This window comes from Mytilus galloprovincialis, chromosome 6 (assembly GCF_965363235.1).
Source record: "Mytilus galloprovincialis chromosome 6, xbMytGall1.hap1.1, whole genome shotgun sequence".
Classification (NCBI taxonomy): Eukaryota; Metazoa; Mollusca; class Bivalvia; order Mytilida; family Mytilidae; genus Mytilus; species Mytilus galloprovincialis.
The window spans coordinates 41,153,031-41,266,141 of NC_134843.1; the positions used below are offsets into that span (position 1 = coordinate 41,153,031).

Below are 113,111 nucleotides of genomic sequence, written 5' to 3' on the forward strand. Positions count from 1 at the left end.
ATGCCTCTGCTGGTGGACTGTTAGTCTCTGAGGATATCACCAGCCCAGTAGCCAGTACTCCGGTACTGGCATGAAAATACGGATTTTTTGTTTTATTAAAATTTGCTGTTACAAAATGTTAGAAATTATTATAAATTGAGGAATGTATCTCCCTCATGCAAAGCTCTGATTCCTTTCATGGATTTGGCTATATTTTTTGGAACTTTTGGATTATAGCTCTTCATCTTTTATCAATATTTTGGCCATGAGTATCACTGAAGAGACATGCATTGTCGAAATGCGCATCTGGTGCAGAAAAATTGGTACCGTTATTGTTATTATTCTCCATGTTTTGTTCATGGTCCTCAGTTCTCCTCCTATAGTACGTCTCCATGTGTTTTTTGGTCTTGTGATGGAATTACTATCTCTTTTAATCACATGCCCAATCAATTTCCAACGCCTTCTCACTAATATTGTACCCGTGCTATCTTGCTGACACTGGTTTAGAAGATCTTATTAGATAATTTGTTTGGCCAGAAAATGCGCAGGATTCTCCTTATGCTTTTGGTATGGAAAACTGACAGTTTGTTAAGATCGACGTCTGTCATCCTCCAGCATTCTGATCCGTATAACATAGTAGATAGTACACAACTCTGGTACAGTTTTAGTTTGGTCTTCTTACAGTACTGTGATAATTTTCATACATTGTTAAGTGATCTAAATACTAGTATATTCCTGGCTTTGTTCAATCTATTCCTGATGTCATTTCCTGCATCTCCATCGTTTCTTATTGTACTTCCTAGGTATGTAAATGTTTCTGTAATGGGGAGATCTTTTCCATCTACTAGGATAGGAGTTGGGTTATTGATGTTTAGGGTCATGACTTCAGTTTTGGTTTGGCTGATTTTAAGTCCAACTTGACTAGCAAAAGTATTTAGGCGGTTTGTCTTCTCTTGTAAGTGGTGGTGGGTATGCGATAAAAGAGCAAGATCATCAGTAAATCAAGATCCTCCAATGTTGATGAAATGTTCCATCTTATTCCCCTTCGAGCATCTTCCGTTGTTTTTCTCATTACCCAGTCAATGACGACATTGAAAAGAAGAGCAGACATCACACAGCCTTGTCTAACTCCTGTTTTTTTTTTACCTCAAACCAGATGGTGCCTGCCCTACACTGCAAGTGAAATTGTTGTAGAAACTTCTGATGAGTTCAACTATTTCTTTTGGAATTCCATTTGATCTGAGTATTCGCCACAAGGTCTTTCAGATGATACTGTCAAAAGCCTTCTGAAAATCCACAAAGTTGATGTAGAGCTGTCTTTGCCATTCTGTACATTGTTCGATGATGCTACGTAAAGCAAAGATTTGATCAATGCACCCTCTACCTTTACGGAATCCTGCTTACTCCTCTCTTAGCTGTTTATCAATTGCATCTATTATTCTTTGGATAATAATTTTTGCCATGATTTTACTTGGGTTTGACAATAGAGTTATACCTCGCCAGTTGTTACAATCCCTTAGAGCTTCTTTCTTGGCTAACTTTATTATTATGCCTTTTGTCAATCGTCAGGTATTATTTTCCTTCCCATATTGAAGTAAATAGAGATTGAAGAATTTAAGCTGCAAGTTCTGGGTCGACTTTGAAAAGTTCTGCATTAAGATTGTCTTGCCCTTGTGATTTGTCATTTTTAATGCTTTTATTGCTGTTAGTATTTCCTGTCTTTCCGGTAAGTTGGTATTTATTTCCAAATCTTGAATTGCCTCAATTATAATTGCTTCTTCCTCTGGAGCTGGTCTGTTGAGTACTTCTTTAAAGTGTTCTGCCCATCTGGCTTTCTGTTCTTCTTCTGTTGTCAATAGCCTCCCATTTTTGTCTTTTATATGGACATCATTATTAATATTGATATTGATATTCGAAATTTACCACAGATTTCTCTTGTTATCTTGTAATTTTTTGCCTGTTCACCCTTTTCAGCTGCTTCTTCTGCGTTTAGCAAGGTCTTCAATGTAAGCTCTTTTGTCTGCTCTAGCCATTTGCTTAACATTTTTGTCAAAAACTCTATAGCTGGCTTTGTGTCTTTCTTGTAGCCTTTCTGATTTTGTGTCCAGTATTTTCTTATTCATATGGCGTCTTTCTTCTAAGTACCTGGTGTTATCCATTTCCTCACCTTTTTGCCCTGCTTAAAACCAAGACAGTCCTGGCTAGTTGTTTCGTATATTGTTCTTATTTCATCCCATTTTGAGTTGACTTCTGTTGATTCTAATGGGACCATATCAGGATTATCTGCCAAAGCTTGAAATAAAATTAACGGTACCAATTTTCTTGCACCAAATGCGCATTTCGACAATACATGTCTCTTCAGTGATGCTCGTTGCCAAAATGAACTTATTCTTCAATTGAAGGATGAATGCATTCTTTATTTTATGATCTTGTAGTTTTTCAATGTCATAACGTGTAGGAACAAGTGTTTTACGTCCTGTACTTCTCAATTTCATCTTAATATTTGCAGTAACAAGGTGATGGTCACTACCAACATCTGCTCCCTCTTAACTTTAACATCTAGTAATGAACGTCTCCATGTACCATTTATCATAAGTTGGTCGATCTGGTTCTTATCCCTTCCATTTGAAGAACACCATGTTAACCTATATATATCTTGATGGGGAAAGAGTGTTCCTCCTACAACCAGGTTGTAAGCTGCACACCAATTACGACTTAATGTTGTTTAAGACTATCTTGCACTACATCACCAGTTTTATAGTTGCTTATAGTTTGATTTGCACCTCCTAAATTTTTTACACTGGTATACATATGCCCTGTGACTTGGATGGAGATTTGACTCATTGAGACTCATACCACATCTTCCTATATCTATATGATAAAGACCGTGTGATCTTACTGATGTCGTTCACAAATTTTCTGTAGTAACCAACAAAGCTTTGAAACTTTCTTACTTCTGATGATATAGGTTTTGGTCAATCCTTTACTTTCTCTAACTTATTTGGAACAGAGTTGATGTTATCTTAAAATGTCAGGAAAATGGCCATTGTTTATATTAAAGTTCGTTTCTGTGTGTGTTACATTTTAGTGTTGTGTTTCTACTTCTCTTATATTTGATGTGTTTCCCTCAGTTTTAGTTTGTGACCCGGATTGGTTTTTTTCTCAATTAATTTGTGAATTTCGGTATACTACTGTTGCCTTTATTATTCATACCATTCTTGGAAACGACATGGCCAATATACTTTACTTTCTCTTGGAAAAAGAGTGACAACTTCATAGAAACATGAAGATGTGTTATGAATGCCAATGAGACAACATTCCACCCAAGTAACAATTTGCAGATTTCTACCTTCAACACAGAGCCTTGGCTCACTCCGAACAGCAAGGCCCCCAAAATGACTAGTGTATTACAATCCAAACATGTAAAGCAAAAGTTTAATCTATATAAAACGAAAAATGATAATTGAGAAACACTTATGAAATAAGTTTTGTGTTGTTCACGCATCGGTGACAATATTGATGCGACTGTCATACAAGTGAGAGGTTTAGCTAGCTATAAAACCGGGTTCAATCCACCATTTTCTACATAAGAAAATGCCTGTACCAAGTCAGAAATATGACAGTTGTTATCCATTCGTTTGATGTGTTTGAACTTTTGATTTTGCCATTCGATTGGGGACTTTCCTTTTTGAATTTTCCTTGGAGTTCGGTATTTTTGTGATTTTACTTTTTATGAACCCCATCAGCAAACGACAACCACTGAACAACAGGTTCCTGACTTAAATGCAGCGGGTTTAAACACTTTAAAAGGCCATAACCTTCGCCCTTACCTAAAACTAATATAGTATAAAATATCAACTCGATCAAAAAGAAACATTAACAAAAACAAGAAAACATAAAATGGCGTTAGATTTAATAGTGCAACTTTAAATATGAGAATTTCCTTCGGAGTACAGAAATATTTTTTACAAAATAGATTTGCTGTTCAGATTACGTGAACAAAAGTGAAAATCTATGGCAATGCACAACAAAAACAGTGAGACGAGTTTTAACACAAAATCAGTTAACTTTTAATAACAAAATCGCATTACAAATTGTGCCATATTCGTATAGGTCGTATTAACAGAGACATATAATACATTATATGTCTCTGGTATTAACAAGAAAGTATTTCAGTCCTCTTTTCTGTACTCTGTTGAACTTTCTCCAAGACGATCTAGGTTTTCATCATTGCTGTCAGAGTAAATGATGAGGTCGTCTAGAATAATACACACACAAAACATTTTTAAGATATTGAGATGAAAGTTGCCTAAATTCAAATCCATCTGATATGTTGATGAGCTGTTGAAAAGCCTAAATAAAAGATATTGAAATTAATTAATCCTAGAGGTCCTACTGTAAAGACTTCCATTGCTTAAGCTCTGCTTGATGATATCCAGACTTCATATCAAGTACGGTATACAAGCTGTTTCCATCAAGTGTGCCTAGGATCTTTTCACTCGTTGGAAGTGCATAGGAATCACGAACCATGTGGTTGTTAAGATGTCTACAGTCAATGCACATTTTCCCCATCTATCTGTCTACAAAGGTCAACGTTCGACCATGGATAATAAAATGTACAAATGATACCAGCTGCCAGAAGATGTTGAAGACGGTTGCAAACTTCTTCTAACATTGTTAATGTGATGTGTCAAAATCGCTTCTTTATTGTTTTTTTTTTTGTGTGCCCCACTGTAGTCAATGGGAAATATCAAAGAGTACCCTTGACCGTCAATCCTTCCGTTCGTCTAATTTTTGTTTCCGCACTTTAGTTGTACAAATTTTGTAAATTTCACACAAAGCCAAGAAACAAAATTACAGAAATCCACACAGTAACTTAGACTAAGTTTCTCAATCAAATTTACGAAACTCATATACAATGCTCAGAACCCCAACTTGCAAACATAGTTCAAATTTGAGCAGTCAGTCTAGAGTTATGCCACTTTATAACTTTGAAAATTGCATAGCTTAAGGAGAGCATTCGTGTCTACGGGACACATTCTTCTTTTATCTTTCTTCAAGTCTGTAACATGAGCTCTATCAGTGTGACCAATGTAAGATATCTGAAGTACTAAAGATATCTCTTAACTGACAAAGCAATTGCTTTGTTCATTATCTAGTAGATCTGTTGGTAGACGTACATCAGCACTTGTTGTAACATGAGCTCTATCAGTGTGACCAATTTAAGATATCTGAAGTACTAAAGATATCTCTTAACTGACAAAGCAATTGCTTTGTTCATTATCTAGTAGATCTGTTGGTAGACGTACATCATCACTTGTTGTAACATTTTTATTATGTTCATAAATTTTTTTTCAGAACCTTCCTCCGATAAAAATTTTTTTTCTTATGAGAAGGAAAGCAAATTTTTTTTTTTCCTATAATGTGGAACAGAAATACATTTTTTTTTCTCAAAACCATAAAATTTACATTCATTTTAATTTTTTAATTGATGTAAAATGTAAAGTGCATGGCTCTGCCTGTATCCTGGCATTGGCTGTTGTCTCTGTTGTTTTTTTTAGCCCACTTTCTACATTATGATATTCTCTGAGTCCGTCATACAGGTACCACAGTCCTTGAATTTTAATACTGCAATTGAAGTGGCCACCATTGCCATATGTAATGGCAAAGAGTGAGTAGCTCCAAATTATAAACATCCACTGTTTCCAACTATGATAATTGACATTCCATTGAAAAAAGAGGTATAAAGAATGATACCGAATGATACAAAGGAAAATACTACCGGTATACAAGCCTGTGTCCTACACAATCAGGGCTACTTTAAAAGACTGCTTTAATATGATACCATATCTATCCCTGTTATAAAATGACCATATCATGTTTATAATAGTTGCAGTTTTAAGTATGTCTTAATGTAGTAGCATACATACGGGAGATTTGGAATGCTTTTAAATATTTCTGGATCAAACACTATTACAGGAAAATACAAAAAGTAATAAGGTATAAATATAAATCTTAGCTTAATCTGTAGACTGGACAGATGTTTATAATCTGCTGTTCCACTGTCTCAACTGTTGTTATTTTCACTATTCTCAAATTCAGCAGTGCAAAATTTTTTTTCAAGCAGGTAACAGCATAATTTGTTTTTAGCTACAGTGCAAAACATAATATTTTTTTCGTTCAGCTAGGCCATCAAAATATTTTTAAAAAAAAAATCCCAGGCCCCCCCAGATAAGAAAATGGTTGTTGCCTTATGAGGGATAAATGACTAAATTTGTTGGAATGTCAACACTAAAAGTTTTGAAGTAGACATACCGGCTTTGCTGTACACAAGGACGTCTAATATACGTCCTTGCTGTACACTAGTACACCTGCCATATTGTTCCTGCAGGGAAAAGATGTTTCGATTCCTGCTACAGTGTTATTAACCTTATAAAAACCGTAATATCTTATCTTATTTATGGAAGTTGCTACTAGTGATTTTCTTGTTCATTCATTGTCATCTGAGTTGGACCTTAGTATCATTCTTTAGTTTGTTTCTGAAGGTGCAATATATTTAATAGGATGATATTTAACATCTTCTTTGTGAATTTGTATCGGGACAATTTGTCAATCTAAAGTATTTTGTATAGTTGACAGCCAGTGTTAGCTAAAACATTCACGTTGTGTCTCTGGTCTACGTCTCAAAAATCTTCTCCTGAAACAATACTTTTAATTAGATTTGCTCTAATTGTTTCTTTTAAACAACATGCATAACCACTATAGAACCCTGTGTATTGACTGTGATTGCTGCCGTGTAAGTGTAACATTTGATTTTGTATAAAATGAATTCTATGAGATAGAATTTTGAAATAAATTGTGAAAAGAGAGGTTTTATTACATGCTTTAAGAAAATAAAAAGAAAAAAGGGGGTCACCGAACTTGTTTTCTTGCTACAAGTAAAAATAAAAAAAAATCCTATAAGTCCAGTATAATTTTTTTACTGTAAGAGTTATCTTCCCTTAAATGGCTCATTTGAAAAAATGATTCTAAAAACAAAAGAAAATGAATATTTGTTCAAATATTTTGGTTAATACAATAAATCACCAAGTTTTCCTTATATAAACAAACAGTTTAACCATAAAACTGTAAATCTGTCTCAAAAATTGCAGATTAGGGCAAATAACTAGACCAATTTTGTACTGTGATTGTACAATCCAAGATGGCGGTATACCATGTATCTACCTTAAATAGTCATTAAAGTTTGGTTCACAACAGACCCTCATTGTCAATACTAGATTAAGCAAACTTTCTTTATCTGTTGAATTATTTTGAATGTATATACATTTCTCTAATTCTTCGTGAATTTATTCCTTTCTGCACCCATTGTATAACAAAATTTAATCAATGTGTGGTTCATTTGATTTCAGTTCATCATTGGTTAAAATCTGATTATGACGTCGAATTTTCTTGCTTTCCTCTGAATTTCCCTATTGTGACGGCATGAAAAAAGATGACCATGCCTGATGACATCACATAGAAAGAACACATCTTTTTTGAAGATCATTCGTAAAGAAGGAATAAGTTTGCCTGTATATTGTTTGAAAATCATTAGAGAAACAGATTCCACCACCAAATCTTGTGTAATACAATATATTTATCCACTCGAGACAGTTAAATTTTAAATATTTAAAAATTTAACTGTCTATAGTGGATAAATATCGTATAACACTTGATGCAGTTGTAGAATCTATATTTATCTGACAAACATTATTTGATAATAAACTTAAACTAATAGATTTATGAGTAATTGATTTTTACAGCATTTTACATGAGTTATACATCAGGTGCATACCTGCCAACTTTTCAAAATGCCCATAGGGGTTTTCCGTGCAAGATGGCTGCCATAGTCATAAAAAACCTTCAAGGGGGTCTTCAAATACATTTTAATGTTGGTTTTTGGCTTCTTCATACTTTTATCAGCTTAAAGTCATTGTAAAACTAATTGTTTTGTTTAAAATTGTGGACAAAATTGCTCTTTCAAAATTTTAATTTGGGAGCCTCCATGGGGGAAATCCCCCGCAAATAGTGACAGTTGGCAGGTATGCAGGTGCCACACATGGAGCTGGATCTGCTTACCCTTTGGAGCACCTAAGATTATCCTTGTTTTTATATAGGGTTCATGTTGCTCAGTCGTTAGTTTCCTATGTTGTGTTTTGAAAACTGTTGTTGTCTTTTCGTTATTTTTTATTTTTGCCTTGAAATTGCCAGTTTTGAGTAAGAATATCCCTTAAGTATCATTATCATCTCTTCGAAAACTGGAGAGTGTAAACTCTTGTGTAATTAACCTTTCAAACATTAAATAGGTTCACATTTTGCAAATGCTATTCACAACATTATAATCTTGGTACCTTTGATAACTAATTAAACACTTTACTCTTTCAATAAGCAAACACTGAGACATAACTATTAGGGCATAATTGAACTAAGACAATTTAAAATAGTTTTTTTATTACACACAACACTTACAAAAATGTGATTCATAAAATAGAAACAATACAAAGCTACTGTATGCACAAAAGCACCACTAATCTATATATAAATTTTCTTAGTACCAAATGAGATATACAACAAAATATAATGGGCACTTTATGCTTCTGAGAGTTTAAAATGAAATGAAGTACCTAATGAAATATGAGTCAATTAAGTCCCTCGAACAAGTTAAATAAAGGGAGACAATTCAAATTATCTCCCATTGTCAGGAAGTTATATCAAAGGGAGATAATTGACTTATTTTTCTCACATAGTTAGTTTTTCATTTCCAACTGTTTTATAACAAAACTAATGATATTCTTTAATATACTGTAGTCTTTATTGAGACAATTTCAGGATGAGCATTTGTAAAATCTCTTAAAGTAAAACTTGTTAGCTCTGATTTTTTATGATAAGCTGTAAGCGATGTAGGATCCAAGAAAAATAAAAAATTGGGAAAAAATGTTTAAACTGCTTTTATTCTACCATAAACACGGAATGTTTGAACTGAATTATAATGGGACAGTATGAAGCTCTAATTTGGTAATAAAATCAGAATATCACTAAATTTCATACAAAACCACAATATTTTTAAGACTATGTTTTTTTAATGAAATTTTAGCTATTATTTAGATACAAGTTAGCACAATTAATAATTGAATAGCTCTATTAAAAGCAAGTCTTTATACATACTATTGAAAAGCACTATTAAAAGCAATTGTTAAAAAGCACTTTGAAACACAAATATTTAGAAACACCATTATGAACATTTATTTGAAGCATTATAGAAAATTTCAAAAGCAATATTTATATAATCAGACAAAAGCACTATTTATGTAATCATTCAAAAGCTCTATTAATTTAATCTATCAAAAGCACTATTTATTTAACCACTCAAAAGCACTGTTTACTTCTTCAGTCAAAAGCACTATTTATTTAACCACTCAAAAGCACTATTTACTTCTTCAGTCAAAAGCACTATTTATATTATTATTCAAAAGCACAATTAATTTTATCAGTCAAAAGCACTATTTATATTATTATTCAAAAGCACAATTAATTTTATCAGTCAAAAGAGCTATTTATGTAATTATTCAAAAGCACTATTAGATTTATCAGTCAAAAGCACCATTTTGTGTAATTATTCAAAAGCACTATTATAAACAATTGTGTAGAAGCACAATTTAAAGCAATTATTCAAAAGCACTATAAAGCAATTATTCTAAATTTTAACTGGCATGTTAAATCAAGATTATATAATTAAATCACAAAACATTTTATTATTTTCTTATCAAAAAGCATGACAGTTTTTTTTTTAACCATGTGTTACCTTTATCTCGTTCAAGAAAAATATCTATATGATTACTTTACGAAATATTGAATTTATTTACTCATAAAATGACTTAGCATGTACTGTGAATTCATTATTATTTATGATATATAATTTTTGTGGATTTGTGTGTGGATAGATGTAAACCACTAATTCAAGTATTCAACAAATGCGTTTTTAATTGGGTGTTATTATTCAAGTATTTTATCAAACCACAAAAGTCGTTTCCCATGAAAATTAATGAATCCAAAATTGATTACTTTTATCATTTTGTTTTAATTCTTTGTAAGGTTCTATTTTCATATTTGATATTATCAACCTTGTATTATTATTATTATCTTATTGGAATTTCTATTACCTCATTTATATGTGAATGTTAAAAAATAAGTTTTGATTTCTTATTTCGTCTTGATAGTTAATAAATACTAAACACAACACTACAGATTTATATATGTATACATTGGTTAAAATTTCATCAAAATCAGACAAACATTTCTGAGAAAGCACTTAAAAATATGTGGTTTTGTATGAAATATATGAAAATTTGTGGGTTTGAAAGTGACCACTAAATTATGGCCACATACTGTATTTAAGGGTAGGTAGGGGCTATCTACAAAAAAATGTGTCACAACCAATATTGGATCATCACATAGCCAACAAATTGTTCATAATATAACATATTGCAAGCTGAAACAGCAACTAATGATTAATACTGCATTTTTGTTATTAAAAGTTGAATCTTGTAATATATTAACTGACCTATAAAACTCAAATTATAACACTTTTTTTATGTTAATATTTTCACAATAAAATATTGTTTACATCAATTGACCTATACAGGTAAATATGCATAATCAATGTTTGAGCAGAGTATTTCAGGGGAGATAATTCAGTGATAAAGGGAGTTTGTAACTAACAAAATCAAACATAAGTTTAAGAAATTTTGCTACTAACAATATCCTATTATTATAAAATCAGGAAATTATCTCCCCTGAAATTTTGAGTAACTTAAGTACAGATTGTCATAATAAAAAGAAAATTACTTTTTATTCAATAATATCAAAGTCTAAAAATAAACATCCGAAATTCAACACATAATCAGGCCAGCAAAGTTACTGCCGAAATTTTTTTACGATGAAATTTCATGGGTGACATTTATTTTCTTTTTGTCATTAAAACTTTTTATAGATGAACAAATTTTCATGTGAACTTTCTGTTTATTTGTTAAGAGGAAAAAAACAACCGTGTGAGCTGTAAGTAAAATCATTGTGTGAATTTGAATTCAGTATGAAGGATTGCTGTGCTGTGCTGAATTTTCACATGGTCTACCGTATAAAAATTACCATAAGGAAAATACAAATAACAACAAATCTCTACTGTAAAATTACATTGTTGCAAAAAATTATGGCACAATTTGGAAGGTACTCAAGACTAGATAATCTCTGATTATTAATTGGTGAGAAATTTCTTATATAAGTGTATTTATCTACATAAAAGTAAACACACAGAAGATCAAGATTAAGGCTAATATCGAATATCAACTTATGATCACTGTCCTCATATAAAATGAGTTTAAACGTAAAATTTCATAAAGCTTTCATTAATATTACATATGCTAATATTCAAAGCTTTGTTAATTAACATTTAACATATATACATGAAGAAAAAAAACTTTATCAATAAGTGCATGAGTATATTACAAAAGCATAAATAAACAGTCACATTTAGTTATCAATAAAATCTTTCTGTTATTCTTAAATTGATCAACTCTAGTATGTATTTTGAAACAACCTAGATTACTCTATGTAGCAAATCTATAGTTTTGAAATGCTGTTCTGCTTTTTACTAAGAAATATCCAACTAGAATTGTCTACTTAGTAAATAATCCTACTGATTCTTGAAAAAAAAATCCTTCAAAATTCATAGCTATTACATATCTAGCCTACAGATCAATATTCCAATCTATATTAGGACTCTACTGGACATTACAATACTTTCATCTTTTCAAAATGATTTATCTAGAGAGAACAATGCAAGCACATAATTAACTGGACTCTTAATATACTAAGTTTTCTATTTGGGAAATTCCTAAAAATATAAATTGCTCACAAAAATAATTTGGTTCACAATAATTATTCTAGACAATGATATTTATGGCATGCTTGTAATGTGTCAGAGAAATAAACCTTGCCTTTTTTCTCTTGTGCCATTTTATTGATAACTATTGTGTAACTTGTTATATAATATGTTTCGAATATGAGGTATAAATGTATATAAAGTAATAAACAATGCTATAAAATAAACTAAAACTGTTAATGCTTGATAATGATAGACATTGGTCAGTGGTCAGCGGTCAGCAACTATAAATTTATTACCCTGCTTTTAAAACCATTACAGGATAACAACGCTATATGAATATTTTATGAATCTTATTTTACAATATTAAAGCTGGAACTACATGTATATTTAAATTTATATCAACAATTTTGAACTTACATAATGCAAATTTCAATGATTTTTATATTTGAATATTTTTATAAATGATATTGAATTTGTCTTCTCAAAACAATACTGTGTGTTAGTTTCAATGAATTTCATCCTTTTTAAGAAAAAATTCTCAGAGATACAGCAATTAAAAGATGAAATATGATATATTGATGAATAATATATAAACATATTCATATTTAAAACCTTCTGTAGCTTATTTCAAACTCACACAAAAAAAATTGCAAGCTCTACCGATTTTTCATAAATTATGGACCATTTTCCTCAACAAGATTTTTTATTTTCCTGTGATAATAGCTACAGAAGGATTTACAAATGTCAAAAAGCAAGTAATATTGCAATGCCAGGATAAAAAGAACTTTAGACAATTATCTTTTAACATTCATGACAACAGAAATATACATCAAATGTATCAAATACAATCATACCAATTACAAAAAAGAAACTTAACATTATGAGCACATGAGTCTAACTGATAAATACATGAGATGATGTCATAATTTAATGATGTAGTATTAGTATTAAATAATGTGCATATAATTACACACATATTAAAACAGGACAACATTGTTCTACATATAAGCCTTAACTTACAACACAGGAACTTGGTCCCTAATATTACAACAAATCCTACATGCTAGTTATTAACTGATTAAAAGTTATTTTGAGAAAAAAAAGCTTTTTTTTTTGTGAAAATGTTCAAACTATATCCATTTTGCTTTGCTACTGTTCAAATTTATTCAAATTGTTACTAAAGTGATTTAAGATTCAGCAAACGAAAATCAAATTTGCTTCACCAGAACAATTTAACTTTACCGCTGAATAGATTTAATAAATAGAAAAAATATTTATATAATGAAGAACAATATTTTCTTTAAAGGATGAAATTTTAATGGCTCATTTCAGAGGAAAAATTGTTTAAAGTTTGTCACTCAAAACAATTATATATATCATTTCATAGTAATAAACTAATAAGATTTAAATAAATGGTTTACACAATAAACACAGGTTTCTCAGAACTTTCAAACTTTTCAATCCAAATTGGCATTAAATACATATGTAGCTATCTTCCCTACCGCAGAACTAAGGGGAGACAATTCAAATTATCTCCCTTTATTTCTTATGAGACTAAAAGGAGGCTGTGTATTACTACCCCTTTGTTAATCCATAAAGAAGACAACTTTCAAATGTTTTCAATGTTTGGAATGTTATTTTATGAATAGTTTTTTAATTTTTGCATAAAATCAAATCTTTCTTAGGTTAAATTTTCTACTGTATTGCTTTAAAAAAATCAATAACAAATAAAAGTGTATAACAGAAACTTTCAGCGCTTGTAGAACTTTACAAATAAATCTTTTAAACTATCTCAGTGTGTATTTACAGTACTAGATGAATATTCTAAAAGAAACATTTGAAATTTTGAACACCTGAATATTGAATTGAATAGTTAAGATCCTGAGGTTAAAAAAATATAACAAATATATACAAAAAAATTTGACCTACTAACGAAATATTCCTACTTACTTTATAACTATTTTTGGTAAATCTAAAAAAAATATACAAGTTTAACTAATTTATAATTGAACATATCATTATATTTTTTATAATAATATCAGTAATAAAAATACCAGTATTAAAACCTGTGTTATGTTAAAATACGAAGATCAAAACATTTGTTCAGCCTTTTTATGTTGCTGAATTCAAGCTATTAATAATAAATAACTACAAATGGAAGTCTTTCTCAACAGCTGTTTCTTCTGAAACATGGAGTGTTTTCCTCTATTTCGATAAAATATGTTGATAAACATTTCTTAACTTCTCAAACTTTTCATGCTAAAATGCTTTTTAAAAATTTTCATTCAAAAAAAAATATTTGCATTCTTCCTTTAAAATAATAAGAAAGCGGTATGAAACTGGAAGATAAACAAAATCATCCCTTTTCTTTTAATTTTTTATAATAAAGTTTAGTTTTAAATGATATAATTCTAATATCGAAAATGCCATTAGATTTGAAAAATAAATATCTATCATTTAAAAAAAAATGCCCAATCCTGCAACAAGCAATATACTTTGGAATAATCAAAGTTCCAATATTAAAGGCAAGAAAATTGAAAACGATTTTTTCTTTACAGCAAATATATCATTTTGAACAACAAAATTGTATAAAATACACCTACAAGTTTGAAAATAAAAAACAATTCAATTATTGTATTAAAAGTTAAGAATTTAAGAAAAATACAAACACCTTAACAGGTCTTCACTTCATGTAACATGTATATTGTTTTTTGTTTCTTTCTGTCTTTAAATTTCTGTGTTCTTTCCTTAATCACACACTCCATTTTCTATTAGAATGTTTAAATAGAAATTGTAAAAGTAAACATTAAATTTCATTTCTTTCCTTTATTCTTTGCCTCCGTCAGTTACATCCTTTGTTTCTTCTTTAGGTGAGGCTGGTTTATCTTGGTCCTCTGGTTTGGCTTCTTCTGCCTCCTCAACCTGAAAATCACATTCAGAATGTACAAATCTCAAGATAAATTTTAGCAGTAAAATCTTTCAGATTTTTTTTTAGAAAATACCTTAGAAAACTCAAGAAATTTAAATGTGATTAAGCCATAGCAAAATACTATAAAGTTTTATCATATTCATTATATTTCCACTTTCTCTCAACCTCTAATTTCAAAAACTTGGTACATGTTATAATCATACTTCTCAAACCTTATTTCTCTGATTTTGTGGTCATTAGAGTTAAAAAATGTACAACCTGAGTATATTTTTTTTTCTCAATTCTTTAGCATTCATTCTTATTTTTAGCCATCTCAGTTTTTGTTAAATATCTTAGATGTACTGTACTTTGACTTGCATATTGTGAACACAAACAGAAGACTTTTAGATATTCACCTTTGAACATTATTAAAATTTGGTCTTATATTTCCTTGTTGATGTAAGTGGACATCCTGTTAGTTGCTAAGCTGTTTAGGTTTTTATTGTGCGTGTACTTTACTTTAAAAAGATAGAAGTAGATGGAAGTCTATGCACAAATAAAATTTGTTCAACCCTAACATATTTTGTGCCAGTACCAAGTCAGGATATCTGGATCTACATTGTATATACAGTGTAACCTGTGTTATCAGACACACTGGGGGACCAGGAAAAAATGCCAGATTAAGCAGAGTTTCAGAATACTCAGGTTTTTTCTGCAAGGATAGGCATATGTTGGAACCATGAAAATGTGTCTGTTAAAGCAGGATGTTAAAATACTCAGGTGACAGATCAGGCAGGTATACACTGTAGATATAAGAAAGTAGTGGTATGAGTACCAATGAAACTCTTTTGTAAGCTGTTTTTGGCAAATCTCTTTTCTCAGAGGAATGCATTATTTGATGTATATGGTTTTCTCTAATTTTTGTGCTATTTTCACATTTCTTGACCAGTGTGAGAAAAATATTTCTCCTCACTAGTGAAAAATCTGTTCTTGGCAAATTTTCTTATTGTGACGTCATGAAAAAAGGCAACCATGCCTGATGACGTCACATCAAAAGTTCACAACTTTCCTCAAATCTTTGAAAAGGAAGGATAAAAATCAGAAGAAAAACAGATTCCACCCCTGTAACTCGTGTATTACGATATTTCTCCACTCTCAACAGTTAAATTTTAAATATTAAGAAAGCTTGGCAAGCCTTGCACTTTAATATTAAAATTTAACTGTCTCGAGGGGAGAAATATTGTATACACTTGTTGCAGTTGTAGTCTATATAACTTACCTCCTTTACTGGTGTAATAGGTTTTTCTTCTTTATCTTCTGGTTCTTTCTCATCACTTGCTGGTGCAGTTCTGGTAAATTGTTAAAAAAATGTTTAAAATTGAACACAGTGCAGTTGGAAGATTTGTATAGGTGCATTTCAACACATTTGTACAGTCAAAATTGTTTTTTTTTTTATATAAAATTGTATAGATAATTCTTGTTTTTGATAGTTAACTGTGTTGTCAATTCATTACCAGCATTTGTAAATCACTTGTTGGTTGCTTTAAACATCCAGTGGCAAACATTTCATGGGGAGGAGGGGGATTTAGACTGCAACTGGGAAATGAGGGTATATTGGATCTTAATATGCACAGCACTCTCTTCACAAGGCATGGGATTAAACCTCCCAATTTTGAGCGAAAGTGGCTGCATACTTGTACATTTTACCCAACCATTAGAACGATTCCCCTTTTGCAAGGGTTGAAGAAGATCATATTTCTATTCCCAAGTCATCCTTGGGGGTATAACCAGCAAATTATGTTTTGGCTTTAAAAAGACATGACTTATTCCTTTTGAAAAAACAGCCTCAGATAAGCATTGTTATAATTGTTTGGTATGTTAGGAACATGATGGATGCATATTTATGACTTTAAATCTCAGCTATTTTATATTTGTCTTTACAGTACTTACTCTCCTATTTCCTGGTCAGCATCAGAACCTTCAGTGTCTTTGTTATCAGCCAGCAATGGTACCTTCTTTTCCCTGTAACAGATAAAATAATGAATAAAATTGTTTATAGTTTTGGTATTATGGTAACAAATAAAGTGAGTCATGAAACAGTACACTGTGGTTTTCATCACTGGAAATCCTTCATAATAAGGGACGACACAAAAGTTCAATAGGATAAAAACTTAATTCACATTGTTTTTTCACTGGACCCCCCCCCCCCTTTACTTAATTTGGGAAAAATTGATTATCAATTTTAGATTAACAAAACTTGCAGCAATATTGACCCCCCACCCCCAAACTATTTGATTTAAGTTTTTTATCCTACATCGATCTTTTGATGTCGTCCCTAAATCAGTTTAGGACTAAACTCAATAAATTTTGTATTACAATGTACAAACAACATAAATGCATTTACAACTAAAGCAATCACCTATCTGCCAACTTCTCAAAATCTCCATGGATGATTTTAAATACAAGATCACCTAAGGCATTTCTTAAACATTTCAATTTCAGAAGTTTTTTAATTTAATAATCTAATTTATTTTGTTAAATAATAATTATGTATGTGCTTCAATGCCGTTTTTGTCCCTTGAAATTGTTTTTTTTTAATTGGTCTTGTATATGGGGTATACAAGTCTGACCAACACTTTCTTTGGGGAAATCCCCAATAAATCCTGCAAGGTGGCAGGTCTGGTAAAGGCAAAAAGATCTTTACATTAGAAAAGATTTAACATAAGAAATTATATATACAAAAGTTTACTGACTTAGTTTTTAAAAACAAAGAAAAACACATTTTTTTTTCATTGTAGGCTTTAACCAGCACTTATTACACAACAATCAAAATTTTAAAATGCATATACAGTGACAAAAATCAATTGAGATGCAGCCTAATAATCTACTTTTGAAAATACATTTTCCTCATGGGAATACATAACATAATCATGATATCACTTTTTCTAATTCTCATGCATGCAAATAAGTACTTCAAATCAACCTTCAATTTCATGCAATTACTAGTATTAAATGCACCAAAATCTGCTTTATATTTGGCTTTCTGAAATTTCGGCAATGAGCATTCCTGATAAATTTTAATGAAACACATGTATGCTTGTTAATGATTTCATTTGTTTTTCATAACCACTGGGTTATAACTATCTGTCTCTAAGGGTATCAACCACCTGTGGTAAGTTGGATCATATATTTGTTAGTTTGCTTTAAAGTGCCACTTTCAGCCCCCTAGAGTATATCATTGCCTGCCTCGAGCTGCAGGATTTTCTCTCTACATTGAATTCACATTAGTAGTCTTGTATGTTTTCTGCTCTTTGGTCAGGTTGTTGTCTCTTTGACACACTCCCTATCTCCATTCACAATTCTACCAATATTATTTAATTCCAAAGCTCGATTTCACTTAATTTCAAAGCTCAATTTCACTTAATTTCAAAGCTCAATTTTTCACTTAATTTCAAAGCTCAATTTCACTTCGTTCACAAGATCAAGATCACTTGATTTGTCAAAAATCTGTCAATCAATTATAAATAATAGAAATCAGACCAATCTTACAATGGGAACAGGTGATCAAGACAATCTTTATTATCCTGATAAAGAGTAATTTCTCGCAATTTGATTGGCTGATATTGTCCTTTTAAATTTCAGTACAATTTTTTATTACGTCAATTGGAATTATCTCCCTTATTTATTACGTCAATTGAAATTATCTCTCTTGTACCATTGACCTAATAAAAAAAATTGAGTTGCTTAATAGTCCTTATATTTTTAATTTTTCACAGTTTTAGATTAAATATCTAAACTATATTTGGTCGATATTGTCCTCATATTGAATTTGAATGTGAAAATATGTAATATAACAAAATCAGGATAAATATGTTACACAGTGTTCAATTGTCCTAATACGGAATTTATCGCCTCACCCGATATGAATTTTATTGACCTGATAAATTCTCTTATTAGGAGAATTGCACACTGTGTAACTAATAATATTATGCTTTTATCCCTTATCATGTTAGTAAAATCACATGACACACCAGCTCAACACCATGTGTAAGCCATGCTTAAAACTGCATTTTTCTTGGTATTACATGCCAACAAACATTTGATAATAACAAAAATATCATCCTGTCAATAAATATTTTCCTCCATCATTAGGAAAAAATAAAACTGCACATATCAACATGCTGCTTTATATGATTACTTTGTCTTAGAATCTATAACTTTATATATTTTCCTCCAACTTCATGCAGTGAGTAGAAAACATTTGCAAATGCAAATTAATACTGAAACTTTCCTCCACCATCAATAGGAATGCTTCAAAAACAAATCTCAACAAGGTACAAGGGCATTATTAATAAGTAGTTGTTGTTTAGATTTCAGTACTTTCAATCTTTTGTCAATCACATGCAGTTACATGTTCCCTCATTCAGGCACAAATTGTTTCCTCCACCAATAACACAAATGCCTTAAAAATGCAGCTCCAACAAGAAAAACCAGGGTGTTTATATATATTGGGTTGCTGCTGTTTGAATGCAGCATTTTGCATATCTTAAATCACATGCAGTTAGTTGTGAACATTTGCAGCATTCTGTGAATGCTTACTCATCATCCTTGAAGTCTAACTGCTTTTTGACTGTCTTTTTCTTTTCAACAGTTTCCTTTGGTTCGTCTGTATTAGTTTGCTTTGGTTCAATTGGTTTCTGATGTTTTGGTTCAACTGGTTTCTGCTGCTTTGGTTCAACTTGTTTCTGCTGCTTTGGTTCAATTTGTTTCTGTTGTTTTGGTTCAACTGTATTATGTTGCTTTGGTTCAACTGGTTTCTGTTGTGTTGTTTCAGCTGGTTTCTGTTGTGTTGGTTCAACTGGTTTCAGCTTTGTTAGTTCAACTGGTTTCTGTTGTTTTGGTTCAACTGGTTTTGGCTCACCATTTATTACTGTAGAAATGACTGGTTCCTTGTTTATTTCCTGTTTGCTGTTTTCTGGCTTCTGATTAGTTGTTTTTGACTGAGATTGAATATTTGAACTTTTTACATCCTTTTCAGTTTGATCAGATTTTATTTTGTTATTTTGTGTCTGATCTTTTGGTGCTTCTGTCTTAGAAACAGCTGACTGTGTTTTCACATCTGATCTTTCTTTCTCTAATTTGTCACCCAGAGGTTTCTCAGATGACTCAATTTTTGGTTCAGAAGACAAATTAGATGTTGCAATGCCATTTTTCTTCACTCCATTATTCTTTTCAGCTTCCTTAGTTACACTGACTGGTTCCTCCTTTTTCTTTTCCTGAATTTCATCAGGAGTGCTTTTGGACTTTTCTTCCTTATTTAGGTCTTGTAATTTAACTCCATTTTTGTTCTGTTCTTGTGATTTTACAGTTTTCCTGAGATAATTATAATTTTTAAAAGTATTTCTGAGAGAAAATAAATAGTATTTATTTTGCCTATAGAGAAACATTAATTTTGCAATGATTCTGATATAGTCTTCACTTTTCAATAATTAACATATCTGTCATTTGCAAAAGTTACTTCCCAACCAAAAAATAAAGAAAAGAAAAGAGAAAATAATTTCAAACTAAATCTTCTTGTGATGGTTCAGGTAAAGCTTGGGTTGAACGGTCGATCGCAGTTGAATAAGAGGGTTACCTTGAGTTTACCATCCAATAAGGTCCTTATGAAAGATTTAATTTATGACTTATCCAATTTACTTGCTAGGTAAGGTCTTTAGAAGTTCATGGGTATATTCAAAAAGCTTTAATTTTCCAGATTTTTTATTCAATGCTGCTTATATACAACAAAATAACTTCCTTTTGGCACATCACATTATGAATTACTAAGTTATGCAATACTGGTATTACAAGTCAGTTATGGTCTAATATTTTTATACCAATTTTTAGCATGGTAAACTTTGACCCCAATCACTGATTCAGAAAATTGGTCTATAGGGATTCAATATTTAGCCTTTATCCAAAAAAGGTTAACTTGAAAGCCTATAATTTACTTTTATGAAGCAATTTTTTACATCAGGGTTAAAATCTTTTGAAATAGATCCATTTAAGAACCAAATTAGGGCCTTTTTATATATCAAGTTTAATTTAATTTAATTTCATATTTTGGTCATTTGTTTTAGTAATCTCAGTTTTTCTAGAAAGGCTAGATTAGTTTGGTTTGATCCTGTAAAATTACAAAAAAAAAACATCATTGGCCCTTGTAAGAACAAACATTGACTAGACCAAGAAATCCTAATTATAACTGTACATAAAAGTAATGTAATCTTCACAGTACTATTTTGACTATGGAACCTGAGCTCTATCTTACCCATCAGCATCTCCTTCCTCAATTATCTTCTCCTTACTCCTGGTTTCCATGGAACCAGTCCTGCCAACCCTCTCTTTGATACACATGAAAACCCCACACTTCCTCTTGTAGTAACATGTGACATCAATCACAATAAACAAGATGATAACTACGATAATGATGATTGCAATCACGATTCCAAGTGGGACTTGTTGGGCTATAAATAAAACAGGTTAATATTAAAAGTTGATCATAATAAGGCAGCAACCATTTGATTTTCTGGGGGGGGGCTATGGGTTTTTTTTCTGGACAAATATTTTTTTTCGCCTGCGGCGAAAAACAATCTATTTTTTTCGCGACAAGTCGAAAACAATTTTTTTCTTTCAATTTTAGCATTACATATAGTGGCAGCTGAGGGTGAAACAAACAATTTTTTTTTCTCAGAATCAAAAACAAATTATTTTTTTCTCCAAAAACTGGAAACAAACTTTTTTTTCCAAAAAAAACCATAGCCCCCCCCAGAAAATCAAATGGTTGCTGCCTAAATGATTAAAAGAGTTTTACATTTCAAACAACAATAAATTTCTAAATTATTAATTTAAGCACAATTTCCAGTTGAATACAATTACAGCATAAATCAATTATATAATTTTCAAAAATACCAAAACTTATCCGTTACGTTAAGATTTTTGTAAATTCATGAAAAACCAAAAACCCAAACTCCAATAAACTGAAGTGTACGCAGTTCTTACTTAATTATAGATGTTCTATAGAAAATAAAGACATCAACACCCATGTTATACAAAAATGATAAGACTTTTAATATTATGTCTACATGTTTGACCACAATTGAATGGTGTCATCAGGATTATAAATGATTTATTTGTTTTTTTTCTCATTGAGAATTTGTAAAATATTTGCTGTAATGTGATGTGTTTGCCAAACCCTAGTAAAATAGAGCAAATTAAAATCATTTTTTTTATGTTCTGCACTAAGGAATTTAAAAAGCTTCACTAATTGGCAATAATATATTAACATATTTCTTGACTACATTTTTGTCTGTGTTAAAAATTAATAACTTTTTTACATAAAAATGTAAGTCTAGTGTGCATATTAGTGAAGTTCGTTAAATTATAAGAAATCAGAGAATGCATAATGTGGTTTTTCTTTTACAAATTGTGATTTGGATGGAGAGTTGTCTCATTGGCACTCATACTACATCTTCTTATATCTATAAACCTATAATCTTTTAGTGGGACGTTGATCACTGACTACCATGTTTAATTTGTCACTATTAAATTATTTAAAAGGGGTTGTCTAGTGGTTGTTGGTGGTTGTTGGCCATGTGCTGTTTGTTTTTCTTTTCATTGTGGTTTTTAATTTCCAATTTCGAATCTTCTGCTTTTTTTTTTTAAACCAGTTGCTTTTGTCAAAATAAAAGTCTCTCCTACTGACAAGACCAAAATCAAAAGACTAAACAAAAACTTACATGTAACCCTGAAAACATATCATAAAGTTTATGCCAAGAAATAATCATTTCTCATTGTACGAAACATATCAGTTACACATAACTTACCCTGTTATTCTGCAAACAGACATGCAGACAACATGCACAAAATATGCACAACATCAAAATATCTAGAATAAATAAACATATACTATACAACAAATAAAAGAAGAGGCCCCTCATGGGGGGTCCTAGTAATCACATAATCACCATTTTTTTGCCAATATAATCACATAATCATTAAATATTTGCTTATCTTTAGTAATCAAATAATCATAAACTAAAAATACAGTCCTAGGTAATCAAATAATCATGAAATATTTGGCTTAATAATCAAATAATCATTAAAAAAACGGCCAAGTAATCACATAATCAAAAACCCCATGAGGGCCCTCAAAGAACGATGCAAAAAATTAGTTAAAAAAGATATGATAAAATGCATCACGATACATATTAGTGTAACAATATTTACTACAGCTAAGCTAAAACTATTATTTATTTTTAAAACTTTAATTTAAATGCTATCAACATTTTCAACTATTTCAGAAAAAATGATTTTTTGCATGAAAAGTTTGATATTTCTGAAACATTACTGATTGCATAAACTTTAATATAAAATTGGAAAATAATATCATCTATCAATTGTTTTTTTGTGATGGTTTAAAGTATTCGACCAAAATAGTCACTTATTTCCAAGAAATATATTTAATATCTATAAGTGAATTGTCTGTTTTCCAGGAGTTTCTCAACTTAAACTACCGGTACATCTAAATAATTCTGACAGTTTGTAATCTCTTTTTTCTATTCTTTTTTTTTAATTTAACAATATCTTGTGGGCAAATAAGATTGTTTTGTAAATAAAAATAAGAAGATTTTTTGCTATGTTAACTTACAATTAAAATTTACAATATGAGAACAGTAATTGAGTACAAAATCTTGCAAATTGTAGAAAATATATTAATTGACATTTTTGCAATAAATGTTAAATGGATGATCATTTCTTATGTTTTGTTTTACAGACAGATTAATTAGAACATGCATAAACTACTTTTTCCTACTGTTAATAACAACAATAAATATATATCACCAAAAAGTGCATCATATAAAAGAGCAAGTGTCAGTGAATATACAACATGCAGAGTAAATAGAAGACAAAACAATTTCCTTGACACAACTTATCTTTTAAACTTCTTTGACCGTCAAAACATGCAGTTGGGGAATGCAATACAAAAAGCCAACCAAATCAGACCAAATAACTTTCAGAAACCTCAACCAGCTGTATAAGCCATGGACCAACGAAAAAGCCTTAGTGAAATATATAGGAATACAAGCATGGAAATGCAAAGCTATTTTTTTCAAAGTCTTTTTTTTTTTTAATTTACTGTTAATTTTTCCTGGATGTTAAATTACAATTATTGAAAAACATTTCAGATTTTGTTTTTCAGTTGTGTTAAATTATATCCATTTTGTCTAGCTTCATTTAATTTGTTATATATAAAGCTAATGAACTTAAAATTATAAAGGAGGATTTATTTAGTTCACATTAATTTCCATAGTTTCACAGTAAGCAATTTTGTTTTAAAAACAGCTTACAATTTTTCAAAAAGATCTTGCAAACACAAATTCTTCAGATTTACAAAAATTACAAGACAATATGGATATATTCCAAGACCCTATTATAATCTGAGACTACTATAATGTGTTATAGAAGTCTCAGCTATAAAATTATGTATTAATAATTTAAAACTTATCTAAGCAAACAATTGTAGCTGCATTGTTTCCATACGTGAATTATCAGGAGTGCTTGCATTTAATCATTTTTTTAAGCAAAATCCATAAATAAAATATAGCTGCAAGTATTTTTTGAATAACCTGACCCTATGCTATTAAGAAAAGCTAACAATCAGCAGTTATTTATCTTGCGGGCAGCGCAATAAAAATATGTTAAGCAATTAGGTCATAACAGAAATGTTTTCTTTGTCAGAGTTTGTTTGAAGTTCTGATGTAAAGTGACTGATAAATATTATCACTCTTTGTCATTCACAAAGCAGCGCAGAGATTATTTCAGATTCTCAATTCATAAAATGTGAAGCATTATTATCTCCCTTAGTAATGTGACAAAAGGGAGACAATTTGGTACTGGTCATATTTTTTAAACATATTTAGTCTTTGATGTATTGCCCAATTGACACACATCCAATGTGCTAATTTGAAATTACTTAGTACTATTTGCTCTGAATAATAAAGAAATGTACTGTACTGGAAACTTGCAGATAACAGCAGATCTTTAAGCCACATTCTTATTTAAATTTTACCATAGTTTAATAGAGAAAGAAGACATTTTATATTCATCAAATAGGGGTTATCTTACCTTGGTCTCTAGATTTCCAGAATTACGGTAGTATCAATCCTTTGTTTCCATTATAAAATTTAGTCTGTTATTACCGGTACACAAATTGTTTGGGTATGTTGAAAGAGTCACTCGATCTTGTTCAATATCAAGAAATGTTTACAATGTGTTCATTTAAGAATAGCACAAACTGTTACTGCACTAGTTTTTTCTCTTCCAAAACTATGATCACATGATCACAATTCTCATTTTTCATTGGCTCATTGTATTAATACTTTTAAGTTTCTAAAGAATGCAATACCTACATTTGGTCTCTGATGGACTGTTTGTTTCATTGGCAATTATACTGCATCTTCTGATTTTTATATTAGATTGCAAATTATATATTATTGTATAGCAATATAATATTTCCCACAGAAAGTAACCAAAAGTTAGCGTGCAATAAGTCTTCAAAATTCATGACGTCATCAACGACAAAATCTTAGTTTATACCAATTTTTACTTTTAAATATTATACTGCTATACAATAAAAGGGTTATTGCAGAAGAACATCGTAGAACATATATAGGACCTACATTTTGTCCGACACCCTATGATAAAGTTTTTAATGATGTTTTAATTCCCACAATCCCTGGTTACTAAACAAAACCAAAACGTCAATCTTGAACTATATCTACTTCTAAAGTGATAGGCATTGGGAAAGTTTGTGGCAGATATACAGCCTTGTATGATACAATAACCCTTTCACCTTTAAATCTTTGATTTTATAAGGGGGCTTGCTTCTTGCAATTGAATAATGATGAAATTTTTTTTCTTCCAAAATGGTACTTCAGCTCTGTACAAAATTTCAGGACAAAACTGATACAAGTCACTTTAACCAAGTCATTTTACATACAGAAATTTCAAAACAAAACTCTACATAAAGTGGTTAGATGGATCTACCAGAAGAGTTAGTGTCTTGGGGTTTTTTGCTTGGTTTTGGAGTTTTTTCTTCTACTGGTGCTTCTGTTGTTGGTTGGTCTGAAGAAAAGTAACAGAAAAAAATTCACAAAATGTTGATTTGATACTTAATAATGTATATAATGAAAAGGTGAATCCATGGCCAGATCTAACCAATGAAAACCAACAAAAATAGCCACAAACCCTTGACCTCAAATAGCCATGAAACTATGACCTGATATGGAGACAATGACAAATACCCCAAAAAAGTCATGAACCCACGACATGATATAAAGACAAAACAAAATCCCCCTCAAAAAGCCATAACAACAAAAATATCTGAACTGTTATGAAACCTTTGATTTCTTGGCATACCAAAAACCACAAAACTTAACTACCTTATTCTCTCTCTCTCACAAATTTTTGATCACTTCAGAAGCAAAATACTCGCATCACATTTACATCTTCACCCAAATCTCAAAACCATGAATAATCGCAACAGGTATCCAATTTTGTCAAGCCGAAGCTAGACATAAATTGATCTACCTTTTATTTTTGTAAACTTCAATGACCTGCATTCAATTATCTTCAGAGTACAGATGATGGTCATCTTTTATCATACATTTACCAATCTTTAATCAACATTCACCAATTTTCCATCATACATTTACCCATCTTCTTTCATAGAACTACCAATCTTCAATCATATATTTACCAATTTTCTATCAAACATTAACCAATCTTCTATCATACATTTACCAAACTACTTTTATACATTATCTTATCTTCTATCAAGGTTTACAAAACTACTATCATACAATTACCAATTTTCTAGCATACATTTACCAAACTACTATCATACAATTACCAATCTTCTATCATACATTTACTAATCTTTTATCATACATTTACCAATCTTCTATGACTCATTTACCAATGTTCTATCATAATGTTACCAATCTTCTATCCTACATTTACCAAACAACTATCATATATTTACCAAACAACTATCATACAATTACTAATCTTTTTTCATACATTGGCCAATTTTCTATTATTCATTTACCAATATTCTATCATAATGTCACCAATCTTCTATCATACATTTACCAAATCTTATATCATAATGTTACCAATCATCTATCATAAATTTTAACAATCATCACTTTTCATTTGTTTTTGGAGACTTACAACATATCTCTTATCAGTCTGTTCTCTTCTAGTTTTTACTCTTTAAACCACAATTTCCATTGTGTATTTTGATATAAGCTGATAAATTTTCAAACATTTTTGACCTGAATTATACATTTCCCCCAATTCTCTTTTTTTAACTGCTAAAACTATAATAAACAACAATGCATATTTTGAACAGCTGTATCTTCAGCTTTTATTTTTTCACAAGTGTAAAATACTGTATTTTAAATCAAGACACATACATGTATTCAGAACATCTAAGAACTACAATTAATCTTTCTCACACCGACATTAATTTAATAACAAAATAAAAACAGATGACTTTATGCGTATACAATTAAAGCACAATGATTAAGGTTATATAAATTCTTGTTATATGTGTTATAAGTAACTAGTATCTCAAATGTTTTCAACACTAAACAATTAATGGTAAGCTATGCATGACACAGCATGATACGACTGAAGACAGTTGACAATAGTTTCTCTTGAGCCTGTCAATTCAAAAATTGCCAACTGACTATTAAAATTCACAGGATTTTCATCTTTATACTCTACAAGATTTTTTTTTTCTTTCATATTTCAGAAAAAAAAAATAAATTGGTCCCTTTCTGGAAATATTATGATCTATATTAAATTATCTGAAAGATACTTATATCTTTGATAGATTGACTGATTTATGATTGCTTAAATAAAGCACAAACAGCTACATATCAAGATGATTCGATAATATAAATCTTTGAAAATCACTTTTTGATTAAGGGAAAAATGTGATACAAAAATATTCCAAGATTCTTTTGTTATTTTGTAAAAGGAACTTTTTGTGTGGTTTTGTTGTCTCTAACAAATAAACTTCTATGACATACCAATACATGTACTGTAGTTTAATAAAAAAGAAATTTCGATGATGGGCTACCAAACCTTTTGGTCTGTAGTATTTCGTTTAATAATGAAGAACAGAAATAAGTTGATGAATAACCAGATGCTCCGCAGGGCGTAGCTTTATACGACCGCAGAGGTTGAACCCTGAACGGTTGGGGCAAGTATGGACACAACATTCAAGCTGGATTCAGCTCTAAATTTGGATTGTGATTAAATAGTTGACACAGCATAGGTTTCTGACACAGAATGAATGTGTTCTAATGAACTTAAAATTTTTGTTTTCTCTTAGAGCAATTCACTATGCTGTTGAATATTAATCCTCTCAAAAAAATGTTTGAAGAAATTTTCTTTTTTATTTATGAAATTTCAAATGAGAAAAATTGAACCCAATTTTTTTAATCACATCCCCCTTTCCCTTATTCCAAAACTAATCTCAATTAAAATTTCTAATGGAGTTTGCAACAATAACTACTCATTTAAATACATCATAAAATATTAAGATGTAAAAAAACTGCTTGTTATCACTGAATGGTAAAGATTATTTTAATTTATCAGTTGGTAGTAAAAAGTGAATATACATTGTATATTGTATATAACAAAGATTTAAGTTGATTCTGGACAAAGAAAGATAACTCCAATTAAAAAAAAATCTTGCTATTGCACAATATTTTGCAATTAGATATTTCTTGCTTACTATTCTGGACAAAGAAAGATAACTCTAATTAAAAAAAAATTTGCTATTTCACAATATTGTGCAATTAGATATTTCTTGCCATTGTGCAATACTGTGCAATTGAAAAGACTTGCTATTGCACAATACTTAATATAATAATTTTAGATCCTGATTTGGACCAACTTGAAAACTGGGCCCATAATAAAAAATCTAAGTACATTTTTGGATTCAGCATATCAAAGAACCCCAAGATTTCAATTTTTGTTAAAATCAGACTAAGTTTAATTTTGGACCCTTTGGACTTTAGTGTAGACCAATTTGAAAACAGGACCAAAATGAAGAATCTACATACACAGTTAGATTTGGTATATCAAAGAACCCCATTTATTCAATTTTTGATGAAATCAAACAAAGTTTAATTTTGGACCCCGATTTGGACCAACTTGAAAACTGGGCCAATAATCAAGAATCTAAGTACATTTTTTAGATTCAGCATATCAAAGAACCGAACTGATTCATTTTTTGTCAAAATCAAACTAAGTTTAATTTTGGACCCTTTGGACCTTAATGTAGACCAATTTGAAAACGGGACCAAAAGTTAAGAATCTACATACACAGTCATGACAGTTAGATTCGACATATCAAAGAACCCCAATTATTCAATTTTGATGAAATCAAACAAAGTTTAATTTTGGACCCTTTGGGCCCCTTATTCTGTTGGGACCAAAACTCCCAAAATCAATACCAACCTTCCTTTTATGGTCATAAACCTTGTGTTTAAATTTCATAGATTTCTATTTACTTATACTAACGTTATGGTGCGAAAACCAAGAAAAATGCTTATTTGGGTCCCTTTTTGGCCCCTAATTCCTAAACTGTTGGGACCTAAACTCCCAAAATCAATACCAACCTTCCTTTTGTAGTCATTAACATTGTGTTTAAATTTCATTGATTTTTATTTACTTAAACTAAAGTTATTGTGCGAAAACCAAGAATAATGCTTATTTGGGCCCTTTTTTGGCCCCTAATTCCTAAACTGTTGAAACCAAAACTCCCAAAATCAATCCCAACCGTTCTTTTGTGGTCATAAACCTTGTGTCAAAATTTCATAGATTTCTATTAACTTAAACTAAAGTTATAGTGCGAAAACCAAGAAAATGCTTATTTGGGCCCTTTTTGGCCCCTAATTCCTAAAATGTTGGGACCAAAACTCCCAAAATCAATACCAACCTTCCTTTTGTGGTCATAAACCTTGTGTTAAAATTTCATAGATTTCCATTCACTTTTACTTAAGTTAGAGTGCGAAAACTAAAAGTATTCGGACGACGACGACGACGACGCAGACGACGACGCCAACGTGATAGCAATATACGACGAAAAATTTTTCAAATTTTGCGGTCGTATAATTATTCCTATATCATTCAATTTCTTGGTTTTTTTTTAAAGAAACAAATAATTACTCTTTACAAAATTTCAAAATGTGTTTGAAACTGAGCCACCATATCAAAATGCCAAAACAATAAAAAGTTGTCTTTTAGAATTTTGTATTAACCTTTAGTCATTAACTTTGGTTATGACCTTGTGTCATTAACTTTGATGTTGACCTTGAGTCATTAACACTTTGGGGTGACCTTTAGTTATTTAACATTTGATATTAACCTAAAGTCATTACCTTTGATGTTGACCTTGAGTCATTAACACGTTGGGGATGACCTTTAGTTCAAAACATTTGGTGCTGAACTTGACTCATTACCACTGTGCAAATAGAATTTACCTTTTTTTTTACAAGAGTTGCAGAATATCAACCATATTTTGTCTCAAAAAATTAATCTTTTTAGTTCTGGACTCGAAACAAAATAGTAATGCCCAGGAAAGCCTCACATAATACCTGTTCCTAAGTCTTGTATGAATAAATTTTCTATTTTGAGATAATGTATAGTTCTTCTTTTTTTATTGACATATTCCTTTTGGTCAAGGAGAATACTTAACAAGTGTAAACAGTCATATAAGAGTTAAGTAGTAATACACAACTGCAAGAAATAAATAAAAAAAAAAATACACTAACAATATAAAAATATTTGAAAATGATACAAAAATTGTAGAAACTACATGATAAAGAGTGTATTGCTCACCATTTAAAAAATGAGTCATACTATTGTTTGTTATCTTTTAATTGTTTCAACTTTTCTAAAAATAAAGTTAAAAAAAAATACTATTGCAGTCTTGCATTGGATATATGCAAATCATTTTTCCTAAATTCTAAATGTTGGTTGTGGAATAGAAAAAGGGTTTGAACACCACTTTCAACACAATAGACTACTGTAAATTCAGAAATTATTGTGAGGTTTTTATTATTGAAATGCGACGGACGTGTAAATGCAATAATTTAAACTTGCATTTTGAAATATTTTATATGAATTAATCAAGATATTTCTAAAAATCATAAAAATTAAAATCGCATTGAGGTCTAAAATGACAAAATCGCAATAATAAATGCACGCAATAATTTCTGAAATTTACAGTATTGGCTATATCATGGCAGTCAGTTTTTTTTGTGGAAAACTGACAATCCTCGTCAATTAAGATAGGTGTCAAACAGGTGCCATCTGCAGGGTTATAAAAATAAAGTAGTTAATTTTCAATGGATAGTATAAGAAGATTAGGAATAATTGTAGGTTTTACTGCTTTGCAGTATCCATTTAATTATATTTGATGATGGCTATTCAAAAAGATATTGAATGGGGAGTGCTTAGGGACACCAAATGAGGATGAAGGGATAAAAATGGATTCAGGAATGATGGACAACAAATGATGCAATTAGCTTACATATATAGCTCAGGTATAAATGTTCAATAGGGACTATAAAAGTAAAGCAAACTATCTTCTATTTGATTGCCGCATTTAAATAAATTATACAAAATACTATACAAAAAATATATACATTATCATTATGCTAAGAAAATTTTACAATAATTTTGTATACATTAATCATGACACAAAATTTAATGGCTTTTTCTGGAAGCTTATTTTTTCCTTAATTTTCCCATACAAAACTCTTTCAAGATATTATTATTGCAATTAGGACACATTTCTTATATCCATATCTATTAATTTCAGATTATCCTTTTCATTTTCTATGTATTAATGTACTTAAATATTCTTTAAAGGAATGTTATTTTGATCATTCCCTCTTTTTCCAATTTCAAGAATTGTTTCCCTTTGCTTGTATCAGAGTTATCTTTCTTTTAGGGTAGGTGACCTAAACCTTTATTCAAAGGAAATAAAGTTAAATGTTGAATTAACAGTCAAGTTTAAAAAAACATTTAACTTTATTTAAATTTAAATTACCTACCCAAAGGGAAATAAACTCTTACAAAATTTAATTTTTAAAAGAGGGAATAATGTCAAAGGAATGACACTTGAAGAGTTTGTTACTAAATTCATGATTTGACATACACCAGCGACAGAAAGATACTACTTATAAAGGCAACCGGATATATTACAGAGCTGGCTTAAAATTTTAAGAAAATATTTGATTAGTAAATGTACAGTTGTTTTTTTGTAAACCAGCCTTTATCTTAAACAGTGTAACTCAATTCAATGCTATTTTTCAATATTGATCCAAAACCAAAAAATACTGAAAAATTACCAGCAATGATACCAGTGGCGGATCCAGAAATTTTCATAAGTGGGGGCCCACTGACTGACCTAAGAGGGGGCCCGCTCCAGTCACGCTTCAGTGATTCCCTATATAAGCAACCAAATTTTTTCCCAAAAAGGGGGGGCCCGGGCCCCCTGGGCCCCCCCCTAAATTCGCCTCTGGATACCACTTAAAGTCTTAAAATATCATTTGTTGTTTAACTGGTTCTCTTTGAGATCTAGATACAGTGGATTTTTCCAACATTTACTTGCAGTTTTAATCTTGAATTTATCTCAACATAAATTTCAAAATCTTCCTGAATTTTCTTCTTTTTATAAAACCTGAGTGAAATCTTAACTTAATATTTTGATTACTAATAACTTGGGCATAGCTTAAAATGAAATAGCTACACTGCAAAAAAATGATCAGAATTAAGCCTAAACTAGAATTAAGCTTAAACTGGTTAAAATGTCTATGAGCTTGCATCCAAGAAACCTGAGGTTAGTATATAAGTGCATAAAATTGATTAATTAAAAGATTCGAATGACTAGAAATGATTTGAAGAAAAAATGTGAGTTAAAGTTTTGAACAGGCTTAGATGTTGACATATTTTTTCTTATTCTAGTTCTTTATATATGTACGATGACTTGAATAGACTTATTCTGCTAACTGTTAGCAAAAATATTTTATACAGTCTATAAAAATCGTACTTGTTTTGGACAAGATAATTTAAAAGTTTTTAACTACCTGCTTTACTCAATTGAAGCTTATACCTATCCATTACAATTAGACAACATGTATCGACGTCGTAAGTATTTTTATCATAATCGAATAAATTATGTTTCAACTAATGAAATATCTGTAACATATCTGAATACAGACTTGTATATTACATCATTCTAATTGTTAACTAAAACCCTCGTCTTTCATTAACAAATACTCATCAACTAAATTTTATATATATTTGCCTCTCGTAGCAATACAACATAATTGAGGTACAACAGTTCTAAATCTATATGATTATATACAAAAGATTTACAAAATAATACAAAATTTACACAATATTGCACTTAATAATCAACAGCACTTTAACCAAAAATATACAGCTCTGTATACAATATGACATTTATGCAATAAGACTTCAAGAATATAGGAATTATGGGTAATGTTTTCTATTGGTCAGCTATCAGTGATAAGAATATTACAGACCAATCACAACATTTTAATGCCTGCTTTTGAAATCATTACCCAGAATGCCTCTTAATTCTGAAACAGCAAATTGCAAAAAAATGTCAGTTTGCTGATTTTTCTCACAAATAGTTCCACAGTAAGTAAACTCACAGGGAGATGCATTCAAACTCTCTTTTCAATAGCGTTGTTTAGAAGACCAGCTTTTCAAAATGATTGTAAATGTTTGATTAAAGTATAAATTGTAGAAAAGGAAAATCACTATGAAGAAAATACATGAAAATTTGAGTATTACAATAATTATCCAATGAAAATCATGATGTAATGGAAAACAACAGTTTTCAACAGTTTTACACATACAATTGTTCTTTAAGTAGAATATCAATGGCAAAATACAAAAAAAAATCAGCAGAAAAAATATTAAATGAAATTCTGATTATACAAAATTTCTGTTTAACTGTGATGTTGGCCGCACTATCAACAACTGTTTATGACTTAATAACACCAGTGGATAGTGGAGACTCTGAGACAGACTGAAGTCATATACACATATCACATATGTTAACCTTTCATACCAGCCATATTGTATTTACATCTAAATCAGTCTAGTGTTTATATACTTATTAACTGGTACATAACATCAAAAGGTGATAAGACAAAGAATCTTAGTGCCTATTTTAGCTATCTGATAATGAAACATGGCTTGAATGCTTTAATTCCATGGAAGTTATATTTTCGGGGATGTTTCATCAAAGTAATAAAAATAAAACAGCAGTTTAAATTTCAAGATTAAAAGTATATATACATTCAGTACAGTTATATCTTTTTGCAAGACATTTTATGTTCCATTGGAATTAATAATATAATTTTCAATAAAAGTATGCTAATATCAATGCAAGCTAACAAATTTTTTGATAATGAATATAATATGCAAACAACATTCATATGTATGTAGAACATGCATGGTGGTGTAAACTAATGTCTGCTGCATGAAACATGCATAGTATTCGTTTTCAGATTTCATTCATTATGGCACTATAATGTCTGCATGGAATTCTTCAGTTGAGAAGGAAGAAAGATAAAGAGTCTTTCAGAACTCTTCTGTCAATAAGGTTACAAGAGTATTCCTAAGCATGCCCAGAGAACAGTTGCCATGGTGAGTACAAGTTTAGACGGGAGCAGGAATTGTGCAAATGATCCAACATAACCAGAGCCAGTAACTGAAAAAAGCAGAAAAAAGTAAAGTCACAAAAAGCAAAATAATATTATTACACTGCGGACAACATAAACAAGAAGCAATACAAATAAAATGTCTAGATTGTAAGGCACCAATTATCATGAAAGAAATGATCATATTATTGAATAAAAGTTGCCCATTTAATAACAACTTTTAAACAGAATTTTTCACACACATGACTGAAAACAATTTATATAACTTTCTATTCAATCTAACCTAAAAATTAGTTATCATAAAAATTTGTAAAATTATTCACATGGAACCAAAAAAACTCATAAATCATGTGCCTATTAAAAAATTCCAAAAAATTAGGCTGTTCTGAAACAGCTGTAAACAGGATGGTCTCCCATTTTCTTTTTTACCCAAACAAAATCCTAAGCTAAAGTCTGATATCATTTCTTTATAATTGGTCTCTTTTCAAACCAGAATGTTAAGTCTAAATATCTATCTACACATATCATATATAAGTAATCAAAATGCACATTTAATAGAAAACCCATATATTTCATCATATGTACATGTATCTAAATGGGCCTCTTTACATTAGACACGGTCTCATCATTCATAACCTGCATTTCAGACAACATGTAGACCAAGTTAAAGTAAGGTCATTACCTTTCTTGGAAGGAACCTTGTAGTACTCTTTTAAACTAAAATTATTGTCTAGAAACCAGAAAATCCTTGTTTTTTGGTACCTTTATGGCCCCTCATTCCAAAATGATTTGGGCATCAACCCTCAAGTCTATCCCAATCATTCTTTTGTTGTATGAAACCTTATGGTAAAATTTCAAAGAGGTTCATATTCTTATACTTAAGAATTAAGATACAATCTGGAAACCAAATGTCTTAGAACCAGGACGAAGAAGTAGACAACCACAAAAACGTGGGGTCTGATCAAAATTTAAAGGTGCATAACTTTATGTCCTGTAAGAGAATCTGTGCAAGTTATCAAGATATTGTTTAATAATGTAGAAAGTGTGACATTTATTACAACACAAAACAACAAAAGTTATCCCTTAGTATCACTAGAGACTGTTGAAAGCTTGCAGGCGACACAATAAATGATAACTGCTAATAAATAGGTGTTTCATAGATTTTCATGGTGCATAAATATCAGGTTCATCCATTATATTTGATATCTTCTTCTAGCTAGATAAGATAAGATAAGATGTTTTCATTCCAATTAAAGGGCCCATGAAGAGCAAAGCAATTTATTACAATGATTTTTATAATTGCTGATGAACATTGCTGTTTGCAAAACTGTGAGTTCGGATATTTTTGTGTGGTTTTTATCAATGCAAATAATACGACTGGGCAAATATAAGTACTCTCATTGGAACATTTGCTTCATTTATCTCGAAGCGCCTTTTCCTGAAATCGCAAGAACTAATCTTTCATTTTTGTCCATTCTTTTAAAATGACGATAATTTCTGAATTAACAGTATCATTCTTTTAAATGAGGAATAGAACAACATATCTTCAAATAATTAGACTTGACAATATCATGTAAGAAAGTGTATAAAAAGGTTGAAGCAAATAGGTTTAAATGCTTGGGATTCTTTTCATATCAATATTAAATTTACTGGAGGAAAAGCAGGGAAATACATAAAGCTTTGTATAAAAACTCAATCTATTTTTAAACAATGATCACAACAATATGATTTTTAAAATGTTTTTTTTTTCTTAGATAAATTTATTTTCATTCTTGTATATTTAAAATAACAGAAGGAGGTTGATGAGAAATGAATCTGAAAAACATGTCAAACATTTACATTATGAAGAAAAATTCAGGTTGCTCTTATTTGTAATTTCCTTGAAAGTGACAGACATTTGCCATTATGTGTTATAAATATAAGTATTGTGTAAACGATAAGTTTATGACCAATGGTTCTGAAAACACATCATAGATTATTTAATGTTCACTGTCAACATAAATAGTTTTAAATACTTGTATCCCTTTCTAATCATATATCCCCATCGAATCCCTCAACTTTCTTGATTTAGAGTTTCTCTCACTTGAGTCTCTTGATTTTACTGAAACTGCACTCACATAATATTTTTCATTTTACAAATGCTCCCCTCTCTGAATATTCATGATTTCGAAACTCACTGCATACTCATAATTTTGCTATTAATACTCTCAATAGCATTTCTGAATTTCTCATATCCATCTTCTTAATATTTATACTATGCAAAAGAATTCTGTCGCTCAATTTCTTAACACTTGGCTTAATAAATATGATTATTTTCACAATCGCTCGATATTCTTAGTTTTGCTCATTCTCTTTACTAAATATTCAAAGTTGATCGACCCTCTCTCAAAATAATCACGACCAATTCAAAACTCCTATAAATACATTCAACTGGACTGATAATAGGAATTTGCAGAATAATACTATAAGGACCATCAATAAATCTGTAGTCAACTGAAAATAATTGACGGGCCAATTTATCACACACTCCAACCTGATTTTCTAACCTGACAGCAAAACAAAAACACAACACTTTTCCAACTTTGGACAAACCAAACAGATGGCTTATACTAGACACTTCCCAAGGATATAACACTTCTATAAGTGTGCTTCAGGAAATACATAAATATGTGTTAAAGAGAAGATAAACAATTTTAGTAGAACATAAAGATGCAGTATATGAGGGTGTTGTGTAGGGCACTTCAGAGGGTTCAGACTTAAAATAATATAATTTTTTGCTAAACTGGTCAGATCATGAAAGCCAGAGAAAAATCATCCTGTAAAGTTTGTTTTTTTATTCAAGCCAAATGAATGGATATAAATTTATCAAAACATCTGATACTACTTTTAAAAAGATGTTTGAACTAATGTCTGAAATCCCTTTTAAAATACCCTTTTGTCACCATCCAATACATGCAAAACGTTTGAAAAAATAACATGTATTCTTGATTCCTTACCAGGCCTTTGTAACCTTTTACCCTCTACAAAAACACAGCAATTCATTTTACCATACTTAAATGTCCCGAAATGATATTATTTAAATAAGGAACAGGCCTTTAAATTAAATCTGATAAATAGGCCCCTTTATGCTTACTTCAGCCATATTGACTAAGTGGCAGATTTTCTGGATAGGGGTAGAAATAGTATGATGGTATAAGGAATCCTATACATGCTTCCAAGCACTATTCTTTTCAATGTTGTTTTCCTGTATTTTTCAAACAACTTTTATTTCTATTATGAAAATCTGCATCCTATTCAATATGGCTGCAAAAGCAATGAAAGGGCCTATTGGATATATATTATATGTAATTTAGGATCTTCATAGGAGATGTAGGATTATATTCCCTGAAAGTGTTTGATATCACCACCAGACACAGGAGATATAGGGCACTGACGGGAAATAGTAGGCCATATCCCCTCTGAAAACCCAAAACAAAAAATATATTATACTAGAGTGTCTTGATTTCAACACTATCTTTCACATATCCCTTGTTTAGATAACCAATCAAATTACAGCATTAACTAGGTTATTTCATCCCAGTTTAATATCCTTATATATCCAATTCATCAGGTTTTTTTTTATATATTATAGATTCTGTCACAATATTTGATTTAAAAAGACACTATTTGAGAGTTTGTAGTGGCATAAATCTGCAAGAGAATATTTCAAATTAGATCATTTCTATATGACACCTTATATTAATAGGATTAATGATACAATATATAGATAAGGACAAAAACAAAGAAATGCTTGTTTAATTTAAAGATGATTCGTCAGGTAACAGGGACCCAGTTTGCCCATTTATTGCCTTTAAGGTCAGTATACAATATAAAATTGTTTTTCTGGTAAGGGAAATGATAACAATCAATCATCAGTCACATCTATATGGATCAGACTGTATTTCCATGTAAAACATTTATGCTCTTTTCCTTAAAGGATTTGTCATTGATCATACTTTGAAGTTAGCACAAAAGGGGTTTGTATATTTTTGAAATCCTTGTTTAATAAAAATGAGAAAGGAAATGGGGAATGTGTCAAAGCGACAACAACCCGATCATAGAGCAGAAAACAGCCAAAGGCCACCAATGGGTCTTCAATGTAGCGAGAATTCCTTAAATCTATCTGCATGCAATATCTCCGCATGTTATAAAGCTGTTAAACTTACACTGTATTTTGTAACTTAACCCCAATGAAACTTTTTCTAAATCAATAAAATCAATAAAACTAAATTACTCTCAGAAAGATGTATATAATAAATAGAAGTTCAAGATTACCTACATTTTTAACTGATAATATTTTGTTGAAATGATTTAATAATCAATGCCTCAATCTTCTTAATAATAATAAAAAAACAAGAATGTGTCCCCAGTGCCCCATCCGCATTATCATTTTCTATGTTTAATGGACCGTGAAAATGGGGGGAATATCTAATTTGGCATTAAAATTAGAAAGTTAATATCATAGGGAACATGTGTACAAAGTTTCAAATTAATTGGACTTCAACTTCATCAAAAACTACCTCCACCAAAAACTTTAACCTGAAGCAGGACAGACAGCTGAACTGACAAACAGCCGAACCAAAGGACCCACAGACCAGAAAACATAATGCACATAAATGGGGTATAATAAATGGGAAATAAAAAAAGTTCAGAGGCAAAAATAACGAGTCTATTGAAAACCCTAAAACACTCACATCAATTTTTTCTGCCTTACTGAAAATCTCAAATCAGCATTGATAATTGTGAATTGTAAAATCAAGCATAGTAACAATTAATCCGATCTTACCTTTTCCAGTAACAAAAATAAATGACTTTGCATCTGAAGTCCCTTTGTTGTTAACCGCTGTCACTTCAACTTCATAATAGGTTGATGGTCTCAAACTATTTATTTCATATGCTGTTGCTGCTCCATCGACTTTAATGGGTCCTATCCATCCTGACAACAGCTGCTTTTTCTGGAATTCATTGCTGGCAGACTTGTTTGGAAATACTTCCACCTACATTTAAATATTAAAATCTTAAGATGATCTGCATAACATAACAAGAGTAAAAGTTTCTTATGTCATTGAAGTTTTAGATTGTAGACATCTTTATTAAATTCTGTACTTTTTTATATGAATCTGTCAAGAAAGGGATAAAAAAATTTTGAAATAATTTATTTTATTAGACTGAAAACTTCTAAATGTCCAGCAACAAATATTACATTCATATTCAGGCTGTTTTCAGCTCTCTGGTTGGGTTGCTGTCTCTTTGACACTTTCCAATCTCAGTTCTATTAAACATGTTACTTATGACACATTAATTGACCAAAATGCTTTTTCTTCTTTGCTCATACAGTGAAAACTATCCATTTGTAAGTGAAATTTTGTATAATTATTTGGGGAAAACTGTGTATTTGTTTGAGTAAGATGTATAAATGTATGTGTTGGTATAAACTGTAAATGTGTTCTTTAACCGTATATTTGCCTGTGAAATACATATATTTATTTGTTAAAACTCTATACTGTAACCCAACAAATTTTCAAGCAAGCAATTTATTTTTCACTTCTTTCGTGAGTAAAAAAATTAAGCAAATATATCAATCACCGTGAATATGCAAAAATAGGTTCTATTCTTATTTGACTACATCAAGTAATTTGAAAGTCGCTAAATTAAATCATCATGCAGTGGACTAGAATGGACTAAACACGAAATAAAATAAGTTGTTTTACCGTATTTGTTTGTGAAAACTGTATACTCCTCACAGAAGATTGCAATGAATCATACTACATGTACACCAAACTTAGTACGCAAGAGTTTTGTAGAATTTTATAATTATCAGTTAATATCACCATAAGCAGCTAGAACTAAATTTAAGACTGGGTAAGCTGGGAAGGATAACAATACCTCAGATATCCTTGCTCCTCAATAGTTGTAATTAAGGTTCCTTTTGGTCATGCTACACTTCCAAGTATTTATATCTCCATGGCTTCCAAATTTTTGGTATTAAGTATTCAAATAGGTAAATCCAGAACAGCAATTCGGGCGCACCAAATTTAAAAAGTGTTATTTTTGTTTGCATTCGTTAACATTGACTTTTATAGTCGACTATGCAGTTATGGGTTTTTCTTATTGTTGAAGACAGTACGGTAGCCTATAATTGCTTACATCCACTTCATTTGAACTTTAGTGGATAGTTGTCGCACTGGCAATCATACCACACCTCCTTATTTTTATTAAGTACTTCTTACATAATTCCTCTGGACATAGATCATTTTGATGAAGTACATTAGATTTAAGTTAGGACTTACCTGAGCATATTTGACATAGACACTTGAGATGGGAAATCCCCCATTATTCGGCGTATTCCACTGTAAATTGAATTTGAGGGGGTAATCACCATATGGTTTAGAAAGTACAACGATCGGATAAGGCTTTCCTACAAAATAGTAATAATTAACATTTACAAATCACATATATTTATAATGTAAACATAGGTTTTAAAACCAGATCATCATAAACAGATGAACTGTTGAAATAGATTGATTGATTGATTGTTGGTTGCTTAATGTCCAGTTAAAATAGAGATATGTCTCCCTTGTGTGTAATTTCCATGGTATGATTCAAATGTTGAAATATATTTAAAGACTATAGGTTGTCAAAATGACATGAAGAGGCTTAGGCATTAGTCAACTCACTTAGGGGAGAAAAGGTAATAAAGGGTTTTATTATTAATATATTTTACAACTTACTTGCTTGGAGAGTTTGCGTAGGCAAACTGTATTCTGGACTCAGTCCGACTTCATTCCTAGCATACACTTTTACATTGTAAGCAGTACCAGGTGTAAGACCATCCAATACAATTTCAATCTTTGAATCCATAGTACCTGTAAAACATACATACATACTAATTTACGTTAGTACTTCATATTCATATAAACACAGATTTTTGAACTCATGACACATGTTAGTGGAAAAAAAGTCACCAGATATGCTGAAGAGCAAAACTTTGAAAAGTCAAAAAAAAAAGACAAAAAACAAAAACAAATATAAACAGCCAATGAGTAGTGGGTCAACTTCTAAAATAGAACAAAGCAAATGGTTCAACTTGTTACAGAGCAGAGAAAAAATTAAAAAGTCTCTAAACAGAACAAACAAAAGAGTCATTTTCTAAACAAACAACCTAAAGGTCAACTTTTAAACAGAACAACCAAAAGGTCAACTTCTAAATAGAACAATCTAAAGGTCAAATTCTAAACAGAACAACCTAAAGGTCAACTTCTAAACTAAACAACCTAAAGGGCCAATGTCTAAACAGTACAACCTAAAGGTCAATATATAAAACAATCAAATGGGTCAACTTCTAAACAGAACAACCTAAAGGTAAACTTACAACATATAGGTTTTGACAAGAAAAATGTGACCGAAATGTGTTCCTGACAGACAGAGTAAACTTTATCTTGTAGTTGCTTAGAAAAATGTGACCGAAATGTGTTCCAGACAGACAGAGGTAAACCAGAACATTAGCTCCCATCTTTGTCAGCAGGGAACTTGGTGGCCGAGTGGTCTAAGTAGTGGAACTACTGTATCACAAGCCTGTGAACACTGAGGTTTTGAGTTACCTCGCACATGGCAGGTGCGCTGGATTCCAATCTTATTTGACTAGGATTGTCAGTTTTCCTACCGAAGGTCAGTGGTTCACTACAGGTACTTCTGCTTTCTTCATGCTAAATTTCATCATGTATTATTTTGTGGTTTAAATTTAGACCAGATGCTCCGCAGGGCGCAGCTTTATACGACCGCAGAGGTTGAACCCTGAACGGTTGGGGCAAGTATGGACACAACATTCAAGCTGGATTCAGCTCTAAATTTGGATTGTGATTAAATAGTTGACACAGCATAGGTTTCTGACACATAATGAATGTTGTCTAATGAACTTAAAATTTTTTTTGCCTTTGAGCAATTCACTATGCTGTTGAATATTAATCCTCTCAAAAAAATGTTTGAAGAAATTTTCTTTTTATTTATGAAATCTGAAATGAAAAAAATTGAACCCCCCCCCCCCCTCCAATTTTTTTTCACATCCCTCTTTCCCTAATTCCAAAACTGATCTCAATTCAAATTTCTAATGGAGTTTGCAACAATAACTACTCATTTAAATACATATTAAAATGTAAAAAAGTGCTTGTTATCACTGAATGGTAAAGATTGTTTTAATTTATCAGTTGGTAATAAAAGTGAATATACATTGTATATTGTATACAGCAATGATTTAAGTTGATTCAACTACTATTCTGGACAAAGAAAGATAACTCCAACTGAAAATATGAAAATTTCTTGCTATTGCACAATATTGTGCAATTAGATATTTCTTGCTATTGTGCAATACTGTGCAATTGAAAATATTTGCTATTGCACAATACTGTGCAATTGAAGATTTCTTGAAATTGCGCAATACTGTGCAATTGAAAATTTCTTGCTATTGCACAATACTGTGCAATTGAAGATTTCTTGCTATTGCTGAATACTGTCCAATTGAAAATTTCTTGCTATTGCACAATACTTAATATAAAAATTTTGGATCCTGATTTGGACCAACTTGAAAACTAGGCCCATAATCAAAAATCTAAGCACATGTTTAGATTCAGCATATCAAAGAAGTCCAAGAATTCATTTTTAGTTAAAATCAAACTTAGTTTAATTTTGGACCCTTTGGACTTTAATGTAGACCAATTTGAAAACGGGACCAAAAATTAAGAATCTACATGCACAGTTAGATTTTGCATATCAAAGAACCCCAATTATTCAATTTTTGATGGAATCAAACAAAGTTTAATTTTGGACCCCGATTTGGACCAACTTGAAAACTGGGCCAATAATCAAAAATCTAAGTACATTTTAAGATTCAGCTTATCAAAGAACCCCAAGTAAAATCAAACTAAGTTTAATTTTGGACCCTTTGGACCTTAATGTATCCCAATTTTAAAACGGGACCAAAAATTAAGAATCTACATACACAGTTAGATTCGGCATATCAAGGAACCCCAATTATTCAATTTTTGATGAAATCAAACAAAGTTTAATTTTGGACCCTTTGGGCCCCTTATTCCTAAACTGTTGGGACCCAAACTTCCAAAATCAATCCCAACCTTCCTTTTATGGTCATAAACCTTGTGTTTAAATTTCGTAGATTTCTATTTACTTATACTAAAGTTATGGTGCGAAAACCAAGAAAAATGCTTATTTGGGCCCCTTTTTGGCCCCTAATTCCTAAACTGTTCGGACCTCAACTCCCAAAATCAATCCCAACCTTCCTTTTGTGGTCTTAAACCTTGTGTTTAAATTTCATTGATTTCTATTTACTTATACTAAAGTTATTGTGTGAAAACCAAGAATAATGCTTATTTGGGCCCATTTTTAGCCCCTAATTCCTAAACTGTTGAAACCAAAACTCCCAAAATCAATCCCAACCTTCCTTTTGTGGTCATAAACCTTGTGTCAAAATTTCATAGATTTCTATTTACTGAAACTAAAGTTATAGTGCGAAAACCAAGAAAATGCTTATTTGGGCCCTTTTTGGCCCCTAATTCCTAAAATGTTGGGACCAAAACTTCCAAAAACAATCCCAACCTTCCTTATGTAGTAATAAACCTTGTGTTAAAATTTCATAGATTTCTATTCACATTTACTAAAGTTAGAGTGCGAAAACAAAAAGTATTCGGACGACGACAACGACGACGACGACGCAGACGACAACGCCAACATCATACCAATATACGACCAAAAAATTTTCAATTTTTGCCGTCGTATCAAAAGTGCCAGTCTGAAATGAAGCCTTGCCAATGGATAATTTAGTTCTGTGCTTTACGGAATTAAGTGTATATAAAAGATTTAGTCTACACTCTAAATGATTAATAGCTTGACAACTGTACATACTCTGGTTATTGTTGTAGCCTGTTTACCTATAAAATATCTTTTGGTTATTGATGTTTTTGAGTTGCTGTCTCATCAATGTAAATCCCACATTTTCTTATTCAGTCGCTTTTTTTTTTTTTTTTTTAATTAGTGCACCCTTGCTATAATTCTGTGTTTTAATCCTATATGAATAATGTTAACTTTATACATACCAACTCTCACTTTCCTAGGTTGGGCATTAGAATACTGAACTTCTATCTATGTTTTAATACTATATGAATACTCTTAACTTTGTACATACCAACTCTCACTTTCCTAGGTTGGGCATTAGAGTACTGAACTTCTATCTATGTTTTAATCCTATATGAATACTCTTAACTTTATACATACCAACTCACACTTTCCTAGGTTGGGCATTAGAGTACTGAACTTCTATCTATGTTTTAATCCTATATGAATATTAATGTTAACTTTATACATACCAACTCTCACTTTCCTATGTTGGGCATTAGAGTACTGAACTTCTATCTATGTTTTAATCCTATATGAATAATGTTAACTTTATACATATCAACTCTCACTTCTCTAGGTTGGGCATTAGAATACTGAACTTCTATCTATGTTTTAATCCTATATGAATACTCTTAACTTTATACATACCAACTCTCACTTTCCTATGTTGGGCATTAGAGTACTGAACTTCTATCTATGTTTTAATCCTATATGAATAATGTTAACTTTATACATACCAACTCTCACTTTTCTAGGTTGGGCATTAGAGTACTGAACTTCTATCTATGTTTTAATCCTATATGAATACTCTTAACTTTATACATACCAACTCTCACTTTCCTAGGTTAGGCATTAGAGTACTGAACTTCTATCTATGTTTTAATCCTATATGAATAATGTTAACTTTATACATACCAACTCTCACTTTCCTAGGTTAGGCATTAGAGTACTGAACTTCTATCTATGTTTTAATCCTATATGAATAATGTAAACTTTATACATACCAACTCTCACTTTCCTAGGTTAGGCATTAGAGTACTGAACTTCTATCTATGTTTTAATCCTATATGAATACTCTTAACTTTATACATACCAACTCTCACTTTCCTAGGTTGGGCATTAGAGTACTGAACTTCTATCTATGTTTTAATCCTATATGAATAATGTTAACTTTATACATACCAACTCTCACTTTTCTAGATTGGGCATTAGAATACTGAACTTCTATCTATGTTTTAATCCTATATGAATACTCTTAACTTTATACATACCAACTCTCACTTTCCTAGGTTGGGCATTAGAGTACTGAACTTCTATCTATGTTCTAATCCTATATGAATAATCTTAACTTTATACATACCAACTCTCACTTTCCTAGGTAAGGCATTAGAGTACTGAACTTCTATCTATGTTTTAATCCTATATGAATACTCTTAACTTTATGCATACCAACTCTCACTTTCCTAGGTTGGGCATTAGAGTACTGAACTTCTATCTATGTTTTAATCCTATATGAATAATGTTAACTTTATACATACCAACTCTCACTTTCCTAGGTTAGGCATTAGAGTACTGAACTTCTATCTATGTTTTAATCCTATATGAATAATGTTAACTTTATACATACCAACTCTCACTTTCCTAGGTTAGGCATTAGAGTACTGAACTTCTATCTATGTTCTAATCCTATATGAATAATGTTAACTTTATACATACCAACTCTCACTTTCCTAGGTTAGAGTACTGAACTTCTATCTATGTTCTAATCCTATATGAATAATGTTAACTTTATACATACCAACTCTCACTTTCCTAGGTTAGAGTACTGAACTTCTATCTATGTTTTAATCCTATATGAATAATGTTAACTTTATACATACCAACTCTCACTTTCCTAGGTTGGGCATTTGAGTACTGAACTTCTATCTCCTGCACAGGTGGCCCATTAAAGGTTTTTGGAATGTTTACATCAAAAGTGATAGATATTGGAGTTACTTCCTTCAACTGTGCACTAGGACTTGGTGGCGGATCTGTTAAAAAAAAACAACATAATACACCAAATGAACAAGCATTCTGAGAGTATTGCATGGCAAAAGTGTGAAAAATTTATTATTAAAGTGAATTTACTAAGTCCATGGACCATAACTCTAGACAAAATCATCAGAACGGAACAAAATTTGAAACTTGATCTGTATCTTGTCATGATGAAAATATATACCAAATATCGAATCAATATCTTCAAGTACAAAGAAAAAAAGTGTGGAAAACTGATTTGCCTGACTGACTGATGGATGGACAGACAGACAGACGGACGGACAGAGTGCAAACTTAAAGTCCCCTGCGACTTCGTCAGTAGGGGACTAAAATCATCTGTATCGAATCTTGACCTCCACTTTTTCATCAGTTCCAACATATCAATGTTTTAAAAGCATTGATCAAAACGGATCATAAGTAATTGCACAGAAACAACATTTAATCAAGGACCATAACTCCTGAACCGTAAAAGTGAAAATCGTCAATACTGAACTAGAACTAGACCTCCATTTTGTCATCAGGTACATGTTAAAATTTGACAAGCATTCTGTGAGTATTGCCTGGCAATACATAGTCCACTACCGATTAAAAATTCATTGTACTGGAACAAAATGCTAACTTGATCTATAACTTGTTATGGTGTAAACTATATAACAAATCCAAGTCAATATCTTCAAACATGACGAAAAAAAAGAGTGGAAAATTGATTATTTGAATGAATTTTCTAAGTCCAAGGATCATAAGTCTGCACAAACTCCTGATCCGGTATGACAATATCGTAATGTTATTTGTTGGGGAAAATATTTTATATTATTATATTTTCCGTATATTTCCAACAATTTTATACATAGCCAAATCTGCAAATTAATACCCAGTATAATTTGACAACAACACTACATAATTTTTACTTAATTGTCTATTTTTTGAAATTGTAAAGAAAACACAACATGAATTTTTATTCACACATGTCATAAATATGCCAGGCTATTGCTGATAAGACACTGCTGTTGGTAATTAGAATCAAAACTCCTTGTAATTCTTTATCTTCAATTAATTAACATGTACTGCCAGTGGCATAAGGATTAAAATTTAAATCATTGATCGTCAATAGATAAACATATACCGCCTTTGGTATGTATAACGTGCACATTTATACCCTGGGTCAAGTTTCCTGTAAGAGGGGTGCGTGTTACTCATGACTACAAACATTTTCTTAGTCTTTTTTTCAGGTCTGAACTCCGACCAAGAAATTTCAAAAGTTTTTATGTTTTACATGTTATAATTTTAATATGTATCGTATTGTTCTTGATTTGTCATGTTTTATTCAAATAAAAGTATTTTATATCTTTGTTGTTACATTTATCGTGTAAATTTGTCCATCTGTTTTGCAATCCAGAAATTTGCCATGTCTTTATAAAGACACAATAAAGCTTTTGTTGTCGGTTACATTAGCCTCTGTGTTCCTTGTTGTCATAACTTACGGTTTTTGTATGTGTTCATCATAAAGAGTTGAAGAAAAGTGTATGAAAATTGAATAAACCAAGCTCGTTTTGAAAAAAAAAATTTTCTAATGTATCAGGTGATCATCATGTGGGTCAGTCATGTGACTTAATACAAAGTATTGTAAAGTGAAGATTTACTCTATGAGAAGTTTATTTTTATAAATAAGTTTTTACTTTGTAACTTTTAAACTTTTAAACAACTGTTTAAAAACTGTTCAAGAGATAAAGATTGAAAACATGATAATCCCATAACAAGGTCAACCTGTCACTGATTTGTTTTGGCATCGATTAGACCTGTTGATTGAGGTGTGATAATCCCGATTAACAGCTAGAATCATCAAACAAAATATGAAAATAATGAGATTTTAACAGTTTATTACAGCACTAATGAGATATTTTGTCAATAAACGTGCTAAATATGGATGAACTTGCTCACTACTGTTCTTCCAAAATTAAACATATCAAATGGACGAAACACCAAAATTACACACACCAAAATAAAACACATACTTTTCGAGAAAAATCGCCAAAATATCCAGACGCCAAAATATCCCAATTTACGGTATATCAAGGACCATGACTTCTGAACAGTAAAATTGAAAAATCTTCAATATCAAAGTCATCCTGAAATTTGTCATTTGTATCAGCATATAAAATTTTCAAAACATTTGGTTGAACAGTTCTTGAGGTATTGCATGAACAGATTGATACCATATTTCACCAATTTAATAACTGTTTTTATTTCCTTCAGAAAACCCAGTTAAAGGGAAACTTCGCAAAAAAATCAAAAATTGATATTATGTTCATTCTGTATAAAAATGCTCAAATTCATAGATATTAAAGTTTTATTCCGCTAGATAAGCGATCACCATCGATTTTAAATTTAGAGCATCAATTCTCTGCGATCCGCCATTTTGTCTTCTTTCCCGATTAATAAAAACGATATGTCTATAAACCACAAAGAAACAAAACTACAGTAACCGATGTAGTCGTAATTGCGTGTCGATATCTTGTCAATCGTACGGTTGTTTTATCCGACTAACTAACTTGATACGAAAAATATTCTTACTTTTTTTAAATTACCATGGTCTGTTGTTTTTAAACTGTTGATATTGGAATTAGGTGAAAAGTCAAAGTTGAAATCATAAATAAGTGTTCTGTGAAAATTGTTTTCGAAAATCTAATTTGTTCATAATTCTTTAAAGTAATAAACAAATATATTTTGATCTTCCCTCATCTGATCACCAGCATGGCTAAAGGTATTACTTCCAAAGGTATTGTGAGGGGTGTGAGGTGACACGTCCAGGTATTCAAGCGATTTCCTGTCGGGCTTGCAAGTTCATGCATCGTTTCACTTCTGCAGGTATTGATCAGTGTACACGGCTGATAACTTATAACTTATAACTTTCCATTTTGAACTATCAGATGAATAATATACAACTCTGTCTTACTTGTCATTACTAAACTCATACGCTTGTTTATAAATAACATTTCTGGTGTAAAGAATATAATTCATAAACATATAAATAATACCAAAAAAATAAGATTTGATGAAATTAAAATCTATTTAAATATTTTTTCCAAGGGTGAATTTGGGAAAACGTAATATATAGTCATTGTCAATAGTGAAGGACAGATTGGAACAGACCAGAAATATTGATTTAAAAAAATGTACGCACTTGCCGACGATTCGTTTATACGACTGGATAGAAAGTTACGGAACTATAGCGCAATTTAAAATATATACATGTATACATTGAACATAAGAAAAAAACATATATTTTGAATAAATAGGGGTAAAAGTGTTGTAAATAGACTAGTCCACGTATGCCAACAGTATGTAATCTTCGAATGTCGATAGACTATTGTATACCAGAAGAAGAAGAGAACCAATTTGATTTAAATACAGGTCGATGTATAACTTTTGCTTTGGTTCATTGAAGCTGTGGACCTAGTAAAATCACAGATTTATATTTCAATAAGATTGTTCTCGAACAAAGGAAGTAATTCGTCATCACAATTGTTATATATGCCACTGGACGAACACTAATTATCCCCAGGGAATGTGAATATTTTGCTGGGAAACTTTTGAGTATCAAAGTTTCAAATTAATTTCGGGATTTATTTTCTTTCTTGGTATTCAATAACAGAAAAAAGAATAAATTACTTGTTCGCTAAATAGGGGTATTCTTGTCAGATAAAAGACTTTTAGTTATATAAATTGGTTCTGTCTTTTTTTTAAACATCGTTAAAAAGATGTGTGTCTAAGGTGAACGCCACAAGAACCCTGTAATACTAGTACGAGAGTATAGCATGTAAACATTCCTTCTCAATAATATGGTTGTATTGGAAATCTTTTCATACAGATTGACAACTCATTGTCCGATATGCATGTAATATTTGCCACATGACGCCCATAGTTCTTTCTACCATCATCATCGTATTCTGTGATATTGCTGTAAACATCGATGGTTCACACCCAAACAAAATGGGAGTAATGGACCTTCAGAGCTTCTCCGTGTTATACACTTGTGAAATATATAGACGAAATTTCTGTATTGAAATGAATCTACATCTCACAAACAGGATTTTCAAATAACGATTGTGAGTAATCACCTTACAAACCAATATAAACGTATGGCAAGATATAACCATGAAGGAATTTAGTTTTTGTCAGACGCAAGAACTCATCACTATATATATCATAAACGTATACGTATATATATGCATACAGTTTCAAATATTAAGAACAAGCGGTCGATGTCGATAGTCTGTTTTCTAACTGTTCAGAGTTATAGACATGTCACTTGTTCATTCTTGGAAGCCTTCATATTCCCCGTCTAACGATGGGAACTCTTTCTGATTGTGTTGACTATAAATGCTTGTATGGTAATTCTGTCGTTTATCTGTACAAGCGGTTGCATTTCCTCTCCTTTCCCAACAAACAAACGAACGAAACGCCACTAGTCTGATTTCTCTGGAGCTCATCCTCAATGGCTCTTATACGTCAGGAAACTTACATGTATACTAATAATGATTGTTTCAAGAACAACGATGTATGGACGAACTATTATAAATTCGTCAATATCAGTTATGCATGACTAAAATATAACTTTTATTACAACTACTGTATTACTTATTTGGATTAATGACGGCTATCATGTTCAACCTTGCACAAATATTATCATAGAATTTAAAAAAAAATCCTCAAAAATCCTCAAAAGAAATAATGCCTTAGCTTAGATAATTGATATTCTTTTCACAAAAAGTTCGTGTAAATGATTGTCAAATGAATTTAATTATGTGAGAATAAAATGTTAAAAAGAAACTAAAAAAAATCATGCATGTTGTATGTTGTATTCTTTTGTCAATTAAAAACTTTAAAATTGCAATAGCTTTATTAGCATTTAAACACAGCCAGATTTGAATACAAGTTAAGAAATTCCGGTAAAGTCAATGATATCAAACAGATCTGTACAATGGTATATCAATTTGGGTAATATTGCATTTAGTTTTTATAAAAGATTAAAACTACTATTTTTTGCTTCATATTTGAATCTTTACGCCAATTGCCGCTAAGAAAGTAATCAAAAATTGTTTCCTTTTATTTTTATACACTTTCGGAATTACGAATCTGAATTTTATTTTCAATTAATTTACACAATTTAATTATTGTATCTTCATTCTCATCGTGTATTAAATCTTAGTGTATTAACATCGTGACAGCATACTCTTTCTAATCCTTTCTGTTTATCCTTTCCAAATAACAACATTTATACCTGTGTACGCTTGAACTCACACCTGCGGCTAAATAGCTACAAGGTAAACGAATTGACCTCAAGCCGAGAAATATACAGTGACCTTTACAAAATAATATACACACTCTGCTCACACATTAGTTGCATTGAAATGATTATCAAAACAATAACGGTAAATAGAACTGAAATATTTTCAGTTCAATATCAGTAAAAATGTTCAATAAATATTTTATGAAAAAAATCTCAACAATAATTAATTAAATTTATTCAAAAACATTTACTAGAGATAATTTTATAGGAGTTTAATTCAATCAATACAAAACGGTATATGCATATTCATTTTCGTTCATTCTTATATTGTGGTTCATAACTTCGACCATTCGTCAGCTGTGCGCTTTTAATTACGTATATTGTCGATAAGCTATAAGAGTTAAACAGATTTTATTTTTTCCCACAATTCAATAAATCGGGCTAATACGTCACGACCCACTCGAGAATTCAACCAAAAAAGTTACAAATACTTGATTTTCTCCGTTATTAGAAGGAATATATATTTAAAACTTTGCAAATGTGTTTTTTATGTTAAGATGAACATAATTAGATGATAAGTAAAAAATCGCGGAATTTCCCTTTAAAAATGCTATCTGGCAGCCATTTTTTTCATGAAACCTTGGCAAAAAACAAAGCGAATTCATTAAGAAAGCTTGTTTCATATCACATCAATACATTTCTGGCAGAGATGACAATGTAATTAAATCTTATCAATGATTAGAACCTTACAAAATGAAGTGAAATCTCTCCTATGACCTTTGAGACAATTTAAGGGAGTTCGCTTCAAAACACTAGTTTATATAAATAAGGGGTTATTAAAGGAATCCAAAGAGCAAAAAAAATATATAGGTTGCCATGCTTGTTTTCGAGATATATGCCATTGAAATTTTGGTGGGAAAATATTCTCTCTTGACTTTTCATAGCTTTATCATTGACAAGTTGAAGTTCTCAAAAACTGTTAAAAAGCAATTAAAATGTTATAAGACTTTTACAGATTGCTTATCATTATACATGTAAAAGATTTATAAAAAGAAAAATGGGGGTCACTGGGCAAATTTTTTCCAGGCATACAAATGGATAAAACCAGAGGATTCCAAAAATCTGTCAAAAAATCCAAAAAATGACAAGCCAGCTTCCTTAACAACTAAAATAACATATTACCTGCTCTCTGTAAAGTGAAATTTTTTGTACTTTCTCCAATGGCATTTCCAGCTTTGCAAGTGTAAGTTCCAAACACAATTCCTTCATTTGAGAAATCTACACTGACCTAAAACAAACCAATTGCAATTAGTCAAAGATAAGTTCTGAAATAAACAATCACACATATTTTCATAATAAATAAATTAAAAGAACTAAATTTTGTTAAAGTTAGTGGTCACAACATGTTTATTCACAACCCCATAGATCCTTTGTTAGTTGTTTGCTACCCTATAGATGTCACACCTGTAACAAAGTGGGGTTATAAAAAACAAACAAGTTAAGGGGTGGGGTTTGGGGGTGGAGTGCTCACAAACATGTTTAACACCGCCTCATTCTTAATGTGCTTGTCCCAAGTCAGGAGCCTCTAGTTCAGTGGTTGTTGTTGATTCACGTTTGTCATATATGTTTTTTTTGTAAACTGTTTTGTTATATATTAGGCTGTTATTGTTCATTAGAACTTTGGTGGATAGTTGTCTCATTGGCAATCATACCACATCTCCTTATTTTCATATTATAGACTATAAAAGCAATGATTCAGCTTGAAATTAGACTTTTAAAGTCCTCTGACCCAAAATAGCCCCGTCACTGCTATCCTGGCTGTTGGCCTGGACGTCTCATGGTTATTTGTGTAACATTGACGTTTACCCAATATCTATTATTTACATTTATTTCAGCTCAAATAATTAATGCCATTATATATGTATTTAACTATCAATTCAAACTTTCTGAGAGGATTTGTTTTCCTATGTTACTACTCCTTAAAAAAAAAAAAAAAAAAACACCAAAAAATCAGATTTTAAAGTATAACACCTGATTTCTTAAACACATATTTTTTTTAATTAGCATAATGACCCAACCACTTACTGTTAAAGTGCTTTCTGTATCTTCTCCAATTGTAACAGATTTAAGAGAGTAGTACTGATCCCCTGCATTAATTGTTTGCCCCTCCTTATTCATCCATGTTATGTCTGCATTAGGGACACCAGTAGCAATACACTTAATATTTGTGCTTTGTCCACCCCAACTGTACATTACATCTTTCATTACTTTTGAGAAGTTAGGTTTGTCTGAAAAATTTCAACATATACAAATTAAATAATCATCAATGATCAAAACACAGTGTTATAACTTTCATTTAAAGAACCTTTGAGAGCATGCCAACATACCCCACAGTCCTTTATTGTGACTGGGTAAACATAATATGCAGATCTACATTATTTGTCCTAAATATGTACAAAGTTTCATAAAATTCAGTTATTTCCTAACAGATGTTGTGCAGCGACTAGACTGCAGTAGTGTATTTTGGCGATTATACGTTCAAAGGGACTAACTAAAAAATAATTGAATCATAGTTTCATGTCTATTTGTACATCCAAATGACATCTAATAGTGCGTTCTTATCATCTACAAAAATTTCAAGAAATTCTGTTCTGTTCTGTGGTTAGGGACAACATAAAAAATTTGATGAAGGATAAAAAACTTCATTCAAATATTTTTTTTGGGGGGTGGGGAGGTGGGGGGGTAGGGGTCAAAATTGCTGTAAGCTTTGTTTAATTGACATTGATTTTATATATATCTTTATTGGTCAATAAATTTTTCCCAAATTAAGTTAAGAGGGGGGTGGGGGTCAGTGAAAAAACTATATGAATGAAGTTTTTTATCCTACATTGAACTTTTGATGTCAGGGATGACTGACAGACAGACAGACAGATGGGTCAAAATTGTATACCCTACAGAACTTTTTACACTGAAATATCATAAAAATTGAGTACATACATTGTACACTGAAATCACATACAAATTTTCCACATATATTGTACAATGAAATAATATATAGAAATTGAGAACATACATTGTACGCTTAAATAGGCAGACTTCTCTACTGATTTGGCTTCATTTGTTGCTTTGCAAATATAAAACCCAGCATCACTGGACTTCAAGTTGCTAATCTGTAAACTTCCTTCAACTTCCATACGATCGTCTCTAGTCACTTGAGATGCAACAATGTCAGAGTTGTCCTGTCGAAAAAAAAAGGTATTTTGAAATTTAAAGATTATTAGATTTTTCAAATTGCTTTAAAACCAAAAGTGAAGTCATGTTTTGAAGAGCAAGAAAATAAGTGATGGATTTTTTTAATTTTTTTATTTAAAAAGTATGAGCAAACTTGAAGTATGTGTCTGACATCTAAAAATGGCTCACACTTTACAATTCACGACTGTCATGTTGCTGACCCAATATGAAGTCATTCCGTTCAGTAGTACCTGGTAACTGACAATTATGTAACAAAAATGTTTGTGCAGTAATCAAAGTGAATGCAATTTAGCCAAAATATCTTAAACCCCTCTAGGTACCCTTAAAAAAATAAAAAATAACAAGTCTTTCCAGTTCCTAGCATTACAACAATAGTACATACGGTACATACTAAGGTTTGAAATAATCATTTCTGCAGAATCTAGTATCATTTTGTTTAGCAATTTTAATACATACAATTTGTGAACCATCTGTAATTTCTACTGAGGTGCCCTCTTTCATCCAAGTGATCTTTGGAATTGGTTCTCCATATGCTGTACATTTAATTGTTGCAGAAGTGCCTTCATCCCCAGTTGCATTATCCAACTTGTTGATTTGTGGTGGAACTGAAAGTTATTTAAAAAATAAATTTATCATATAGATTTTGTATATTGTATATATTTACGACTGTCAAGTTGCTGCTCAAATATGAAGTAATTCTGTTCAGTAGTACCTGAGAATTGTGTAATAAAATATTTGTGCAATGAACAAGGTGAAAGCAATATAGCCAAAATGTCTTCAACCCCTTAAGGTACCCCATTCTGATTTCCATATCTTTCCTATTTCTACATAACCACACTAGTACAATGTACATACTAAGTAAAGATTTGAAATGGTTTAAAAATTTATCTTACAACTATTCTAGATAACTAGAGGCTCTAAAGAGCCTGTGTCGCTCACCTTGGTCTATGTGAATATTAAACAAAGCAAGAAGATGGATTCATGACAAAATTGTGTTTTGGTGATGATGTGTTTGTACATCTTACTTTACTGAACATTCTTGCTGCTTACAATTATCTCTATCTATAATGAACTTGGCCCAGTAGTAAAAAATGTTTGTAAAAATTTACAAATTTTATGAAAATTGTTAAAAATTGACTATAAAGGACAATAACTCCTTAGGGGGTCAATTGACCATTTCAGTCATGTTGACTTATTTGTAAATCTTACTTTGCTGTACATTATTGCTGTTTAAAGTTTATCTCTATCTATAATAATATTCAAGATAATAACCCAAAACAGTAAAATTTCCTTAAAATTACCAATTTAGGGGCAGCAACCCAACAACGGGTTGTCCGATTCATCCGAAATTTCAGGGCAGATAGATTTTGACCTGATAAACAATTCAACCCAATGTCAGATTGCTCTAAATGCTTTGGTTTTTGAGTTATAAGCCAAAAACTGCATTTTACCCCTATGTTTTATTTTTAGCTATGGCAGCCATCTTGGTTGGATGGCCAGGTCACCGGACACATTTTTTAAACTAGATACCCCAAAGATGATTGTGGCCAAGTTTGGATTAATTTGGCCCAGTAGTTTCAGAGAAGAAGATTTTTGTAAAAGATTACTAAGATTTACGAAAAATGGTTAAAAATTGACTATAAAGGGCAATAACTCCTAAAGGGGTCAACTGACCATTTCGGTCAAGTTCACTTATTTGTAAATCTTACTTTGCTGAACATTATTGCTGTTTACAGTTTATCTCTATCTATAATAATATTCAAGATAATAACCAAAAACAGTAAAATTTCCTTAAAATTACCAAATTAGGGGCAGCAACCCAACAATGGGTTGTCGGATTCATCTGAAAATTTGAGGGCAGATAGATCTTGACCTGATAAACACTTTTACCCATTGTCAGATTTGCTCTAAATGCTTTGATTTTTGAGTTATAAGCCAAAAACTGCATTTTACCCCTATGTTCTATTTTTAGCCATGGCGGCCATCTTGGTTGGTTGGCCGGGTCACGCCACACATTTTTTAAACAAGTTACCCCTATGATGATTGTGGCCAAGTTTAGTTTAATTTGGCCCAGTAGTTTCATAGAAGAAGATTTTTGTAAAAGATTACTAAGATTTACAAAAAAATGGTTAAAAATTAACTATAAAGGGCAATAACTCCTTCAGGGGTCAACTGACCATTTTGGTCATGCTGACTTATTTGTAAATCTTACTTTGCTGAACATTATTTTGTTTACAGTTTATCTCTATCTATAATAATATTCAAGATAATAACCAAAAACAGTAAAATTTCCTTAAAATTACCAATTCAGGGGCAGCAACCCAACAACAGGTTGTCCGATTCATCTGAAAATTTCAGGACAGATAGATCTTGACCTGATAAACACTTTTACCGCTGTTAGATTTGCTCTAAATGCTTTGGTTTTTGAGTTATAAGCCAAAAACTGCATTTTACCCCTATGTTCTATTTTAAGCCATGGCGGCCATCTTAGTTGGTTTGCCGGGTCACGCCACACATTTTTTAAACTAGATATCCCAAAGATGATTATGGCCAAGTTTGGATTAATTTGGCCCAGTAGTTTCAGAGGAGAAGATTTTTGTAAAAGATTACTAAGATTTACGAAAAATGGTTAAAAATTGACTATAAAGGTCAATAACTCCTAAAGGGGTCAACTGACCATTTTGGTCATGTTGACTTATTTGTAAATCTTATTTTGCTGAACATTATTGCTGTTTACAGTTTATCTCTATCTATAATAATATTCAAGATAATAGCCAAAAACAGCAAAAATTCCCAAAAATTACCAGTTCAGGGGCAGCAACCCAATAACGGGTTGTCGCATTCATTTGAAAATTTGAGGGCAGATAGATCTTGACCTGATAAACAATTTTACCCCATGTCAGATTTGCTCTAAATGCTTTGGTTTTTGAGTTATAAGCCAAAAACTGCATTTTACCCCTATGTTCTATTTTTAGCCATGGCGGCCATCTTGGTTGGTTGGCCGGGTCATGCCACACATTTTTTAAACTAGATACCCCAATGATGATTGTAACCAAGTTTGGTGTAATTTGGCCCAGTAGTTTCAGAGGAGAAGATTTTTGTAAAAGTTAACGACGACAGACGACGGACGACGACGGACGACAGACGACGGACGACGACGACGGACGCCGGACACCAAGTGATGGGAAAAGCTCACTTGGCCCTTCGGGCCAGGTGAGCTAAAAATGACCTTTTATTGTTAATTTGTGTGTCACTTGGACTCTTGTGGAGAGTTGTATCATTAACAATCATACCACATCCTCCTATTTTTATATATAACATGTGATATTCTCATATCAAGTTTTTTGGTGTGTTTACTTTGAGGGTAAAAGATTCATGTATCAATCCACTGATATGTAGAAATCAGATATGCCCTATCCATTTTTCCTGGACTATTGTACGAGTTGACTCATTGTAAATCATACCACATCTCCTCATTCATATATATAAATATTTTAAAGAGAATGCCTCCAATTCCCTCCATATAAACAGTATTAAAATTTATAACCATGTTCAAGATGGGAACATGGTTCAAAAGACAACATCTAGAAACCAAAGTTTTGCCAAAATAACAGTTCATAGATGGCTACTGTGACCATGAAATTTTGTACCATGACATTTGACTTAGCGAAATCAAAACCTACGTGGTACATTGGCAAAAATATTGCTTATGGCTTAAAAGACTCTATCCAGGAACTGCATAAGAAGCTCTGATCCATTCTTCATATCATTTGGCAGGTTAAACTTCCTCACTACTAAGCAGTGTAAACATATGCTTTACAAAAATTTTGTCTAATTTGTCTTGTACAGCAAGACCAATTTAAACAATATATTTTACAAACTCATGTAAAATTTCTACCTAAAACTGTCAGGGCTGCATCCTTCTCGTCAGACTTGTCTCTACTGCGAGCAACACACCAATAAGTCCCAGCGTCGTCCTTAATGACCTTTTTTATAATCAATACTCCATTATCTCTTGATAAATTGTAGCGTTCTCCAGTTAATTCAAGTGTTATGGTATTCTGTAAAAGTTTAAAAAAAAAAAAACTGAAAAAAACTCTCATGCATAAATATGAACAAAATATTCAAATGCTACAAAACGAACATCCTTCAGATGAAAAACAACAAAAGTACATCAACTAAAATCGGACTTTCTCCCAACCTTTGAAACAATGTCTTTAACTTTTTTTGTAGGATGCTACTATTTTGGAATGTATGTGTTGCGACAACCTTTGAGGAACAGATTGTCTACATGGTCTAGTAGGCTTAAGAAATCATTTTATCACCCTTGGTTTCCCATTCTTTAACATGTGCTTAATTAAAAATACAAGAGATATACAAAAATAAAATACCCTGCCTCGCTCATCCATTTTTAGCCATTGTCTGAGAACTAGAAAATTTATTTAACATGACCTTATTTATATGAATAAACGCTAAAATAAATAAATCTACATAGCAAGTAAAGAAAAACAGACCCCATTACATACTTTGTAAGTATTTAATAAAGCTATATGCTCTCAACTGAATTTAAAATTCAATTCGACTGCTACTTTTCAAAAGCTATCTTTATACATGTAAACTAAATAGAATCATTTTCCCTAACTTCTTTCTTAAGGAATAAATACGAAATTTTGCACATAACTTTCAGCTTGATGATGATGGATAGATGCTAGGAAGAGCATATCACCTTACTCAGTGCTCTGAGCACAAAATTCATGCTCCAAACATGAAATCCATAATTTTGATTGGTTGATTTTGGAGTCTGAGTACAAAAAAAATGACTCGAAAATTTTATGACTTCATAGCCAGTCTTTGATACCAAGTTTAAAAAGTCTTTAGTTTGACCTGGACAGGGTTTGAAATCACAACCTTCCGCACTCAAGAAAAACACACTACCATGAGGCAATCAAGATGGTAGTTTTAAATGGTGATGATGATGAGCAATGAATAAAGTATACCAGGATCACCTCATGACACTTGGTAACACATATGTATTTATAATAGTAACACTCAGAAAACAAGAATGTGTCAATAGTACACAGATGCTCAGATGTTCAATGGACCATGAAATTGGAATAAAAACTCTTATTAGGATTCAACCATCACCCATTATCTTGTTATCTATATTTTATTCAGTTTGCGAATTAATAGCCCTTGTTTACACATCAATAACCTCTAGAAACAAGAATGTCTCCATAGTACATGGATGCCCCAATCTCTCTATCATTTTCTATGTTCATTGGACCGTGAAAGTGGGGTCTAAACTCTAATTTGACATTAAAATTAGAAAGATCATATCATAGGGAACATGTGTACTAAGTTTCAAGTTGTTTCGGACTTCAACTTTATCAAAAACTACCTTGACTAAAAACTTTAACCTGAAGCGGGCAGACGGATGAACGAACATCACTAACCAGAAAACATAATGGCCCTTTGCTATCGTGTGGGGCATAAAAATATCTCATTTAAATAAATGAACACATGGAACACACTAATATAAACAGGTACCAGGCAGACAGAGTAATAAAATCACTATATAAGCCACTTACAAAATACCAATAATATTTAGGTGCTGGTTTGGCAGTTGCGACACACTCGAATCTTGCAGCCTCTCCCACAGAAACACTCTGAGCTGTTGGTGGCTTAACTATCTCTGGTGGAACTATCAAAATAATAAAATATCACTCAATGAACTTTACTCATAGAATATTGTGTAAATATATATAGAGAGTACATATGGTAACAACGCCAAATTTTGGCACAAGAAAATGAAACTTAATCTTAAGCTATAGAAAATATATAATTCTATAAATCTTCGCATTTATGTTGAAAGGAAATTTATTTTGTAGACCTCTTATTAATTGGTTGGTTATTGTTAACTTAACATCACTTGGTCGTCTAATGGAGAGAGAGAAAAAACATATCAACAGACAACAGGTAAAATAAGGTTGAAGATATATTACTTTTTTAAATGACTCTTTTAAAAATAAACATTGAGTGCATACATTGAACTACTGTGAATTCATTTCTATTCATTGGATACCAATTTTTGTGGATTTTGTCGGTACATATAAAACACAAAATTAAATGTTCAACGAATGATACATATTCTATAGGCTTGTATACAGACTTCAGCAAAACCACGAAATTATATATCAACGAACATGCAAGTTTTCCCTAATCCACGAAAGTTGGTACCCACGAAAATACATAAATCCACAGTAAAAATATTGAATCAAAGAAAAACATGACCAAATTCTCATATTTTATTTATAACAATATAAAATATTTTTCCAAAATATCAAAAGTATAAAATAAACCATTGACAGAACATAGTCTCAATAAGATGTAGCTTCGTTTCATGAGAATTTTAGCCAAGACGCCATCTAATTAACAATCGAGTTGACCTTCTATGACCATGTAAGTGATGTAAACATAAACATAGATATAAATAGATTAAGCAACTCTTGGAATTGGGAGTTTTATAGGTTTGTTAAATTTTGTATTGTAGATTAAAAAAATATGTTTATCTTCGTTTTGATCTTTATAAGAATGATGTTGTGTGGATCGAATCAGTGAATCAAATTATTTACCTAGTTTCACTTTCAATGTTGACATTCTTTCCTTTAAATACCTATAAAATGCATGTGTTATTCTATCTCTTTCTACGGGGTTAAATGGGAGTTCACATGAATACGGATTTAATGAGGTCGATTTATTCACTTGCAAGTGAATAATTCAGTATCAATGTTTATTAGCTTAATTTGACAAAATTGAACCATTTTAGCTGATAAAAGTAAACTATTATTTCATTATTTCACTTTCATTAATGATTGAACAAAAAAAATCATACTTTTGATTTTTTATATATATATATATCTCGTAGCTAGTGCCCCTTTAACAAAATACTTTTTTTCAGTTCATGTCTATAATATCTAATTATTCTAAACCATAAAGTTGTTATTTTGTTTTCTTTAATAGAGAACCCTAAAAAATCTATGAGTAGAAAAAGTTCTTATTTTTGAATCTATGATGACATAAATACTGGTACTATGTTTTTCATGAGATTTTAATTTAACATCTTGTGAATTTTTTAACCATTCAATTTCACAGCCAAAATTATACTAACAATTATAAACCATGAATTTACGCAGTTGAATTCTGTTAGGGTCTGGATAGTGTTCTCCATTTTTGTTTTCTTTAATATTTTTAAGGCTATTTTTTACTATTCTTAACTTAAAATTCCAGAGTTTCACTATTCTTTATTTTTATGTACCCCATTATTCTATATTCTTTATATTATTTGCCCTTTATTAGGGACTTTTTGCCCATTATTCTCTATACCGTAAACCCCACCAGAACCTTTTCTGTATGGAATACCCTTTCACTTCCAAAACAATCCCCTTTAACTCTCAAATTGCATCATTTACCTGTTACTGTAACAGTTATTGGCACCACCATGAAGTTGCCAACTCCAATCACTGTACATTTATATATTCCATCATCTGTTCTGTTGATATTTGGAATCTCCAGATAACCAGGGCTAATCACATATCTTTCATCTGAAAGAAAGATATCAATATCATACCAATAACTCAATAACTATTTATGATCTTATTTATAAAAACCAGGGATTGAAGTCATCAAACTTTGCTCAGTGCTCGGAGCACAAAAATCATTCTCGAAACATGAAATCCAGCATTTTGATTGGTTGCTTTTGGAGTATGAGTACAACAAACTGACTCGAAAGTTTTATGACCGCAAGGCCTGATGTTTGTGATTGACACAAAGACATGAAGAAGGCCCCACTCTCAGAAAAACAACCTTGAAGTAAAATCAGCAGAGTGGAACCAAACGTAAACGCTATCTGCAACTCATCCACTACATACCAAAAATCATCCAATTGACCTTAACTCTGCACAAAATTTACAGATCGGAACAAAAATAAATCTGTTAGTAGTTATGATAAAACTATACATCAAATATCAAATCAATATCGTACATGCAGAAAAGAAACTGTAGAAACTAATGGACTGACAGGCAAACAGAATGAGAACAAGCCTAAATTCCCCTTTGTCTTTGCTGGAAGGGGACTATTAATTGCTCAAACTATACTGATATTTTCAGTTAAATGTTAATAGCTGAAAATAAAGTGTTGTCAAATTGGTCAACATACATTGTACAAATTTTGACAATTCCCAGAACTGCATAGACATTTATGCAAAATTGCTGCAGTTGAATAAAATAATATATCTTACGGGATGCTTCTATTCTAGCATTATTGCGATCCATCCAGCTAACAGTAACTTCTCCTTGTGGTGCACATTTAATGCGAGCAGACCCTCCTTCAGGAAACAGCTGAGTTCTTGGAGCTTGTTCCTCTGTTATAACCAAAGGCACTGAAAAAAAGATGTGTTATTCTATCATTATTAATTATAAATATTGCTGTATCCACAAGGTTTTGTGAATGGTGTTGGGTGCAGGGGTCACTACTTTTCAGGATTTTAAAGTGTGACTTCTCACTGGTAGCCAAACAAGAAGAGAACAGATAAATTTGACAAAATCACACCTATTATGTTTTAGGAGCCTATTTTATGACTTAAGTTATTGTAAAATTTTCTTGCCTTGTAGTATATATAAATTGTGGCCATGGATTCATTATTTTTAGTGGGATACCAATTTTTGTAGATTTCGTTGGTAACAGGCTATTATTTGAACTAAGAATTATTTTTAATTATGGAATTTGCATAATTTCTTGTGCTTGTAATTTTTAATAAATTCCATGTTTATTCTGTACTTAAATGGTAGCACAACACTTTCTATTACAAAGAAGATAGTAACTTTTCAATAGAATGTACTGTGCCGCGCACAACACTATCTATACAAAATAGGTTGTATGGAAAGAGTTATGACCTGCTCAAAATATCATAATACCAAATAAACATGGAATTTATTAAAAATTTCAAGCACAAGAATTTATACAAATTCCATAATTAAAAATAATTCCAAGTTCAAATAATAGACTGTTTGGTATAGATGAACCACAAGTTTCAATGTTTAACAAACTATAAATTCTGTTAAAATTTGTATGCAGACTTGGGCAAATACAAGAAATCAAATATCTATATCTTTTTTTAAATTTCCTTTATCCACGAATATTGGTACCATCAAAAATAAAAGATTCTTCACCAAATCTAGAATCTCTTTGATACTATTTAAAGCCCAATCAGGAATCTTAAGGCAGAGAAACTTGCTCCTTTTGTCTGATGTGGTGAGAACTAACATAGATCTAGGTTTTCAACCAGGTGCTCCGCAGGGCGCAGCTTTATACGACCACAGAGGTCGAACCCTGAACAGTTGGGGCAAGTATGGACAAAACATTCAAGCGTGATACAGCTCTGAATTTGGATTGTGATCAAATTTTTGACATTATATGTTTTTTTTTTACACAAAACAAATGTCAAGATTTTACAAATCAATTAAAGATTTCTTCAAACTTTTTAAATCTAAAATTAAATAGTTGACACAGCATAGGTTTCTGACACAGAATGAATGTGGTCTAATGAACTTAAAAGTTTTTTTTTTGCCTTTGAGCAATTCACTATGCTGTTGAATATTAATCCTCTCAAAAAAATGTTTGAAGAAATTTTCTTTTTATTTATGAAATCTGAAATGAGAAAAATTTAAACCCCCCCCCCCCCCCCCTTTTTTTCACATCCCCGTTTCCCTTTTTCCAAAACTGATATCAATTCAAATTTCTAATGGAGTTTGCAACAATAACTACTCTTTTAAATACATCATAAGATATTAAAATGTAAAATAAAGTGCTTGTTATCACTGAATGGTAAAGATTGGTAAAAGTGAATATACATTGTTTATTGTATAAAACAATAAAAAAAACTTCATCAGCAACATTTTATATTGTCAAATTTCCAATGAAGTTATTTACATAAAGTTATTGGCAAATAAAAATAGAAAATGACATCATAGTCATGTCTGGCAAATGTCCAACATACATTATCTAAAAACATTTTAGATAAGATAAGGAAAAAAAGCTTCATCAGTAACATTTTATATTGGCAAATTTCCAATGAAGTTATTTACATAAAGTTATTGGCAAATAAAAATAGAAAATGACATCATAGTCATGTCTGGTAAATTTCCAACATATATTATCAACTACTATTCTATACAAAGAAAGATAACTCCGATTGAAAATTAATTGCTATTGCACAATATTGTGCAATTAGATATTTCTTGCTATTGTGCAATACTGTGCAATTGAAAATTTCTTGCTATTGCACAATACTTGATATGGAATCCTGATTTGGACCAACTTGAAAACTGGGCCCATAATCAAAAATCAAAGTACATATTTAGATAAAGCATATCAAAGAACCCCAAGGATTCAATTTTTGTTAAAATCAAACTAAGTTTAATTTTGGACCCTTTGGACCTTAATGTAGACCAATTTGAAAACGGGACCAAAAATTAAGAATCTACATACACAGTTAGATTCGGCATATCAAAGAACCCCAATTATTCAATTTTTGATAAAATCAAACAAAGTTTAAATCTGGACCCTTTGGGCCCTTTATTCCTAAACTGTTGGGACCAAAACTCCCAAAATCAATACCAACCTTCCTTTTATGGTCATAAACCTTGTGTTTAAATTTCATAGATTTCTATTTACTTATACTAAAGTTATGGTGCGAAAACCAAAAAAAAATGCTTCTTTGGGTCCCTTTTTGGCCCCTAATTCCTAAACTGTTGGGACCTAAACTCCCAAAATCAATACCAACCTTCCTTTTGTGGTCATAAACATTGTGTTTAAATTTCATTGATTTCTATTTACTTAAACTAAAGTTATTGTGCGAAAACCAAGAATAATGCTTATTTGGGCCCTTTTTTGGCCCCTAATTCCTAAACTGTTGGAACCAAAACTCCCAAAATCAATCCCAACCTTTCTTTTGTGGTCATAAACCTTATGTCAATATTTCATAGATTTCTATTTACTTAAACTAAAGTTATAGTGCGAAAACCAAGAAAATGCTTATTTGGGCCCTTTTTGGCCCCTAATTCCTAAAATGTTGGGACTAAAACTCCCAAAATCAATCCCAACCTTCCTTTTGTGGTCATAAACCTTGTGTTAAAATTTCATAGATTTCTATTCACTTTTACTAAAGTTAGAGTGCGAAAACTAAAAGTATTCGGACGACGACGACGACGACGACGCCGACGCCAACGCCAACGTGATAGCAATATACGACGAAAAATTTTTCAAATTTTGCGGTCGTATAAAAATGATAGATAGATCTTTCTTTCATATCTTCTCAGATTTAGTTCAAGGAAGTAAGTATGAGAAGAGTTCACCAAAAATATTGCTAAATAAACGGGGAATGTGTACATGGGACACAGATGATGCCCCTGCTTGCATATCATATAAAGTTATAAAGGGACATAACTGAAGAAAGGTCAAAGTGATGCTCCTAAAATTTGCACTTGGTCTCAGAGTTTTGTGTTAATGAGTATTCAACAATTTTTCCCTTTGTAAAGGGGCATAACTCTAGAATGGTAAAAGTGACGGCAACTTAATTCAAAATTTATCTGTTTTTTGCGGTCATAAGCATTGTATAAAAGTTGCATAACATTTGGTTGCAGCAAACTTAAGTTAAACAACGAAAACCAAATTCAGTATGCATAGATGGACAAAGGGTAGTACTTAATGACCCCTTCATTGCTGGATAAATCCAGATAAGAGCTTTGAATGCACAAAATTCTATAAAGTGTCATTTATAGGTTATAAAATGCAAATTTGACTGTCATTTATCCAAAAGTACTTGCAGTACATATACATACTAACAACATGATAAAAATAGTTACTTTTGGTTTTCACTACGACATGAGCAGACTGCAGTTGGCCATTTATAAATCCTGTACAGTTATAGCTACCAGCGTCATCTTCCTGGACATCATTCAAGAGTAACATTAAATCCGTTGCAGATTGACCAATAACAAAAATTCTGAAGAAAAAATAATTAGTTTAAAATTCATCACATTACTAACTTTTTCCCAAAGGAACAGATATTTTTGAACTTTGAAAATGATGTTAAATGAAGATCCTACTTTTTTCTATAATGAAAACAAAACCATTTTATATATATACTTTCAAATTTCATGCAAACATACTAAGGAACAGAAAACAAAGGTATTCCTTAATATATGTTATCATATTATTTCAGTGAACATTTGTATTCTGATGATACCATACAAAAAATCTAAAGTGTACTCAAATCTTTTTAATAAGATTATTCAAATAATATCATGTCAGAACAAGTTGTTCTAATATGTACAGCTTGGTAAATTATAATGTGTTTATGTACAGCTTGGTAAATTATAATGTGTTTATGTACAGCTTGGTAAATTATTATGTGTTTATTAGTCTTACTGAGACATGGATTTATAATGGTAAACCATTAGATATTGTAGATCATTTTTGTTATCTGGGTGTGTTATTTCATTATAATTGTAAATTTTATATTACTCAAAACCACTGTGCTGAACAAGGCAGGAAAGCTATGTTTAGTATGAGGAAAAAGGCATTATCCTTATACCTGAACACTGTTACTTCTATAAGTTTATTTGACACTTATGTATGTAGTATTTTAATGTATGGGTGTGAAGTTTGGGGTGTTCATAGAGCACCAAATGTAGAAAAAGTTCTTTTGGACTATTGTAAAACATTACTAGGTGTCAAGAGGTCCACTTCTAATGTAATGGTATATTATGAATTAGGAAGATTTCCATTGTTATATGAGCGAAATTTTAGGATGCTCAAATTATGGACTAAAATTCACGGTAGTGAAAATTGTATTATAAAGTCTTGTTACAAAGAACTAGTAGCAAATAGCAATAAATGTAACCAGGTGCTCCGCAGGGCGCAGCTTTATACGACCGCAGAGGTCGAACCCTGAACAGTTGGGGCAAGTATGGACAAAACATTCAAGAGTGATACAGCTCTGAATTTGGATTGTGATCAAATTTTTGACATTACATGGTGTTTTTTTTACACAAAACAAATGTCAAGATTTTACAAATCAATTAAAGATTTCTTCTTCAAACTTATTTAAATCTAAAATTAAATAGTTGACACAGCATAGGTTTCTGACACAGAATGAATGTGGTCTAATGAACTTAAAAATTTTTTTTTGCCTTTGAGCAATTCACTATGCTGTTGAATATTAATCCTCTCAAAAAAATGTTTGAAGAAATTTTCTTTTTATTTATGAAATCTGAAATGAGAAAAATTTAACCCCCCTCCCCCCATTTTTTTTTCACATTCCCGTTTCCCTTTTTCCAAAACTGATATCAATTCAAATTTCTAATGGAGTTTGCAACAATAACTACTCTTTTAAATACATCATAAAATATTAAAATGTAAAATAAAGTGCTTGTTATCACTGAATGGTAAAGATTGGTTGGTAGTAAAAGTGAATATACATTGTTTATTGTATAAAACAATAAAAAAAACTTCATCAGCAACATTTTATATTTGCAAATTTCCAATGAAGTTATTTACATAAAGTTATTGGCAAATAAAAATAGAAAATGACATCATAGTCATATGTCTAGCAAATGTCCAACATACATTATCTAAAAACATTTTAGATAAGATCAGGAAAAAAAGCTTCATCAGCAACATTTTATATTGGCAAATTTCCAATGAAGTTATTTACATAAAGTTATTGGCAAATAAAAATAGAAAATGACATCATAGTCATGTCTGGCAAATTTCCAACATATATTATCAACTACTATTCTATACAAAGAAAGATAACTCCAATTGAAAATTTCTTGCTATTGCACAATATTGTGCAATTAGATATTTCTTGCTATTGTGCAATACTGTGCAATTGAAAATTTCTTGCTATTGCACAATACTTGATATGGAATCCTGATTTGGACCAACTTGAAAACTGGGCCCATAATCAAAAATCAAAGTACATGTTTAGATAAAGCATATCAAATAAGCCCAAGAATTTAATTTTTGTTAAAATCAAACTTAGTTTAATTTTGGACCCTTTGGACCTTAATGTAGACCAATTTGAAAACTGGACCAAAAATTAAGAATCTACATACACAGTTAGATTTGGCATATCAAAGAACCCATTTATTCAATTTTTGATGAAATCAAACAAAGTTTAATTTTGGACCCCCATTTGGACCAACTTGAAAACTAGGCCAATAATTAAAAATCTAAGTACATTTTTAAATTCAGCATATCAAAGAACCCCAAGGATTCAATTTTGGTTAAAATCAAACTAAGTTTAATTTTGGACCCTTTGGACCTTAATGTAGACCAATTTGAAAACGGGACCAAAAATTAAGAATCTATCTACATAGTTAGATTCGGCATATCAAAGAACCCCAATTATTCAATTTTTGATGAAATCACACAAAGTTCAATTTTGGACCCTTTGGGCCCCTTATTCCTAAACTGTTGGGACCAAAACTCCCAAAATCAAACCCAACCTTCCTTTTATGGTCATAAACCTTGTGTTTAAATTTCATAGATTTCTATTTACTTATACTAAAGTTATGGTGCAAAAACCAAAAATAATGCTTATTTGGGCCCCTTTTTGGCCCCTAATTCATAAACTGTTGTGACCTCAACTCCAAAAATCAATCCCAACCTTCCTTTTGTGGTCATAAACCTTGTGTTTAAATTTCATTGATTTCTATTTACTTATACTAAAGTTATTGTGCGAAAACCAAGAATAATGTTTATTTGGGCCCTTTTTTGGCCCTTAATTCCTCAACTGTTGGAACCAAAACTCCCAAAATCAATCCCAACCGTCCTTTTGTGGTCATAAACCTTGTGTCAAAATTTCATAGATTTCTATTCACTTAAACTAAACTTATAGTGCGAAAACCAAGAAAATGCTTATTTGGGCCCTTTTTGGCCCCTAATTCCTAAAATGATGGGACCAAAACTCCCAAAATCAATCCCAACCTTCCTTTTGTGATCATAAACCTTGTGTTAAAATTTCATTGATTTCTATTCACTTTTACTAAAGTTAGAGTGCGAAAACTAAAAGTATTCGGACGACGACGACGACGACGCCAACTTGATAGCAATATACGACCAAAAAATTAAAATTTTTGCGGTCGTATAAAAACTGGGCAACTTGTATTAAAACAATTTTATATGATCTTGGTATGAATTATTATTGGGACAACCAATGGGTACTTTGTTTGGATAGTTCATTTTTACAATTAACCAAACAACGAATATATGATCAAGCTAAACAAGAGTTGCATTTCACGCTTGAAACATCACCAAAGTGTAGATTATATAAGTATATTGTGTCAAATGTAGAATGACAATTTTATTTACAAAAATGTATTCCTGTAATAGCTCGTAAATGAATAACGAGAATTCGCCTATCCTCACATAATCTATGCATTGAAACTGGTCGTTTTTATGGAATAAGTAGAAATAGTAGAATGTGTATTATGTGTGATAAAAATGTAGTAGAGGATGAATTTCATTTTATTTTACAATGTACAAATTATAATGATATACGTAAAATGTTTATCAAGAAATATTATTGGACTAGACCATCAACTTATAAATTAGTACAATTGTTTTCTGTTGAAAACACTAAGGAACTCTGTAATTTAGGAAAGTACTTACTCTATGCATTTAAGTGTAGGAATAATATTTAAGACCTATGTTTATCATATGTAGTCTGAAACTCACAAACTGTATAATATGTAACTGATATTTCTGACGTTTGTTATTTATGTGTATGTTAATGCTATACAACTTGTAAACTGTATATTTATGCATATTATACCGATAAACTGTATTGTTTAAGGTAAATAAAGAATAGAATAGAATGTACAGCTTGGTAAATTATTATGTGTTTATGTACAGCTTGGTAAATTATAATGTGTTTATGTACAGCTTGGTAAATTATAATGTGTTTATGTACAGCTTGGTAAATTATTATGTGTTTATGTACAGCTTGGTAAATTATAATGTGTTTATGTACAGCTTGGTAAATTATAATGTGTTTATGTACAGCTTGGTAAATTATTATGTGTTTATGTACAGCTTGGTAAATTATAATGTGTTTATGTACAGCTTGGTAAATTATAATGTGTTTATGTACAGCTTGGTAAATTATTATGTGTTTATGTACAGCTTTGCATTTGTTATGTTTATGTGCATACATCTTTCTACATTGTTTTATTGTTGTACATCTTTCTACATAGATATAGGAAGATGTGGTATGAGTGCCAATGAGGCAACTCTCCATCCAAGTAACAATTTATAAAAGTAAACCATAATAGGTTATGGTACGGCCTTCAACACAGACCCTAGACTTACACTGAACAGCAAGCTATAAAGGGCCCCTAAAATTACTACATGTAATGTAAAACCATTCAAAAGAGAATACAAATAGTCTTATTTATATAAAAACATTGTTTATGAACATCATTCTACATTATTGTTGATGTACAGCTTTTTACAGTGTAATGTTTATGTACATCTTTCTACATTTTTGAATTAAAGTACATTAGTAGGTTTATGTACATCTTTGTACAGTGTTATTTTTATGTACATCTTTGTACATTTATATGTTTATGTACATCTTTGTACATTTATATGTTTATGTACATCTTTGTACATTTATATGTTTATGTACAGCTTTTTACAGTGTAATGTTTATGTACATCTTTCTACATTGTTGAATTAAAGTACATTAGTAGGTTTATGTACATCTTTGTACAGTGTTATTTTTATGTACATCTTTGTAGTGTTGTTTATGTACATCTTTGTACATTTATATGTTTATGTACAGCTTTTTACAGTGTTACGTTTATGTACATCTTTCTACATTGTTGTATTAAAGTACATTAGTAGGTTATGTACATCTTTGTACAGTGTTATTTTTATGTACATCTTTGTAGTGTTGTTTATGTACATCTTTGTACATTTATATGTTTATGTACACCTTTGTACAGTGGTATGTTTATGTACATCTTTCTACATTGTTGTATTAAAGTACATTAGTAGGTTTATTTACATCTTTGTACACTGTTATTTTTATGTACATCTTTGTAGTGGTATGTTTATGTACATCTTTGTACATTTATATGTTTATGCACAGCTTTGTACAGTGTTATCTTTATGTACATCCTTGTAGTGTTGTTTATGTACAGCTTTGAACTTTGATATGTTTATGTACAGCTTTGTACACTGTTATGTTTATGTACAGCTTTAAACTTTAAAGTTAATTTACATATTTGTACATTGCAATGTCAATTTAAATATTTGTACATTGCAATGTGTATGCACAGCAGCTTTGTATACAAATCTATTGTCTAAGTCTTACCTGCCATTAGGCGGGACTAAGTTCCCTCTGTTGTCTATTGTCTAAGTCTTACCTCCCATTAGGCGGGACTAAGTTCCCTCTGTTGTCTATTGTCTAAGTCTTACCTCCCATTAGGCAGGACTAAATTCCCTCTGTTGTCATTACAGTTCTGTATACAAATGTATTGTCTAAGTCTTACCTGCCATCAGGCGGGACTAAGTTCCCTCTGAAGTTGTTACAGCTTTGTATACAAATCTATTGTTTACCTCCCATTAGGCAGGACTAAATTCCCAATGTTGTCATTACAGTTCTGTATACAAATCTATTGTCTAAGTCCTACCTGCCATCAGACGGGACTGAGTTCCCTCTGTAGTTGTTACAGCTTTGTATACAAATCTATTGTCTAAATCTTACCTGCCATCAGGCGGGACTAAGTTCCCTCTGTTGTCGTACCACTTCAGGTCAGGATTTTCTCCGTTAGCGATGCCGGAGACAACCTTACATGCTATCACTTTATTTTCACCTCCATTTGCTACCAATGGGTTATCACCTTCTATAATAATATTTTGAGCATCTGAAATCAAAAACAATAAAAGAGTTTTAAACATATGCATTCTATTAATACCTGTATACTAATACTAATTTGTTAAATTGATTTTTTTTTTTTATTACAATGGAATCATAATTTTTATTATCAGCAGGTCATATATGTTAAGGATGTACTTAGGTGAGGTTTTGGAATTCGTGTCAAATGTTTTTCCATTCAATACCAGGTAAAATATTTTGCCCCATAACACCCATTTATTTTTTCATATAAGACTTAATAACTCATTAAAGGTCATTTACCAAAATTTTAGAAGATTCTTGATTTTCTGTGTTTAGTTTTGAGACCCAAATAATACCAATGCAAATATAAGGTGAAAGTCTGAGTCAGCCTTTTCCGCCATATTTTAAATCTCAAATATCTTGAAAAGGAGGTTCATGACCTATCAATATTTTTAGCTTATTTTTATCCTAAGCGAATGCTCTACCAGCTTTAAGTATCAATTTTAATTTCTTAATTTCTTCATTTTCACCTAACCTCACCTAAGTACATCCTTAATTACCCCTTTTTTATTTATTATATATCCCAGTCTTAGTTCAAATTACAAAACCTGCAAGAGAAGCTAAAGTCATTCAAACACTTGAAGGGAAGCTATATGTATAGAAGGGGTCTCATTGGGGGGTTCTGATCTGGGATCCCGCTTACTGTTTTGTCAGATTTCGTATCCCGCTTACACTATGTACGTAAGCAAATCTCATTTTTTGTAATTTCCCTTTTCACAACACAATAATATGACTTTCACGTGTCACGCTTACAAAAAAATCTGCAATCCCAAGTCACGCTTAGATCCTAATGAGACCCACTATAGTAGCACTAGCACATAAACAACTAGATCATTTTTAAGTGTCCCAACATCTTTAAAATAGTGCTTTTCCCAAAGAATTGTATGTACTCTCGATACCAAATCTGGGTCAGAAATCATATAATACTTATTACATATAAAATTTTCAATGCTGCAAAGATAAGTATTGTAAATATATAATCACAATATTTATGTTTAAGATTTTAAAACAATTTCTTCAAATCATAGGAATTTATGAAAAATGATTCAATAGCTTGAAGTAGAAACCTATAATCAAAAAATTTTGATACAAGACACATCCCTTGATAATCAACTGTCAGATATCCACTCCATTTCCAGGTTGTGCTGGAATGTTGCTTCATAGAAATAGAAAGTTCACGTCCAAGTTTGGCCTAACATACATGTTTGCTTTTTTCCTTTTTATTGTGGAATTTAGTGCATTATGAAAACATTTTTTTACTTATCTCTCAACACTTTGGTATGTATCCAGCTTGTTGCTAAGGGATGCAAATTATGAGGGGCCAAGCACATGATCTTTCACATCTAGCAATAGCTACTAAATCAAATTTCGAAAACAGGACTCCATCCACTATTAATTTTTTACATGTTCTGTTTTAGCAGCTATATTGGTGGGCTCTTTACAAAAGAAACTGGGTTCATGTGACTAATAATGATTTCTCATTGCTATATTGGGAACAACAATAAAAGGTTAAGTTCCACTACTGGTTTAATCAGATACCAGGGTAGCAGAATTAATAGAACACAGCTGTGCTTAGAGAAAACCAAACAACTATTGATTTCTTTTCAAATTAAATTCATACACTGAAAATACATATGTGACTCAAGGGACAACCTATGGAAAACGATTATGCTTTCTATTTCTAACTGAAATCAACATCTAATCAATTATATATTTAGAATGATTATAGTAAGGTGACACAATAAGAATTAAATGAAAATAACATTTATTATTATACTGTACATTAAAATGCCAGATTTTGATTGGTTCATTCTCTAACCCAGAACAGCAGGAGATAATTTTTACAGGGGATGAACAAATGGAAACAAAATGTCATATAAGGTATAAAGGGACAAAATGATGAACATTTATCAAAGTGATTGTAAGCACCGATGGGTAAATATAAAAAAGATGTGGTATGATTGCCAATGAGACAACTATCCACAAAAGACCGAAATGACACAGACATTAACAACTAAAGGTCACCGTACGACCTTCAACAATGAGCAAAGCCCATAAAGATTGTTTTAGTTTTTCAGTGAGGAATGCTTAAATCAAAATTCAAATTAAATTAAATTTCAATACAAAAATCTTGCAAACACATACTTTTACTGGATCGTGAAAGAACTTTAGAATGAAAAACTCCATGATGGTTTAACAAAGTTATTGAAGTCTAAAAAAAACTTTAACCACAAACTGAACCTAAATTTTGAAGCCTCCAACGGAATCTACCATCCCTACGACTCACTTTCACGAAATAAATTTCACAGGCTTGACCACAAAATCAGAGACATCAAAAATACCTTCTTCAATAATTCTGCACTGTAAATTCATTCAAAATTGGACGACACATGAGTTTTTCTATAACAATAAATCAAAGACTAAAATATAATAAAGTAAAAAAAAAATTTCTTTTTATATTTTCATGGTCTCATAGAGTTTTGGTTTCATTGACATATATGTCACCTCTCCTTTTATTTATATAAAACAATTATCTTTAATGACTGTTATCTTCTCTCTTCACTGTTTCAGGTAATTATAAGTAAAAGATATATATATACAGACAATTTATCAATTACCAGATCTTATTGCTAAAACAGATTTTCACAGGAAGCAGAATGTTGATTCTAGAGCTATTATTGGCTGAGCCACAACAGAATATATATATTTGATATACCATTGGAAATTAAGTGAAGACTATAATGCTTGTGTCGCCCTATGGGGGATGGCTTTTCAGTTGCCTTTTGAGGAGTAATGGCTGCTGTTTAATAGTGTTTGTTAACTAAGTTTTTATTGAAATAGAAGCCAGTCACAGAGACATTCAATTTTAATTATTTAAAACTTTTTTAATTCTAAAACAAGTTGGACTATTTAATCAAGAATAAATGTTTTAATGGTTATTATCTCATGTCAGCACACAATTATATGTATTCGTAAGTGACAATCTGCTTTCAACACAATATTGCTATGATCAGCATAACAGGAATAAAATGATAGCAATATACGACCAAAAAATTAAAATTTTTGCGGTCGTATAAAAAGAATGTGTCCATAGTACACAGATGCCCCACTCACACTATCATTTTCTATATTCAGTAAACCATGAAATTGGGGTCAAAACTTTAATTTGGCATTAAAATTAGAAAGATCATATCATGGGGAACATGTGTACTAAGTTTCAAGTTGATTGGACTTCAACTTCATCAAAAACTACCTTGACCAAAAACTTTAACCAGAAGCGTGAGGAACAGATGGACAGACAGAAGAAGGAACAGACGGACGGAGTCACAGACCAGAAGACATAATGCCCCTCTTCTAGTGTAGGTGGGGCATAAAAAGATGTGGGGTTTACATCAATGAGAGCAAACCAAAGACACAAACAAATAGCTAAACAAGAATGTGTCCCAAGTACACGGATGCCTCATCTGCACTATCATTTTCTATGTTCAGTGGACCGTGAAAATGGGATAAAATATTTAATTTGGCATTAAAAATAGAAATAGCATCTCAAAAGGAACATGTTTACTAAGTTGATCGAACTTCAACTTCATAAAAACTACCTCGACCAAAAACTTTAACCAAAACTTTAACCTGAAACGGGACAAACGGACGGACGAATGAACAGACAGATGTAAGGACGGTACAGACCTAAAAACATAATGCCCATAAATGGGGCATAAAAATCTAGAGTGTAACATACAGTCTTCAACAAAAGACAGGGCTATCTACATTATGTCAAGCTTCAAATCAATCTGAGTCAAAAATGTCCTGAGAAGAGCAAAAGCATCATTTCAATCTGTCAATACACTTTTCTATTTGAATTCATAAAGGATATACATGGCTTAAATAGTAATTCTGCATTAAATTAAAAGCACACCAATAGATTGTTCATCCCGATAGATTTTCGCCTCAAGAAGCTAATGAAGTGGTAAACTTAACCTTCGATATATATAGTCAATCGATATCACCACCTAATATACGCCAGCAGCCATCAATGGAAGTTGCGTCTTGTATTGATTATTCACTTTATGCTCAGGACTGTTTAATTCTTCCTCCGATATTTTAACACATCTCGGGAGGGAAATCAAAAAGATAGAATCACTATTGTCTAAATCAAATCAGTCAGCCGTATAGCTTGGAAATGGATGCTTACATAACGCTTTACAATATATCAATAATACATGGAAGAACTCTACTTTCTCTTCCTGTACCATGTTTATCAAAAGAACTCTCTCTTTTTCCAATTTTCCCCCTACAGATCAAGTCATCACACTTCTATAATTTTATTGTATTTTAACTGCCTGATGTTTTAAAATTCCAGAAACACAATGTTATTTAAAGAATTTAACAATGCCATGGCATGCAGAGCATCATTTCTGTGTAGGCATTTGACATTTTGACATTTGTATAGATGGATAATTGTACTGCTACATTATAACAGTACACACATTGTCACAAGGCCACTATTTTCATATTACACTCACATGTACCTACTGTTGACTCCAGAGTAAATATTTTGTTTACTGGTTACCTTATATCTGGTATGTCATATCATTCTGGAAGTCAAATCAAACTGACGATTGGTATTACATAATTAGGAAAACAATTGTTTGTTTGACACCTATCTTTTTCTTGTATAGAATCATAAAACAGTATAATTCCAAACCCCCTCCCCCCAAATTGAACATATTGTAAGCTTGAGGTAACTTCTTTTAAGTACTCCTAGTTGACTGAGTACTCATAACCTGAAATTCAAGAATCTACTATCACAGATTAGGTCACCTACTGAAAAAGTCGAGTTAGTAATAATTTCGAAGTAAATGCAGAAGAATGTTGATGATTTCTGAGTGATCAACCACTATCTACATTCATAATTTATGACACAGTTTTCTTTCCATATCATTTTGAACATTCACAATTTATGACAGTGTTTTCTTTCCATATCTTTTTGAAAAGCAGTCACTCAACAGTGCCAAGTATGATTTTCAACATTTTGTACCTAATCATCTTGTGTGTACTGTATCATTGTGACATATACAATCTATGGTATGTACAAAAAACAGATGGACCCGATAATGTCTAACTAACAATCATTTTAAGCTGTCAGGTTAAGAGTTAATGTACTAATAATATGTCTCAATAACAATTCTATAATATAAATATAGCTGTTCTGGTTTGAATATGTGTGATTTATTTCTCTCTCACAATAGAATCATTATTGCTGCAGGAGCACATTATTATGAATTCGAAACAAGCAGATGGATCATACACTAATAGATGTTCAATTTGTCTGACCTGTTAGTCCTAGGGAGCAAATTTTCTCAAAGTCTGGTATACACTATGTCAATATTGGAATTAAGTATGTTCATAACCAGATGCTCTGCAGGGCGCAGCTTTATACGACCGCAGAGGTTGAAGCCTGAACAGTTGGGGCAAGTATGGACACAACATTTAAGCATGATACAGCTCTGAATTTGGATTGTGATTAAATAGTTGACTCAACATAGGTTTCTGACACAGAATGAATGTGGTCTAAGAACTTAAACTTAAAGACGTAAAAATTTTAAATTGGGACATTTACCAATATCCAAAATCTAAATACATGGTTAGATTCAGCATATCATAGAACCCCAAGAAATTCAATTTTTGATGAAATCAAATAATGTTCAATTTTAGAACCTTTAGACCTCAATGTGGACCAACTTTTCAACAATTTATCGAAGTCCATAGCCCGTAATTTCATCCTGGTTAACTTACATACCAAAAATCAGCCAAATATCTGAAAGAGTTTAGAAAAAATGTCTGTATAACTGTGATTTTCATCAATTTATCAAAGTCCAAAGCTCGTAATTTCGGCAAAATTTAGCGGAGCAGAACCAAACTTTAACTTGACCTGTAAAACATCATGGTTAACTCACATACAAAATATCAGGCCAATATCTGAAGGTGTTTAGAAAAAAACTCTGTATAATGGTTTGTTGCGGAATGATGGAATGACGGAATTTCGGACAAGGGTAAAACTATATGGCACCCACAACTTCGTTGCGAGGCCATAAAAATCTAAATAAATGGTTAGATTCAGCATATTGAAGATATTTAGAATCTAAATACACGATTAGTTTCGGCATATCAAAGAACCCCAATGATTCATTTTTTGATGAAATCAAACAAAGTTTAATTTTGGACCCTTTTGGCCCCTAATTCTTAAACTGTTAGGACCAAAACTCCCAAAATCAATACTAACCTTCCTTTTGTGGTCATAAACCTTGTGTTAAAATTTCATAGAGTTCTATTTATTTATACTAAAGATATTGTGCCAAAAGCAAGAAAAATGCTTAATTGGGACTTTTTTTTTTGCCCATTATTCCTAAACTGTTTGGACCAAAACTCTCAAAATCATTCCCAACCTTCCTTTTGTGGTCATTAAACTTATGTTAAGATTTCATAGATTTCTGTAAGTTATTGTGCAACCAGATGCTCTGCAGGGTGCAGCTTTATACGACCGCAGAGGTTGAACCCTGAACGGTTGGGGCAAGTATGGACACAACATTCAAGCTGGATTCAGCTCTAAATTTGGATTGTGATTAAATAGTTGACACAGCATAGGTTTCTGACACAGAATGAATGTGGTCTAATGAGACTTAAAATATTTTTTTTGCCTTTGAGCAATTCACTATGCTGTTGAATATTAATCCTCTCAAAAAAATGTTTGAAGAAATTTTCTTTTTATTTATGAAATCTGAAATGAGAAAAATTTAACCCCCCCCCCCCTTTTTCCCTTTTTCCAAAACTGATCTCAATTCAAATTTCTAATGGAGTTTGCAACAATAACTACTCATTTAAATACATCATAAAATAAAGCGCTTGTTATCACTGAATGGTAAAGATTGTTTTAATTTATCAGTTGATAGTAAAAGTGAATATACATTGTATATTGTATAAAACAATAATTTAAGTTGATTCAACTACTATTCTGGACAAAGAAAGATAACTCCAATTATTGTGCAATTAGATATTTCTTGCTATTGCGCAATACTGTGCAATTGAAAATATTTGCTATTGCACAATACTGTGCAATTGAAGATTTCTTGTTCTTGTGCAATACTGTGCAATTGAAAATTTCTTGATATTGCACAATACTGTGCAATTGAAGATTTCTTGCTATTGCTGAATACTGTGCAATTGAAAATTTCTTCTATTGCACAATACTTAATATAATAATTTTGGATCCTGATTTGAACCAACTTGAAAACTGGGCCCATAATCAAAAATCTAAGTGCATGTTTGGATTCAGCATATCAAAAAAGCCCAAGAATTCAATTTTTGTTAAAATCAAACTTAGTTTAATTTTGGACCCTTTGGACTTTAATGTAGACCAATTTGAAAACGCGACCAAAAATTAAGAATCTACATACACAGTTAGATTTGGCATATCAAAGAACCCCAATTATTCAATTTTTGATGAAATCAAACAAAGTTTAATTTTGGACCCCGATTTAGACCAACTTGAAAACTGGGCCAATAATAAAAATTTTTTTTCAAAATTTGCGGTCGTATAAAAATCTAAGTACATTTTTAGATTCAGCATATCAAAGAACCCAAATTATTCAATTTTTGATGAAATCAAAGAAAGTTCAATTTTGGACCCTTTGGACCTTAATGTAGACCAATTTGAAAATGGGACCAAAAATTAAGAATATACATACACAGTTAGATTCGGCATATCAAAGAACCCCAATTATTCAATTTTTGATGAAATCAAAGAAAGTTCAATTTTGGACCCTTTGGGCCCCTTATTCCTGAACTGTTGGGACCAAAACTCCCAAAATCAAACCAAACCTTCCTTTTATGGTCATAAACCTTGTGTTTAAATTTCATAGATTTCTATTTACTTATACTAAAGTTATGGTGCGAAAACCAAGAATAATGCCGATTTGGGCCCCTTTTTGGCCCCTAATTCCTACACTGTTGGGACCTCAACTCTCAAAATCAATCCCAACCTTCCTTTTGCGGTCATAAACCTTGTGTTTAAATTTCATTGATTTCTATTTACTTATACTAAAGTTGTTGTGCGAAAACCAAGAATAATGCTTATTTGGGCCCTTTTTTGGCCCCTAATTCCTAAACTGTTGGAACCAAAACTCCCAAAATCAATCCCAACCTTCCTTTTGTGGTCATAAACCTTGTGTTAAAATTTCATAGATTTCTATGCACTTAAACTAAAGTTATAGTGCGAAAACCAAGAAAATGCTTATTTGGGCCCTTTTTGACCCCTAATACCCAAAATATTGGGACCAAAACTCCCAAAATCAATCCCAACCTTCCTTTTGTGGTCATAAACCTTGTGTTAAAATTTCATAGATTTCTATGCACTTAAACTAAAGTTATAGTGCGAAAACCAAGAAAATGCTTATTTGGGCCCTTTTTGACCCCTAATACCCAAAATATTGGGACCAAAACTCCCAAAATCAATCCCAACCTTCCTTTTGTGGTCATAAACCTTGTGTTAAAATTTCATAGATTTCTATTCACTTTCACTCGATCAAGTTAAGAGTGCGAAAACTAAAAGTATTCGGACGACGACGACGATGCCAACATCATACCAATAAACAACCAAAAATTTTTTAATTTTTGCGGTCGTATAAAAACCAAGAAAAATGCTTATTTGGGCCCTTTTTGGCCCTTAATTCCTAAACTGTTGGGACCAAAACTCCCAAAATCAATCGCAACCTTCCTTTAATGGTCATAAACCTTATGTTTAAATTTCATAGATTTCTATTTACTTATACTAAAGTTAAGAGTGTGAAAACCAAAAGTCTTTGGACAACGACAACGCCAACGTCATACCAATATATAATCAAAAAATTTTCAATTTTTGCGGTCGTATAATATAAGCAGAACATCTTATTTAAACTTATCCCTTGAAATTTCAATTATCATCCTGCTCGTGAGAAAATTCTAAAATTGCATCTTGTATTTCAAATCTAAATAGCATAGGCGGATCCCCCACCCCCTTATGTGCAGTTCTGGATCTGAATTGCATTTGGCAGGCAAATAAAGTATTATCATAAAACCTAAGTTAAAATAATTCTGATCTGACCTGGAAAGAGACATTCTCATCATCATTACAAATAATTACTTGCTTTACTTACAGTAACTTGATTGAAGTTTCAATGAGGGATAACTAATTAATGATAAGTGTAATGGCTGTAATTTGTCCATCATTCTAAAATGTCTTGAAGGGAAAAATGCATAGCAACTTGTAAATGTAGGCAATCGATGCCATTACAAAGAAGGAAAGATATTCCATCAGAATAAGTCTATAAAACATATTTCATGATTCAAGAACTTTTAAGGTTTCCCTAAGTAATTGAAAAGTCTTGTGCCCTCAATCAATAATTAGAACTTAATTCAAGAAATCATGACAAAGGGAATCATTTTAATAAGTAATAATATATTTAAACTCCAAAATGCAGGCATACAATATGATAAGTCAATTCCTAATGATTTATTTGCGTCGGATTTATCTAAAATTGCACTACAGTCAATTATAACGCAAATAGAAAGAACAAGGGAAACACAAACAAACATAGACGAAATATATTCAAAACTTTGCGATGTCATAATCGATGAGATGAATGATAAAATTCCACGTTTTAGTACAAGCACAAATACCAGAAAACGCCATAAAATGAATAAACCGTTTTGGAACGACGAACTTAGATTATTATGGGATGACATGCGCACCAAGGAAAATCAGTTTTTAAAATTCAAAGGAAAAGCTAGCGTTAAATCAAAACTACGACAAGATTTCAAATCTGCACAAACTATATTCGATCGTAAACTACGAAAATGTGAAAGACAACATCGACAATCGTTTTGTATGGATATCGAAATCATGACTACGAAAAACCCAAATGAATTCTGGGAAAAAATTAAAAGGCTAGGACCACGAAAAAGTAAATTGATTCCAATGGAAGTATATAATACTGAAGGTGAAATCTTGATTGATGAAACTAGAGTTATTGATAAATGGAAATCCGACTTTGAACATTTGTATAATAATGATCAATCGGAAGAGGATTTCAACAGTGAATTTTATAGGTATGCATTATCTCATAAAACAGTATTAGAAGATATAATTTCGGATCCCTTGTACAATGACGACGAAGAATTAAATGGTGACATAACACTTGAGGAAATAGAAACTGTAATCAAAAGTGCGAAAAATGGAAAATCAACAGGGATTGATCAAATACCGTACGAAGTTTTAAAATTTCCAAATGTCTTTCAAGTGATTCGCTCTCTCTTTCAAGTGATTTTTGACACCAGTTGTATACCGTCAATCTGGAGAAAAGCAGTTATTTTTCCGATATTGAAGGATCCCTCATCTGACCATCGTATTCCGCTTAATTATCGAGGAATAAGCTTATTGTCCTGTATATCTAAGCTGTACAGTGCCTTCATAAATAACCGACTATCGACTTATCTAGACGAAAATGAGGTTCTTGCTGATGAGCAAAATGGATTCAGGAGACATCGTTCTTGCGAAGATCACGTCTTTTCTCTTAGTAGTGTGATTCGGAACAACGCTAATGTAATTGCAACATTTGTGGATCTAAAGAAAGCTTTTGACTTTGTGGACCGAGATATGTTACTTTATAAGCTTTTACTAAACAATATCGACGGCAAAATGTACAAATCTATCAAAAACATTTATTCCTACACAACAGCTAGTATTCGTGTCAATCAGAAGATGTCGGATTGGTTTGTTTGTAACTCTGGTGTGAAACAGGGAGACAATTGTTCGCCAACTTTGTTTTCTATATTCATTAATGACCTTGTGCAAGAAGTGAACAATTTGGATCTTGGTATAAATATCGAAGACACCAAATTGTCTATGTTGTTGTACGCAGATGACATTGTACTACTAGCATACAACGAGACGGATATGCAAAAGATGTTGGATAAACTACACGACTGGTGTAAACGGTGGCGAGTTCTAATAAATACAGATAAATCCAAAGTAGTGCATTTCAGATCTGGCAGACGACAGCGTACATCTTTCCAATTCAAGATTGGAGACAATGAATTAGAGGTTACAAGTCAGTACAAATATTTGGGAGTAATATTCAACGAGAAAAAAGACTTTGCATCAAACGCAGAAAATCTAGCAAAAGGTGGTGGACGTGCTCTAGGAGCAATTATCTCAAAACTTCACAATCTGAAGGAATTTGGATTTAAGACATTTGAGAAGCTGTATAATTCTTGTGTGGTACCAGTATTAGACTACAACTCCTCAGTTTGGGGATACAAAGACTTCTCCGGAATCAATAATATACAAAACAAAGCAATTAGATATTTTCTTGGAGTACACAAATTTGCACCAAAACTAGCCATAGAGGGGGATATCGGATGGCTACCTTCTAAAGAACGACGATGGCTCAACATGATAAGTTACTGGAATAGACTGTTGTTAATGGATAATTCAAGGATTTGCAAACGTATCTTTCAATGGGACTATAGCATATGCTCAAACAACTGGTCGGCAGAAATAAAAACTATAATGACAAACATTGGAGTTATGGAAACTTTTCACAATAGAAAGAGTTGTGATATAAATAATGCAAAATCAGCACTACTTGAACAGCATAGTCTTGATTGGTTAAAAAACTTAGATAGATATCCAAAACTGCGAACATTCAAAACTTTCAAAAATAATTTCTGTGCTGAATCATATGTGAACCTTAACCTACAACGCAACGAACGGTCGATGTTGGCTCAATTTAGATGCGGCATTCTACCTCTAAGAATTGAAACAGGACGGTTTAGTGGCGAACCTGAAGACAACAGACTTTGTAAAATGTGTAGCAAAAATGAAATTGAAAGTGAAACTCATTTCCTTATTAACTGTGATTTTTATAATGAACTTCGAAATGAACTTTACTCAACCATACCAAGCAAAGAAACATTTTTATCACTGCCACACTGTGAACAATTAATACAATTTTTAATTTATTTTCCAAGAAGAACAGCTAAATATATTTTACAAGCATTTACAAAACGCAGACAATTCATTTATGTAAATAATTGAAATACATGACTCTACTATGAAATGATTTAAAGATTTATATTTTTTAAGTGACTTATAGGTCCAATGGGCCGGGTGTACAAATATTGTATTGACAAATATTATTATTATACTGTATATATACACAATGTCACTATAATAAACAAATTCGTATTCGTATTCGTATTCGATAAGCCTTGTATATCTTTAATATCTTTTTTTCGTAGGGGCATCTTGCTTTCTAATATTATAGAATCATATTTTGATTCGAAAATACTAGAATTTCATTTACCTACGTTAGAGTATACAAATTGCATGACAAGAACACTGCTATATAGTAGAAAAACTACCTATACAATGTTTGATCCTAGATAACTGACATTTGTATATATGTACTATATTTATTTGTTTGTTTATTTGTCAAATAAACAATTTATATTGTAGTAATACAACACAAACAAATTACTGATAAGACAAACAACTAGTAGAATCATATTGTTGCAACACAAAAGCCAATTAACCAGTAACCTCAACATGTAGTTTGTGCTGTCAGATCTTTTGGTGGTCTCTTTTATATTCATTCAATGATGATTTAGTCACACATTGAGCATGTTGAGCTTGCCATATGGGTTGGGCTCCTCTCAATTCTTCTCCATATGTTGACTTTAGAAATCAATGTACACAAAGAGAAATATTACAGAGCAACTAAACAATACATTAAACCGAAGATTCTAGAAGTCATGTATGGTCTCCAATGGTAGAAAATGTTCTTACATGGTATGTTCTAGATTGGAGAGTCTAGACATGCTGTGAGTGATTTACTACTATCAATATCAAGTGTCAATTAATGCCATGGTGATGTTCCTGACTTGGGACATTACAAAGTCAATACTTTTGTTTCAACAGGCTAAAAACAGAATACAAAGCCCTTTGGTTAAAACATATTAAATAGCATGGACAATTGAATTGCTTCATGTACATGTATTGTATTGTATAAGATTGGCTAAAAGTATTGAAATTTATACAATTCTGTTTTCAGCTGTATTATTATAATAATAAACCATGTTAGTCAGCTAATAATTCAAGCCATAACAATATTACGTAATTCACAGGAATGCATACACCAACAATTTTATAATATTTCTACTAATCAATAAACGGCATAGAAAGTTTCTTATCCTCATAAAATGACAAATACAATGAAAGGGTTTTAACAATCTTAAAAACATCTTGCAATGACTATACAGGCCATCTGCCCTCAATTTGCATAAATGTTATTTTTAACAAAGAAAGATGAAATATAAGTGATGCCCACTGAACCTATTTGTTCATTGAGAACATCAACAGATGCAAGGATCTGAGACCTTTAAATGATTAAACTTAATAATGATGTAAAAATCAATTTGAGAATCATTGTTATAATGAGTCATATGCTTCCAATCATAATCTTGTCTTCTGAATCATGACTAAACTTCATTAGTTTCAATTTTTAATGATAACAGCTTTATAAAAATATTCTATAGATAATGTAATGTACTAAGAATATAGATGCACAAAACCAACATTTTGCCATTGAACAGATATAATTTTAAACCACTTTTTAGAAGCAAAATATTGTATTTCAACCATAGAAGGTATTGCAACAGAAAAGATGCCATAATTTTAAATAACTGTTAGAACTATGCTATTGTATTTAGATCACAGAACTATTGTTCCAAGATTACATAATTTTAAACCAATTTTTAGAAGTATGATATTATATTTATATCAAACATCTTATTGCAAAAGGCAATAAGTCACTTTTGAAGACTTTGATATTGTATTTCAATTATAGAACAAATTGCAATAGACAAGATGTTATAATTTCCTTTATAGAAGGTATTGCAAGACACAATGATATAATTTTAAATTACTTTTATAACTATGATATATACTATTTTGATTATAAGAGTTATATAAAGGCAACAAATAAAACAAACTGCAGTTTTATTTATACTGAAGGAGTTCATCTGAATGAACCAGTTGTTGACTTTTTAAATTTCAAATACCAGTTGACCCTGTCCTTTATATGGCTTTCCCACACTGCCTTTAAGTTTTAAAAATAAAACTTCCATACTTCAAATAAATTTCCCATACCTGCTACTCAAATATAAATTTGATCTACATGTATATCAAACCCAAAAGTAATGTTTTGGGCGCCATGATTTGCAAACAAAGTATGTGTTTGTTACTGACACCAAACCCTACCCCTTTGAAGTTTCCTAACAGGAAATTTCTGAGTAAAAGACAATGCTGTAAAGAAGCATTACAAGACAGTTTTATTTATGAGAATTCATTGTAAATAACAAACATACAGCATTTGAATCTATACATTAGTACCATCCACAAGAGAAATCAGATACTCTTTAATACCATTGTAATAATGCACTATAAATGTAGTTCTCAAATTAATGGCAGAGACAAAGTCAGACGCTAATGTAACCCTCCCTTTTTATCAGACAATAATTTGCTGTTACAGAATTTTTAATCGCTCTGTGCAATATTTTCACAAACGAACACCAAATGTTGTGATTGTCTTACATCCTTTTGGAGTACGAAATATAAATTTCCAAAAAAAACTGAAAATTCTGAAATGGATAATTTGTGCTTAACTTCCTGAACAAAATGATTAATATATCAAAGTCTATTGCTTTTTTTTAGAATCTAGACAATGTCAAGTAGACAATACTTTTCAAGGACATTAATTCCATTCAAAATCAAGGATGTGCTTATAATTGATATATAGACACTTGAGCTATTTCAATTTAAGAAAATTTAAGAAATGGCTCATATGTGTGCAAATCAAATATAAAAAAGTCTGCATTCAATAATAATTATAACTTTTGTTTTCATATAACTGTTTATGCTCTCATACTGAAACAAAACATGACCATAATATGACATTTATTTCGACAATACATTGTAATATAATTATCTTTATTTGTTACATAATTTTATTATTTATACAGGATTTGCTGTGGGAGTGCCATACACACAACTTTAAATACAACAGTGGAGGAATTTCTAAGCAGAGGCAGATCTGGCCATTCTTAAGAGACCGTTCCCAACCCAGGATCAAAAAGGGGGCGGAGGAGGTACCAACCATATGACCCCATTCAAATGCCTTGATCATAAAACCAGATGCTCTGCAGGGTGCAGCTTTATACGACCACAGAGGTCGAACCCTGGACAGTTGGGGCAAGTATGGACACAACATTTAAGCTTGATACAGCTCTGAATTTGGATTGTGATTAAATAGTTGACACAACATCGGTTTCTGACACAGAATGAATGTGGTCTAAGAACTTCCACTTAAAAACTTAAAAATTTTAAATTGGACATTTACCTTTTATGGTCCAATATGATCAATATCCAAAATATAAATACATGGTTAGATTCAGCATATTGAAGAACCCCATATATTCAATTTTTGTTAAAATCAAACAAAGTTTAATTTTGGACCCTGATTTGGTCAACTTGAAAACTGGGCCCATAATCAAAAATCTAAATACATGTTTAGATTCAGCATATCAAAGAACCCCAAGAATTCAATTTTTGTTAAAATCGAACTTAGTTTAATTTTGGACCCTTTGGACCTTAAGAATCTAAATACACGGTTAGATTAAATTAATAGATTTGGCATATCAAAGAACCCCAATAATAATTAATTCCTAAACTGTTAGGACCAAAACTCCCAAAATCAATACCAACTTACCTTTTATGGTCATAAACCTTGTGTTAAAATTTCATAGATTTCTATTTACTTATACTAAAGTTATGGTGCAAAAACCAACAAAAATGCTTATTTGGGACCTTTTTTTGGCCCCTAATTCCTAATTAAATACTGTTGGGACCAAAACTCCCAAAATCAATCCCAACCTTCCTTTTATGGTCATAAACCTTATATTAAAATTTCAGAGATTTCTGTTTACTAAAACTAAAGTTATTGTGCGAAAACCAAGAAAAATGCTTATTTGTGCCTTTTTGGCCCCCAATTCCTAAACTGTTGGGACCAAAACTCCCAAAATCAATCCCAACCTTCCTTTTATGGTCATAAACCTTGTGTTTAAATTTCATAGATTTCTATTTACTTTGACTAAAGTTATAGTGCGAAAACCAAATGTCTTTGGACGACAACGACGCCAACGTCATACCAAATATACGACCAAAAAATAAAGATCTCACTTTTTCAGATTGATTGATTGATTGGTGTTTAACGCCACATTCAACACTATTCTGGTGATTTCTTATTTATTGGTGGAAGAAGCCAGAGAGAGCCACGTCCTTTGGCAGGCAAGCTCACAATCTAAGTTACTTAAGATTGGATTTGAGAATTGCACAACCTTATTGTTGACAGGCTAGTGATACAGTAGTTCAACTTCTTAGACCACTTGGCCACTAACATGTAGGCCCCTCACCCATGAAGATCAGTCTCCTTGGTGGGGAGGTAAATAACTACCTGATACCTTCCTCTTGCCATCCTATATTATTTTGACTATCAAAATATGATAACTTATTTTATTAAACAAGTTTTACATGCTATAATAACTGACAACTTCATGTCAAAACTTGAGTTTATTTACTCAATTTACACTTTTCAAGCTGACATGTTGTTTTAGCTACATATGCTTTCTGACTGGATGAGAATTTCAAATAAATATATTTACACTTTTTGTAATGTATATTAATAATATTTAGTGTGATATCTGATGAGAGGAATATAGAAATATAAAGTGATTCTGGTGTGACCCGTGTCCCAAGATTGCTTTGATGTCCAACAGCCTTTTTGGGGACATCCTGGGAGCATGGGATATCAGAGCTTAGTCCATTTAGAAAACATGGAATTTGATGGCACAGACTTGGGACAAAAGTTTTTTTTTCTCTAGAAAATAAATGGATTGATTTACAAAACAGGTAAACAATAAATAATTTGTAATCTCATTTATTCCCCTACCCCCACCCACACCATCTAACATTAACATCATAACTTTCAGCACCAAACAAACCTTTCTTCCCCATAACAAATTATTTCAAAGTTTAAATACATGGACAGAGCTCTGAAGTACTACAACCACAGCAAGTCCTCTAAAGGCTTGCAGAGCAATCATAAACACATTTAGGTTAATAAATCACTCTGTATTCCCTATATCACTCTATATTCTTCACTCTGAAAACACAATGATTAGGTCATTTCTTATCCTCAATTGTATATCTTTTGTAAATTATGCTTAAGCAATTTGATTTATACATGCAAACCTATATCCTCTTCTTACATTTATTATTTATAGAAAAAATGCATTGAAGCTATTTTCACAAAAACAGCATTGAAAAAGTCCAAATAAAGTATGAATCTGAAGAGAATTGAGGAACCTGATTTTCAGAACAACTTTGCAAAAGACAACTGAAAAGGTAATCTATTCCTGGGGTAGAAAATCCTAAGTATTTAGAACAATTCAAAGTTTCGTTAACAGATCATTTATAAATATGTCGACCAAATCAAATGATAGCCCTTGTTAAGCTCACATGAGGATTTAAACTTAAAACAAGAGGCTGTCAGCTGAGTGAAATCAATTCAGAAATTCCACCATGAAAATGATATTTGCAAATCGGGATCCCCAAACTTGATCAAGTAAAAAAATCAATGTATTCTAGAAGCGGTCTAGATATCGAAAGGCCAAAATATATTTACTTTTTCACTTTTATTCACTTTTTCCACCTTCAAAACAACAATATAAAGGCTTAAATCGTAAAAATTGAACTTAACCTTCATCTAGTCACAGGAAACCACATAACGCAATTTCATCAAAGCTTTTTGAATTGAATGTGCGCAGATATTTTTTGGCAGCCGCCTGCCGTACATCACCAAATTGATAACTGACTTTTCCTTCCCAAATCCGAATAATGACAAAATGACATGATAATCAAGATTTAATTACAAGAAATAGTATCTTAAGTAAAGTGTGTATAGGAAATTAACTTTTAAAACTAGCTTTCAACATAATAACTTTTCAAGCATTTTTAAGTACCAGGTACTTCATGTACTTGCATGGCTTTCAAGGACCTATTCAAGATTTACATTTATATTGAATAATAAAATTACATAAGTCACTCAAGTGAGAATATGTTACAATAATTGTGTTATATTCTTCAAGTTTTCTGTTACATATACAGGGGCGGATCCAGCCATTTTAAAAAGGGGGGGTTCCCAACCCAGAGTAAAGGGGGGGTTCCAGCTATATGCTCCCATTCAAATGCATTGATCAGCCAAAAAAAAAGGGGGGGTTCCAACCCCCGGAACCCCCCCTCTGGATCCGCGCCTGATATATATATAATTTGTCTAAACATCAGTCCAACAATGTTAGATGTATAAATTTTTTGTTCTTCCCTTGTCGGGATTCCAATTTGTGCTTCATGCATGTACAAATAAGTGTGATCATATGATAGAGTTTGATGCAACAGCTAACTTGACCAACAGCTTTCCATACTGAAGTAAAATTGAGAATGGAAATTGGGAATGTGTCAAAGAGACAACAACCGGACTACATGTATAGAGCAGTCTATAGATTAGTGAAACATAGCAAGTTTACTAGACCTTTCACATGACAGAAACAGTCCAGAATGTAAGAATTTTATAGAATTTTAAAGTTATAGTGTTCACACAGGCATTAATAACTGGCGGGTCCGTTTCTACTTGGAAAGGGGGGCCTTCATGGCTGAGTCACTCCAGTTTAGTTTCTTGTCAAAACAAAGACTTAAAACAATGTTGTATCATAAATCTTCTAGGCAAAACCATGTTTCTGGGACTCAGGGGATACAATCAGGACGCGTCCCAGGGACTCAAGGGTTTAAAAATGACGCGTCCAGCTCGATTTCCATGAGTCCAGGACACGTATACGCATCTTAACGAGAACCCTCTGAGTGGTCTTAGGAGTCTAAGACCGAGGTTGTGAGGTGGAATCATGCATGTAGCTAATGCACATGTACATAACTCCAATCTTACCGGTAGTTGACTAGGATTATCAGTTTTCAAATCCAATGTCTTTATTCTATAAAGCGTTCTCAACGGATAAAAGCTGATGACTTAAAATAGAAATATTGCTGAAAGTGATATTAAGTACAGCAATTTTTTATGGCAATAGTAAAACAAATTAAACTGGTAATTTAAACAAACTTAGAAGCAATAAATAGTCTTTTATTCATGATGTTTAACAAAGTTCAGATAAAGAATTTCACACAAATCATTTGTTTTTCAAAATGAACTTTAGATTTAATTAGCTATTGCCAGTGGTATGATATGGTATTTTCTTCCACCAAAAGATCAATATAGATCTAGATGATATAAATGATAGCAAATCTAACAAAGGTTTCACACAATTACTTTAACAATCAGACTCCCACACTATAACAACTTTTTCAGTCTATATTAATGTAATTTACAGAAATACCACACGAAAGCACATCCAAACATTCCTGACAGTTTCTGACATTTTCATCGACCTATCTTCAAAAACAGTCTGTTGAAATATATACTGCTGTACCTTATAGGAGTACAAGACATATATCTATTGTATCTTGAATAGTATCTATGTAAGGGTCTCAAATAACACTGACTTTATCAATTTGAAGATTTTTCATTGTTCTGACTAATGGGCTGGGTATGTTTAAATACTGTCTACTGTCTGTACTAAGGGTCAAATGTGATACATGAACCAAGTTACATTTACAACTGATCAAAAATTACATCAAATGTTTTACAGACCGTGGACCAAACTAAACAATTTCTTCCAAATGTGCAGCTATTTTCATAGCTCCATCATTCACAAACACATACAAACAATCACAATGTTGAATGACCAAGGAAATCAGGTGTTATAGTCAGACAGTGTACCAAACTTATCTATTTCTACCAAATTTGCAATGATTTTCACCCTTCAAAGTACACAGCGTAATAGAATCAGAGTCAAATTTGCAAACACAAATATATCAAAAGGTCAATGGACACATTTTGAATTTGGTTAATTTATCATCTTTTTATGTTAAAGGTCATTTGAAGTATATATACGTATCACATGCAAAACCAAGTAATGAGTTTTTTTTTGTGTATAACAAGGAACATTGAATATTTAAAATGATGATACATGTATAACACACAAAAGGAGGTACAACCAATGAACGAAAAAAAATAATATGACAGACAGCAACCAATGCATATGACTTTCACTAAATTACAGGACAGTTGCATTAAGAATTGAATGGGGTTAAACATGTTTGTGACGGTTTATCTCTTTTCCTAACGTGTGATAATTATAGTAATATACATGTGCAACAGCAAAAAAACAAGAATAAACTGTACAAATCAGTTGGAAAGGGCTTGACTCATCAGATTGACAAGAACCCCAGAAAACATTAAACATAAAGACAAAAGAAACAAAGAACTGGTAGTCTAAAACTAAAGACTTCATGGAGGTACTAAAAGCCAGTTCACAGCCATTTTCAACTAGTAAATAAACTATATCATACAGGTACATTTGTACTCTCTTCATTTTGTTTGGGTTGATAACTCATTACTGTCCTGTGATTAACGGAAATTCTTTAGAAGTTCATCAGGCCATTCATTAGGAGCCGGTACCCGGTACTTTTACCCTCCTATGCTATTGACAAGTACCGCCTAAATGTAGAAATTTTTATATAAGATATTCATGGAATAAATTGAAAAGTACCACCTAGAAACGTGGAAAGTACCAGTCAACATGAAAGATAATGAAACCCCTGGTTCATTTGCTTTCAATGACATTTGCACATTGTTCAGTACTATAAGTTTTTCAGAAAGAACATCTTAAATGTTCTTCCATTTGATAGATACAAATGTATGCATGAGAGTAATATGTCTTCATCCTTCCAGATTTGTGTTGTTAATGCCAATAAATATATCTTTGTTATGATCTGATGGTCATTAGCTTTCATCAAGTGTTATAAGATATCCTATATCACATAGATGAAGATGTTTATTTTGACCACCCATTTATTTTGTGCTTGAAAATCTCTGTATAATCTAAGAAATAACCAACTCTACTGAGATCAGAGTTCAAATAGTTCTCACCATCTTAAAAATAATAGAAAAATTGCAGAGAAAATTAATGAATTCATAATTATATAATTTATAAAAGGACAGACTTGACACCACATCAAACACCAGTCCAAGACTCCATGATCTAGATTTCTTTTCTGGCTTTAAGTTTAACTAGTGTTCTGGGTACACAATGCTATCAGATGCTGATTGCATGATAGACAAACAGGCGCTTTAAAGTATGTTTTTGTAGTAATCAAACTATAATTTATTATCAATTATAAGTAATTGATAAAAATTCAGATTTACTTAATGGCATGATAAAACTTTACTGAAAGCATGGTTTTCAAATCAAATCAAAAACAGAATTCAATTTAGTGTGTTAAATTCAATTTTGTATGCACGAGTTCCACAAGGGTGTCCTTTAGGATATAATTAACTGATGACAACCTGAAAACTTTCAAAAAAGTATTATCAGTCACTGTTTAACTGTTTTGCTTATACACTGTTTATTATTTTAAGCATATATCAGGAAACCATGTTGTTTTATTGGCACTGGAACTGATACAATTCACCTTTTAAACTATTATAATATAGCTATGTGTTTCATCTTACTTCATCCAAATCTAAAAGTACTGTGCAGAGAGTTCATAAACTTCTATCAAATGTGTTCTTTACTAAATGAAACCAGTAAAACGGTAGACTCCAGTACTGAACAATTAAGCATTGTGGATTCTTAATGAAATAGTTCTGACTAACTCAACAAGTGGTAAATTAAAGCTATATTGCTTAACCCTTTAACCCCCAATCCCGCCTGTAGGCGTGATGGCGACAATCATTCTTTGATGGCCCGTATGACCCTCCATACTTTTTTTGAACTGCCCCAGCTGAACTGTCGTGATAGCAGGGACTTCAACCAAGCAGTTCATGGTCCATCAACTCTTCTAAGATGTCTGTTCATGAAAATATGGCACTTTGAAAGCCGTTTAAGAGTTCAAAATCGGAAAAACATGAAAAGTAGCCAAAATCAGGTGGGGGTGGGCATCTTTTGATGGCCACTACGTAACTGGAAGTGACTGTTGGTAAAAACTATTATCATATATGCATGCATAGGTGGTATAGGAACACAACGAGGTATAATATGGCCAATAGGAATCTAGTCTGTAAAATCTAGGTCACCGTTTTGTCAAAAATCCATAAAAACGGACATTTAGGCAGACCGGACTTGACAATAATAATTCCCAAGCAAGACACTTAAGTCCAATATACTCCCAGCTAGCATGCATGGACTGCTGTAACTATAGGGTAATACTTGAATGACAAAAAAACACAGTCGTATCAGTGTTCACCTCTCAAGGTCGTTTTGAAATCGGAAAATAGACGTAAAATTACCATTTTTCACTGGGGGTGGGTTCAAACCCACGAGAAAATATTCCACCTGCCACCCCACCCCCCACCCATGCCATCCGCCCCCAAATCCCAATAAGTAGTTTAATAGATGAGCATCAGTTACAGCATCAGGAGTTTGCTCATTTGCATATAATTTGCATATGTTTGCAAATTTTCGAAAATGCCTGATTTTCCAAAAATGTCTTGGGGGCGAATGAGTTAAAGTGATGGTGCCTTTATGATGTACTAAGTGAGGAGCCTGAAATCAAATGGTTATCATTAGTTCCTGTACATATATTGGCATTTGCTTATTGGTTTGTATAAATTCAGGCCCTTTAAGTTTTCTTGCTTGGTTTGTTTTACATTTGTCATTTCAGTCCGTTAATAGCTTATTACGCGGTATGAGTTTTGCTCATTGTTGAAGACTACAGTGACATATAGTTGTTAAGTTCTGTCTGTTTCTCAAGGAAACTTAGCAATCATACCACATCTTCCTATTTTTTATATACACACTACAGAAGTTAACAGAAATAACTTGACAATGTTCTTTATTTTCACCTTATAAAATTATAATATTGTAAAGCCATGACTGTACCTCAATTTTAGATAATTAATTATCTAATCATACGCATGATAATGTATGACTATCTGTAAAAGTAACATTTTGATTTTACACTTGCATCATTTCAAAGTGCCTTGAAAAAAAGCCAAGAACTTATCTATGATTACTGAACCGTGTAATCAAGGTTACATAATCTCCAAGGCTAAATGCATTCTTTAATGAAGAATAGTGTTATTACACATGTTTCATATCTGCTTTAACCTAGATTTGGCAAACAAAATTTAGGGCATTACAATTATTTGTCAAATTTATATAATTGCAATGTACATTGCTAGATTTATACTGTAAATTCAGAAATTATTGTGTGCCTTTATAATATCGATTGTTGAATAACAGAGGTAATGCGAGATTAATTAATTGGATTTCAGGAAATGCTGCACATACCAAATATTGCTATTAAAATTTTAGAATACAATTTTTATTTTTGCAACACCTGTCTTGTTGCAATTCTTGCAATATTCAATTCTTGCAATGTTCAAAGTTCACAAAAAATTCTGAATTATTTACAGTATTTAGGGTTGTAAAAATGATAAATTTACATAAATCAAATAATAATTCAGGAAATGAGATCAAATTATGATGCACATGCCAGGCATATAACATGATATATGTTACAAATTAATCTGGCTTTTAAAAAATCAAATTTTAAACAGCTCATAAAATCTGTTAATTTCCCCAAAAGTTATTATCTAATCAAAATCCTTGACCTATTTAACATGATATATATACATTTTCAACTACTCATTTCTCAAAATCCATTAAAAACTGAAACTTAAGAACTCCTCATAACTCTCAATTTTTATAATCAGCTAAAGATGTTTAACAAGCTAAAGATTGATTAAATTCTTACTGAGGCTTAGACTGACTACAAATGTACAGTGAAATGCACCATGGTATGTACAGATGTTAGTTTCACTGTCCATATCATCAACAACATCAGATAAATAAACAAAGCATGCCGCTAGAACAAGCACCTGCTGTGTGATGTTATAGATACTTTATTGTAAGAAGCTGATCATGCATGGTACAAAGACAAGTCTAGGCTGACCATCAGTCATTTGTTTAATTACAACCAGGTTGCAGTGACACATTTAGTGAATACTTTGAAATATCTTACATTCTATCTTCCAATGGAGGCATGTTTATATCTCAATAATATTCATTATTAATAAAGAATAAGTTAATATACATGTACACAAAACAGTATATGTATTCAAAGACAGATTCTGCCTATTTTGTTAATTTCAAGTCATCCTAGGCCTGTTGAACGACAAAAAAAACAACAAATCTGATGTTTTATATACATTGTACAAGTACAAAAATGTAGATAAAACAGATACAATGTATGTCTGAAAGGACATAAATGCTATGTCTGACATTGTCTGGTGCTGATATCTAATGACACACACTGTGCAATTTGTTTATAACTTCATCTGTAATACACCAATGAACCAAAAAAACAGGTACAGGCAAAATGAGAATAGAAAAGAGTTAACTCAGAAAGAGACTAATACCGGGTCTGGCCATCGCTGCATGCAATTGATCAAAGAACATATAGTGTATACTGAATAATAATTAATGTTGGATGTAATGCGTCACCTGATTGGCTGATGTTATTTTGATATCAGCCCATAGACATAATTTAGTCATGTGACCGTGACGTCATCAACGTTTTTTCATGGTTTTCTACGGTTTAATATGGAATTTAGAATTAAATTATAAGAAATGATTGTAATTTCTATCTATTCGAAATAACATAAAAAATGTGGTGCACACTGTTAAATGACCCGCTACACACGTTATTCAGTGTGCACCAAATTTTTTATGTTATTTCTTCATAGACGGAAAAAATATTACAGTCATTCCTTAAATAACTACTCATTTCATCTCAATGCAACCAAGAGTTCATGATCCAGACTTGTATAATTTCAAACTATCAGAAAACAGGAAGTTGCTGCACTATATACATGTAGTCATTCTTATTTTTCTGTAATATGGATTAGTGAACTCAGTAAGCTTGCTGCGTTGAAGACATATTGGTGGCCCTGGGCTGTTTTTGCTCTTTATTCAGGTTGTTGTCTCTTTGACATTCTCTATTCTATTAATAGCACTAGCTGACTTGTATGTCTGATTGATACAATGTACAGTGCTGCCCATTGAGGTTTTAGACTACTGAATTTTCAACGATGCATATAATTTATGATTTGGAAAAAGAGTCAAAGGACCAATAAAAGTATATGCATCCTAACATAAAGTTAAAATTAGCATTTGTACAGAGAAAAAAATAATAATTTGTTTTGAAAACAGCTATTGATTATCTGGCGATTATACCTTGTATTACTGACTGTGTGGGGGAATTTTCCCTGAAATGGATTTCCATCTAGAGACAAAATCAATACCAAACTGAGTCAGGATGAAAATGCTGTCAAACAGCAGAATCCTTGTACATTATGTATATTTTAGAATTTGGATTTACAACCATTTAATCAATAACAATCTGAGTCAACTTCCAATAGAACTGCAGATCAGGGATCTTGTACATATTGTATGCATCATAAAATAAATTATGTAACTATCTATGGACATATGGACAATATAATTCCTATCCTATGGGAATTCCAACTCAATTTATTCTGGATTCACTCCGATTCAGAGATATTAAAGATAGTTGTTGGTTGGTCAAGACATTCAATGACATTATTAGATTCTATATCTTTATATTCGATATTTCCTCACCATTTATTATTCTATCAACTGTTCAATTGTCCTTAGATTATTATTGATAATCAAATTACACAGTATTAAAAGTACAAAATGTAGAAGTATATGGACTGTAATTCATTCTGTATTTACCCCTTAATTGCATTTCCATTAAGTTTTAAGATTTCATTTCAAAAAGCTCTGTCTCAAAATGTGTGACAGACTCGAAAGTAGAAATAAACTGACAACCTTATGGCAAAAAAACAAACAGACAAAAAGGAAAACAACAGTAAATATTAAACACAATAAAACTGCTGACTTAAGCTTGAGCAACATTGAACTCGATCAAAAACCAGTGGTTCCAACCATTTTGAAAAGGGGGAGGTCCCAACCCAGGAAAAAGGGGGGTTCCAACTAATATATGTCCCCATCCCCATTCAAATGAATTGATAGTCGGGGTCCAACACCCTGAACACACACCCCCCCCCCCTTTTGGGTCCGCCACTGGGTTCTTTGGTGAGGTTAGTTTTGGTCTAGCAAATGCTTTTAGGATGTTATGACATTTTTTTAATTTGTCCTAAAGGTCACTTTAGAAATAGAAATCTGTCATACATTTTTATATTAATATTTAGAGAGTATGCTTATAAGAGACCTATATATTCTATACAATAAAACAGTCCTAATATGCCTAAAAGCAATGATTTTAATTCAATACGATAATACATTTTTTGTAATTAAGTTGACAGGCCGAGCTGAAAGACATTTAGTTGATTGATTTTTGCAGCGTTTTAACTTAGCAGAAATCAATTAAAACACTGCATCTATCAAGGTGCATAAATAAGTCACCTCCAATCAATACGAACACCTTTACAAGCGATGACATCATCTTTAGGATTATTCATAATTTTCTTGCATTTCATGCATAAGACTTGCTTCTGATGAAAGTTTATATAGATTTTGTAAAACTAACTCAATTAAAGGAGTTATTTAAAGATTTTGTGAAACCATCTCAAATAAATCATGATGAATAAACATTTGACATTTAAATTCATAAATAATATATATGTAATATATTCCAAAAATACATTTACTTGTAGTTTAATAGAATATTTTTTTACAGTACAATGTATATATCACTGTACATTTGCAGATGCATACATTTTTGCTCATTGTACATGTATCATGTTCATGGACATTTTACAAAGAGATATACATTGTCATTGCAACCTATTCAAAATACAACAGAACTGTTCTACTGACCATTAATACAGGTCAAGTGTAATTTGACATTTCCATCTGCCCCTGATTGGCAACGCTCCCTATATTAGTGGCCATAGAACAATCCAAATTTTTATGTGGAGCCCTATACCCTCCCTTAAAGTGAACATGCATGCCATTTCTATTTTGTTAGAGACCCCCCTGATCTGCCAGTGCAAAACAGAATCTCTCTAGAGAAGTCAAGATTCTGAGCTGAGACATACATGCATAGTCATCAGAACACTTACAGAAACAGGTTTGAAAATTAGTTTATCAGTCTGTACACTTAGACAGAAGAATAGGGGACCAAGAGGAGGGACTCAAGGGTTGGAACCTTCCTTTCTATTAAAAAAAGCTTTCAAATGAACTCACTTATTGAGCATGTTTTGACTATTAAGCTTAATTAATCTTATTTTCTTCAAAATTAATAAAAATGTCCTTACAACAGGAATTTTCATTTATAATACATACATGTAAATTTATGGAGATTGCTCTCATGACTGCTTCATAATGTTTCAACCAGCTATTAACATGAACATGTATCCAGTTAATATGAATGCATATTAGCTATATAGCTATTAATTTTATCAAGATCATCAGCATGATTTCTAACAATCAGGAGTTAACCTTTATATGTATCAAAGAGATTGTTGTAGATTACTAAATCATGTGAACCAGCCTTCTAATACATGTACATGTACATGTAGTAACCAAAAATAAATTTAAACAAATATTTTAATCTCATAAATTTATAATTTATTTCTTTATGACACTTTATGATTCAATTCTTATTCTTTAAAATGATCCCTTTTTAACTGTTTAGGATAGTGTGACATGATTCCCACACTGTAAAGATACAAATTGTAACATAATTATTACCAAACAGAGAAATGTTATGATATGGTAGGTAGACTTCCAAGTACGTCTTTATAATTTGGGGGAATTGAGGGAGCTTCACTGAGTCAAGGGCACCTTATTAGGGAGAAGTGAGGAAGATTTAAGCACCCATGCCGGATACATTTTTAATTAAATGTGGTTGATTCATGGGTTTTGAAAAAGCAATGGATAAACGTAAAGTATAAATTTTAAAATTCAGAAAAATTTTAATCTATATATATTGTGTACAAGTATATGAATCACTTCACTTAAACCAATAATAAAAGTGTGGCTCCTTTATTAACTGACACTCAAGACACTTATTAGAATGGAACTTATCACTGAAATCTGGCTTCTATACATACTACTGCCAGAATCAATTAAATAAATTGTTCACAGCAATATACATGTACCCTATGACATGTATGACTTTGTCAGGTGTGATAGACATTTTCAAATAGCGCTTTGTTTATTAATATTCCAAGCCAAAGACTGCGTAATAATTAGCGTTTCAATATACAGGTCTTCATAAAAACATTTAAGATTTCAAAAAAATTTGCCACTAAAAGTAAAATGTGCCAAAATATGAATGACAATTTCAAATGCACTGCCTTAAGTTTTAAACTGTTTAATTTTTGGGGCCAAAGTAAAAATAGAAACCAGGTCAAATAGTATATATGGTCAATGTACATGTGTTAATAATTTTAAATTACTACCAATCCCTTCATCCTGTTTTCAAAATGATGCTCCTTCATTGATAAAATAACTCTATCACTCTTGCTTGTTGTGTCTGTTTCAAAGATGTGTGAGTTATTCAACAAAGTAACTGTTGCGTGACTGTTTCAAAGATTTGTGAGTTATTCAACAAAGTAACTATTGCAAGTCCAAAATGTTCTCTGCTTAACTACTGACAATTCATTATCATTATGAGTTATATCTTTCATGTTTTTATATTTTCTTCTATCCTACATGTGTATTATCATATAATTATGCAAAAAATGTAGACTAGCTCATCAAATGATTGCAATGCACATCTGTGCATGTAAATGACATCTGGAGTGCAGTTATTAAATAAATACTTATATTATATAATTGCAAGTAATCATAACAAATGATGAAATCATTGGAGCAAGGATGCATGCACATTTACTTGAAAAAAAAACTTTCTTTGATGTCCCCAGATGACATTTCTGAAAATTTCGGGCTAATTTGTGATTCCAAGAATTTAAAGTTAGAACCGAACATTTGATAAGTCGAATTTAAGATTAAATATTGAAAATGTTACTGTACAAAATGTAAAAATCCATCTACATGTACATGATGTATATATGCACATTTAGTTTTAAACTGTAAGAATTCTGAATGTGCATACCATGGCATCTTTTATATACTTAATAGAGGAAATTGTTACACATTTAATGTACTTGGAGTTGGTTAAGCAAAAATGTGTATTCATCAGGCCATGAAATAGCTTTATCAATTAGTTTAATAAAGTTTATAGCTAACCACTACAAGGTCATAATTAAATGTACCTGAAGGTTTACTGTAAGCATGTTTTCACCATCTGTCGAAACTCTCTTTACAACTATCTCATTAAAATAGAGAAATTCATATCTGTAACTAAACAGCTATTCTCTTTTCAAAATAAAAAACCTTTAATCTTACTTGGAAAGAGGCCATTTTTATACTTCACTTGAAATTCATTGTTTATTTGTGTGGTAAAAAATGCAACACCCTGTTCTGTAAAACACTTTTATTGCATGTGTAATGGCTCATCCTTGTACATTCTTGTAATATTTTACAACTGTAAAAACATAACTTGTACTCATTTTGTACATTTCAAAAATGTACATGCATGCAGTATGTGTTGTCAGTCAAGATCAGTATAAAAGAAAAGAAAATATCAAACAATAGGCCATAATATCTGCATGAAGGAATATGCCTCATCCCTTTGATTAAAAAAAAATCTTAGCATAAAAAAGTCCAAAAAATGTTTCACCTTGTTCTGCTCTAAAGCAATCATTGATTTAGGGATAGGGGAATTCCACCCCTTTTTTTTAAAAATCAATGCTTTTGAATATTACTGGGGACATTCATGTAAAGTTGGACCACCACCCCTCATTCAAAATGGATGGATCTGGTCCTGCTGGCATCTACAATAAACATGTATATTTAGTTTTTGACAATTGCTCCCCTGCTAGAAGCAATAAGCTGGCACAATATACATGTATAGTAAGACAAAATTTCATTAAACTTTTTAAAATGCAATGACATGTACAGGTAAATAAAGGTATGTGCATGCTTAAGGTAAACATTTAACAAAATACAAAAATATTCATGCATTTGTACACACAAATGAATATTTCTTTAATAAAGAGCTCATAAATGTATATAGATAATTCACATATACATGTATGTACTGCATGAAATTGTTTGCAAACTTTAAATTTCATCTAATTTGAATTCTCTCTACATTCATTTTGTGCTGGAAGAGATATATTGGAAGTTGGCTTCGATTTCATCACTTATACATGTACAAGTACATGTACATTGCATAATAAAAATTAAGTTTACTGCAGGAAAAATGAATAATGTGAACAGATCTAGACATATCAATGACAGTCAGACGAAATATAGTCGAAAATCAATAAATTATGCTACTGATTACAGTATTGTGCATACAATATCAGATTGCTGTCACTCGCTTTTGTTGCATTGAAAATATTATATGCACCTCCCTTCTATTTTTGTGGAATAAGTTATGTAAAAATGTATTACAAATTACAATGCAAGTTCCTGATTTTGCATTCCTATGGGTGTCTGATTTTACAAATAAGACATGTGATATGATTGAAAAGTTCTGACATCAAATGTTCATGCAAGGAGGAAAACCAATTGAGAATCAATAAACATGAAATGTACATGATGTATGTCATTTTCAAAATTTCTTTTACAAAATGTACACTTGTGACACATAAATAATGATTTTTTTCCCATCTGTCCCACATTTAATTTTCTTGATCTCAATGTATTTAAAGATTTCAAAAATAAATATTTCTCCATCCTATTTTGTGTATAACTGTAAAAAATGTGTAATATTTAAACAGCGTTGAAAAAATGATCATCAGAGGGGCAGAATTTTGTTAATTAGATTATCAGATCACTATATACAACACCAATTATTTATCTTATCTCATCATTAAACAATTTCCTGCAGAAAATCTCGTTCAATAAAATGCCAAATGGTATTTTGAAAAGTGTCAGTGTGTTTATGAATAACAATGATTGAATAACAATGATACTATCGTCCTGTCACTGATCAGACGATCAACTTCATTATAATTATTTTCGACCTACCTGTTAAACATAAGTATACAGATTGTATAAAAACTACTAATATGAGATTTGCTTTCATTATCACTTAATCCAGGCTAATTAATCTGTAAAAACAACATAAATGTAGAAATAGGTTCCAAACTGTCCACAATTGTCATAAGCGTCCGTGGGAATATGATTCAGCCTGTTTGCATAGTTAGTGCGTGATTAATACGCGAGTAAAAATAGTCATACTCTGTATGAATACAATTTTGATAAAATCGACAACTATCTTTTTTGAAAATACCGTACATTAATACATAATTTCGCTTGATTACACGTGAAAATGAAATTGAATGTTAATTGCAGATATATATTCATACGCTGTGCAACCCGTAATCTGAAGGGTAAAAATTCAAATGATGAATCATAAATCAATAACTTTGAATATTCTCTTTGTTTTTTCCCAGCATTTTTAAAATATGTATCACAGATACTTGCACCGAATGTAAAGATATTTTTGTTCTCTCAATAAGTGTGCTTAATAGTCACCGGTTTATATTTTTAACTTCATTTTTTTGGAAATTCTAAGATAATGATTTGCAATATTCCGGTATTTATAATGAGTTTTTTTCCTCAGGGAAATTTAAAATGAAAGAAGATCAGATAATCCGTTGTCTAGCTCACTCACAATATTATGAGATTGTACACCCAGTCTTATCTGGAGCTGATGAGTCGATTGCAAGCTCGATTGCAAGAAGCCGGAACTCAGAAAGGAAAATGGGAAAAGACTATTTTCATTTTTTTATATATTTAAATAATTAAGTATGTTAATTTTATGATTTTTTTTGCCGTTTTAAGTTCAGTGTCACTTTCATAAGTTTTTCAAATCTCATGATGACAGGAGCTTCTGAATCTCGGTCAAGAAATATGAAAAACAGCTAGCAATTTCAGTACCGCATCAACGCCCGATCACGGATGATCGAGTCCGACGGAACTTGAAAGTAAAGCCGGATCAATAATAAAAAAGAAGATATGGTATGATTGCCAATGAGACAACTCTCCACTAGAGAATAAATGACACAGAACGTAACAACTATAAGCCACCGTACGACCTTCAACAATGAACAAAGCCGATACCGCATAAAAGACCCCCGAAATGACAAATGCGGTAAAACAAAACAAAAGAGAAAACTAACGGCCTAATTTATGTACAAAAAATGAACGAAAAACAAATATGTTTAATACATCAACAAACGACAATTACTGAATTACAGGCTCCTGACTAGGAACAGGTACATAGATGCAGAATGTTGCAGGGTTAAACCTGTTAGCACGGCGCGATCCCAACCTTCCGTAACCTGGGATAGTGTTGTATCTGTACAACATAAGAACCGCAGAACTTTAACTAGAGACTTTAAAGAGCCTGTGTCGCTAACCTTGGTCTATGTGCACATCAAACATTAAGCACATTCTCCAACATTGTAAACGAGAAAAGACTTCTACATGAATTAGGACGTTAGTTTTCTCGTTTGAATTGTTTTATATTTGTCATTTCGGAGCCTTTTATAGCTGACTATGCGGTAAATTGGGTTTTGCTCATTGTTGGCGACCGTCGTACGGTCACCTATAGTTGTTAATTTCTGTGTCAGTTGGTACCTTGTGGACAGTTGTCTCATTGGCAATCATACCACATCTTCTTTTTTCTATTCCTGACCAAAATCTCTATTTTGTTGACCTTGTCTTACCCAGTGACCTTTTAATCTGCTTAGTTTCTTTGGCTTATTAACAGATCTTGCCTTGCTGATAATTTTTGTGATTTTAGTGTTTATTTAGCTATTATAATTTAAATCATATGATGCATACTTTATGAAATCTTTCTCTCTATATATCATAGTTTCCATGAAAATAGCAAAAATTAAGACAAAAAATTGTAAAATTTATCATCTATGGGTCATAACTCCTCATGATAAGAATTTGTCTAACAGTTTCGACATATATAGACAATTGAAAGAGCTTATTATTTTGAACATATTTGTTCCTTTCAGATTTTCTCTATTTTTAACGGTTAAAATAATGATAGATAAAACTTGCATTTTAACCCCATGGTCATCGGAAACATTTTAAAAACGAGATACCCTAAAGATGACTAAAGCCATGTTTGGTTCCATTTGTTCATTTGTTACCGTCTTACGGTGTTTATATCTATACAACCAGATCGCCATGCCCATGTCTTGTTTTAATTAAATCCAGTAAATTAGCCCGTTTTTCTTTTTGATATAAATAGCACGACCATATCAAACCAAGGAGTTGTAAAAAGACTACTAATTATGTGATTTTAAAGATTCGTAACATATGCCGTGAAAGAATTTTGATCTGCTGATAGATTGGTCCAGTTTTCCATCTAATGCTCCGCTCCGCTCCGAAGTGTAGTGTTAGCGAACATAACATGTGGCCAGCTTAATTTGCTGATCAACTCTGTTGGACAATCTGATTAAAATCTCTGGTCTTCTAGCTGTAACTAGCTTACTCTTATGCAAATTTTTATGAGGGATCTATGTTTTAATGAGATTAATCTACTGGACATCTGTTATATCAGTAACAATAAACGGATACGTATATACGTATCTGTTATAAAGATGATATCGCTACCCAGGATTGTAATCGTATTTTAAGTAGCACAACAGAGGCCCAACTGAGATTAAACCTAAGCTCCGCCGTAACTGTAAACATTGCAATACTAGTAGGCTTATTTAAGATTAGAATGTTGCTTCTCCAATTTATGGAATTGAGAGATGGGTATACTATTATTCAGGAAAGGGAAATACACCATTAGAAATTTAAACTCATCGTGTGTGCTGTAAACTGCACTGTTGTTTTATTTAAAAATGTACAGTATTTTGGTAGGTACTAAGCCCAGGCATAGAGCAGACTATGGCTTGTCAGTCCCATATGTTTTATTTGTATGTTTTATATCATAACTTAGATGAGAACAACTAGCTGTATTGGGGAATGTTGCGAAAGAGTGTGCTCTGCTTTGCCAATTGGATAATCCATTCCTCATACAGGCTAAGGGGACAACTATTTGATTTATACGGGGGCGAGAGGATTTAGAAAATAAAAATCCTGACATGTCAAAAACTGAAAAGAAATAATTAGTATTGATAGCAACATTTCAAAATGTACAATCGATCCTCAAAAATCCTCTTCCTTCTTCTTCAAATGATTCGTGCAAGTTTTGAAACCGATTAACGACAGCGAAAGTAAACTGACCCACAACCTCATGATGGATGAAAGAGATTTCATCAAGAATCTTCTTGAGTGATATGAATTTTCATTCATGCAATCAAACTTACTACAAATGTTCTGAAAGTACTGGTTATGATATCTGTCATGTAAAGTCAGCAAGTAAGGACTGAAAACGGTCGATGCCGAGGTTGTTCAGTCGACGTACTTCATCATCAAGTAATGGGTTTCAACACACCCCTATACTTCGCTCAGACTTCATCTGGCGATAGAAATATATGATAAATACAATAATTTAAAACTGCTTATTCTAAAATAAAACACAAAAAATAAGTAAAAAACGAATTTTGAATTACTTGCAGCCGATCGAATTCAACATATTCAACATCTCAATAAACTTGTAATGACCGCAGAAGTCCAGAAAATCATTAAGCATGTTTACATAGATAGAACAATCGACTATGATGTCAATTTCATATAGCAGTGTTTAGACAACTGTCATTTTCGTCCAATTATAACACAGTGGTCTGGTAAGGACAGGTATTGATCGTGTCTTCTTGTTGTAGCATAGACGTGAAACCTAACATCCCGGATCACCATTATAGCAGATTATTACATACAATTTCCCACATTAGACGGTTAGTATATTCCTTGTAGACAGAGTTATAAATGGATTGATTATAAATAGGAAAATATGTACACATTCTGTTGTTGTTTTCGCACTTTACTTCCGTTTGACGTAAATTGCTCCATTATAATTCTCTGATTAAATGATTTCAAATCATCTGAACATTCAAAATAAACGATATTTATAAACTATTTTTGTGTAAGATTATTATTTTAAGAACTTTGTAAGGAAGCATTCTTGGTTTTAAGTGCTGCAGTTCCCGACATAGATAATTTTTTACAACCAAGATGAGCAATAAGTTTTGCAAATTAGTTTGTGCAAATGTTTCTATACTGGTTTTCCGAAGGGTCACACATTCAAAACAAATCTTAGGAGTATTCTTTCTTATCAAACTGATTGTTGTGGTACCCGTAATTTTCAAGGTATTTTTTCTTCTAACTGTTAATGACATCTTTACACTAAATCCATTGGATGTTGGATGTGTATACTGATTGATATTTTAGTCATAGATACATGATTTTTTTTATTAGTTGTTATTGGCTTTGAAGTAGCTGTCAGTAACTGAGAGTACTCTCAGATCTGTACTTGAGCTAGAGTCTTTTTGATTTTGGGATGTATAAGTACCCAGCCACGTCTTCTTCGTATTTTTGTTAGATATAGTTCTATTTGTATCCATCTGATGAGTTAAGCAATTTCAACATTTGATTTATATAGTTTGTTCTAATGTTGTTTACTGTAACCGCACTGTGCCAGATTAGTGGAGGGTTGAGCGCTCACAAACATGTTGCACTTTACCCCGCCGCATTCTTTATGTGCTTTTCCCAAGCCAGGAGCATGTAGTTCAGTCGTTGTCGTTGTTTCATGTTTAATACTAAAATTCATGATAAAAGAGATGATTTTTTTCATTTCCTATCGTTAATTATCCATTTTTAGATGGTGACGTTCCCTTGTCACCATCTTACGGTGTTTATATCTCAACTTGTACGATTCGCTCATGTATGTAACAATGTTTTAGATTTTAACGAGAGAAATTTATGTATTACTGAAAAATTATTACACCAGGGTTTTCAATATCACAAACTAGTCAAAACATTTACTAAATTTTATCATCGGTATAAGGACATCATTCGTAAATATAGCTCAACATGCAGACTTCTTATACGTTCAGGTATTTCACATTCAATTTTTTATGGAAATATTCTTTATAAAGCACAAAAATGTTAGTATTCACCTCAGAAACTAACAAAACCTTTAAATAGACTTATTAAGAAGGGATATAGTTACAATACTGTTGTGAGGTCATTAAAGATTGCATGCCTATTTTGGCGTTAATATTGATTCACTTATAGGGTCTTTGCATCGGAACTTAACACATTTATTAAAAAACCAGTTGTTGGCATGACACGGGTCATGTTCTTCTCATATATGTTATGATGGTATGATACTAAACCCCTAACGGGAAGGATTGTGCCTGATGTTCATATGATGAAATCATAATCTTTCAGTCAGTTTAATTGAAGTCTGGAGCTGGCATGTCAGTTAACTGCTAGTAGTCTGTTGTTATTTATGTATTATTGTCATTTTGTTTATTTCCTTTGGTTACATCTTCTGACATCAGACTCGGACTTCTCTTGAACTGAATTTTAATGTGCGTATTGTTATGCGTTTACTTTACTACATTGGCTAGAGGTATAGGGGGGGGGGGGGTTGAGATCTCACAAACATGTTTAACCCCGCCGCATTTTTGCGCCTGTCCCAAGTCAGGAGCCTCTGGACTTTGTTAGTCTTGTATTATTTTAATTTTAGTTTCTTGTGTACAATTTGGAAATTAGTATGGCGTTCATTATCACTGAGCTAGTATATATTTGTTGAGGGGCCAGCTGAAGGACGCCTCCGGGTGCGGTAATTTCTCGCTACATTGAAGACCTGTTGGTGACCTTCTGCTGTTGTTTTTTCTATGGTCGGGTTGTTGTCTCTTTGGCACATTCCCCATTTCCATTCTCAATTTTACAGTCATTTTTGTGTTATAATCGTATTCACTATAAAAAGAAACAAATATGTAACAAAGAAGCACAAAATGGCATATAAACTAAGCACATGAGCAAAAATTAGAAAATTTACCATAGCCCAATGACATGTAATGACGAGATGTATAAGAACAGAGCCACGTCATATATGAATCGAAGAAACATAAAAAGGCATATAGACCAAGCACATTAGCAAACATCATAATAGACAATAATACAATAACTATCATAGAACAATAACACAATGACGGGATGTATTATCACTTTAAAATTTTTTTTAGATATGTAACAAAGAAGCACAAAAAGGCATATTGACAAAGCACAGTAGCAAAAATGAAAGACAAGAATACAAAAATTATCCTAGAACAATAACGCAATGACAGGATGTATAAGTAGAGACACGTCAAATGGATATCATTAAAAACAGACAGTAAACAGTAAAAGTAATATTCTTAAAGACAAATAAAAGAATACTATAACACGTTTTTAAGATGATAAACAACGTCAGTAGTAAGAATTTATACTTCAAGACCATCGTGTATTATTTGTGAAATTGATACGGAATATTTATCAACAAGTTCTTGGTACATTCCTATATATATCTAATTTTGTTGTACATATCATGTAAGACCGTTATCTATGTAGAAGCTGGGAACAGTTTATCTATAATGATAATATAAATGTTCCTGGTAGAAGGTTTAAATAAGTAGTTCTTTATATGCAATCGTATGATATAATGATTAGTACAGATTTAAAGCATAGAGTTATTCTTCTTTGAATTGTGTTTCTTTGTAATGAAATTAAACCTGCTGAAAATTTAAACAATTCTTCACATCGGCTGTTCAAATGAAAATAGGAGAATTGATAGAAACAGATACGTGATCAATTTAGAGGAAACGTTAACCGATGTCCAAATCCCGTAAATCGACTTTAGACACACTAATATAATACACACACAAAACTAAGAGGTAACCGCATAGATTCAAACGGAGCAAGACTGCTTGCGTGGACATAGTTAGTCTCTCTTTGGCTGGTACAAACATGAACAACACGATGTGTGTCATATGTGGAGCAGGATCTGCTTACCTTTCCGGTGCAATAAACTATGAAATAGTTTGCCGGACTATGAGCTAAGCAAGATCTGCTCTGCGTCCGATTATTTTATATACTAACACGTTTTCCTGCGAGCTATTACTTTGTGAGATACGAGTATCACGTTAGCCCATTAGCCCAGGACTTCGGTACTGACATGCACATAATTATGGATACAGAAGTCCTAGCTGATGGGCTAACGTGATACTCGTATCTCACAAAGTAATAGCTCGCAGGAAAACGTGTCAGTATATAAAATAATTGGACGCAGAGCAGATCTGACATGCACGTATTTATGGATATTGGGTTATTGAAATTTTCTGTAACAAAGTTTTGGAAATTATTATAAATTGAAAAATATATTACCCTCGTGCAAAGCTTTGATTCTTTACCTTGTTTAGCTCTTTTTTGGTTTAAAAGTTCTTCTACTTTAAATAAGTTTCGATCATTCAAACAGTTTTGTCTCATGCATCATATATAGAAGCCTTAGACATTCATGGTTTAATGTAATGCGCATCTTACATGCAGAAAAAAATGGCATCGTTAATGTTATTAATTTAGGAAACGCAAAACCATCTTGTCGTGCATGCAAATTACACCGAGGAACTGTTGGGAAATTACAATTCATAATTTTATTTCCTTATATTGGAATGTGGCATTATTTTTTTGTTTAATTTTTGTCCTGTAGAATTTAACTAGAATTATCTCTATTCAATATATGTTAATGATTTAGTCAACATGCAGATGGTTAATATTCGTTATAAAATCATACCAGAGACATATAATAATAATAATACGATGTATGATATGTCTCTGGTCATACATGGGAAGATATAATTCCGTAATTTAGCCAATTTTGACAAATTAGTATAATAGAAACAAGTAGTTGAAAGTAAAGAGACATTATGAACTAACTCCCTTACAACTATACGATAACATACTCATTAGCCTCTCCTTTTAAGGGCAGTTGATCTCATTAAACTGATTTAACAATAAACATTTGAATAAACTAATGATGACATCAAGTCCAGACCAATATTACGCGTACTTATATTGACAATCGAATTGACCGAGCTGTCAGTTTCTAAGAAGTGTTCGATCAACTGTCATTTAGATTCAATTATATATTTCACAGTGTTCTGATTAGGACATGTATTGCTCTTTATCTACTATATATATCTACTGTATAGTATAGATGTAAAACCTCGTCATTATGCATTTAAGTTATTACACTTAATTTACTATGTTAGACAGTATACATGTACATCCTTTATAGAGTAAATGTTACTACGAGAAATTGTAAAATTTAAAAATTAACATCGTTATTTTTCTTTCCATAACAACCATCTTTTTTGCAATTTTGAAGTTGTTATCACATCTCGGAAAATTCCGTACCTTCATCTAAGATAGGAGAGTACCCGAGGAATGGTTGTTATCATTCGCTTAAGTGGCGAAAGTACTTTTCGGGACTTCGTGATTGGGCCTTTGTTATTGGGGAAATTCAGGATTGTGTCTTTATTTTCGTGGGAATTTGGGATTTAAACTTATAGGGTCTCCGGAA

General features: G+C 31.6%; 1 protein-coding gene across 4 annotated transcripts; it reads right to left on the reverse strand.

Moving 5' to 3' along the window:
- Positions 1 to 8,452: 8,452 nt before the first annotated feature.
- On the reverse strand, positions 8,453 to 104,776 carry LOC143079584 (neural cell adhesion molecule 2-like). Of its 4 annotated transcripts, XM_076254994.1 has the most exons (22): positions 104,600 to 104,776; positions 72,992 to 73,151; positions 67,077 to 67,216; positions 63,452 to 63,592; positions 62,624 to 62,755; positions 60,743 to 60,855; positions 59,053 to 59,215; positions 55,611 to 55,759; positions 54,976 to 55,141; positions 53,988 to 54,190; positions 53,085 to 53,190; positions 46,459 to 46,608; positions 41,404 to 41,538; positions 40,963 to 41,090; positions 39,459 to 39,669; positions 37,630 to 37,653; positions 25,893 to 25,970; positions 21,115 to 21,310; positions 19,407 to 20,180; positions 16,758 to 16,829; positions 16,087 to 16,156; positions 8,453 to 14,821 (listed from the first exon to the last, which is right to left on the reverse strand). In XM_076254994.1, the coding sequence occupies exons 1-22, from the start codon at positions 104,655 to 104,657 to the stop codon at positions 14,726 to 14,728; spliced, it is 3,465 nt and encodes a 1,154-aa protein (XP_076111109.1). In that variant the 5' UTR covers positions 104,658 to 104,776; the 3' UTR covers positions 8,453 to 14,725. The 4 variants fall into 4 exon arrangements, with proteins under 4 accessions (XP_076111109.1, XP_076111110.1, XP_076111111.1 ...); XM_076254995.1 differs by lacking the exon at positions 37,630 to 37,653; XM_076254996.1 differs by lacking the exon at positions 25,893 to 25,970.
- Positions 104,777 to 113,111: the final 8,335 nt, after the last annotated feature.

What these genes read in the sequence shown, in the direction of transcription:
- LOC143079584 (XM_076254994.1), bottom strand. Translation starts at nt 104,657, where the DNA reads ATGAAAGCAAATCTCATATTAGTAGTTTTTATACAATCTGTATACTTA. An exon ending in AATAACTGTTACAGTAACAG is followed by an intron (nt 60,856 to 62,623) that starts GTAAATGATGCA and finishes TTATTTTGATAG; the next exon opens with TTCCACCAGAGATAGTTAAG. An exon ending in GAGGAAGGAGATGCTGATGG is followed by an intron (nt 20,181 to 21,114) that starts GTAAGATAGAGC and finishes TAATTATCTCAG; the next exon opens with GAAAACTGTAAAATCACAAG.